The sequence below is a fragment of the Acipenser ruthenus genome, chromosome 4 (assembly GCF_902713425.1).
Source record: "Acipenser ruthenus chromosome 4, fAciRut3.2 maternal haplotype, whole genome shotgun sequence".
Lineage (NCBI taxonomy): Eukaryota > Metazoa > Chordata > Actinopteri > Acipenseriformes > Acipenseridae > Acipenser > Acipenser ruthenus.
The window spans coordinates 18,496,624-18,640,802 of record NC_081192.1 but is presented as its reverse complement, the minus strand read 5'-3'; the positions used below and the strand labels follow the sequence as shown (position 1 = coordinate 18,640,802).

Here is a 144,179-nt window from a genome sequence, read left to right as displayed (position 1 = left end):
TGGCCTGGTGGTGAAGTAAAACATTTTATACATCGCCAACCTACTACATACATCCTCTGGTGATGTAAAACAACAGCAACAGAATGGAACATATTGATGCATCATTTGGCATTTTCTGTCATTAAACTAAACAGCGGGGGTGAGGGATCATAGACTGTAAACAAGACTGCTCAGTTGTGGAAAAGTATCAGATTTCAGCACAAAGGGACCACTTCAGGGCTGTAATGTGCTTACCAGGGAGGGTAAACGTGCACAATGTCTCCTGGTTCTGGTCTCAGATGGGACTGCTGTGTCCTTTGTGAATAGCACCTTCAGCTCGGTTTCCCTGGTAGAGAAGGAGGTATTTTTTGCACTGGTGTCTGGCAGAGGGCAACCTATGTAGAGCACTCCTGGATCGTCAAGATCTTCAAAATCAGAACTCCAGATTTCCCAGCTGTGGACAGAGAAACAGTGTTTTGCTACATAACTTTGGCAATTTTTAATATTACAACTACATGATGCCACTATGTGCAAAACCAAGCACCCTCAAAACAATGCTCCAAACAATTAAGGGATATTCAGAGATGTTTATACAGCCACTGATGGAAACACTCATTGCCAGTATGCATAATCAATGCTAGGCCATATTCACATGTGGAGGACAGGCAATAGGTAAAGTACTGAGGATGGTCAATTGGGACCTCCTTTGCTTTTAAAATTACTTTAAAAAGCAACTAGGTAAGTATTATTTCAATGCAGGATTTGGGAATTTTTATAATGGCTTTCTGACAGGGGGAGGTGTTATGTGCATGAGTCATCACTGAATAATAATGAGTCAGAGACAGAGCATTGGGTGTTGACACGCCGCACAGGTGCTGCCACTAGGGTACCAGCAATGGAACCTACTACACTACGAAACCCTATCTATACTGGTTGGGATCAACATCCCCTAAACTAACCTACTGCTGTTGCTCCCGAAGTCCTGGCCTTCCAGTGACTCCGGGTCGTTGTGGCGGTCCTGGCTGGGTAGCGCCTTCACAGGCACCGTCTTGCAGTTGAAGGGTTCCATAGTAGTCATACTGCGGAGCGGACGCTCTCCTCCTTGATGTAAACAAAGCTCCCGTCTGTGTCACATGGTGGTGCAGTTGCCTCGAGCTGTGGCGCAGACACTTCTTGAGCGCAGGCTCCCCGGCCATGCCCCCCAGCCAATCCAGAACATCCGATCAGCTCAGCGGTGGGCCAACCTACCTGCTCAATTGGTTGCCTGTTACGCGTCCCAGCTGTACACATCCGCGCAAGAACCAGCATCAGGTTCCTCCCTGTCACAGTCTTATATAGCATCCCTCTAAAAACACTTCATTGTATGGAGCAGTGCAGCCATGTGTTGAAAAATACAGCATTATTTTTTTCATTAAAACACTGGAAATACATAACTCAAAACATTTTTTGTTTGTTAAAAAAATTGCCAGGGCAATACACAGCCATGCTCCTGGTGGAATGGGCAGTGAGCTTTTCTGGAGGGGCAAGTTGGCCAGCTCATAGTCAGTCCTGACTGTGTCTGTTATCCATTTGGACAGCCTCTGTTTAGACAGGGCATGCCCATGGGATTTAGCCCCATAGCAGACAAAAAATTGTTTGGACTGCCTCCAGCCTTTCATCCTGTCAACATAGTACACCAGGGCCCACACAGGGCATAGCATATGGAGCTGCCAGACTGTAATGGAGGTGGATGGAAAGCCTCCAATTCCACAGACATGAAATGCAGATCGTCTTCGGCAAAAAGGCAGGATTGGTACGAAGCGTAACCTTTGACCTGGCCTCTGTAAAAATGAAGCAGGCTTTTGCAATGGAGAATGCCTGCATCTCACTCACCCGCTTTGCAGAGGTGATAACAAGCAAGAAACCTGGTTTGAGCGATAAATATTTCAGCTCAGTGACCTCCCTTCTGGTGACACTGCCCAGCGTTACGCCGAGACACTGTCAATAGGAGGTGACGTTTCAATGCCGGCTGAAAACCTGTGCTGTTGAACTAGGCCTGCAGAGGGCACATGCGCAGGAGACCCAATGGAAGGTTCTGGGAAGCTGCTGCCATCAAGCCCAGAAGTCTCTGGAACGTCACTATGGTGAGCGCTCTGTTGAGCTGAAAGACAGAGTGGACAGCATGGACCTGAAGTCCAAGCACACTCCTATATAGGAGGCTGTCTGAAGATGTGAGCTGGCTTTTCACATAATTCATCGTAAGGCTCAGGTGTTGAAGGTGGCCAGTGACAAGTTCCGTTTGGGCCTCTGCCTATGCTGCAGACTGGGAATAAATGAGTCAGTCGTCCAGATAATTGAGCACTGATGCCTTTGCGTGTCAAAGGAGCCAGGATAGCTGTTCCCTGAAAAGTGAACCGCAGGTAATTCCTGTGTGTTGGTTTTATCGGGATGTGGAAATAGGCGTCTTTGAGGTCCACCGTGGTGAACCAGTCGCCTGGCCTGATTGACTGCAACAGCTGTTGCATTGTCAACATTTTGAACCTCCTTCAACTCAGGTACAGGTTGACCTGTCTGAGGTAGAGGATCTATCTGAGGCCACCATCCTGCTTGAGCACTAGGAAGTACCTGGACTAGAACCCTTCCTCCAACTGGAGAGGGTCTATCATACAAATAGCCAGTGTTTTCAGCAGAGCTGCTACCTCCTGATACCCCACCTCTGCATCCTGTGGGTTCGTGACTTTACAGCGCCACAAAAGCAAGTGAACCAGCTCCTTCGTGGATTCCCGCACACGGTAAGAGCGCTGAAGGTTCTTGTCCACTGCAGGGACCAAATGTATGCCCTGGTGTAATAATATAACAGCAGTACTTTGTCCCCATCAGACATGCATGCCTGGGAAGGCCAGCGCTGCCTACATGCAGCTATCAGCGCAGCCAGGTTCCTGCATACAGCCTGCCCATTCAGCTTTGACACATGGAACAGGTTCTTATTAACCAGGCGCAGCTCATCCAGCTGTTGTGGTTAGGGCCTGTGAGTGTCCTAAACAAATAAGACTGGTGGGCTACCAGAATACTTTTATAATTCCCTAGCCGTGTGGTGAACACAGTGGCAGAAAAATATGCACAAAACCCACAGAAACTGCAGTTCACCAGTGCCTCTTTGCCGTGCTCTAGCCCCAGTTAGGAAGAGCATCTGCCGTGCTTGTCCTCAACAGGCAGACTGGCTTTGCATATGTTGCAGGGATAAAACCCAGACATGATGCAAGAAGCAAGCAATGCCGTGCCGTGTACACTATACAGATGTACAGGTACTGCCTCAGTCTGCTTACAGATAGCAACGAGGCAGGTCAAGACCCGAATGAGACCGGTTTGGTGCCTGACCGGTGGTGTGAGGACAGCTCGGTAGCTGGCCAATTAGGACCGGGTAGAAACAGAGTTGGTTCAGTACAGGTTTGGTGACTTCAGTACTGGTGGTTCAGTACAGGTTTGGTACCGGGTTGGTACGATACGGTACCAGGATTGCACGTGGTCTGTACAGAACCGTCGGAACCGGGTTGGTGACTTTCGCAGTCACCGTGGGTAGCAATGTACAGGGATGCCCACCTGTACAAGCCACTGGCAAAACTTTGTACACACATGAAACTGAGGGAAGCCTGCTTGTTAGATGGTACCACCAGCCTTAATGGTGATGCTAAAAGCAGTCACCAAAACGGCATCAAGATACCGTGGATAAGACTGCAAGCAATCAACACCCGAAGAGCATATCTTGGTCCTGTGCAGCGCTGCTGAGCCCAGCAGCTGCTCCCACTGTGCGTGTGCAAAGCACCACATTGCAGACCGACCACAAGACTAACTTCTCTACAAACAGTAATAAAATATTACAATAAATAATGTCTCATAATAAACTGAGAATAAAATGTCCCCTAACATAAAACGAGAAATAATAAATCCAGCCCGGAGCTATGACCTAAATTACACATAATTATTGATAAATATTACAAAGATTATTTTGATATTACATATATTTTGTGTAAAAGCACAAAAAATGCAAAATATATAGTGGATAGAGGTAATAAGTACTTATCTGAACAAGGCTGAAGAGAACCAGCAATAAGACATTTAATACCATTAAACTGGTTTAATTATCCTCTAAAAAATGTGCCTTTGCACTTTCTTAAGAAAGGGTTCAAACTGTGAAGATTGCATTTTCTTCTTTTTAAAGGTTACTGATTTCAACTTGTTGCCCCTTTACATTTCTTGTTGAGTTTTTTTGAACTTGGAGAGGTTTAGGTGAGAGACACTGGTTTCCTGTGTCTTACTGCATAAAGTACCTTATGTTCCTTATTTAAAAGCTATAAGTTATAAGTCCAAATAAATACATAAAAAGCTAATGAAACAGAACAAATAACATGGTAAAAAAATATAGATGTCTGTGTGGGAGTTCTGAACAACAATGAATTAATTTTGAAACAGACAGTAACTAGGATGTTTGCCTAACATGACATGTGCGTTTGCAAAAGATTATGCTATTCAGTGGGTGGGTTTTGGGATGTTTTGCAGGAATGAGTTGTGATAGCAATCTGTGCCAGTTTCATTTCCCAGCGATTATAAAGCTCTGTACAAATGTTTAGCTCAACCCAACAAGGTGTTCAGTAGTAGGCCCAACAAGCATTCACACAAATGAGAAAATGTAGTCGCAGACAAAATTGTATAATTTCTAATTGTTCTATTGAAAGATATAAATGAAAGAAGAGCTGAGCTTTATAATAATAAAAAAAACATTATTACATAACATGCATAAAATGAAAAATAACATGCAAAAACTAATTTCATACTTTGACAAAAGTATTTGGACACCCTTACATTAGTATTTTGTGTGCCCACCCTTTCCTTCCTTTACAGCTTGCAGTCTTCTTTTATATATTTTTTAAACCAGTTCCTGCCATCTTTCTGGAGATATTTTTGCCCATTCTTCAACACATACTGCTTTGAGTTCTGCAATCGTCTTTGTTTTCCTTTTTTCAACAGCAGCCTTCAAGTCAATCCACAACATCTCGATGGGATTCAAGTCTGGGGACAGATGGCCAATCCATAACTGTAATCTTCCTTTTTTTCAGAAATCACTTTGTAGACTTTGCAGTATGCTTAGGGTCATTATCCTGCTGGAATACAAACTTCCGTCCAATAAGCCTTCCAGCACTGGTTTACAAATGGGAGTGCAAAATGTATTGATATTCACCAGTCACCAGTGCCTGAGGAAGATAAACAAGCCCATACTATCACACAACCTCCACCATGTTTAACACTGGGCATGATGAACTTTTCTTTAAATTCTTCTCCTCTCTTCCTCCAAACATATTGTTGCTTTCTTGGTGAAAAACGTTATATTTTGGATTCGTCTGACCATAAAATTTGGTTTAAGAAATCATCAGGCTTCTTCAAGTATTCAATGGAAAACTACAATCGCTTTCTTTTGTGTATTGTTTTTAACAAAGGTTTGCATCTTGGTTTTCGCAGATGGACATTCATCTTGTTAAGGTAACGTTGAATTGTTCGCTCGTGAATTTCTTGACCATTTCCTCAATTCTTGTGTCAAATCTTTTGCAGTAATCCAAGGATTTCGTCAGGCTGCTCAAAGAAATCTTCCAGATTTTGCAGAAATCTTTCTTGGTCTTCCACACCTGGAGCTAGTTGCAGTAGTTCCTGTTCTCCTGTGTTTCTAAATAATAGCCCACACAGTGCTTTTCAGTAAACCGAGTCTTTCTGCTATTTTTCTGGTAATTTCTCCTTTTTCGTATCACTGCCATTTTGAGATTGTTGCTGTTCTCTTTAGTTTTAACCATTTTGTTGCTTTTTTTTAATAACAAATTTCCAATTTATTTTTCAGCACTTGATGATTATGTATTTATTTATTCTATAATTATCATCAGGTGTTGGTTTTCAATCATGATAATTGCAAATAATTAGCAGTGAATGGGTTTTATACGAAATATGTTGATTGCCCATGTCAAAGTATGAAATTAGTTTTTGCATGTTATTTTTCATTTTCTGCATGTTATGTAATAATTTGTTGTTTTATTATAAAGCTGAATCTCTACTTTAATTTTTATCTTTCAATAGAATAATTAGAAACTAGAGCAACTTTATGGCTTCCAGTACCAGTACCAAACACTTTAGCAAATAGTGCAGAATGCCAGTACCAGTACCAAACACTTTAGCAAATAGTGCAGAATGCCAGTACCAAACACTTTAGCAGAAAGAAAAACAATAAGAATAATCCCAGCAATAACAATAGGCTTCCCTGCCTATGGCCTGGAAGCCTAATTATAGAAATCACTTTCTTTGTGTTTTTTTCTCATTTTTTTAACTGCCCAAATACTTTTGTTTGCGACTGTATAAAACAGCATGTGCACTGCACTGCAGCTCATGTATAAAAGAATGCTCCCAAAGATATGATCATTGCTTTAGCCCATATTTCTTTTATTATTATTATTATTATTATTATTATTATTATTATTATTATTATTATTATTTATTTCTTGGCAGATGCCCTTATCCAGGGTGACTTACAATTGTTACAAGATATCACATTATACAGTTGGGTTTTTACTGGAGCAATCTAGGTAAAGTACCTTGCTCAAGGGTTTTTAGAAAACCAGTAATTTAAGCATTTAACAGCCCAATTTGTTTGTTTTGTGGTATTAATTTAATTTCGAGTTTTTTTCGAGCACGTCAATGTTACATTTTTGTACCTGTAAAGAGAATTGAGTGCGCGGTAGTAAATCAAAGTTTTCTTTGATTTTGGTGGCGCAGTGATACGTGGTTAGCACAGATGCAGTGATTTGCCTTTGTTCCTAAGTAGTTCCTAATCGTGACATTGTGCTGGATATTGTAACGGCTTGGAACCCTGATGGACGAATCAGCATGCAGCATTCTAACAATCCATTTTATAATCTTCTCTATAATCTATATTTATTGTAGCGATCTCGGTTACCGCAGGCAGGCGCATCAGACAGGGCGAGGCAATCCACACACAGGTGGAGGGCAGGCACAAGCCCGAGACCTCTCGCACTAAAGCGTAGCGCGGATACTGCTGTACAAAAGAGCCGGCTCTGTTTCCGGCCTGGGCCGGTGCACCCCTCCTTAGACGACCTGGTAGTCCCGAGCTCCCTCGGGAGCATCATATTGATACCGAGCTTAGTGCGGACACCCGATCAACATAGTCCACTGCAGCTCAGAACCCCTGAGCTCAAGCAATTCGCCAGCCTCAAGTCCGCCCCGGACTTGCTCACCAGAGGCTACAGTCCGATGAGAGCGTGCACGGGGAAAGGCAGCAGCAGGGCTGGTAGGTGACGTAATCACACATAGAGACATGTGTGATTACGTCACCTACATGTGTGACTTCCCCCGCGCATGCTACAATATGTTACCTATATAAAGCTTACCTATAGCTGGCAAATGAAAGTGCATAGTCGGTCTGATGACTGACACTCATTTAAACGAATGAGAGCATTCTAGTGCTGCTTCAGCCAACGAGATCTGTGAGGACAGGATGAAATGACTGACGGTAAAACTACACTAGCCTATTAAGGAATCACTGATTTGACTAATAGCGACCCCTAGACATTCAGAGTGGAACGGAAAGACTAGAGATCATTTCTTAAATTATTATTTTTGATACTAGTTTTATATATATTACTACTACTACTAATAATAATAATATCTTTATATAGCACCTTTCATAGTGGACCACCATCACAAAGCGCTTTACAGAGGTAGGCTGTGAACTCTGCATTATATGGAGAGTCAATTACAATAGGTCATTGATTTAACATCTGATCCGCAGGATGGAGCACAAGGAGGTTAAGTGACTTGCTCAGGGTCACACAGTGAGTCAGTCAGTGGCAGAGGTGGGATTTGAACTGGTGACCTTCTGGTTACAAACCCTGGACTTTAATCACTGGACCACACTGCCTCCTGAGACCATAGTCATGTCGTCAATAAAAATACAATTTCAATACATGCCTATTTTCTGAAACCAGACTTCCTGTGTAGTTTTTATGAATGAGATGAGTGAGTGAGTGAATGACGGTATTCAGGTAGGCAGGTCAAACAAGCTCTATAAATCGTAGCTCTGTCTCTGTCCCCTGAAAACATACAATGAAAGATCTTTGAGATTAATTTCGGACATTGTTGGGCACTCCCAGATCTGCCCGGGCAAAACCCGGAATGAAAGATCTTTATGATCCATTTCTGACTTTGCCTGGGCAATCTGCGAATTGCCCAAATACTGCAACAACAATTGTAGGAAACTAGTGTACCTCACTCCAGATACCATGGTCCATGGCATTTGTATCTCTAGGTTCAGGAGTATAGCAACTGGTTTATACGCATGTCTAGGAATTGAACTTAAAATCCATAGCGAATTAAACAGACACACAGCCAATATACTTTCACTGTGTGACTTTTAAGTAAACAAATCATGTGCTGCATAACCACATTGAGATCTGACCCAGATTGGGACAAAAAAGGGTCCCGGTCTCAGTAGTGCATGGACTGATGTTGCGCTCACGCTCTGATTATAAAGCTAGTGACCTGCATATGGTTAGTGATTAGAGTGGCCCAAAAAAACTCACAGAACAATAAACTATAAGTAAAAAAACAAACAAAAAAACAAAAACAAACAAAAAAAAGGAACAAAAATCAAACCAGTGAGGCATGTTCAGAAAGGCAAAGTACAGTACATTCAACCCCTGGAGGTAAGAAGCTGTAAAGAGTAACAAGTTCATATCAGTTTACCTTTCCTTGTGCTGGCACCGTTTCTGGAATCAGTCAGAACAATCTGGCTTTGCCTCTGAGAACATATTGTTTTTCTTAAACAGTAGGCCATTTTTTTGTTAAAATACCAGTACAGTAATTACGGAGTTCACATTTAAATCATCTGTTTAAATATTTGTAAACTGATTTTCCAAACCCCTAAAATTGTCACAAATACCATAAACAACCACTTTTTTTGCTTACTTTCCCTTTTATGTGCCTGTCTAATTTATTCACTCCCAGCAAACTGGTAATTTGACAGTTACATGCCATGCAAGCATTAGTATTCCCCTAGCAGACATACAAATTGATAGTATATTTAACATTGTATTGTATGCTTTGAGCTTCTCAACATGTAACGTTTGTTTCCACCAGTGGTATCAGACAGTCGAGATTACAAATATTTGAAGTTGTATTTTTCCCCTTCACAAAGTGGCACTTTTTTCACAAACATTTACCTCATGAAACCACTGTTGCATTGCTGTGTCGTAACAGTGTTTTTTTTTTAGCAATTCCACACACACAACAAAGTACTCTGTCTGTTCTACTACTGGTCATTCAACACGGTTTACCTTAATAATCATTAAAGTAAAATAAAAGGGGATAGCAATAAGGGGATAGTGTCAGCTGATACCTCAGTCCCCTATCTGAGCATTCAAATCAGTCATCTCCACAGGAAAGGGGAAGTCAGAAACTTCACCCTGAACATTTTACATTTTTATCGTTGGGCACCATTTTGGATTACACTCTTCTTTATTAATGAATGTGGTTGAATTTTGTGCGAGTGAGTGCTTGTCTCAGACTGGCAGTTGATCTAAAATGACAACCACACAAACTCTTACCTAATGCTTACATAACCTTCCCTTTCTATAACCTTGAGTACCAAAGACCCCTTTTACAATTACTTTTACAGAGTACTATTTCAAAGACCTTTTCAAATAGCCTTCGTTCAGAATCTCACAAGGGCATTTTTGCCAGGCAATTGTCAGCAGGTAAGATTGCACGGGTGTAGAAGGACAGAATAAGAATAAAACAAGTCTCAATCTCTCACCTTAGTCTCACATTGATGCTGAAAAAATCCCTTTTAGGATACTTACATTAGGATATTTGGAATGATCCACAGTAGCTATGCTTGTGGCTACAAACCTTGCTGATCTTAAACCCTTTTAACAGTGATTTAATGAAGAACAGAAACAAGACAAGAATGACACAAGGGTATGAGAATAATCAATTTGTTAAACCCTCTCCATTCTACCTTTAAACGTTGCATTTAATTTCAATCTCATTTGCAGTCTTATGTACACTTATATCAGAGCCAACCCTGTTGATAAAACTGCATACTTTAATAATAAAAACATGAGAAACAGCAATACCATCTCATTATTTACCACCACACTTGCAGTACCAATATCAACACCACCATGTATGTTCTGTTTTGTTTCCTGTGTCAGTGAAGTCAACATTTTTAACCTCCTACTGCTGCACACAGAAGCAAAAACAGGTGAAATAGTGACAAGCAGGGTTCAAATGGGTTAAATGCTGTGTCCTTATAGATACAATTATTCTTTTCGACAATGAGCACACAGCACTGTAACCCTAAACATTTAATAGGTGCAGAAAATGAATTATATTTTAGGGACACTGCACTTGGTACATTGTGGAAGTATTTCTTTTGACAAAAAAAGAAAGAAAAACAAAAAACACAGTAAATGTTTACGATTAGATCAGCTACACAGGGTCAATAAAATTGTCCTTCAGTACCAACGTTTCAGATTGACTATTGATCAAATTTGTTTGTTCATCAAGGTTTTCCACTGCTATATGTTAAAATATATACCGATTTACCTGTTAACTAGCTTCAACTAGCCAAAATGGTTCCACAGGTAACAAAGCACATGAGAAAGAACCACTGATAGGCTTCTTGTCAGATTTTTGCTTCAGCTTACTGCCGCAAAGTAAGACTTTTATTTATTTATAAGATGGAAAAAAACAAAACCCACGCAGCAGCAAACTTCCTGTCGAACTACTTCTCATGTTAACAGAAACACCAGCATTCAGCATAATGAACAAAACAGTTTTGTATTTCGAGAATGCATTCCTTCCACCACAAACAAACCACACAATTCTGAAACAAGGCTGTCAAATCTAGGCTATGTTTGTATTAAATCAATGTAAGGCTTTAGTTTATTTCCACCCAGCAAGACATAGTAATTGAGTTATAGCGTTTCATGTGGGAAATAAAGATCTTTCTTGAACTAGACACTAAAAGATTATTGCATAACGTAGATGTTTTGCTACATTTGAAAAGTGAAGAAAAGCTATATAATAACTAGTGAGTAATTTTTTCAATGGGCTCATCCAATTAATATTTCCCGCAATAACCGTCCGGTTGCTAAGGGAAACACACACTCATTAACAGCAGCAACAGAGCGCGACCCCAGCACGAGCTAATAATAAATCACTAACATAGACTGGCAGGAAGAAACTGTTAGATTCTGAAATGTCACATTTTTTGTACGTACATGGAAAATTGCAAAGCGGTGTGTAATACGATATGATAATGAAACATTATTCAGCAGGTTTCATTCGACTTTATGAAGCAAGATGTATTAATTCTATAGGGTGATGCAAAACTTTTGGCCATAGCTGTACACAGTCATTTCTTGTTAGTGAAAATCGCCAATATGACGAAGAGACAGGGTAGCCTCCCAGCCCAGATGGTAACCACAGGGACAGAGACTCAGACACACAAAGCATGTAGTTTAATGCACTAATGCAGTTTTTAATAAACAAATAAAACACAGAAACAAACATTAACAAAATAACAGGCGCAAGGGCCAAAACAAAAGGTCTACAAAAACACTCACAAATATAAATACAACAAACGAGACGAGACAGCACGGAACTTGAAAACCTCCACCTCTCACCAACATCAAGGGTAAGGTAATTTCATTCCTCTTACATACATACAATAAAATCTTATGTAAACCTAATTGTTGCTCGGCTGAATTATAGATAATAAAAATGATGCAACTAGTGCGCTGCCCTACAGATCCATCATACACGTATCTGTAATTAAAAGAGGATGTACTGCTCTGTAATAAAACCGTGAGTCCTGGAACTATGAATATTTATTCAGACAATGTGACTCATCAAAACTGCAGTTGGACTGTTTGTACTCACGTTTGAATAATAAATGCAAATCAGTGAAAATCCATACTCATTTCTAGGAAGTGATGTCACTACACTGTGTTCATAATGTGTCCCAATTCACAAAGCTTCAACTCATAATTTGTTTTGGCATTCATTCATAAAAAAAAAAAGTTTCACATTCGTTCTGTTTTTATTAAGCACCGTGCCCCATGGTTTACTAATGATCTGAAAGTCCTGAAGCTAAAAGTCTTGGTTGGAGCAGCAATGGAGGGTAACTGGGCTTTGTATTGACCTAGAGATTTGGAAATCTCATGAAAAGCAATATAAGGAACCTTTGAATAAAGCTAATGCCAAGGGGCAAGTAGAGCACAGCTACTAACTTCTGATTTGGCTCCCCCTTCCCCCAATTTTACTTCTACTACTGGCTATTTTATATCTGGACAAATATTAATTCATTAAAAAAAATAATGCTGCTGAAATTGAGAGTAGTCTGGAAGCTCCGCTCCACTTCATGTAGTCTAGACCCTTGGCCTACCTGGCTCATTAAGGAGTGTATGCCAGTCCCTGGTCCTGTTATAACTAACACATACCTCTTTAATATCAGGTGTGGTTCCCCCAGATTTGAAACTGGCGCAGGTGAGACCTCTTACAAAACAAGATCTCTCTCCCCGTCCTATTTCCAACATACCATTTTTAGCCAAAGTAATTGAAAAGGTTGTTACTGACCAACTTTATGACCATCTCAGCAGTAATGATTTACTAGAGAAGTTTCTGGTTTTCATTCTGATCATAGTACTGGTTTTCATTCTGATCATAGTACTGAGACTGCTTTATTAGGGTTAGGGTAAAACTCACAGAGGTTTACAGGACTTGACAAGTAATTGCTGTTACAAAAATCACTAAGGTCCATGTGAGCCATGATGTTTAAACTGGTCTTCAATTGAAAGACACAATAAATCGTTACGTTATTATTAGAACACTGGTTCCCTGAAAGAGACAGACTCTATATCAAAGCTGCTCGGACGAGCCTGTGATGCATAAAGTGACTAAGCCTGTGTTTTAAGGATCGACTGGGAAGCCGCCCTTAACACTAGTTCCAAAACCAGGGTTATGAGGATCCATGACATTAAGTCTGTAGAACCTAGTAACGGCATGGGGAGTAGCCCACACTGCTGCATTGAAAACATCTTTGACAGATGTACCCTGGAATAAAGCCCACAAAGTTGCCATGCCCCTGGTGGAATGGGCAGTGAGCTTTTCTGGAGGGGGCAAATTGGTTCGCAGTTACCACAGGTAGTACTGTATAGGGATGGCCACCTGTACAAGCTACTGGCAAAACCACACAGTCAGTACCCACATGAGACTAAGGGAAGCCTGCTTGTTAGAGATACTAACAGCCCTTGTAATGGTGATGCAAAGCAGTCACCAAAACGGAAGTGCGATACTGTGGAATGAGACTGCAAGCAATCTCAATCCGAAGCGTGTATCTCGTCAGCCGAGTTATGCTGCTTGATCCCTGGAAAGGAGCGACTCAAGCCGCTGGCTTCACGCATGGCACAAGGCCGCTGCGGGACGGAACAAACAACAGGCTGTAGTTTTAAATATATTTTTTAAAACTATTACAGAGGAAATAAAATATTGCATACATTATGTAAAACAAAATAATTAGCAAAAATTATACAGTCATAAGCAACAAGTACTTATCTGACTCCAGGCTCCTCCTGTCAGGTCAGATCTTGAAAGGAAAAATGCAGATGAGATCTGTGTGCACAGTAAACAATGAGTCACAAGCTTGTCTGAGCAGCTTTGCTATAGATTATTCAGGTTTCCGGGTCTTCAGGAGGTAAATACCCCTACGGTAGTGAAAAGCAGTGTTTTTTCAGTTAATAAAAACTAAAACGAAAATGGCCAAAAACAAAAAAATAACATTTTCCTTAATGAAACAGTAATTGAAACTGGAAACATGAAATGAAAAAATAAACATGAAAAATGAATATTCAGGGGTGTGTTAATATCGTTTCACAAAAATGAGACAGCACAGCCAAGCTGCAATGACTTCCTGCACTGTGGCACTGTTGCCCAAAGCACATGGATGAATGTGTTTGCACTGTCAAAAAACAGAACTGACATTTTAAGTGATTCATACTTTTTATTTTGTATGCAGCAACTCAGCATGAACCTGGTAAAGTCTTAAAATGAAAAGGTACTGAAACTGAAATATATCTTTCTGAATTTATTTAACTGAAACTAAAACTAAATAATAATTTAAAACAAAAACTAAATAGAAACTGAAACTGAATTGAAATGCTGAAACTGAAAACACTGTTTTAAGGGAACCAACATCAAACTAGAAGCCATACATTTATGAAAGACAATGGTCATGGACACATATGTAACCTCCCCCGCCTTTTGTTAAAACATTTTTAGGTTTTTCAGAGTGCAGATTTAAATTATTTCAAATGGTGCCACTCCCATTCCATTCTGTCCAGACTCCTACCTCTTTCTCGTGAGTTTGAAAAAAGCCTGTAAGGACCATGTAAAAGGGGATGTGTTACGTGTGGTAGCCCTAGTGTCAGATTTAATAAAGAAAACAAAAGAAAGATAAAATTAAAAGTTTGCCACACAAGGCGAGCGCTAGTCTCACTAAAAGAGACGTCCCACTCCAGGAACCTACTACACTACAAAACCCTATCTAAACTGGTTGGGATCAACATCCCCTAAACTAACCTACTGCTGTTGCTCCCGAAGTCCCAGCCTTCCAGGGAGCAACAGGTCCTGGCTGGGCAGCGCATTCACAGGCACCATCTTGCAGTTGAAAGGTTCCATAGTAGTTAATCCTGCGGAGCAGACGCTCTCCTCCTCAATGTCAACAAAGCACCCCTCTGTGTAGCATGGCGGTGCAGTCGCATCGAGCTGTGGCGCAGACACTTCTTGAGCTGCATGCAGCCTCCCCAGGCACACCCCCCAGCCAATCAGGACCTCCCGATCATATCAGCATATCAGCCTACCTGCTCAATTGGTTGCCTAGCAATCCGTCTCCTGTTACGTGTCCCAGCTGCACACATAGCGCAAGAACCAGCGACAGGGTTCTCCCTGCCACATATCCTCTCCCTCAGAATGGCACCACCGGTACATTCGATAATCTTCAGCTGGTTCCTCTTCTGTTTGGGGGGGGGGGGGGGGTCAACGGGTGATGGGAGGTCCAGACACGACGGTGGGGTGTCTGGAAGCATGGGCTGAGGGAGCTGACCCATAGGTGGCGGATTGGAGCGCAGGGGTTGTGGTCGGGACTGCTGGTCTCCTTGACTTCTCCGCCATAGAAACCTGCCACTTTTCTCCTTCCTCGCTCTTAGGGACAGCCGTTCCTCCTCCTCAGCCTGTCAGGATAGTAGCTACTCCTTCTTTGGCCCTCGAGACTGCAGCTACTCCTTCTTGGACCATAGCTCCTACTTTGGCCTTTGAGGATGGTAACTCCTCCCCCTGGCTTTCGGGGCTCCAGCTGCTCCCCCTCTGGCTTTTCACCCACGTCTCCGTTACTCCTTCAGCAAGCTGCTGATCTTCACCTGGTTCTGTCTGTGTATCCTGGCAGCCAACTGCTCTGTGCGTATCCTGCCTTGACTCAGCAGGACCAGTGATCCCAATTTCACCACCATATGTAACAGGGAGACGTTACATATGGTGTAACGTGTTACGTGTGTGGGTCATCACTGAATAATAATGAGTCAGACACAGAGCACTGGGTGTTGACACGCCGCACAGGCACGCAGATTTATTTAACACAGGTGCTGCCACTAGGGTCAGATTTAATAAAGAAAACAAAAACAAAGCTAAAAATAAAAGGCGAGCGCTAGTCTCACTAAAAGAGACGTCCTGCTCCAGGAACCTACTACACTATGAAAACCCTCTCCTATTGCTGTTGCTCCTGAAGTCCCAGCCTCCCAGCAACTCCGGGTCGTTGCGATGGTCCTGGCTGAGCAGAGCGTTCACAGGCACCGTCTTGCAGTTGAAGGGTTCCGTAGTAGTAAATCCTGCACAGGGGACGCTCTCTTCCTGATGTCAACAAAGCGCCCCTCTGCGTAGCATGGCGATGCAGTCGCCTCGAGCTGTGCGCAGCCTCCCCAGGCACACCCCAAGGCCAATCCGGACCTCCCGATCAGTTCAGCGCCGGGAAAGCCTATCTGCTCAATTGGTTGCCTAGCAATGTGTCTCCTGTTCTGCGTCCCAGCTGCACACATCCGTGCAAGAACCAGCAACAGGGTTCCCCCTGTCACAGAGCATAATATCCAAGTGTCTGGAAATCAGGAATTAGATATAGGAATTATACATAAACATAAAACAGACCATCTTTGTCCTCTGTGTTACATATGGTTGCAGATTAGATTGTAGGCTGCAGCTGGAACCAGCTACAGCCCGAGTTTGATATGGGGACTTGATGAGATTGAGTAATACAGACTGGTTTCATGGTGTAGTTAGAAACACTGGCAAATAGAATTTGATCCATTAATTTGTAAAGTTTTACCGGCCACATTCACTAGTACATCATGTATACTAATCCACAGCACTTTACAATGAGAATAATAAATACACAAATAACTGTTGCTTTAAGCAAATTACTTCTTACTGTACATCAAAAATGACTATTAATTTTTGTTGGAGTTTTGTGCATCAAACTTAGCTCGACAAGTTCTGGCAGTTATTTGGAATCTACAATCCCAAGTCCAGCCAGCTTCCACAGCTATAACTTCTGCCATTGTTGACTAAATGACTGGAAACCTGTCAAGAATGTCTAGACTAGGCAAGAAGATACTAGCAAATGATGCTTGGGATCTACCCAAAATTATTCTTGTTTACAGATTTTTAACTCTTTTCAGCACAAAAATAAAAAGAAAAGAATGTTTTAAGGTAATGTCTACCCTGCCCAAACTCAATTATTATACTTGTTGACAGACATATAACCAAATTAAAAAGAACAATGTAAGCTGTAGGCACAATTTGCCATTTTAAAAACAAAAAAACATAGCCAAAGACAGCGCTGGTAGCTGCATTACAATAACAATCCACTGCCATTTTTCCAAGTACTATGACTATGAGCATGGAACTAGCTCTCTCTTAACTTGGCTCTCTGTCAGCATTTGATTGTCAGAAGAGCTTAATTATATGGTAAATTGAATAATTGGTCACTGCCAGGATTAGTAGGATATGTAGTAGTCAAGTGGCTATGAGAATTGCACTATGCTGTGCTTAATAAAACAAAGTGTTCATTTGCCAAGTCAAGGATGGCAAAAGGTACTGTGTAGAGTGTTCAGTGGCCAGGATTAGTAAACTATGGGCAGAGGAGCGGCCTTGAATCTCCAAAATTACTTCTGCATTGCAAAATGAAACTAAGAATAAGATCTTTCATATCAGATACCCTTTTACAGAAATAAATAAAATATGTTTCTCTAAAATTGGTTAAGAAAATTATCTTTAGCAGTTTTATTTCTACAAGTGGTTAATAAACAGGACACCACCTGCAATGGAACTTTATTGAGAGAACCGTAGACTACAGCTGTATATCAGCTACAAAGACCCTAAGTCAAAGTGTGTGGTCTTTATCTTTGATATGTGTATCAGCTACAAAGACCCTAAGTCTTTGATAGGGCCAGAGGTTAAAACAATACAGCAGTGAAGGTTTCATTTTTACTGGGCATTACTGGTAATGAAAATCAACAAAAATACAGCTGTGTTCCAAATATTAATACAATAACTTGCAGTATCTCAATGTGTTAGATGCTTACTGTTAAAAAAGAGAGATCTTTAAGTGCCAGTTTTTTCCTGTTTGAGTTTGGCATATATATCACAGTTCCGTATGATGTTTCCTCTGTGACTCGTTATAAGTAAAGCATTGAACTCGGTTCCTGTGTCTCGAACCATGATTTAAAATACTCGGTCACAACATATCAAACACAACAAATGATATTTATATCAACTATCATTTTTCAAAAGCATGCAAAACAGGATTTTTACATGGGGAATATTCGAAAGTGAAGCTTACCTGCTGGAGTTTTGTAATCCGCAATGCACTGAGCTAATGGCAGACGATTCAGGCACTCTCCAAGGCGTCCACTACAGGGAATTAGAGAATTTATGTCATTAAGAGTGGTCAGAAAGTTAAAACACAACAAACAGTAATCATTTAAATTCACTTTGACTTTAAATGAGTAAGTAGCTTAAAATATATCTTCACATTTCCCTTTTACAGTGCTGGCAGTTATGATTCTCAGGCAAACTCTAAGCCAGATAGACAAATAGAGTAAAATAGTAATTAATCAGAACAAAATAACCCAGAACCCCTAGGAATGACTGATCACAAAAGGTTAAATGTAAAAATATATATTTATATTTAAATGTTATTTTATATTTAAAATGTTATGTACTTTAATTAATCTTTAAGAAAAAAAAAAATCCAAGGGCACTTTTGAGAATATGTGACCAGCCACTTGAGAATGGTCTACAAGTAGGCTATAGATTGCAGATGTCTATTGCTTTGAGAACAACCAGAAGCCTAAATACCAGTATATTTCAGCATCATCGCTGGATGAGTTTTATTTGTCCAAATAATAGTAAATACAGTATATATGAGCATCTGTACTACATTTACAGTCAAATACAGTACAAAAATTACAAATAAATTCCAATTTAAAGTGAAAGGTACAAAAACAGAAACAGAATAAAAATCAAGCAAGCACTAGTATTTCTTAAACGAGGGAAATATGAGAATAACTGGCTATTTAGCTCTGACGGGAAGCCTGCCCACTCAAACTGCCTGTGGGATCATAAGCAGATACTCTAAACAGACACTTGTTAATACCGCAGAAATGCGTTTACATTAGAAACATCAGGAAAATAATCAGTCTCAATAATCAGAGGCCCTCTGCCCACACACACACGCATGTATCCCATACAAAGTACAGTGCTGCACCCTCATTATAAGGATCTCTCATCTCCCATCCAACAGCTGCACCTCCCTCACAATCATAGCACAACCTTCACCTACATGTTCATGTGCATCTTGCCATTATTATTTATTTCTTAGCAGACGCCCTTATCCAGGGCGACTTACAACTGTTACAAAATATCACAGTACAAAGTATCACATTGTAAAGTATCACATTTCAGAATATCACACTACAACTTCTCATATTATAAGAGCAGTTGTAAAGTATAATAAAATTAGTAGCAATTCAAATAGGAGCAAAAAATAGAGAATACACTAAATAATTACATGGAAGAGCAGGATTGACTAAGAGCAGTTAACTTATATTAAAAATATTTACTTATACGAGTAAAGTCCACTATGAGCATGTAGTAAGTATGATAAATGGATGACAATGATTTTAAATAAGAGCAATTACAAAAAAACGTGAATAATGATACCTATAAGAGTAAAGTCAAATAAAAGATACAGGAAGTAGTTATAATTAAGAGCAGTAGTAGAATACGGCAAGGTATGGAGCAGTTCAGTGCAAGTACAAACTGATGCAAGAACTGGTATAGTTGGGTGCCATATAGTCCAGTATAGTCGAGAGTTGTGAGGTTTATACAGAAGCTGTCTGAACAGGTGTGTCTTGAGGAGAAGCCGGAAGGTGGTAAGGGACTGAGCAGTCCTGATATCCGTTGGTAGGTGGTTCCACCACTGAGGGGCAAGGGTAGAGAAAGAGCTGGCTCTGGAAGCAGGGGAGCGGAGGGGGGGGGGGGGGGGTACAGCTAATCTGCCAGTGGTGGAGGAACGAAGAGGGCAAGAGAGGGTGTAGGGAGAAATGATAGACTGGAGATAGGAAGGAGCAGAAAGGTCAAGACAGCGAAAGGCAAGTACAAGAGTGGCATTCTGAAGAAGGTTTGGGAGGGGGTACAATATAATTGTAATTGTTAAAACTTAAATAACTAAAGCACAAGACATCAGAGGTGATATTTTCAAAGCATTTCCTGCATTCGTTAATTATTTCCTATTTTTTGAACGGAGAAAAATATTAAATACAAAATAAAATATTAGTTACAAAATGAGCAGGAAACACATTAAGAGTGCTGAAGAGAACTTGTATTATATTACTTGGTTGTCTGGTTCTAGTTTTGTAAAATTAACAGGCGTTTTACCTCTTTCAAAAAACAGGAGTTAAAGACTGGAGTAAACGCTTAGAAAATATGGCCCCGTATACCACTGGAACAAACATACTTTATTACTATATAGTCAGAAGCAACTACAATATTTATCTGTTCACTTTAAAAAAATACTGGATTTAACACCTTACCAGCCTGATTGGGTTAAGAGGTCAAAAGTTAGAGGGGGTCAAAATTTGTTTGACACAAAAACTCAAACATTATCTGATAAATTAAAAAAAAATGTAATTTTGTTTAAGCTATTTATTATTCAGAATTTTCTGGAATGGGGTGGGGTATTTTTTTCACAGCAAACAAAAAATATTACCTTTCTGTAACTTTGTATATGTGAAGCAGAGACTTTGACCTTTTCATATAATTTTTCAACTCTGCTCACCGAGTTTAGTGTATATCGGAGGGGGGCGGTTGTTATCTGTTAGGTAATTTGTCACGGATTGACCCCTTGAAACCAGTTCTCCATCTTTTGTATCTAAATAATTATTTTTGAGTCTTACAGTGTGTTCAGGATCATCATCGTGCTGGGTAAGGCACCTACCTGACCAGAACCCCAGTGGTTGAAACCGGTTGAAAGCCTGTTTTATTTTGAGGGGGATAGTAATGTTTTCTTTACAGTCCAGACCAACTTCTAACCAGTCACCGCCATGTGAATACATAAATTAGCTTACTTTGCAAACTACAGGAATTGTCTAATTTTAATTACATTATCTAATTATTAGGTCTGTCTGTCAGTGTACGTAGGAATTTTTGCTTGAACAAGCATTGGGTTATGTCCCAATGAGATGGAGCACTAGCTTGTGTAATTAAATAAATGGAAACAGGGGCCGAAGGACACCAAGCAGACAAATGTCTTTGTACTGTCGACTTGTAGTTTACATCCATCTGGGTGTAGCTAGAAATGGGAGCAGTGTGAAATGCTAATTTAGCTCAGCCAGTATAAACGCCCTATCTCATGTCATAATAGAACACCACTATACCTTGGCTCTTGCATACATTAATCATGTTAAAATGTTCTTTCAAGGGGGCTCTCGGGTGGCGCATCCGGTATAGGATGCGCCCTATAGCCTGGTGGTCGGCAGTTCGAGTCCAGGCTAATCCACTGCCGACCGTGGACGAGAGCTCCCCCGTGGACGAGAGGTGGTGCACAATTGGCCGAGCATCGCCCGGGTGGGGAGGGCTTAGGTCAGCCAGGGTGTCCTCGGCTCACCACATACCAGCGACCCCTGTAGACTGGGCAGGCGCCTGCAAGCTTGCCTGTAAGCTGCCCAGAGCGTAGCTCTGAGGTGGCTGCATGGCGGGCCTGCAGAGTCAATGGTGAAAAAAAAGCGGTCAGCTGACGGCACACGTTTCGGAGGATAGCGTGTGTTTGTCTTCACCGCTCCCGAGTCAGCGCAGGGGTGTTAGCGGTGAGCTGAGCCTAAAATAATACAATTGGCTATTTCAAATTGGGAGAAAAAATGAGGTAAAAATCAATTGGCGACTACTAAGTTATTTCATATCAAATGCACACCTCCCAAGGGTAGTGCTCTAATGAGGGTGGACTACTTTTTGTTTTTAGCAGAAAATTACAGCAAAATAGATTTCAGCTGCATTTCCTACCAAGCTAAACACAATATGGAAACTATTAAGCAATTTTACTTAATTGATTTATTGCATTTGTATTTAAAATAATTTCACCATTAAAACCTCTTCAAAGTAGAATTAATAGAATACAGCGCTTTGTAAAGAGATCCGAAATAACAATGAATTGAAGAAAATGATTGTGAAACAATGTCTTGTCTCTATCTCAGTAGCAGATTATATTCTACAAGTACACATATCCCATTTAGGAGAGGCCTACAGAACAGCTAATTATAGTTTTTCATAAAAAGTACTATATTCAAGATCTCCCTTCATACCCTGGTTGGTATGGAATCTACCTTTTATGGCCTTACTGTACTGTGGTAATGGTCATGTGGATTGAACCACATAACACTGACATGCAAAAGGCTGTAGGTCTCAACCCTCAGGTAAAAAGGATATAGTTCATCCATTACTTTAAACACTCATTGTTAAGACACATAGTAGTACTTAAAAGAAGCTTAGTCATATATTAAGAAAACAAGTCTTTCATTACCTTTGGAAATTTTCAACCATTAAAAAACTCCCAAAATAAGACTTGCATAGTTTGTATCACTCCAGGTTTTATATGAGCACACCAATTTCAGGTGTGTCTAATTAGGCTTACGGTAATAGCACAGACTGCTACACAGATTACATTTCCATTCCTGGGTTTATATAGTCACATTTGCTTTTAAGTCAGGATCTGAGGAAAAGGCCCTGTGTTCTGTAAAAGGGGTTAAATGTACAATACATTTACTGGGGAAACTGCTGGAGTCCTGTTTATTCAAACCAAATAGTGTAGATGCCACAATGCAGAAGCAGTTATTTGTTGCTTTGCAGGAAGAAGGGATGGAATCTGTTCAGACATATCTCTTGCTAAACCTGTTTCTTATGAGTACGACATAAGCATTAACACGTTTGACTAATCCAGACGGGAAGTGGTGGAGCTGATATCCCAGACTTGTTCTCAACCAGAAAGTGTTTCTCACACTTGGGGAAGCAGCATTCAGCCACCTTGCTCACAACTTCTACTGTGTTTCCACGACACTGCAGCACTGTGCTGCCACGGTGCTGTTAACTCTAATAGAAGCATGCTACATTGTTTCCACAATTTTTTTTAAAAAGCCATGCCGTGCCACGCCAGCAATCTTTCCTATCTGATGCTGGCACAGCACTGCCACCGAGTTTGGCATGAGCAGTTGGCGGGGTTATGTCACAAGAAAATTACCTGTATGGTGGTTAACATACAGACCAATAAGCCTGACTTCTATTATATGTAAACGTATGGAAACTATAGTAAGATCCAAAATGGAAAATTATCTATATGGTAACAGTATCCTGGAAGACAGTCAGCATGGTTTTAGGAAAGGGAGATCATGTCTAACTAACCTGCTTGATTTATTTGAGGATGCAAAATCGACAATGGATAATTGCAAAGCATAAGACATGGTTTATTTAGATTTCCAGAAAGCTTTTGACAAACTCCCGCATAAAAGATTAATTCTCAAACTGAACGCAGTAGGGATTCAAGGAAATGCATGCACATGGATTCGGGAGTGGTTAACATGTACAAAACAGAAAATACTGATTAGAGGAGAAACCTCAAAATGGAGCGAGGTAACCAGTGGTGTACCACAGGGATCAGTATTAGGTCCTCTGCTATTCCTAATCTACATTCATGACTTAGATTCTGGTATAGTAAGCAAACTTGTTAAATTTGAATTTATATCAAGGGAAGTAATGTTAAAACTTTACAATGCATTAGTAAGACCTCATCTAAAATATTGTGTTCAGTTCTGGTCACTTCGTTACAAAAAGGATATTGCTGCTCTAGAAAGAGTGCAAAAAAGACCAACCTGAATTATCCTGGGTTTAAAAGGCATGTCGTATGTAGACAGGCTAAAAGAATTTAATCTATTAAGTCTTGAACAAAGAAAACTACGTGGTGATCTGATTCAAGCATTCAAAATCCTAAAAGGTATAGACAATGTCGACCCAGGGGACTTTTTTGACCTGAAAAAAGAAACAAGGACCAGGGGTCACAAATGGATATTAGATAAAGGGGCATTCAGAACAGAAAATAGGAGGCACTTTTTTACACAGAGAATTGTCAGGGTCTGGAACCAACTGCCCAGTAATGTTGTTGAAGCCGGCAACCTGGGATCCTTCAAGAAGCTGCTTGATGAGATTCTGGGATCAATAAGCTACAAACAACCAAACGAGCAAGATGGGCCGAATGGCCTCCTCTCTTTTGTAAACTTTCTTATGTTCTTAAGTTCTCTGCGAGCTCTGCTCAATAGGAAAAAATGGGACCACAAACAGTACCTTGTTTTCTTTTACAATCCCATGCAACAATTTAGTGTTAAGAGTTAATATGGGCAGCATTTGCCCTCATTCTTAAAGATAAGGCTTTCCAGTTGATCACAGCTACTTTCAGTAACCCACTGTTTATTTAGCAATGTGCAATGATTTACTGATACCCCCCCCCCCCCCCTCAATCAATAGTCCAATAGGTTTATTTACATATATTAGGGGAAACAAATACATTTTGTGGTTCCAGTAATGGTGTAGAAAAAAATACAATAAAATGCAAAAATTAGGGTAGGCATGTAACGTTTATATATACATACAGTGCCGTGACAAAGTATTTGCCCCCGTCTGATTTTCTGCATTTTTGCATATTTTTGACACTTAATGTTATCAGATCTTCAACCAAAACCTAATATTAGATAAAAGGGACCCTGAGTGAACAAATAGCACAAAAATTTGATACATATTTCATTTATTTATTAAAGAAAGTTATGCAACACCCAATGCCCCTGTGTGAAAAAGTAATCGCCCCCTTAGACTCAATAACTGGTTATGCTACCTTTAGCAACAATAACTGCAACCAAACGCTTCCTGTAGTTATTGATTAGTGTCTCACAGCGCCGTGGAGGAATTTTGGCCCACTCCTCCATGCAGAACTGCTTCAACTCAGTGACAACATTTGTGGGTTTTTGAGCATGAACTGCTCGTTTCAGGTCCTGCCACAACATCTCAATGGGGTTTAGGTCTGGACTTTGACTAGGCCATTCCAAAACTTTAAATTTCTTGTTCTTCAACTATTCTGATGTAGACTTGCTTGTGTGTTTCGGATCATTGTCTTGCTGCATGACCCAGCTGCGCTTCAGCTTCAGCTCATGGACGGATGGCCTGACATTCTCCTGTAGAATTCTCTGATATAGAGCAGAATTCATGGTTCCGTCAATGATGGCAAGGCATCCAGGTCCTGATGCAGCAAAGCATCCCCAAACCATGACACTACCACCACCACGCTTGACCGTTGGTATGAGGTTCTTACTGTGGAATGCAGTGTTTGGTTTTCGCCAGACATAACGGGGCCCATGTCGGCCAAAAAGTTCCACTTTTGACTCATCTGTCCATAGAACATTGTTCCAGAACTGTTGAGGCTCATCTAGGTGCTTTTTGGCAAACTTGAGATGAGCGTTCATGTTCTTAGTGAGCAATGGTTTCTGCCTTGCTACTCTGCCATGAATCCCATTTTTGCCCAGTGTCTTTCTGTGGTTTGGTGGAGCCCCAGAGCCTTTGAAATGGCTTTGTAACCCTTTCCAGACTGATAGGCATCAACAACTTTTTTACGGAGGTCTTCAGGAATTTCATTTGTTCATGGCATGATGTGCCTCTAGAACCTGTGTGCTGACAACTTCACTCTGATGGTAAGGGCCAAAGTTAGTCAGATTTATATTAGGCAGGGCTGGCCCAAATCAGGCCTGGTTGTTAACCAAAGTACTCAAATAGCTGACCCTAATTATCCCTTTAATTGGGTTGAGTTAACTAGGGTGGGCAATAACTTTTTCACACCTGAAGATTGCATGTTTGATTACCTTGCACACCAAACAAATGAAAGAAGCACCAAACTTTGGTGTCATTTTTTCTCTCAGACTCCCTCTATATACTACTACAACCCACATAAAAATCTGACCAAATAATGTGAAAAATGTGCAAAAATGCAGAAAATCAGACGAGGCAAATACTTTTTCATGGCACTGTATATAAGACAATGAGTTTATAACAGCAACATAAAAGTAACAGTATGAAAAAGATCTACCACATTCTGTGAAACAGTATAAAAAGGTAAACCGCCTTTTTGGGTGTTACTCAGCGGTGGTTTTAATTAGTGGCACTTTCATATTAAAAACAAATGTGTTTTTTTTTGCTTAAGGTTTATACTGATACATAAAGAAGCACCAGACTGTCAGTGATGACGTATTGTACTGTAAATGTACAGTTCATGCACTGAAACTATTTCATGATGTTCCCACTGGAAATATCATGTTTCTCACGTATCTTAATAGTATGCTGTTGTTGAATATCACTAATGTAAAACTTTGTTTAGCACAAGTTACAGTTGATGGTACTATGCTTGAGTTTAGATCCAAAATGAGAAATTTGGGAATAATTTTTTATCCTGGATTAACTTTTGAACCTCATGTGCAGAATACTGTTAAGGCATCATTTTTCCACCTTAGAAACACATCTAGGGTACAACCTATGCTTTCTGCTTCTGTAGCTGAAAAGCTGGTTTATGTATTTGTTTTTTCGAGGATTGATTATTGTAACGCTCTGCTTGTAGGCATCTCCAAAAGCACACTGTCCAAATTACAACAACATGTTCAGAACTCAGCAGCTCGTACGTGCGAGGGATCATATCACTCCTGTTCTGGAGTCCCTGCACAGGTTGCCTGTCAGGTTTCGTGTTGATTTTAAAATTTTACTTCTTACTTTTAAGGCTTTACATGGTTTGGCTCCACAGTATTTATCTGATCTCTTATTAGTCTACACCCCTTCACGCAACCTTCGCTCAACTGATCTTGGATTGTTATGTGCTCCCTCTGTTCACCTACGTTCTATGGGCGACAGGGCTTTTTGTTGTTATGCCCCAAAACTTTGGAACACCATTCCTAAAGAGATCAGGGATTCTGCCACTCTTACTGCTTTTAAATCTATCTTAAAGACCTACTTTTACAGAAAGGCATTTTTATGACTTTTTATTTTCCGTTTTGTTTGTTTGTAAAGCACTTTGAGATGTTGCTTTTAAAGGTGCTATATAAAATAACGTTTATTATTATTATTATTATATTACAAGTTATTTTATGTAAATGAAAAAACATTTAAAGAAAAAAAAGTAGTTTGCTTTTATCATGTGGGAGACAATACTTATATGCACCATACACCTTAATGAAAAAGGACATCTAAAGGTAATTCATTTTTGTTAATTATTATTATTTGTATTTCAACTTTCATATTATTTTTATAGAAAACTGTCACTGTAACATATTTTAAAAGCAGACATAATGTGAAACTTACAGGGTCAATTTGGCTTGAAAACACAAAGGCCTTGTATCCCTGCCAAAATTCAAATTCCTACCGGTTTGACAGTAAATGTATCAGTCTCAGACTGGCACAAAATGTACTTCAGTATATGGGCTTGGCAGGATTGTACTTCATTAATTTTTTTAAATGATAAGATTTATGTATTTCTAGTTGTATAGGTGTTATCACATTTTTTCTTGTTAATAACATTAAACCAAACTTTAGTAATGTAAACAGAATAATGTTGAAGAAAAAAAGAAGATAATTATTTTGCTCATGTTTGGTCCATGTATTGCAGAGCTGTTAAGTTTTTAATGACAATACATGTAATTTCAGCTCATTATTAGTGACCATTGCTTTTACTCATTTGTAACTCCACTGTACCATGTCATAATATGATCCTGTTAAAACAAAGGTATAGTTCAGAATTATCCAAATACTATTATGCATACATTTATACCATTTTTAGATATTAATATTGTCATGGGATTTTAGTAATGAATATGCACTGCAGTTAACCCTCTCTTAAACCCTAACTTCTCATACAGTTAAATATGCTGTGCATAGTCAGCAGAATACATCACACATGTTTCCACTATATAGACAAAAGTGTAGTGAACGTACTGTACAACCAACATGTTTAAGAAATATACAGTATTAGTCAATTATAATATATTCCATTACATGAAAATTAATTAAGCCAAATTAGTTAACGACTTAGGAATGGAAATGGATAAGAGAATGGAGAGTACGTCACAAAAGACTAGTTCAAGATCTGCAGTTAGCAAAGACATGGAACTCCAGGTTTGTGTCTGCGGCTGGAGCAAGGCAACAATGGTCAGGGGTTTGAAGATTCATTAAGGAAGAATGAAATGCTTGAGGGATGAGGGACAAGGGCCTCGCACTGATCAGTACTTCTTACAAAGTCAGTCAAGTCAGTCGAATGAATCCAGCGACAGGAAGCAAACCACAGTTTGAAGGATATCAGCAACCCTGTCATAGAAGTGAGGAGGACTTGCATGGATACAGCTAGTGATGAACCTCATGATCCTTGTGAACCCAGTCAAACAAACCAGCATAAGAGTTATCATCTCCAGGGCCTAATGGAGTTCCATACAGAGTGTACAAGAGTGCTTCAGGAGTTCTACGAATCCTGTGGAAATTGATGAAAGTGGCATGGGAAAAACAGGTTGTACCAAGAGCATGGCACCAAACAGGTGGAGTCTATACCAAAAGAAAAAGATTCTACAAGCATCAGTCAGTTTCGCCCTATTTCCCTATTAAATAAAGAAGGCAAGATTTTCTTCAGCATTATTGCTCAGAGATTGTCAACTTACCTATTAAAGAACTGCTTCATTGACACTTCATTACAAAAAGCGGGCATTCCAGGTTTCCCAGGATGCTTAGAACACATCAATGTGTTCTGGCAACAAATTCAATCAGCTAAAAAGGAGAGGAAGGAGCTCCATGTGACATTCCTGGATTTGGCTAATGCATATGGTTCAGTGCCACATGAACTTCTTTGGGCAGCATTTGATTTTTTCAGTGTACTGATGACAATAACAAATTTAGTGAAAGCCTACTTTGGAGATATGCAATTTAGTTTTTCAACTTCAGAATTCACCACTACATGGCAATGCCTAGAAGTTGGAATAATTGCAGGATGCACCATTTTTTCACTGGCTTTTACCATGGCAATGGAAGTAATTATTAGGGCATCAAAATGGGTAGTGGGAGGAGAGCGCTTGGCTTCTGGAATGCGAGTACCACCAATTCGAGTATACATGGATGACATGACAACCACTACAATAGCAGCCTGCACTAATCGCACGCATGCAATTCAAGCCCACTAAATCAAGGAGCATCTCTATAATTAAAGGTAATGTAGTAGATAAAAGGTTCTACATTAATGGTGAGGCAATACCAACAATGTCTGAGAAGCCAGTGAAAAGTCTTGGGAGATGGTATGACAGGGATCTAAAGGACACAGTTTGTGTGAGAAGTTAGACAACAAGTAGTGGAAGGGTTGAAGAGCATAGACAGCAGCACTTTACCAGGCAAACTAAAACTCTGGTGCTTTCAGTTTGGTCTACTGCCGAGGCTGCTGTGGCCACTGACCGTGTACAAGGTTTCTTTGACAACAGTAAAGAAGATGGAAGCTTTAATTAGAGTGCGACTTTATGGTAAGGGAATACTGCAGCTACCAGTCTCCACTCTAACCAAGGAGTTTAAGTGCACCAAGGTCCGACTGGAAATAACATTAGTAGAGTCACACGATAAATGCATAAGGGAGGCAGCACCTGTGTTGAAAACTGGAAGAAAGTGGGCGGCAAAGAAAGCCGTGGAAGATGCAAAGGCTGCCCTTCGAATCGGTGATATCATGGGGCAAGTTCAGCATGGAAGAGGGGGTCTTGGTCTCAGTTCAGCTCCTCCTACATTGCACAAGGCAGCCCCAGCTCAACGGAAGAAGCTGGTAGTCAACGAGGTGCAAAAGCTGGAGAAGAGGATGAGGTGCGTAAAGGCCATTTCCCAGTCCAAGCAGGGAGAATGGATGAAATGGGAGAGTGTGGAACAATGCAAGATCGGCTGGCAAGAACTATGGACAATGGAACAGATCAGGATCAGTTTCCTCATCAGGTCAACATATGATGTTCTCCAATCACCACAGAACCTAAACCTCTGGGTAGGAGAGGATCCCTCATGTCCTTTGTGTTCATCACATGCAACATTAAGGCACATTTTGACAGGATGTAAAGTGGGTCTTAGCCAAGGACGGTTTACTTGGCACCATGACCAGGTGCTGCGATATTTGGCCTTAGCAATGGAAGAGAAGCGTAACATGACCAATAAGTTGCCACCAGTTCCATCAAAACATTACACACAAAAGACAACATTCCTCCGCCCAGGTGAGCAACTGCTAAGAAAAGGTGTTAAAACCAATCCTCGCCCAGGACAACTGGAAGCTGCTAGAGACTGGAAAATGCTGGCAGTAATTGGTCAACGGCTTATTTTACCACCTGAGATTGCCACCACTAACCTTCGACCAGATATTGATCTGGATCAGCACGCTTCGTTCACCTGGTAGAGTTAATAGTGCCATGGGAGGATGCTGTAGATGAGGCGTAGAAACTGCGGTATGCTCAATTAGCTGCTGAAGTGGAACAGCGAGGATGGAGAGTCCAGGTTTACCCAGTGGAGGTGGGTTGTCGAGGATTTGTGGCACACTCTACAACCCAGTTTCTCAGAGACGTCGGATTCAGTGGCCAAGAGTTGCATCGCACAGTGAAGAACTTATCTGAAGCAGCAGAGAGGAGTAGCAACTGGCTGTGGTTGAGACGGTAGGATTCTGTTTGGGGATCTCAAGCACAATACAAAGAAAGAAACGCTGATGTACGGGTAAGTAAGCTGGGTTGAGTTGAGTGGGGGACTGAGAGGGGGGTGATGCTGGGATGCCAGAATCACCGTCGAGCCCTCTTGAGGTGTTGACCCCTTAGCTCAATCCAGATGGTTGTCATGCTGATGCGCTGGGCAGACCGCACTGAGGTTGATCCCCGGAGCCAGCATCACAGCCATTGTGTGTGCTGATGCGCTGGGGAGGTAAAATAAGCTGATCCCTGGAGCCACTTCAGCCATCAACACCAGGCAGAAGAATATCTACATCATCAGATAGAAGGAAACGCAAATGGATGGAGACGCAGATGGATCACATTAGTTTACTGTAAAACTACGTCTTATTTGGTGCTTATCTTGGCGAGAGCCGAGTTCAAATCAACATGAAGTTTTAACATCTACTCTCATGTAATGGAAATCAAAATAATTATGCAGTCTTACTTTGTTTTTATGTAAAAAAAAATAAATAAATAAGCCATGGGACAGATTAAGAAATGCAGAATGGCTCTGGTAGCGTCATTTGTTGCCAGTTTTACCCCATTCAGACCCCTTGTTCATTCCCTCTTCAAAAATAGACAACATATTTTAATTAGCAGATCTCAAGTGCAAGTGCAGTGGTAGCCCAGTCACCCATGTACGATCAGAAAGTTTGGGTGAGATAGAAGTTATTTGTTTAAATCTATTCAATGTGTCTTTGCAATGGTCACAGGGAGACCTTTAATAAAGAGCTAATGTCCCTCTTGAACATTCAGCATTGGTAATAAATAGATGATATCTGGGGTACCACTGCACTTGTGAGAAGGCTTGGTCATTAGAATATTTTGCCTTTTTATTGAAGACTATCTATTCAGAGTTACCAATAAATAAGGGTGGGGCAAAACAGGCAACAAATGACTCTTCCCCCGGTATGTACCATGACTTTGTATCTACTACATAATGTATCTAACACTATTTCCCAAGAATGGATGACTGATGCAACTGTGAGTTAATTTCAGAAGGGATAACAAGGGTTACTCAGTGAGCCAGTGGCATTATTGTTGTATATTTTAGCATGCTTGTATAGAAGTGAAGAATAATATTATTTCATATGGACTTACACTACAATTAAATAATTGAAATACATTTAAATAATAAAAAGACCAATGGAAAATCCTGCGGGACTAACCTTAGGAATTTCTTTCTCTTTTTAGCAGAATCCTCGGGGGTCTTAAACTTTCTGTCTGTCTGTCTGTTTTCTGAGGTGTCTGCAGAGCTGATTTGATCCAGTCCCTCGCAGACATGCCAGTACTCTGGCTCTGCTCTGCTTTGGATAGTGATGACCTAAAAGCAGTCAGGGACTTGCTTGCCATACCTTCCCCATATGTAGAACACTCCAAAATCCCTAGAAGATATACAGTAAAAAGGTTAATATTTAAAAGAAAGAAAGTGATTGGCAATGTTGCTGGACAATAATACACACAAGCACGTGTATCTCCAGTTTATGTTTAAAACATAAATTTGCTGTTTTTGTATGCAAAATACGCGGTTAAACCATATAGGCTCTCGACATTCAAAACCTTGTTCTTTCATTATTGATTGTTATAACACAGTCCAAACAAGAACGCCATTAACCATAACGACTGTAAAATAATAGCATTCAGAAGCATTTGCACACTACAGTAGAGCTGCTGTTCACTTAGGTAAACTTGCCCTATTATAGTTCCCTTTTCTGGGTAATTTCCTACTTAAGGGAATGGATGCAAATACTCTACTGTAACTGAAGGATACACCAAGTACAATCTATGCATTTTCATTAAGTCCCCTGTGGCTGTGCAATAGCTTTGCTTTTTTTCTTCTCCTACCATCTGCAAGCATGGTAAACCATACCTATACACAGATCATTTTTCTTTTCTTTTTTCACTTGAAAGATTTGTTGGTGGGTGTTAGCTGTTAGTGATTGTCACAAAAAAGTGATGAATGATTCAAAGTATCATGTGACTATTATATAGCATTGTCACAAAGACGGCCGGAGTGGGTGGCGTCAGACCAGAAGCAGGAAATAAACAGACAGAGATTTGTGGTTTTGGTGAAGCTGAGCGCGTGATCGCGCTCAGCATTTAATAAACAGAACAGAAAATAAAAGGTTTTAACACAAAACACGGGACACGGCACTTGCGCCAAAATAAATAGACAAACAAAACATACTAAACACTTAACAAACGGTGCACGGAGAGACAAACAAACACGGTGAGTACAAACACTTCTAGATTATTATTATTTTACTTCACGTTCTCCTTCTCCTCACCCGTTCTCCACTCTCGAACACCCAACCCCGAGTGAATGCTACGTGTCTCTATATATACTGTTGTGCTGGGATTCAATTACTAATTAATTATTCACTTGAATCCCAGCACTTGAATTAATTCTGTGCAACCCCGTGCTCACATATTACATTTAACCAGCATGTGAAGTGATTTGTGCCCTCCTCGTGCCTAAATACAAATCTACACTTTTTAAATACACGTGAAACACAGACCCGTTTATATCCCGTGTACCAATGACTATACACCAACATTAACACACGCACGCAACATACAACATATAATATGCACACAGGGGCGGGGCACATTGCCACAAGCATCCACAAAGATTAAATATCTTGGTTTATTTATTTATTTATTTTTAGTCGCCCTGGGCAGGTACGTATTGTCAGTTTTTTTTGTTTTTTTTTTAAACTGTTCTTGGAGAATTACCCTAATCAACCACCATCGAGAATTGACTTGGTCAAAGTCTGTTTAGTTATAGGGGTCTACCAAGATCAGAATCCAAATGGCAAGCAAAATAACTTCTGGTGCTTAACAGGATACAAAACTATGAACTTCAGAGAAAAGACACTCACACCAAACTGATATACATTACCAAAAAAATGCAGCACATACGAGTAGGCACAGTTTGTACTAGGTACAGTTGTGACGTTTCTAATACTTTCAGTATTTGCTCAGAGGAAACATTTGAAATTGGTAAGGCTTGTGATACACTGTGGTTTTAATTTTAGCTCTGGGGTGCACCTTAATCCCTAGTAATCAAATGTTTATTATTTGTTTCTGTCCATAATAAATTACTGTATATCTCAGCTTTTAAAAAAGAAAATAATACAGCAAATAAATATTATTATAATGGACATTACCATTATAATATTTGTTTGCTGTACTAAATATGATATATTTAATTTTATTAATTTTATTCTAATAATTTATGTTTTACATAGAGTGACAGTTAAATCTGTGTTAAATATAAAGTGTATGTCTGTGAAGCAAAAGATTGATACACATGCAGACATTCAAAGTTGTAGGTACATAGTTTATTAAGAGAAGGGCAGAACATAACACATGCTTTAAGGCAAAATGTGAGGAAAGAGACACACACACACACACATTATATTTGTATACAGTACGGATCAGTGTCTTTAGAATAATTTAGTATTGGATTAAACAGAATTTGATTTCAGTTAAGCCTTTAAAAAGGTGGATCATCACTTGCATAGTGCACCTGACAAGACCAATTCAAACTAGTTTCCCTGGAACAATCCACGGGACTGCCTTCTTGTCATGTGAAGACACGTTCAGCATTCCTCACCCAGGCAGCCCACGCTAGTTGAATGAACTCGACACTGCTTGGTTGCATGCCAGGAGACAACGTCATGCAGCGGACAGAGTAGAACACTATGTTCCTGGCCTGGAAACAAAAAATGTGTTCACTCTGCAGTGGATGAATTGAAAGTGTAAAAATTGCCCATTGAACCAACAGTGGCAGATACAAACCTGGGTACTGTATATTGACGGTGTGTTTGTCAGAATATTACACTCTTTGCAACAGAGGCAAATAAATAACATAAACTAAACAGGTAGCTATTACGGCTATTATACAGGTTACCTGTAGTTATGACAAGGGAGTCACAGTTCATAAAAATGCAAGAAAAAGATACCGTATGCGTCATTTCCGTCCAAGTCTGGTATCTTTCCATAGTAATAAAACTAAGGTGTACTTATTCACTATCAGGAACTAAGCATTACTCAGCATAAATCTAATCTAACAGATAATTTCCTTTTTTAAATTACCGCTATGTATACGAAATACAATCGTCAGCAAGATGTTATCAAAGGTTATAACAAACAATCTATTGATCATCTCTTTCTCAGCTGCAACCATGTACTGTGGATGAAAATGTGAATGCTTTCTATTCAAACTGTCATCTCAAATTATTACCATATTGTTTGATTAATAGTTATGTCATGACTATTGCAATGTACAGTACTTTTTAAAATGAATTTGAGTCACAATAATACAAGCACACTATTTAAAAAATAAGAACACTCTACTAATCAATTTCTTGTGTGGAAACACTTTGCTTGCTGCTGGTTTTATCACTTGATTTCATATAGAATAGTGTCCAGTACAGTAGCTGGCAAATAAAGTAATCCTAAGGAGGATGTAGTAGCAGAACCTTTCAATATTAAAAAAAAAATGACAGAGAAGCAGCTTGGATAATGCAAAAATACACAAGCAGACAAAAACTGATATTGTTATAACTGTCTAGCAGCACTTTGCAAAGTCCTGTCAACACAAAGATAGTAAAACTATATGTCACAATGATTCCTTTATTTTGGGTGCTCTCTCGTTTTATGATAAAAGTTGACAGAAATCTCAGTCAAGTTTAATCATTTATAGTACCTTGATGCATTGTAAACCACTGTTATTTGAACACGATGTATGTAAAACAAGATATATATTCATTTGAAATAAACAAGAGATCAACTTTTTTCATTTAGAATGGGCCATTAACACACATGTTTTAAAACATTTTATCTACTAAACATAGCATACACAGAAGACTTGTGAATGGAAGGAAAGGGTTAAATGAAGTAATTATGTTGCTTACATAAAGTGAATCAGATGGGTGGTATCTTGACTGAACACATACACAGGATAGTTTTTTTGTATGACTAATCAGCAACTGAAATTATTCAGGAATCATTTTACCACAATACCTTGGTGAAATGAGCCTTCTGTTATATTTCAATAGACCATGTACAGTACCTAGTAGAGTACATACACATGGTTCATTTGTGCTGTTTTAAAGCAGTTCAAATTGTCAGCTTGCTGCTCCTGAGAGTTGATAGGTACAATCGAATTCTAGTGTTAGTTTCGGTAGTCATTTCCTAATTTATATTTTGAATTCCAATAGGCTAGTTACCCACACCTGATGTACTGTGGTGAGACACTGTCTGACATCGACCAAGTAAGTGGATTGGAAAAACAGAAGACATACAAACAGACACAAAATGTAATGAGATGAATATATATAAAATTAGTGCTTTTTTATGGGAAGGTTTATTTACAGGGCAAACTGGGTTGCCTCCCGATTTAAGATTGTACTGAAGTCTACCATCCTGTCATCCCCAGGCCATGCAAGTACCTTGTGATCTTTGACCTGGATTGTCAAAATACTGGGATTTAGAGTTCATTTCATTTGTGTATTCTTCCATCACCAAGGAAGGTGCTTACAGTCTAGCTATGTTAATGAATAAGAACTTTATGGTCAACAATATAGCAGTATACAACAAAAATTACTTGATTTCCTCTATTTCTGGAAATGCCAGTATAAACCTTGATGAAAACATTCCTTGATGGAAGAATAAACATGTGAAATTAAATACACATTATAGAAATAGGGATATTTTGGCAGGTCAAAGGGCAAATGTATGACTTTGCTATTGTACTGTATTTCTGAGTGACTTGCCACTGGAAAGTGTTTGGAAAAATAAACCCAGAATTAACTGTAGCTGAATCAGAACATAAGTTATTTTTTAATCTATAACAAACTGTAGATCATTTCTGGCCAAAACAATCTGAACTCGTAACTGAGAGCAAAAAACGGAAAGGATCAAGAGCAAAGAGATCGAAAGCCAAGCTCATCAACTGCTGAACATTTAATATTGATTCCTTAGTGAAATGAATCTCACAGCCATGGAGCACAGGATACAAAGCAGCAAATTCTTCACTTCTCAAAATGATTTGTTTCCAAAGAAAAATGTCAATGTTTTAAAACGAGAACAAAGTGTTAAAAGCTTCAGTTTCACTTATTTAGTACTTCATGAAAACTGAACTATTTTTTGGCAAAAAGACTTGAGCAAAGCCAGCTTACTTGGCTTGCCTCACTGTTCCCAAACAACTCTGAATCCAAAGCTGAGCTCACCCGGTCAGCCAGTGCTCAGAACATGTTGCTGTTAAAAATACATAAATAAATAAATAAAGGGGGGGTCATTGTCCTCCTCAGCTTGATAACCTTTTGTAGTGTAATGCAGGCTATCACGATTAATTGGACACACCTAAACACGCTCTCAAGGTTAAACACAGTTAGCTGAATCACTTATAACCTTGATTTTTTTTTTTTTTTTTTTTTTTTACTAAGAATCCTTCTAGGCCATCACAATATAACTGAAGCAATAAATATTGTGATCGGATTGGCCTGGTGGTTAGACTGAAGATAACTGAAGCAAAACTTACAATTGTAATCACATAAGGTCTTATCATTAAAACTTAACCCCACCTCTTTAATGACCTTCCCATCAACAGCTTCCAGAATGCTTACAGTGGGAAGCTATAGGCAGAGGTCGCGCTAGCTTTTCTGTTCATGTGTTCCTGAAACACACATGCCCAAAATTTTGCATCCCATCCATCAAATACTAAACTATTGTTAACACAAAGGCTAATAAACTCCAGGGATGTGCATTTTGGTACATTTTTATGAATGTTTAAACTATGCCATACAGTAGTTTAAACAATCTCTGTCTGTGTATAGATATACATATGAACAGACACACGTTTTCTTTGTTATATATACTAAGAGTAGACTGTTCCCATGACAACAAGACAGGATTCTAAGCACTGTTTGATGCCTTCATGTACGTGTGTTTTCATATTTTTCTGCATTCCTATAACAGCAACAGCATCGCAAGGGCTACGCACACCAGACGCAAACGACGCGAGCGAGCAAATTTGCGGCGAATAAAGTATGCACACTGGGAGCGAAGCGAACGACACGAATACAGCACGAGTACAACAAAAAACCTAGCTAGTCATGAAAAGAAAAGACTGTCTCCTTTTGCTCCTTTTGTAAAGAGACAAAATAAATAAAACACAAAGAAATAGAGTATGGGTACACCACACACTAAACAAAGGAAACAGTTCAGGGAATACCACCGGCTTGTTAAAGACCTAATGTGATGGTTATTATTGGTCAACATTATTAAAACAAAGAAGAGTCATTTTACAGAAATACAAAACCAGTGTGTGGTGCTCCCAATCTCTTCAACTAAAATGAAAGTTAAATAAAGAGAGATGACTTCCCATCAATTTCCAATTGTTCTGCTATTTCTTGACATGTGGCGTCCTTCTTTTTATTGTCTTTATAACCACGGACACTGGCATCATAAAGAACATTATATTTTTTTACTTTATTTTTTTATTTCTGTGGTAATCTCTGCATGAGCTAGACAGTCACAGTCTGACTGGCACTACCTTTTACCTTATTTCTGCTGCCGTGTGCATTGCTCCATTTAAATCAATAGGTTTAATTATTTTTTATTTGCTCGCTCGCTTCATACCCGTCCGGTGTGAACAGCCCTTTACACGTGTATATGCTTTTTTTTTTTTGCCTAGCAGCTCTTTCACATACACTACAGTACCTCTTGACGTCTCGATAAACAACCCATGGATACTTCATCTCCCATTCTAAATTATAAGACTGCATTTTTCGTTTGCGTTTTTCTGCATTACTATTGCTTCGGTCACTGTAGTACGTGTACAGTCAGAAGTAGATGGCTGAGATGCAGATGGGAATCCCCTGAAGATGCTGACTGCTTAGCAAAAAAACTTCGATTGACAACTGACTTGCTATCAGTGTACACGCCGAACTAGGTATTCATTTTTATGCTGAAAAAAATCTGTCAGGACATCCCTGTTAAACTAGTGGAGAAAATAACAAAAGCATAACATTAAATTAGGCGACTGCAAAAATGAAATGCGAGTTAAAAGTAGGATCGGGAATGAACAATTCAAGTAATTTGTCAGCTCTGTTAGAAACACGATTAAAAGGGACCAGAATTAGACTCAGGCAAGCTATGAAGGTAAAAGTAAAGATTGTTTTGCAAATAACAGCTTTTTTGAGTTTAATTATGAAACAGAATCAGCTAAATCTGTTTAAAAATAAAACCAGAAAATTCAAGCCCAATGTGTGTGTGTGTTTGCATTTAAGGTACTTTTTCCAAAATACTTGTTTTATTTGTTAGCAGTATGGGCCTCTGTTAATATGGGGCATAACACATTATTCAAAAATAAAATACAGTGCATGGTGGGACACTATCGTATTAATTTCCACTGTTCATTGCACTGCTAGCAACTGTAACCAAACTATTTTAATAGTAACAGTGTGTACGCATTACGCCCGACTAAACATGAAACGATGCTTCAACGTGCATGCTTTGAGCTGGATTAATTAAAACATTTTTGAGTACGGTTCTCGAGATCGGTTGTGTAGTGTGGACAGGGCCTAAAAGTAAATTAACTTAATATTGCTGCGTAAGCCAAATATGAGGTTTATTGCTGCCACCTACAGGACTGGAGTGTACCTTAATCAATGCTGTTATATTGCAGAACAGTTTTTTTTAAACAAGCAAGCATTTTACAAACATTTTGCTGCAGTGTAATAGATTACAGCGAATATGCATGTCTGCGTCCCTTTAACATTCTGTGCGTCCCGTGAACACAAGACAAAATATTTTTCCTTCCAATGGATTTATTTTGCATCTAGAACGCAAAATGTTCCATTAACGCGACCTCTGTATAGGAATGGTTTTAAGGAGCATGGGGGCGATGTGAATGTGAAAGCATTTTAGAACTCTTGCTCAAGGGTACAGCAGCAGTGTCCCCCACCTGGGATTGAACCCACGACCCCCCGGTCAAGAGTCCAGAGCCCTAACCACTACCCCACACTGCTGTGACAATGTACCACTTTCCGACATTACACAGGTCAAGCTTTGGTACACATACCACATTGTGACGATGTACCACTTTCTAACACTACACCGGTATTTAAATTGTGGTGAAGCTTTAGCGTTTCAAGAAATATATTTTATTCTTGTACCTAGTCCCATTAAATCTGCATTATGCCACACTCACTCTAGCATTCAGAGATAAAGGGCCTCACTTACGAAATACTAACACAAAATGTATTTTGTGTTAGTATTTGGGCATTGCATTATTATTTGTATTGTGATTTATTGTTATTATTGTTTGTATTTTTGCTGTTTGAAAACCGGCTATGTATTAGTTAAAATGTAGTTGTAATAGTGTTTGGCTAGGATGGGGTTAATTCCCATCCAGGGATGATTGTTCAGGTGCAGGTGGTTAGGAGTTTATTGATTGTCAATTGTGCAATTAAGGGCAGCAGTGTGGAGTAGTGGTTAGGGCTCTGGACTCTTGACCGGAGGGTCGTGGGTTCAATCCCAGGTGGGGGACGCTGCTGCTGTACCTTTGAGCAAGGTACTTTACCTAGATTGCTCCAGTAGAAACCCAACTGTATAAATGGGTAATTGTATGTAAAAATAATGTGTAAAAAATAACGTAATTGTATGTAAAAAATAAATAAATAAATAATGTGATATCTTGTAACAATTGTAAGTTGCCTTGGTGTCTGCTAAGAAATAAATAATAATAATAATAATAATAATAATAATAATAATAACTAGAGTTGCTAGCAACTATGAAGGCTTCCAAGCAGTTATCGTGAAATTTAAGCGCATTGGTTATTCTAGATGAATTGTAATCATCAGAACATTATGTTCTTTTGTTCTTAACTGTGCTAATTGTGTCAATTTTGGCACAAATATGAGAAGACTTTTGAAAATTGCCTGAAATATTCATTAAATGTAAGATGGCTGCCACACCATGTGACCAAAGGCCGCCATATTGACCATGGCACAACATTCCATAGTCCTCTACATCCGTGTCAAATTTTGTGCATTTTGGTGCAGCCGATAAGAAGTTATAGGCAGTTTTATAGCCAGTTGCGTATGTTGATAATGTCATGCATCACGTTTCACCTTTAGGAGAGGTCGGAGGTCACGGGTGATGACATTTTTTCATAGAGCACATATGACTTCCTATACATGTTCCATTATAATTATGACCCTGTCGGCACGCCCTAGGAGTTAAAATTTCAACGTAAATTCCAATATGGCCGCCGTGTCGTGAGAGCAATCCGTTTCAAACTTCAGCAGTTTTTACTTTCCAATGGTCTGTGCAATTGTGTTGACAATGAAGAGCATAAGTGCAATGGTGTTCTTTTTATGGGTTGCAAAAGTTTTTTTACAATTATCAATATGACCGCCAAACTATGTGACCAAAATGTGTCATTTTCATATCACCAGTAGTTCACGTGAGTCTCTATGGTCATATAAAAAGTTTCATGACTGTAGTGTATTGCACCTTGGATTTATGCACAAATGTATGAAAATAGAGCCGTCGTGAAACGGTTATTTGCGCGCCGCGGCCATGTTTGTTAACGAAAAAGCGTGGATTTTACAAACGGTAGAAAGGACCTGGTCATGAACATGCGTGCCAATTTAGGTGTCAATTGACGTTGCGGTTTAAGACAAGAAGATTGTTGAATATTTGGCGCCAATCCAGCGTAGCAGGCAAAGTAATTGTTCAATCGACCTCGATTGAACATATGTTTTTTATAGGCCATTGCTGCAATATCTGCTGCCATTCCACCTTAAGTTGTTTTAAAGGCAAGAGTTTTGAAAAATTCCCCAAATTTTCACGAAATCCAATATGGCGGTCTAACCATGTGACTTTTTCATTTGGGGACGCCAGTCTGGTTGTCCATAGGCATCTACTTACGTATGTGTTTTCATAACTCTGCGATGATGTTTGGGAAGAAATATGGTTGGAAATAATGGTTGGTATTAGGAGAAGGAACAGACAGAGTTTGGAGAATTTGAAGGAGCTAGACAGCATTGTGAGAAAAGACTGCTACCTTTGTTTTGTTGAGGTATTCGTTCGTGAGTGCAATGGTGTTGATTTTACAGAACAACGATAATTTGGCTGGAAAAATCCAATATGGTTACCAAACCATGTGACCAATGAACTTAATTCGTTCTTTGACATTAATTTCCCATAGTCCTCTACTACCGTATGACATTTCATCACTCTACCACATTGTACCATAGAGAAACACTGCAATATATGCAAATTGAGCATAGCTGAAGTTTGATTGGCTCGCGGCGGCCATGTTTTTTTATGTAGCGACTTGCTTTGAACAAACTTGATAGACAACCTTGCAAAGGCTATGTATGCAAAGTTCTGAGTCAATCGGTATAAAGCTTTCAGAGAAGTTTGAATATTTTTGACAAATCCAATATGGCCACCAAACGATGTGACCGATCGACTTCTCTTGAACAGCCTAGATCTAGACCATGAGGGGAGTATGTGCACCAAGTTTCAGATCTCTGTTGTAAACTGTTTCAGAGAAGAAGATATTTTTTTCCCAATATGGCTGCCAAACCATGTGATCTATGACCTTCGTTTTCGCTGTGACACAACTTCCCATAGGCCTTTACTACCATACCAAGTTTCGTGACTTTTCGTGCAACGGTGTTGATTTTATGCAACTTTTAAGTTTTCTCAACGGAAGGAAAAATAATAATAATCCCAGCAATAACAATAGGCTTCCCAGCCATTCTGGCTTGGAAACCTAATAATAATAATAATAATCCTAACAATTACAACAGGGCTCCAGCAACTTCGTTGCTTGGACCCCTAAATAATCCCAGCAATAACAATAGGCTTCCCAGCCATTCTGTCTTGGAAGCCTAATAATAATAATAATAATAATAATAATAATAATAATAATAATAATAATAATAATAATAATAATAATAATAATAAATTTATAATTGTTTATTTTTTAGGAAAATACAATTTAAGCCTTATATTTTTATGGACCCCAACTGTTGTTGTTGATTCCAACTTAGGCAATTCACAAAAGGACTAGTAAGTTTCAAAAGGTACCAGTTCTTTGGACTAGGACCACAATTTTGTTAGTTTCTAACCCTGATGTAGCATAGTACTTTTAAAATGATCACGAGCAAAGCATAATTGTAAAATAAAATGTAGTGAATTGATTAACGGGATTAGAATTGTTCCATTAAAGAAACAAAAATAAAACAACAATGAATTCCAAGCTAGACGTTGTGTATTTTCCTGGATGACATTTGGCTAAAGGAATGCAGTCTTTTTGATTCTCCATTTCTGTTTTATATTCTGTTGAATATTTTTAAATGGTACAGCAAGTGGCACCATTTAAAAATATTCATAAGCTTGGAGTAAAAACTAACTGGAGGTAATAGGCCTACTGCTCAAATAAGAGAACGCAGCACTCACTGGCTGGTTCCAATGCAGCCAGCATTTGAACTCAATGTACTATTAGTCTCCTGTAACAACAGCATGCAAGTCTAAAAAAGAAACTAATGCACTGTCCAGATGGACCATCTTGTACTTCAATACTGAACCATCTGAGTTGCTTTCATTTTGTACATACAGTATATATCTGACTTTTTTTTTTGTTTTTAATGAATGTAATGACAATGACAAATGCAGCTTTTTTATTATAGGCCTTATCTTTATCTTTACAGGTGTAACAAATGCCAAATGAAACCTGAGAAAACCACAATACACAGCTTAGTACGAAAATTGAAGAAAATAACTGCACGCGGTCTGTATCACCAATATTGGTTATTGTACCCAAGTAAATTGAACACAGTTGACACTGAAAACAAGAGTCACAGGGAAAGCAACAAGCAGTTACTGAGAAGGACAGCTGGAGCATGGATGAAATTGCTTTTGGGACTTCGAGTACTTGTAAAAGAAGAACACTACGACTGTTTTGAGCGTATATAAATATATAACATTCAGAATGTCAGCTTTTTCTGCCAAAGCTGCATGCTTTTGCTCACATTCCCAGTTACCAAACCTCTGCTTTTTATGTGTTTTCTACACAAACGGTGTTTCTTAATGTGACCCTTGACACAGAATGTTGCAAGAAGTGATCAATACATTTTCTTCACTAATAACTTCAAAAACGTATATAAATAAACGTGCCACGTGTGTGTCTTATGTAGAAGAAATATGACACTATCTTTAACTTCAATTACTTAATTGCGTTTGTTTTTTTCTTCAGAAAATGAGTAGATTTTCTTTTACATTAAAAAAATAACTTTGTTGTTACGACATGGTTATCCTAAACAGAACTGGGAAAAGAAGCCCTTTTAGCCAGTTTTGTTATTTACAAATTAGGTGCAGGTAATAATTCTCCTTCTGTTAATGAAATAATATCTGGAAAACAAGTCAATGAAAAATCTAATACAGTATTAGCACACAGTAACTCAAGAAACCATCAGCAAACAGAGAACTCTGCAACTCTCTCTGTATAAACTGTATTTAATCCCTAGATTAGAAATGTACCCACAGACTGGTTGGAGGATTATCAGCGATTAGAAGCTCCATTTACTACTTTAAAATTTGCAAGTACTGTAACATTCCGACTACTCCTAATAATCATTCCTTCACTGGAGTTATTAAGTGGTGCTTAAAGCAGTGACATCATGGAACATGATGTTCTGAGTCACAAACCTGATGTTAACTATGCAAACAATCTAGAACCGGCATGCTTCAACTAGCCTTCACAACATGAGTACAGTAAACTGACAGAAATTAAGGACGCTGGCTCATACAAACTGTGGGAAGAGACAAAGGCTGGTCATAGGCTTCTGGGTATATGATTAAGTAAGTAATACAATATAAAATCCATTAATATATAACTAATGCAAGAAATTGGAAAGCTAATTTGTACCCTACTGAAATATTGACCTTCTAGATAAAATCACTGCATTCCACTATTATCCATCACCTTTTACGCATACAGTATGATACTTCAGTTTTCAGATCTTGATGTTACAGCTCTTTGCTTGGTCAATACTACCCATCCTCAGTTTTGTAAATGTTATTGACTAATGAACTCTGTATAACCACAGTTGTTAGTGTGGAGCTTTCACACGCACACAAAATGCCACCACTATCATCCAGGCTCACCTTGGGAAAGGCTGCCCTCTACTGGAAGAAAGTAATTTAGCCTCCATGATAATTCACATAAGGCTGCAAAATGTCAACAGTACTGCAGACTTTAGCAAAACATTTTCAAAAAGCTGCAGTTATGCCTTACTGTCTGGAAATTTGATACAGGTTTATGACATTTCTCTCGGTTACATCCAGTAATCAGGATTAATGTCCAATAAATCTCTGGACTTCATTCTTGCAAATTGGATCACTATATAAAAAGTGGAATGGAATCAGTCATTTAAAAAAAAATATGTACCATCAGGCTGCGATATACAGTGTTATTTAATCAGAGGTGGACTGCTAATAAAAATATAAGCTTATTTTTAAAGGACATACAATATATAAACAATATGTATTTCTAGAAGTTTTCTTCTGTTTTCTTACAAAACTGATTAGAGGTTCAATTGCACCCTCTAGTGGTAAACAGGGCTCTGTCCCACCAGTTTTCTGGCTTGGTACTGACTACTTTGCCGGTGCTATTGGATTACCTACTTCTGTCATGCTTTGTTGCTATTCCTGGGTGGTGAGTGCTAGAATGCACCGACTGTTCTGTACAATCCCCAACTTAAACACAACCTCTTTCACCTGCAATTGGGACAATACATGTCACATCAACCAGACAGTTGATGCAGCCCGACCACCTCCAAATTGCAAAATAGCAACCAGGAACTCATTTTATGGACCCAAGCAACATGTCATTTTGATGTCTTGAATACTTTCTGGAGATACAGACCATAAAATTTCAGTACACTCTTCTCACCATGTGAACTCTGTGCCAACGTTGACCATAAAAAGAGGTCCACAGCAGTCGGCCCATTTTTTGATGTTCTGTTTGTATGGACGTACAATAGGCTCAGTGGTTGAGACAAAGCCATCGTGGCGCTACTGAGATCCAACATCCTCAGCAATGCCCTTCAACAGCACACAGCCACCTGTCACACCAAACTCGGCAGTCCCTGGTCTTCTGCCCAAGTGAACAGAACTGAAGAAACCACCAAGTATGAAAAGGCATATAATATAACTGTCTTAAATGTTAACATGATCTAAAGCAGTGGATCTAAAAAATACTATTTTACTTAAACTTGTTCAACATGTTATCGTTTGACTACAGGTCCACTTTAAATGTATAGGTATACTTTGGAACAGCCACTTGACTTAGGTTTTTTTACTGAACGACATCAAACAAAGAAGGTAAGTTGATTATAGTTAGGGTATTCTGATTTTCTGTGTTTTACCACGACTTTTATACTCTCCTTTAAGAATTCAATTGATACATGTTTAGCCATTCGTGTATCTCAATCACAACTGAGAAACGTGTTAATAGTAAAATTGATTTAATTTAAGTTTTCTTTCTGTGGAACAACTAAATTAACTTTTAAACCGTAAGTCTTACTTTTTCATTTAAAAGCAGAAGTGACTCATCTTTATTAATGTAAATACAGTTATACGTAATGATTGTAATAAAGTGTGTCCAGGATAAAATACTTAATTTTTTATTATTGTTTTAATGGCGATTAGTCGCTTATTACCATGTTGTGATCTTGTTTGTACATTCTGCTTGTAAATGAAAAATGAAGGCTTAGCCAATATATATATATATATATATATATATATATATATATATATATATATATATATATATATATATACACACACACACACACACACACTGCTGTGCAAAAGTCTTAGACATGTTGCATTTTTCTAGATGCATTATGAGCATCAACAATTTACTCAAAGCCTCCACTAGTGTTTTCTACTAACAAGGATGAGCAATTGTCAATTCAACTCTTGTCTTCTTTCTATTCCTTAAGGATATTGTCTTCAAGTATTGCTCATCTTTGATAGACAGTTTTTTGGGTCTTCCAGTCATGGGTTTGTCAATTACAGATGATGTTTCTCTGTACTTGTTGATTATGCTTCGGATACCAAACCTTGAAAATCAAGTGATGCAAGCTATTTCACTCAATGTTTTTCCTTGTTTATGCAAGTCAAGGTTGTTATAGTAGAAAACACTTGTGGAGGCTTTGAGTAAATTGTTGATGCTCATAGTGCATCAGAGTAGAAAAATGCAACATGTCTAAGATGTTTGCAAAGCAGTGTATATTCATCAAGCCTCAGAGGCTGCAGTTACTGAACATAAAGCAGATTAAAAACTAATATTTACTGTAGGTGAAAACAAAATCCAGGACTATTTATGGTGACTAGGAACTGGAGTTTAGAAATAGTGTTTTAAACTGAAATTGCCACTCACAATAGGCCCGCCTTTTACATTTGAATTGCCCTTTTATTTTTTTTAAGAAAGTGGTTTTAATGGCTGTGAAGCAGTTATGAGCGTATCCATAACATGAATGTACACTTGCAGAGAGATAGAGGGGTCCACGACTGGATTTACAAGCACATCTCACTGATTAGACCAAGAGGGTAGACCCACTGGGAAAGGCACAGTGCACATATGCAGTGAACTATATGGAAAACCTTGGTGCTGTCGCTATCTGTGCCACAATAGCAGTGAAAAAAGAACAATGAGCTCACCATCACTGCCACCATCTTCTGTCGGAGTTAAGGATTGTTTGCTTCTGTGACACAGACCTCCCGCCTGCCTGAGGCCTGGAGGGAACCCGCTTGAACCTGCAAAAACAGACAAACAGTCTCTTGTATATAGGTCTGTGAAAGAAAGCTCCACTTAAAACTGCAGACAGCTAGTAGTATAGGAAACATAATTCCACTCAAAACAGTAGACCAGTAAACTAATCTTGCTATCATGTACAGTACTGGTCATAAGTTATTTAACTGCCTAGATTGTGAAGAAATACAAAAGGCACTACAATCTTTCCAAATATATGTAGCCATCTTGATATTTGCAATTTTATCATTCAAAACTGAGGTATTGGCAAGAAATTAAATTTAAGCCTGATACTGCTAAATCAAGTGGTGTACTAACAACCAAACTCTTTTTTCAGCTCTTCTGAGTTGCTGATTGATTTATTGTTCACAATTTAGTAATCCCTACATCTAATGGATTTCTTTCCAATTTGTACCGGGTATTTCTTGGAAATCTGGTAGAAATTGGGACTACAACCAGTTGCCTGACCATTACTATTGACATTTTAAAGAATGCCTAAGCAACCACTAAAAACAAAATAACTGTGAATTGACAATTGAAATAAAAGCTCAAAAATATGGCTTCACAAAGAAAGCTCCTTTATAATACAAGTAAAAATATTATTTGCAGTAATTTATCTTTATGTTACAGAACTGTGTGACTTTTTGCAGAAAACAAAGAAGGTGCCATATTGTGTCATATTGCTTAAATGTGACAATGCAGGGTAGCAGAACGTCCAAAATCTTCAGGACACAGACTCCAAACCTTCCAGAAATTCCAACCTTCCAGGACCCAATAATTATACATTTATAATGAACAAAAGACAAAGGTTATAGGCTAGGCTTAATACTTCCATTTGACTTTGAATATGATAAGAGATTTCATTAGCTGTGCAAAACAATAGCTAAGGCGGCGAGTTCTGTTGGCAGCTGATGCTGATGCTGAGAGGAGAATGTTCCGGCTCCTAAGAAATGATAGCTTTAAGAAAATCTTCGGGTCCTGACCAAATCCTTCGCTGCACATTGTGCAACTATTCTGCAGGCCTGGCTAAAGGTGTGTAGATTGTGCAACTATTCTGCAGGCCTGGCTAAAGGTGTGTAGATGGAGGACTGCAACAGTAATAACACCGTCAAATCCATCATTCTAAATAATTAATAGCACCACACACGCAATCACTGTAACTTGCACCTTAGCTCAGTAAGTTCAGAAAGCTATATAAAAAAACAAAAAAAGCTTTATAGGGGTAGTGTCTTGGAAACTCTCTCCACTTTGGAAAAGGATGAAGAGAGATTTTTTGTCTCTCGTCCCAGTTTTCTGAATCCAGCTTCAGTGTCCTCTGGGAAAAAGGCAAACTTTGCATCTGAAGATTTCCTATTGTACTGGAACGGACATTTATACAGTATGCATCAATAAAAAGTAACAGTTGCCTGTGTGTAGAAACGAACATTCAGGCTACATTCCCCTGTAATTGTATACCGACTCACCTGGCATCAGCTGGTACAAGCGCCAAAATAGTTAAGGTCCTTAGCACAGTGGAGATGTTTTTTTTTTGTTTTGTTTTTTACGTTAAACTTTAAACAATAGATCATTTAATAAGTCCTCGTGACCCCGTTGTTTCTTGCTATAGCATTTACAGTTTGTCAAAAAAAAATTGCATTTAGCACAGTGGTAATTTCTTTGTGAATGTGGCCCTCAGTTTATCTAAAATTTACCATATCACCCCTCTCTCCCTCTGACTAGTATTATTACTGTATATGGCGTACGATTAAGAATAAATGCAGTGCAGTGTCAGTACAAACTAAACACTCAAACAGCGCAGTGTCAGTACACAGGAAAAAAGCCACGTTTACGTTTGGCAGTGTAACATGGTACTGTATAAATTCAGAGTCGAGCCCTCTTCAAATGTTTTCAGCGAATAAATACATACATGCATTTATCTTTGTCTTAAAAGCACGTCATAACTATACAGGTAAAGGCATTGCACAAACATAAGTAACAACAACAATAGCATTATTTACTAGTTCACAGTTGTGCATCATTCATGTGGATGTTAAACTCCAACGCACTGTTTTAACTTACCTTTGCGAAAAAAGAAATCCTGGCAAAATGATCGTATTTATTTACTATTACTTCTACTCCACATATTTCATTCGTTTTTATCAGAGAACTCACTTGTACAAATACTATATAAAAAAAAAAGATATGTTCCAGTTAAATGTACCTTTCTACTTCTCCGCTTCCTCCTCAGCGCGCCGATGCACTGCTAGTCGTTCATTGGATGCTTTTTGGGAAAGAAGTCGGTGATTGGCTGAGTTGATAAACACCATTCAAAAATTTCTGGGTACTGCAGTGATTATGTTTTGCACTTTTTTTTATCCCCTCTCATGTGAACTAATCTGGCCATGTACTGATGAATGAATGTTAGATCGATGAATACATTGTAAAATGTATTAGTACCGGTGTACTGTATTAAACAGAATTGTTTACAGTACCAATATACAGCCATTCGAGGTAGCAAACAGCTGTAGTAGATACAATAAAAACCGAGAGAGCAAAAGATGACTTGCAAATGTAAATTTAAAAATACTAATTCTTTAGTTATGTGAAATAGGGCTCTGAAGCATATTACAGAAATCACAAGATGCAAGAACATGTAAACATTAGTGATCCACCACAAGATCCACCACCATTTCAAAAGGTATTTAAACCCTATGCAAAACAAGTAAGAACAATTTAAGTCTGTTCGTGTCTTTTTATTGTGCATGAGGTGATGCAGTTTCCATACATACACTTCCCTCTCCTGTGAATGCTGCATTACCTGTACTATTTAGTGAAGGAGCTCATCCTGTTGCAAACATCTTCACAATGATCTCACTTACATGACAGGCAGGCTGTAAAGGCTATTGGCTGAGAGCCAAGCAACCCAGGGATTGTAGAATTTCACCCTAAAGCTTTTTTTTTTTTTTTTTTTTAATGATGTCCTCAACTATGTGGGGAATCATAAACAACATGTATAAGCCTACTTTCACGGAATCAATCAAACCAATGTACAATTATTAAGATAGTGAAGTTCTATAAGATTCTTACTTACTGGATTGTACTGACAGAAATTATAGAAACAAATTATCGTAAAATGTGTTTTGTTTATCATTACTTATTTTGATGCTTTACAATTAAGAAATCGGGGCATGTCTAACTAGATATCCAACAATTTCAGATTGACCTAATTTAATATTACTATCAAACAAAGTCGTGTAAATCCCCTCAAACATTCCAGTTTCCAAAAAAAAATAAAAATAAAATGTACTCTGTTGAACAAGGATTTTTTTAATAGAAATCAAAATTGTGGGTTATCCAGTACACCTCTTTCTAAATGAAGGGATAATCATAGTGAATAACTAAGGGCTCTGAATTAGACAATCTGCAACTATCAAATGTATTGGAAAGACAGTGAGTGAAACCCTTGCTAGAATTACCACCAAAGCAATTGGTAAATATGAGTCGTAGCTAAAATACACAGCTAATGTATTTGTTTAAATTATTATCTTCTTTTAGCAACCGACAACATTAGCTGTCTTTCCAGTGCTTTTTTATTTGTTTATTTGCTAAATGTCTGTATGACAGATTTCACTTCTTTACCAGAATGATATGCTATACTAATTTCAGTGCTAGAATACATTATCTTCTAAGGCATTTTTATTGATATACCTTACCGGTTTGATATACTCTTTACTGTATGTAAATTACCACTTGGCACTGAAGGTTTATTTTTCTTTCTCATCCCAAGTCTCACCAATAGATCATTATAATTTTTAATTAAAACAAAATGTGCGGATGACTGTAAACAACAAACTCAATGCTCTTGCTTGTGCATTATTTGGACATCCTCACTTATGTAATCAAAGTTATTTTTTTCTTTAATGTGGTTTTGCAAAACCATCCCATTTGTCTGCTACAGCTCAAAATGTATTAAAGGAATTAATTCAGCCGTATTTGTGGTTTGCCTTAAATTTCAACATTTGGACAGAGCTTTTGGAGATGAATTGCCTCCGGCACCCTTGGCTTGGGGAAATGTACATAGTGAATTGTGAATAAATGAGTCATAAAATGACTATGTGATGTGATATCAGGAGTAGAGGATAATCTACTTAATAACATGTGTTACTGTTCTGATTCACCTGGTTTATAGTACAGTATTATATTGGCTTTGGAATACATATTTGCAACCCACTTTTTTCTAACCCACTTTGTCTGACTGTTATTTGCCAGGGTGTGTCTATGCATATGCAGGTATGGGACACAATTTGGCAAATTAGAAAAAGGCTCAATATAAGTTAACTATAGTAAATGTCCACAGTAAGTTTGTAATTTACCATCCTTTCCACGTACCTGTATTATTGCACTCATGTTTATTTATTTATTAATTTTTTTACCAATGTTTACCAATATATTTATTTTCACTATGTACAACTCTTACCTTAATCATTCTCAGAAGCCTTTGGTGAATACAGTATAGAGGAGGTATGGCTGAAAGCTGACATTGTTAAGGGCTTCATGATCTAGCTGTGAAACCTGAAAAAAGAGTAATCTAATAAACTCTTGTTGGCTAACAGCTCGAATTGGGGAGTAGGGAGACAAAATGGGAATGGGAAGCAACACATGTAACATGCAGCAAAAATATGATTACAAATGTACAGAATAGTTACAATATACTTTTCATCATACACCACACAATGCCATATTTCCTATTACACTTGTTTCACATAAATGAGTGACACAGTGCAAGATGATAAGACAAGGCATACATTGTTTTTTCCACCTGGATTTCTAATCAGGAAGTGACGCAGTTGATGCATAAAGTTGATTGTTCCAAGGAGGACTGAGATAGCTGTGAGCTTGACAGCTTGAACTGTCATAGTGGCAGGAGAGCTAAAGAATACTTGCTTTTAGAACTGAGAAGTGCAAAATATAAATATGTTTAACTACCAATAAGTCACACCGTAACAGCTGGCCGAGTTCAACAAATATAAGGTAAAAAAAAAGTGTAATGATGTGTTGAAATGCCTTAAACGTGTGTATTGCATTCCACACAAGATTGGAATGTTGCTGTGTTTTTATGATGGTGTATTGAACAGCTATGTAGGCTGTATTGGCTACACCTAAAAAAAACTACTGAGTAGGTGTGATATGTGTATCTGATAGATAATGGTGAGCAAAAGCAGTTGGTGAATAATTTAAAAACAAAGATCGGGAAAGTAACAACCATGTCGGTAACACTGCATATTAAGGTACTGCTTATTAGTGGCTTATAAATATATAATAGATGCATAATAACTATGTTATACACTATAATTATATATTGTTTATAACCATGCAATAACCATAGATGGAATTACGTTTAAACATCTCAAAGTACAATAGGTGGCTAAAAACTGTCCCCTTTATAACAACATCATTCTGTTTATGGTTATTTCATGGTTAAACATCCCAAAGTAGAATAGGTGGCTAAAAACTGTCCCGTTATAAAACTGTAATTCTGTCTATGGCTATTGCATGGTTATAAGCCATCTATGATGCTCTATTAACACACTGTAACATAGTTATTAAGCATATAGTATATATTTATAAAACATTTATAAAACATTAATAAGCAGCACCTTAATATAAAGTGTTACCACAACGCCTTTGTCGACTGTATTATCCTGCTTACAGCTGCGATGATGGGCAAAGAGTTTTGGGTTTACATGTAGTTGCGTTGGAGATGCTTTGTCAGTTTAGTTTCTAAAGGACACAGTGGTAATGGCATTGAAGGAACACAAATAAAGCCTGCCTGGGGTTCTAAACGTGGTCTGACTCTCTTCTACACGACTGCGTTTGCAGATTTCCACAGTGATGCACAGATAGGTGTGTTATTCTTTTATCCTTTCTGTGTTGTACAAAACATTTTGCCTTTTGCACTTATACAATTTTGTACACCTCTTTGATTAAGTTCGTTAGAAATGTATTTTGGAAATATAGTAAACACCCAATTTGTAACCACTTGCATCTCGTCTTGACTTACACCTCACCCATGTACAGTAGACCTCTGCAGTAGGGTATCCCTTGGCAACTGTCATCATGAAGCCTTATTAGAATAATTCTGTATGCGTTTCCACAGGAAAACACTAGCTACGCAACTACAATTACGGGTTGCAAGATTATACTATATGTTCTGTCTCGTACATTAGAATTTTAAGCTTGGCCTTTATTCATAAAATAATTGAGTCTCCCCACCTGGCTTGTGGTGCTTAATGTTAAGACATTTCTAATCTGTTGGAAAATCTGTGGCACAAGTTATTGAATCTGGCAGCATATAGAGACTGTGTGTGACACTTTTATAGAGAACCAATTATCAAATTATTATTTTTTTATTTTATTTTTTTTTATTTTTTTTAATTTAGTTGTCGCCAATTATTTTTACCCCGGTTTTCACCCCAATTTAGCATGCCCAATTATTATCTGTATCCCCGGCTCACCGCTCGCAACCCCCCCGCCGACTCAGGAAACGGAGGCTGAAACACGCGTCCTCCGAAACGTGCTCCTTCCAAGCCGTCATTTTTCGCACTGCAGATCCACAGCAATGCTACCAGACCTATAGTGCCGGAGGACAACACAGATCTGGCCGCTCCGCTGCAGAGCCACAGGCGCCCTATCGGCCACAGGGGTCGCTGATGCGCGGTGAGCCGTGGATTCCCCTGCCGACCTAAGCCCTCCCTACCCGGGCAGCGCTCAGCCAATTGTGCGCCGCCCCCTAGGAACTCTCGGTCACGGTCAGCTGTGACATAGCCTGGATTCGAACCAGCGATCTCCAGGCTATAGGGCACATCCTGCGAGGAGCGCCTTTACTGGATGCGCCACTCGGGAGCCCCACCAATTATCAAATTATAATTAAATTGCTTGTTTAATTTTAAGCACAAAATGTTATGATTATCTGAACACTTTTGATGTGTTTGTATGGTGGCTGCAGGTCATGGCAAACTAGAAAGCTCTGTTTTCAGCTTGGTGGATGTATGTCACTGACATATTTGGTTATGTTCTTGGCTGGCTTGGTTTTTACTTACCTTGAAAAAAAGTTTTGACAAAAAATGCATTTGAGAACAAGATAGTTTGTTCATCTTTAGTGTAATGTGATTATTTTAGGCAGTGAAAACATTTAGGAAAAATAAACTAGAGAGTATTTTTTTTTAATTGAATAACCAGGACCATTGGCTAAGGAGGTATTTGCATATTTTAATTTAGGAGAAGAGAAATATTTGTCTATTGTTCCCTTTTTTAGGAAATGAGAATACCCCTTTACATTGAACAAACCAGGGGACAACTTGTAAGTATCAATTCCATTTATTCAGTCACCTCAATATTCTGTATCAGCTCTACAAAGACCAAAATACTGCATGTTTTCAATATGATGAAACATGCTGCCAAACAATAGGATGTAGTTTGTTGAAATGAAATGAATTCCAACTATATTGCCAAATGTTTCTTTTATTTTACTGCAGATGTCCCACAAGTCTAAGGGAAGTCGACTGAATCTTCATTTTTTGCAAAAATACATTGTAAGAAATATATTAAGGCCCTCCGGTGTTCCATCGACAGGGCAAGGCAACCCCACAAACATGGTACCTTGTGCTTACCATACCAGATCTTAACCACTGTACAAAAATGTAAAAAGATGTATTGCTTTCTTGTGAAACTCTTTGACAATGCAGAGTTTTCATACTGACTTTCCTTTTGATCTCTGGCATGCAACAATAAGTTCTGAACAATGTAAAAATATATAATATACTATCAATGTATTGATTCCAGATAATCATGTTTTGATTAATTCCTGTTTCATACTCATTACAGTAGTTGTAGAGACACAATGGTATTAAACAGGCTTTTCAGTCAAGTCACTTTGAAACTGCACATCTGTTTGATGTTGATTAACGCTCTATTACGTAATCTCATATGTGGGTCTGAAATGGCAAGCCATTATTGACAGGGTTACATAGTCATGAGTATTAGTATCGAGTCTTCTGGAAAAAGAACATACACAACAAAGAAAACTATATTAGGCTGAAAGGTCACGTGTGCATCGTATCATGCCTTTTGTTTACATAATAATAAAGTCATTTGACATTTTGTGTGGTCACTGTGGTTTTAATTATAGCCTTGAGTCAGTCAGACATTTAATTGAAATGCACTGCACACTGAGATCTGTGTAAATAATTTATCATCTTGCTGAAAGCAGTAAACTTTCATTTAGATGTGTCTCTTGTGGCCTGTTTGTTTAGTGATAGTCAGCTCAAGTCAGTCACCTGCTTGAGCTATTAATTTGAACTGATTTGCAAATCTGCTGTTTATCTTTTCCCTTTTTTTTTTTGCTTTCCTGATTTAATTTATATTATTTACTTCTAGCAATGTAGTATGACAGAATGATCTGAAGCTCTGTGATTAGTAAATTGCTAGCAAATGCAAGTACCTGTATAAACTGAGATAGGAATTAATTTTCAATTTACTGCAGATATTGCCAGAATCAATTGTTGCCTATTTCTTTATGGATTAATTACTGTACTTGAAATGTATCATTTTAAACATAGCTTTCAAAGTGCCTTTTACTTCAGCGTTGTGATCTATACCGCTATGGACAAAAGTTTTGCATCACCCTATAGAATTAATTAATTTTGCTTCATAAAGTCGAATGAAACCTGCTGAATAATGTTACGTTAACATACTGAATTACATACGGCTTTGTAGTTTTCCATATATTTAATGAAAAATATGACATTTCAAAATCTAATGTGAAATACTGTACAGCGATTATGGCTTCCGGTAGACTTTTGCGATATAATTTTGTAGTTACATGATGTTAAATAAAATATCTAAATAATATTAATAGTTTATTATTATTATTATTATTATTATTATTATTATTATTATTATTATTATCATCATCTTATTGTCTCAATCCTAAAATTTTAGGTGATGCAACATTTTTGGTCATAGCTGTACATACAATATGGTGACCAAACTTTGGCCTTGTACTTGGATACCGTTCTTGTCCATCCTGCTACATTCCTGTTTCAGTGTAACGTAGGCCAGAACTCTTTGCACTGTGCTTTTTTAATAGATCTTCATGTTCTGCTTTTTTACAGTTTGGAGCAAAGGCTAAATATACTGTTATACTGACGTTTTGCAAGAGGCACTTTTGAACAGTACAGTACTTTGTCGCTTTAGGCAGCGGATTAGAATTATGCTCATGGTGACCTACTTTAGCAGGAACACTTCAAATTAAAGTAAGTTACTGTATTATTATTGATTGGTTTAGAACGGCCTGGGTCAAATACATGTATACAATATAACCAAATACTGACGGTTTACAAATTAACACAAAAGAATCATGACTCACTGTACCGTTAAACTAACATCGACATCCAGTCTTACTGCAGCTTTTAAGTAACACATTCCTTTCTTTTCTGTTTTAGGACAGTGCAGTTGATACAAACCCCTTGTCTGTGTATGTCATGCAGCACCTGTGGAACTGGATAGTTAAGGTGAGTTGAACACGTAATGTGAAATCACTGAGAGCTCCAAAGTCAATTTTACATCTTAAAGCTTATTGCAGGTGTTAGACTGAAGCAGTTTACCGTCAAGCAATGTTTCCCTTGACCTGTCTTTCAAGATACAATCCAGTGGTTCATTCTTTTTATAAACTACAAAAATAACATACCATTTATTTAAACCATGACATGGTACATTAGTCAACGCCAGTACAGAATGACACTGCATCCAGAAACCCAGAGGACTTTATAATGAAGAGATCTGACACAAAGAACAGCATCTGATACATATTCTTTTCTTGTGTTTGTAATAGATCATACAGACAAAATTTCACAACTACACAGGACACTGATGTGTGGCCTGCATGGATACTTTTCTTACTCACCTATGACTTGCATACATTAAGTTAAACGAAAACGACATGTTCTTTAATGTGTTTCCTATGGTATGTGGTTTATAAAGCACCCGGTGCACTGTATATAAAGTCTTCTTATTAAAGATATTTATAAAGTGGCATAAAACAAGGAATGAAAAACAAAACATTGGACAGTGAAACACGCAGTGTTGGTGACTCAGAAAATGGTATTCTTGCCTTTGGGCCACAAGGTCACATGATCACAAGATGATGTTGTATTTGCCTCCACCCTTGTACAGTATGGTCCTGCTTGTGTTCACAGTGCTGTTAAATATATAGTAGTATTTGCCCATCGTATAATCCGGCCATAACCACCCCCACCACTTTTTGTCAAGGGCAAGATGAAGAAAGGGCATTTGGCAATGTCAATAAGCAAGAAAGGGTTATAAAAATCCAGTTTTACTTAATACATTGTTTCTAATACCAGTAGCAGCAGCTGTTTCATACTGTATAAATGTCCATGCCTTTTGCTCCTCCTGACCTTCGCGTGTTTCGTGTCACAGGGACATTTATTGCCTAGCAGCAGGCACTTTTCACCTACTTAAAAGTCATCTCGTTGGAGAACAGCTTGCTGTACAGCATACTTTTCACTTTATCACCAAATAAAAAGTTTACACAAAAGTCTTTCAGAATCAGTTAAAGTTCCTATTTACAGATGTTACTTAAATAATTCTTGTAATGATGTTATGCATTATGTTGAAATGTTTGTCATTGATTTTATTAGGTTTCTCTTAGTATTTCTAAAAGTACTGCTGTTTCCTCAACATTTAAATATCGATTTAAAATAGGAATATATGTGGGCTAATACAGTTTTTTTTTTGTTAAAATACAGCAGTGGTCTATTTAACATGCAGTATGATTACTTTTCCGCTACAGGGGTGGACTTCAATTGCAGAGCAGCTACAGTCACTCTAGATTTTAGTGCCTATACACTTTCATTAATCAAAAAGCAAGTTGGCGGGGGTACAAAAATAATAAAATAAAGCGTTATTTTTACTCCCGACTCTTTAAGTTGCATGTCATTTTTTGTTTCATGTTTTAGTTGCACCTTGGTGTTTATCAAATGTATTTGAACATGTCTGTGTCAGTAGGTAAATGTAAAAAGCTACCAGAATGTAAGTCTAAACATTGAACACCAAAAATGTGAAGACCCGGAACAGGAGAGTTAACATAAGGCTGCATTACTCTACCCCTGCCCCTTGCTCTTTAAGCTCATAGTAAAACCAGAAATGTTTGTTTCTTTTTCAATTTTTTGTATGTTTGCATGTTGTTTTACTAATTATCTGTGGGGATTAAAATCCTCACTGAAATGGAGGTACTGTAGCACCTGTATTAATGCCCCACCTAAATTTTTACCTCTACAGTATCTTGCCACTTGCGCATTCCTGCTTACCAGCAGCACTAATAACATGTAATGACATTTTGATTTGTTACAGGTAGTGCCATTATGGATTGCTACTAATTTATTAAAGTCCATATCTCACATAGAAAATGATTTTTTGGCATTGGGGTCGTACTTGGTTTACTTTCACAATTAGCAAGAAACTAAATCTCCATGGTCAATTTTATGGCACTGAGAAACGTAAAACTATTAATAATTCCGGAAAATACCGACAACGCACAGGTGATGCACGAAGTTGGCGTGACGTCACTAGGGGAACACATACCAGGAACAGGAGAGAGATATACATGACTTCAGAATGTGAAAGCGATCATTACGAATTTCTCCAGCGTTTTGAGTAGTCTGTACTACAATAAGGACAGCGGGAGTGTGGTGTGTAATGAAATAAATTGTGGGGAGAAAGAATACGTGGTTTGACGCCCGATTCCTAACTGTTTTGAACCTCCAGCAGGAGAAAATAACCACGCTGGCATCAAGAATGCGAGCGACACGCCCCCTTGTCTGCAGGTCGCTAATTCTGAATGTTGTACAGTTAACCCCGGCTAGCAGTTCACTTATGTCAATAAAAAATGTGTATTTCAGTATTTGGTTTGTTGTACCATTTGCCTTGCAAATAGTGTTTACCGTTTCCCATCCACTTCAACAATAAAGCATTGTTTATATTACAGGGCCGAGATGACTTGCATGGTCACGTACAGCTCTTCAACTCCATTCATGAAATAAACACTTATGCTTTCCCTGATTTAGTGAAATTAAATAGGCCTAACCTCCTTGTGAACTGCACGTAATTATTATTATTTCTTGGCAGACGTCCTTAACCAGTAATGTGCATATGAACATTACCTTAAAGATAAAATTGAAAATCGAAAGCTTACCTAAAAAAACTGCATGAATGCATTCATTCTTTTGATTTCTGCATCAGAACTCTTGAGCACGCAATGTGTTTGTATTGGTTTATAGTACTCTGACGTTATTGGTTTTATTAAGGCAGCAATGTGAAAGCCGTGCTCATGTTTATTGGGTAGTTTTGGGCCATGGAGTTTATTTGATAACAATATATTGTATAATAATAATTATGATAATAATAATATCTGACGTCTGAAAAAACAAATGCAACACATGCAGAGAACTGATTATGTGCAGTGGATAGCTAGTAGTATTGAGCACTAGTGCACAGTAAGAAAAAAACAAACAAAAAACTATGGTAATCATTTTTATAACTTATGAAGTGTCTTATAGATGCAGCTATTTAAGAATGTATTTTTGATATAAAAGTAAACGGTACGAAATTGTTTAATTAAGGCTGGTAAAAAAAAAAAGTATTGCGGTTTCTAAATGGTTCGTCTGGTGTCGGGAAAATGAATCAATGGTCACTTGATGATTGTCTTTGTGAACAGCTGTCTTTGTAAAGGTGTGCGTGTGTTTTTTGACACCGTTTAACCATCGCGAAAGAGGTATGTATGCTCGTTTTGTTTATGCCATAGACATATGCATCCATGAGTTTACGGTTCGTGTTTTCCCCTTGTGATGTCACAGATGTCAAGATTCGAAATCAGGGAGGAAGCTCTCAAAACAAGCTTTACGATTGTAAATTTCTTACAGTTGCAGCGCAAAAGTATAAATGATATATATATATATATGCTGACCTTATTAAACTACTTGCCGTTGTCCTATTATGACTGGAACTTCACTTCATCAGGGATTGTGCTTTTTATTTGATGGTGAGTGTGTGATATGTTTTAGAGTTTTTAACACAGTTTAACATTGAAGTGGTCTATGTTGTTGATGCCAACACTTTCCAACACTTTCAATTTGTATGACTGGTGAATACAATACCAACACTATAAATGTAGTTTCCATGTTTGAAATAACAGGAGGATCTTTTACAGTTACAGCTATTAACAGTTTCTGTAACAGTAAAAGGGCTAAGGTTGTGATAAAGAATTCAGTACCTGCGAAACCTGAGATTGCCTGTCCTGGGAATTGAGGCCTGTTATCAGTATACAGGACAGGAGAGGGAAGCTGCAGATATATCATACAGGACAGGAGAAGGAAGCTGCTGATATATCATACAGGACAGGAGAGGGAAGCTGCTGATATATCATACAGGACAGGAGAAGGAAGCTGCTGATATATCATACAGGACAGGAGAAGGAAGCTGCTGATATATCATACAGGACAGGAGAAGGAAGCTGCTGATATATCATACAGGACAGGAGAAGGAAGCTGCTGATATATCATACAGGACAGGAGAGTGAAGCCGCTGATATATCATACAGGACAGGAGAAGGAAGCTGCTGATATATCATACAGGACAGGAGAGGGAAGCCGCTGATATATCATACAGGACAGGAGAGTGAAGCTGCAGATATATCATACAGGACAGGAGAGGGAAGCTGCTGATATATCATACAGGACAGGAGAGTGAAGCCGCAGATATATCATACAGGACAGGAGAAGGAAGCCGCTGATATATCATACAGGACAGGAGAGGGAAGCTGCTGATATATCATACAGGACAGGAGAGGGAAGCCGCTGATGTATCATACAGGACAGGAGAAGGAAGCCGCTGATATATCATACAGGACAGGAGAGGGAAGCTGCTGATATATCATACAGGACAGGAGAGGGAAGCCGCTGATGTATCATACAGGACAGGAGAAGGAAGCCGCTGATATATCATACAGGACAGGAGAGTGAAGCCGTTGATATATCATACAGGACAGGAGAAGGAAGCCGCTGATATATCATACAGGACAGGAGAGGGAAGCCGCTGATGTATCATACAGGACAGGAGAGTGAAGCCGTTGATATATCATACAGGACAGGAGAAGGAAGCCGCTGATATATCATACAGGACAGGAGAGTGAAGCCGTTGATATATCATACAGGACAGGAGAAGGAAGCCGCTGATATATCATACAGGACAGGAGAGGGAAGCCGCTGATGTATCATACAGGACAGGAGAAGGAAGCCGCTGATATATCATACAGGACAGGAGAGGGAAGCTGCTGATATATCATACAGGACAGGAGAAGGAAGCCGCTGATATATCATACAGGTCAGGAGAGGGAAGCCGCTGATGTATCATACAGGACAGGAGAAGGAAGCCGCTGATATATCATACAGGACAGGAGAGGGAAGCTGCTGATATATCATACAGGACAGGAGAAGGAAGCCGCTGATATATCATACAGGACAGGAGAGTGAAACCGCAGATATATCATACAGGACAGGAGAGGGAAGCCGCAGATATATCATACAGGACAGGAGAAGGAAGCTGCTGATATATCATACAGGACAGGAGAGGGAAGCCGCTGATATATCATACAGGACAGGAGAAGGAAGCCGCTGATATATCATACAGGACAGGAGAGGGAAGCTGCAGATATATCATAAAGGACAGGAGAAGGAAGCTGCTGATATATCATACAGGACAGGAGAAGGAAGCCGCTGATATATCATACAGGACAGGAGAAGGAAGCTGCTGATATATCATACAGGACAGGAGAGGGAAGCCACTGATATATCATACAGGACAGGAGAGTGAAACCGCAGATATATCATACATAACTAGGAAACAGGTCATTTAGGCAACTCATTTTTGTTAAAATTACGGTGGTTTGTAGTTCACATGTACACCGTAAAATTGTCTCTTCTAGCATTTTTAAGCAGTCACGGAACGGGGGATTATATGATCTCATAAACCTCTTATATTCATATTTTCAGTGTTGTGGAACCCCCTGGGGCAAAATCTAATGGCATCCTTCACAAGCCTGTGGGGACAATCACTAATGTTTATAGTAAAAGGGGAGAGTCCATGGAAAAACACAGCAAGGAAATTGGATTTGTACCCAAAGATTCTCCAAATAAAAATGATCCCCAGTAAGGAAGGCATTTCCGTTCTGACAGGGATATAGGGATGGTTCCTCTATGTATGCCGAACAAAGGCACATATCTTTTGTGACTTTTAAACACTCAATTTTGCTGAATTTCAAATTCAAATTCAATGACAAACATTTTGACTGAAAGACTTGTAGTCGAAGTGTTTGTCATTGAATTTTAGTTTCTTTTAGCATTTCTAAAAGGTACATGCCTGCGTACATTTCCCATATATCTAGAGAACTGCTTAACCAGTGCTGAAACTTTATCAGAGTCTGGGGACATGAGGAAGTGCCTGTCCATCTGTCTGTACGTTTGTACGTGCTACTATAGTTATCCAAATGAAACTGGATAAAGACATTCTTGTTGAAGTTGTTGTAGTATCACTATCAGGGAATATAGGGAGGCCACATTCTGTCTATTCATCATCAATACAGATCTACTGTACTTGACTAATCTTGTATTTAAAACCATTGCGGGTATTGTTAAAAAGAGCTTTGCAGTGTTAGCAGGCTGCCTTGTACTCTTGAGAAGCATTAATTGCAAGTTGATTACAGATTATTTTAAGTTATGAAGTGTGTGATGGATTAAATGAAAAGAAACCCTTCCGTCACTAAGAATTATCTAGAGTGGTCTGTTATGGAGGAAGGATTCATGGAAAATGACAAGGATGATTATTTAATTAAAGATCTTCAATAATGCACCATCCCATCCCATCCCCTCTGAAATGGTGTTCAATCCATACTGTTTGAATATGTGTTATTTGTTATCATATTATTATTTTTTTATCTTGACAATATCAATGACTGTAAATAATTCTATCTGCTTGTTTTTTTTTTCAGGTCCTGGGAGTATACATGCTCCAAACTGGGTGTGGGATTTATGTGGCCTTGCTACCTTTGCTGCCTATGCTTTAGGTAAGAACATACAATATATAATTCTGTGGTTAAAACAATACTGAACTCATCTTGTTTTTGAGAATAGCCATGACCTAACTGTCTGTATCCCTGCAATATCTTTATTTAACAATAGTGATATTCATTATTTATTTATTTTCAGTATTTTTAACCATTATTAACTTGACAATGCAGTCAAACATATTTCCAAGCGAAGGTCTTCGGCTGAACTGTTGTCAATTCTTGGTATTATATACAGTCTATATAGCTAGTGTGTAACCGAAAGAAAATTGGCAGTGACAGTTATTATTTACGAGTGAGAGTGTACGGTATGGCCAGCAGATGGCACTCTCTCCAGATTGTTCCAAATCAATGGGTTAACAGATAGCAGGTGGAGTTTTATTTAGCTTCTGTGTGGGGATATGTAATATTAGAAAATAATTTTAATACTTTCTACAGCATTTAATTACATTTTTTACATCATTTTTTTGCCAAATGTTACCTGCAGCAAAACTCTTTATAAATATTTATTGTGCATTACACTGAATGCCCTGTATAATTATTACTGTTTTTCTATAATGTTGAGCAAACATGCTAGCTCAACTGGTCTTAGGTACCCCTTATAATTTGGAAAATTAGATAGTTGTAATACATCCTAGTATGTAGTAAGTCACAAAGCAATGAACAGAAATGTCTTGAGGTGAAAGAAAATAGCACAATTCTTGAATTCTTTTATACTGACCAGCAAAAGTAACACAGTGGGCAAAGGGTATAATGTGGCTTTGTTGTATTTGTACATTATGGTTTTGTTCAATCTCTTCATTAACAGATACACTATTTGACCCAATATGTCACCCTATCTTGAAAAGATCACAAATTGGGTTGTTATGTGTTGTGCCAATCACAGTGTGACCTTTTGTCAACACATTTAAAGCTTATATGAAGCGTTTTTGTTTGTATTCAAAAGCACTCACCAAACTGGACTTCTGCAACATTCAATAACAAAACATGTAAAAAGAAGTACTTTGTATTTTATTATCAATATAATACAACTATGTGTAATAAATACAGGTTATTGGGGTACATAATACAAACAAGCAATATCTGTGATTGGTTAAGGCTGTGCACTGATGAGAATTCATCACCCTTTTGTGATTGCTTTTCTCCTCCTGTAGACACTAACAGCAGTGTATCTGCTGACCGCACTAGTTGGTGTAGAGGCGTGGTATTTGCACTTTGGTTATTTCTTTACAGATATTTGAATAGCTATGGTTATAGGTAAGTCTCCCACCTGTGTGAGTCTCCCCCCTTTGTCTTTTCCAGTGTTTTGGTAATGTCCTCATGCTTTGATTTGTTTTTTTTAGTTTGTTTCTTGTGTAACCAGAGAAGGGGAGTGTCCAACAATTCAGATTACCTTCCTGTAGCAGGGCGGTAGCGAGCACTGTACATTTATTTGTTTATTTATTTTTAGATCAGGGTCTCCGCCTCCGCCCCTGTGCAGTGTATGTTGTATTTGTTTTTGTTATTATTTATGTATTTATTTCTGTGACGGCGAGGCGCTGCAGGTTTTGTTATTGTTTTATTTAAAAAGTGGGTACTCGTCCTCTGCCAGGAATAATTAGCAAAGCTCATGCAGAAGGTGGTCATCTCCCAAATTAATTAGGTTATTTAATTTGTTGCTAATCGGGAGATGGTCACCGGTATAAAAAGCCTGCAGCTCTCCAGCTCGTGGTGGGTGTTTAAGAGGAGTGTATGAGAGAGAGCGAGGAGAGCGAGAGCAAAAACGAAACTGAATAAAATAATACAATACAGGAACAGTGACAGCGACTGCCCAGCCTGACCTGTATGGTTTATTTATTATTTTGTGTTCATGATTATTTTTGTTTACCCTTTTATTTTGCTCTATGAGCACAGTGTCTTTTTCTGTTTAAACTTTTATTTATTTTTGTTATTTAAAAATAAAAAGGCGCGCCACGTCATTTATTTTAATCTGCAGTACTGGTGTGTTTCCCTTCCTGCTTCTGCCGTGACATCACCGCCCAGCCACCCTGTCACACTTCCCTTTTAAGATACTGACTTTCTTTAAGTTATATGCATTTACAGTATCTCACCACCAGGAGGCATTTAAACATATCATTAATTCAAAGGTAAACAATCGGTTTCTAAAGGGAAAGTGATTTTGCCACAATATTCATATTTTGCTTTTGGCACAACCCTTGTAAATCACCTCATCAATATAGAGAGATTATGGATTTTCAGTTTTCACATTAACTGTTTTACTGTGTGTTAATATACAGTTAATATACAGTAGTTGCTAATAAAAGTAAGTACATGTTCAGATTTGGGGTGGGGGGGGGGGGGGGTTATTTTTTGCTTTTGGGGGGTTAAATCCCTTATTTAGTATAGCTACACAACATTACTTCAGGGATGTGTCAGGTTACATAATTTTATGTTTGATTCATGTTTAACATTAATTTAAAAAAATAAATAAATAAATCAGTAGGGGGTGTCAGGTAACAATCAGGCTTTATCGGGTTTAACCCTCAAGTCAGAATCCCTGTACATAAGGAGTCATTGTTGAAAGAATATTACTATGCATTTATGCAGATTGGGATACCAGCTGTCTAAACAAGTTAATCATTTCAACTCCCATAGGTTATTATTTAATGGTTTCATATTCTAGGCTAAATATAATCATACAAAACTCATTTGACATACCAAGTCCCAAACCCTTTTCTTTCCTCTGCTGTAAACATATTCGACCTTTAAACGTGGCCCCTTGTATTTAGTGTGAAGGACTCATCGTTAATCCTTTTTCTTAACTTCCTGTCGAAAGGCCCTATATTCAAATTTAAACATTTCTTCAACAGGAAACTGATGTTTTATCTGACGTCTGCTGCATTAAGAAGCAGCTGTGCAGGCCTCATCTGACTTCTATTAGAGCAGAGAGTTACTCAGAGCTGGCTTATGTAACACAGCCGCTCAGCAGGAGGACATGCCTTGTTTTTCTGTAGTTTCTGATGTAACTTTTATAGCTGTAGTGAAGAAACAATTTAAATACTTAACAGTTTAGCTTCTGTAGATAATGAAGCATACACAGTAACTGGGACGTGCCTAACATAATAATGGCAACACATTTTCTTTCCAAGTAGGGAATCGGTTTCTTCAACCACATGACCACAAGATGTTGGTCAAAAGTCCTCAGCTGGATTAAGCAGTATCCATCGATTTGTCAAATTGTTGTAGGTCCGCTATAGTTGTACCTGAATATCATAGCATATGCTGCTCAGCCTGCACGGCATTTCTTTCTTTCCAGAAGGAGATTACTGAGCTCCTATCTATTTATTCAGAGGGGTCACAGGTTTGAATAGCACTGCTGTAACTTTACATACACTGCTGCTGGACCCTCAGCCAGGTACTTTCTGTTTGAGGCTTTTGATAGATGAAGGGTCCCAAAGTCTTTCTAAAACTTTTCTATCCATGCCCGTCCAAGCTGTTACCCCTGCAGCATACCATTAATGCATACTTGCTCTAGTTCAACTAAAAAAACATGTGTCTGTTAAAAATGATTCACAGTACTGCCAAATACAATGGAAGGCTGCGTATCCGCAACAGTGTGAAAGGTCCCAGTTTACAGTATCTAAATATTTATTATACGTTTGAAAGGATTGCAGAATGCTCAAGAGGTTAATGATTCACCTATGTCTAGGGGAGCAGTCAGTTGTGTAGGTGTTCAGTGTTAGAGTGTGCTTCTGTTTTTCAGGTTGCTGTGCTTTTCCCTCCTTGCCACAGACACTTTACAACATTTATCAGTGAGTATACTTTAAATAATTGAGTGCAATTCCCTATGTAACATGTTACTTTCTTAGTTTTTTTTTATAGATCTAGGACAGAAATATAGGGCAGTATTCACAAAATGTTCTGTTTGTAGAAATATTGCTGATAAATATCACTTAGGTTCAACAGTGCTTTGAAAAACCCGGAATACACCTAAAAAATCCCTTTAAAACAGTCCTTAAAGTTCCGTAAATATATGAATATATTTCCTGTTGGTGATTCTCAGCACAGCCTCATAATCCATTCTGAGAGAACAAAGGGTTTCTATAGCAACTAGAATCAATCTGATATATATTATTCATCTTGTAGTCACATCTGATCAGTAACACTGTTTCATAATAAGAAAAAGAATCAAATAAATGAACAAAAAATAAGACCCTTGTGGTATCCTTTTATTCATATGTAAATTGATCTATGTGTCCACTATCTGAGTCTACCACCTATCACCGTTTGTATCCGGCTTTGGAATTCTATATACTGTACAGCACATAGTTAATGTATTAATTGCAAATACAGAATAGAAAATCAAGTTCACCCTCTGCTAAACGAAAACAATATTCAAACCATTATTGTTAACGCTGTTATTTTGCCACTATGTGATCTATTTAATTTAAACAGCTGTATATTGTACAGTAATACTTTTATACCATAGTCCAGAGGCTTCAGTACATTTACATTTTTTTTTGCTGTTGAGACTATTTCCATTTGGATGTTTTCCAGATGTGTATGTACTGTATGCTTTCAGACATGCAGGGAAAAATATGTTAAACAAATGTTCACAGTCTACCATTGGGACGTGAGCAATTCATCTATAAAATAATCACCATTTAAATCGCACAGCACAATATGTCGCCTGCTTGTTTAACAACCTAGCTGTATGTTTAAGAATTTTACAGTTGATATACGTACAGTGTTTAAGTATGATTCTGAAACACATTGCACCACCAAGAAAGCACATATGAAAAAGGATTTCAAAACCTTGGCAAGCACTCCTTTAAACTGATCAGGTTATGTCATATCATGGGCTACAAATTTTAGGTTTTAACAGATAAACACACCCGGAAAATAAATAAATAAATAAAAAATTAATGAAACAGGCGTAAATCTGATGAACACTGAAATAACACAGGAGGTTTCGACACTGATTTTTGTCCGTCTATAAAAAAAAAAACGAAATGTTAAAAATAAACACAGAATAACAGAAATTATACAGTACTATAGAAATTAACTAGACCTCTGATTGGGGTCAAGAATTTAACCTGGGGTAAAAAAAAATCTCAAATTACCATATTCCTTCGAATTTAATTTCTGACAAATCAGACAGATGGGTTTATTTTCTAACTCAATAAAGAAAAACTCCCAGACAGAGTATTTAAGAGAATCATTTTTATTAGGCCTACTCCTTACTTGTGTCGGTTGAATGTGAGGACTTGCTGCCTGGCACGAAACATCTTCAGAATCAAAGAGCGCTGGGGACTAGCTTGTTGTACTTTGACTGGGAGCAGTATTGGTGGCTTCAGTAGAAAGCTCTTCATTTTTCTTACTAGTTTTTTGTGAATTATAAAACTATCCATTTTTTACAGTAGATACCACAGCTGTATTGATGCCGACAGGAGCTGACGTGTGATCACACGGTTCTCGAGCAACAACCAATAAGAAGAGTAGGATTTACGATTTAGATTTTGTGATTGGCTGAATAACAAAAAAAGTAGGCGGGTTAAAGTGGCAGTGGCGATGGTGAAAATGGAATGAAAAATACAAAAGTACGTACTAAAAATAATAATAATAATAATAAAGATGTACAAAACGCGGCGGGATTATACAGAGACAGAGGCGGGCCACTCCTTGGGACCCCAAGGGCCACTTTTGGCCCGCGGGACATCTAATGAGGAACACTGATCTAGACAATGTAAGGGAGCTTAAAAAAAGGCCAACAAGATGCTCGAATATATAGTAAAAAGTGTTGAATTTAAATCAAGGGAAGTAATGTTAAAACTTTACAATGCATTAGTAAGACCTCATCTAGAATATTGTGTTCAGTTCTGGTCACCTCGCTACAAAAAGGATATTGCTGCTCTAGAAAGAGTGCAAAGAAGAGCGACCAGAATTATTCCGGGTTTATAAGACATGTCATATGCAGACAGGCTAAAATAATCTATTCAGTCTTGAACAAACAAGACTATGTGGTGATCTGATTCAAGCATTCAACATTCTAAAAGGTATTGACAATGTCGACCCAAGGGGCTTTTTCGACCTGAAAAAAGAATCAAGGACCAGGGGTGACACGTGGAGATTAGATAAAGGGGCAGAAACAGAAAATAGGAGGCACTTTTTTACACAGAGAATTGTGGGAGTCTGGAACCAACTCCCCAGTTATGTTGTTGAAGCTGACACCCAGTTATCCTTCAAGAAGCTGCTTGATGAGATTCTGGGACCAATAAGCTACTAACAACCAAATGAGCAAGATGGGCTGAATGGCCTCCTCTCGTTTATAGCCTTTCTTATGTTCTTATGTCTCAAGAGACTGTTGCATGATCTTGGTTAGCAGTTTGTAAATAATTTCTTTCATTTCTTTGAGTGCTATTGGGAGGATCTCATCTGGCCCAGGGGATTTGTTTATTTTAAGAGCTCCTCGTCCCTTTAACACTTCTGCCTCTGTTATGCTAAAGTTATTTAAAATTGGACAGGAACAGGTCGACATGTGGGGTATGTTGCCCGTATCCTCCTTTGTAAAAAATTGTGAAAAGTAATTATTTAATATATTTGCTATTTTGTTCTCATCATCTAATGTTTTGCCATTTCTATCTCTTAGACATTTTACTTCCTCCTTGAATGTTCTTTTGCTGTTATAATATTGGAAAAAACTTTTTGGAATTGGTTGTAGCCCCCTTGGCAATGCTTATTTCTAACTCTTTCTTGGCCTTTCTAACATCCTTTTGACTTGCACTTGCAGTTTCAAGTACTCGTTCTGTGTACTTTGTTCTTGGTCCCTTTTAAACACTCTGTAAAGTTCCTTTTTTCTCCTAATATTGTTTTTTAATTAATGTATTAAACCATTTTGGTCATTTTGTTTTAGATTGTGATTTGTCTACTTTTGGGATGTAATTGTTTTGCGCCTCTAGTACTACATTTTTGAAAAATAGCCGTCCTTTCTCTGTGGATGTTTTCTCTATTTTACTCCAATCTACTTCTGTTAGTCTCTGTTTCATGTGTAACTGAGGTTGTATCTTTGTAAATGCATATTTATTTGATGTTTTATTTTTTCCTCAAATTGAGTGTGGGAAATGTGTGCTGCATCTTAAATTCAAGGGCATCTTAAATTGGAAGGAATACTGTAGTTTATTGTATATTACGTCTTATTTCCAGAGCATGAAAGAATAACACTACTGATGAATTTACTGCTACAATAAATACAGATGCCCAGCACTGTATCAAGAAAGAATTGACTGAAGGCAGAATAAAGACCTGAGCAGCAGTGAAGTGATGTACGCTGTCTGAGGTAAATAATGCCATTGGTGGTACCACGGATTAGGTTAACCACTAGGCTAACCACTAACTTCATGTCATTCAATAAACTAGTTCACTATAATTGAGTTAAAGTTCCCCATCTGCAAAAATTGCTTAGAGCAGAAGACTACAGTAAATAAGCATTTGAGATGTGCTGTTTTTAGTAGTTAATGAATCCCAATACTTCATCTCCCACCTCCCTACTGTATTAGAGCCCCAATGTTGCAGAGAAGTGACAATGACTAACAAATGTTTAAAATGTTCTCCAGTTGTCTGCTTTGGTCTTGTATTTACATATTCTTTTTATTGTTACAGTGCAGGCTGATTACTTGCCAAATGACAAACACAAGGTTGGAGGTCTTTCACTGGTTATTGTTTCCAATTAGCTGGAATTGTCAGTGCTTTTCCAACTGGACTACTGGTGCAGTCAGAGTTCATCTTAATTGTTGGCCACACCCTGCTTTTGACAATAGCACATGTTCACTACGGCCTCTGCATGGTAAGTATTTGCCATTCCTTGAAGCAATACATAACATATGGATAAATATACCGTTTTTTTTAATATCGGGCAGATACTAAATCCTTGTACGATGCAGTTGCATATATACAATTTATTGTATATATTAGATGAGACGAAAGTGATTGCATCACGTGATAGACGTACCTCACAAAAACAATGTATTGCATAGTTAGCTCCAATTTAATGACTCCCGTTTCACCTTACAGTCTACAGTTCCTGCAATAGTAATGTGTATTATAAGAAAATAGTTTGAACCCCTTTTTACTGCCACAATGCCTCAGACCATACATTGTTTTCATGTGTGGCTGGGGAAAGGTCCAGGGACTACTTAGCAAGCCGTGGCAGCAGTAGGATGAGGAGATGGACCCAGAATTGTGTGTGGCGGACTGTATGTGTTTTAAAGCAATTTTGGAACAGTAATCCTTGGTGATTCTGCAAACCATAACACAAACTAGTTTCCACTAAAAAGAGCAAAATTCTCAGATAAAAAAAAAAAATAAAAAATCTGTGTTATTCCGCAATTAAAATAAAAGGCTAAAATGCTGCTCCAAGTGTAAAACTAAAAATTCTCCCACAGCATAGACAATCCATATTTTTCTCGCATTATTCCGCAGAAAACAGATTTCTGGGATCCCTGATGATTAATAACAGTGGTGTAAAAATGTATCCTGTTAAAATTATGAATTTGTTCATGCTTGCAGGGAAAACAGCTGAGTAAACACTTGACCATTTGTATCTTCTCGTTGGAGAATCGCCATCAGGAATGAGGCCATTGCTGGAAAAATACAGGAAATCTAAAGCATTCTTCTTCGGACTGAGACTGGAAAGCTATAGAATAGGGGCATTCATTATTCTTGCATTTAAAAGACCAAATGGTTTGTGAGGGTACGTAATTAGGGATCAGTTACATCTCAGATAAGCATTCTAGCGGTTATGAAATTAAATAAATAAATAAATACATTTGTAATGGGTTTGTGTAACATTTATTAAAATTAATTTCTCCAAGTTACATTTATGATATGCTGTTAATCTTTTTAACAGAATACTGAAAACCGACAGAATCAAATGCTATAATAACTGTATTTTTTTAAGACAATTTTCTTAGTGTTAATAATATTGTAGTCATTACTACTTTCTGCCAGCAGCCTTCCACTGCTACCACTTGTAAAGCTCTTATTGTGGGTTTTGTATTTTTAAAAAGTAGCCCTATTTTCTCATGGATATGTTGCTGGTATTTTAGGCCTGACCTTGTTTTCTGCAGCATATTTATAGAATTCTGAAACATTCCCTGAGGAAGGCATTTCCAACTGCTGCTGAGAGGCATGGAAATACTTAAGAAAAGTACCAAATTAGGCACTAAATACTGGCCTGATTTTTAAGGTTTATTTTGTCAATTTCCACCCATATTTACTAGGCAAAGCTTATCAGTTAAGTCAGTGGATAAACAAGATCTGCTGATACACTCAGTTTCCCACAGCTGTTTCCTTGGTAAGATCTTACTTTAAAACTGTTGCTGCAGCACAGCTTGTCAATTCACCACAAGATTAACACACTTCCACAAAAAAAACTGCTTTTTGGATCTTGTAAATCATGAAAGCTGAAATGTAGATTGTAGATTTAAGAATTAACAATGCAAAACATTGTTTTTCTCCAGCATTTTAACACACAGCAACATTTTAACATACATGCATCCTTGCATACTGATAGACCAATTGAACTTTCAGCACTGTGCTGACTTATTTAATTCAATAAGGTCATAACAATGCTATCACACTTTCTGTAATTACACAGGTTTCCTATTTAACTTGTACTTCCGAAATTGCTTGTCCCTTAAACTTTGGATATTTAACTTAAATGAAGGGTTATTTTCAACCCAGCTTATAAGTAAAGGTGTAAAATCCTGCTTAACAGGAAAGACAATTAAACACTTTCTTTCTTCTATTCTGAAAAATGAATACATATATGAAAAAGAAATAGATTGTGATACTGCCTGGCTACTTTATTCGGGCCTGTCTTACCGATTGGATTTGACCTCATCCTTGTGTGGGACATGTTCTCCTGGTAAGTCCTTTGCATTTTCTAGAAGGCCACCTGTGTGTGCTGTCTGAGTGTCTGTGTGTATCTTCCAGGTCTGTGACCTCACACCACCAAGCCATCCGTGTCACACCACCCAACAGTACTGTACTTATACCCTAATAGCGATGGGTACTTTCAAGACAATAGTGTTCCCATCACTTGTTCCGTAATTGTGTGTGAATGGTTTACAAACTACTTCAAGCATCTTCCTTAGGCACCACAATCACCGGATCTCAATCCAACTGAGCATGTTTGGAATGAACCCGAGCAACGCATTCATCATCACGATTCTCTGCCTACCTCTGCACCAATTGTATGAAATATAATGACTGAATATAATCATTCTCTTGTGGGGTCTATGTCATGTTGTGTTAAGGCTGTGATCAGGGCAAACGGTGGCCAGACCTCACGTTAGGTAAAAGTGGTCAGGCAGTGTACATATTATTTTATTGTTCTGCTGTTGTGAGCAGAGATAAGGCCGGTATACTTGACCGTCGTTAATGAGCAAAGTGACCGGCGATCATCGCTGTCACCTGACAATCACCCCGCTGGAAAACAACAGTCGCTGGCAGAGTCGCTGAGAGTTCAAATCAACTGAACTTTTACCTCATTGCTGATCTTGTTGCTTAAAAATGGATGACAGGCTGTTTGTTGAGAAGCTGCTCAGCATAATTACAAGCTATCCCTGCCTGTATGCAGTCAACTGAGCAGATTACAAAGATCCATTGAAAAAAGAGAAAGTGCATGTACCAGTGTTTCATGTGTGGTTAAAGGTGCAGACCTAACTTTTCATTACACATAGCCAGACCATAGAATACATGTTTACTGTAGATAGACAGACTAGAAAAATGATTACAAACTGATAATATATATATATATATATATATAAATATATATACACAGACGTGCTCAAATTTGTTGGTACCCTTACAGCTCATTGAAATAATGCTTCATTCCTCCGGAAAAGTGATGAAATTAAAAGCTATTTTATTATGTATACTTGCATGCCTTTGGTATGTCATAGAATAAAGCAAAGAAGCTGTGAAAAGAGATGAATTATTGCTTATTCTACAAAGATATTCTAAAATGGCCTGGACACATTTGTTGGTACCCCTTAGAAAAGATAATAAATAATTGGATTATAGTGATATCTCAAACTAATTAGTTTCTTTAATTATATCACACATGTCTCCAATCTTGTAATCAGTCATTTAGCCTATTTAAATGGAGAAAAGTAGTCGCTGTGCTGTTTGGTATCATTGTGTGCACCACACTGAACATGGACCAGAGAAAGCAAAGGAGAGAGTTGTCTGAGGAGATCAGAAAGAAAATAATAGACAAGCATGGTAAAGGTAAAGGCTACAAGACCATCTCCAAGCAGCTTGATGTTCCTGTGACAACAGTTGCAAATGTTATTAAGAAGTTTAAGGTCCATGGAACTGTAGCCAACCTCCCTGGGCGCGGCCGCAAGAAGAAAATCGACCCCAGATTGAACAGAAGGATAGTGCGAATGGTAGAAAAAGAACCAAGGATAACTGCCAAAGAGATACAAGCTGAACTCCAAGGTGAAGGTACGTCAGTTTCTGATCGCACCATCCGTCGCTTTTTGAGCGAAAGTGGGCTCCATGGAAGGAGACCCAGGAGGACTCCACTTTTGAAAGAAAAACATAAAAAAGCCAGACTGGAATTTGCTAAAATGCATATTGACAAGCCACAATCCTTCTGGGAGAATGTCCTTTGGACAGATGAGTCAAAACTGGAGCTTTTTGGCAAGTCACATCAGCTCTATGTTCTCAGGCGAAAAAATGAAGCTTTCAAAGAAAAGAACACCATACCTACAGTGAAACATGGAGGAGGCTCGGTTATGTTTTGGGGCTGCTTTGCTGCGCCTGGCACAGGGTGCCTTGAATCTGTGCAGGGCACAATGAAATCTCAAGACTATCAAGGCATTCTGGAGCGAAACGTACTGCCCAGTGTCAGGAAGCTCTGTCTCAGTCGCAGGTCATGGGTCCTCCAACACGATAATGACCCAAAACACAAAGCTACAAGCACCCAAGAATGGATAAGAACAAAACATTGGACTATTCTGAAGTGGCCTTCTATGAGTCCTGATCTGAATACTATCGAACATCTATGGAAAGAGCTGAAACTTGCAGTCTGGAGAAGGCACCCATCAAACCTGAAACAGCTGGAGCAGTTTGCTCAGGAAGAGTGGGCCAAACTACCTGTTAACAGGTGCAGAAGTCTCATTGAGAGCTACAGAAAACGTTTGATTGCAGTGATTGCCTCTAAAGGTTGTGCAACAAAATATTAGGTTCGCGGTCCCATCATTTTTGTCCATGCCATTTTCATTTGTTTTCTTATTTACAATATTATGTTGAATAAAAAATCAAAAGCAAAGTCTGATTTCTATTAAATATGGAATAAACAATGGTGGATGCCAATTACCTTTGTCAGTTTCAAGTTATTTCAGAGAAAATTGTGCATTCTTCGTTTTTTGTGGAGGGGTACCAACAAATTTGAGCACGTCTGTATATATATGTACAGTCAACCTCAGTTATCTCAACTGGTGGATAACTCGACACCTTCGCTTAGTTCGATAGACAGTCTTGGTCCCGGATTTTCTCCATATAAAATATATGCATCCTGCCTCTTTTAATTTTTTAATTCACACCACGCTTTACTCGTAACTCAACACTTATTACCGGTACCGAAGGGATAAAAACTATATAACTCGACACTGTCATTTCATGTGACTGAACTCTACGTGACACTCTTGTTTCACAGCTGGGTCACTCTCATGCTTTCTGGCAAACTCCAGACGTGCTTTCAGATGGTACTTTTTGAGTAACGGCTTCTTTCTTGCCACCCTCCCATACAGGCCAGTGTTATGCAGAGCTCTTGATATGGTTGACTGGTGCACCATTACTCCACTCCCAGTCACTGAACTCTGTAGCTCCTTCAAAGTGATTGTTGGCCTCTCTGTGGCTTCTCTCACAAGTCTCCTTCTTGTTTGAGCGCTGAGTTTTGAGGGACGGCCTTTTTATGGCAGTGCCTGGGTGGTGTGATGCAGCTTCCACTTCCTGATTATTGATCCAACTGTGCTCACTGGGATATCCAAAGACTTGGATATTATTTTGTACCCTTTCCCTAATCTATGCATTTGTATTACTTTATCTCTAACTTCTGTAGAATGCTTTTTGGTCTTCATTTTCCTTCAGATTCACAGCCTGACCAATGATCCTTCAACAGTGGGGTTTTGATCCAGAAAATGTGACAGCAACTTTAATGGTTCACAGGTGGAGGCCAATAGTAAGGTAATTGTGTCCTCGTTAGAGCAATTTCTTTCATCGGTGTAAACTGGGAGCTTCCACAGCACAGGGGTTGAATACTTATGCAAGCAAGATATTTCAGTTTTTTATTTTTCTTAAAAATATTTCCCAACATAAAACCAATGTCACCTTACAATAATTGATTTTGAGTTTCAGTGTTTTAAAATAAAATATCAAACAGAACGAAATTTCAATGTACCATTTGTAATTAAGTAATATGAGAGAATTGGTCAGTGGTCTGAATACTTTTGCAAGACACTGTACATATACACATTATATATATATATATATATATATATATATATATATATATATATATATATATATATACACACACACACACTGTACATATATATATATATATATATATATATATATATATATATATATATATATATATCTTGGTATGGATAGTTGTCGAGATATTTGACAATATTTTAACAATTCAGAAAGAATAATTTGAAAACGTATTATTTTTTCAGCAAAGGATGTTCAGAAAAGGTTTAAAAGTCTGCAGAATGTATAATGCCAGGCATCCTCTTGAGCTGATGGGCAAAACATAAAGTGGGTATATTATGACCAAACATGAGATCTAGCAAGTAAGTCCTCAGCTTAACTGATGTTCTTTTGGGTGGAATCATGCTGTTGGTATGACAGTAGTCTCCGCCTATAGGAACACCTCCTAAGAGAACACTTTGCCTAAGGGAACACCCTTGTGGTTTAACAGATTTTTCCCATTGTAAAGGAATAGGAACTTCGCTTAAAAGAACACCTTCTTGGCACCGATAGGGATTAATTCACAATGGATACAGTACTGGTTTGTAACCTGATAACTTATCATCATCAAACTTAAATTAAAATGGTTTAATTATTTTCAGAAGTGACTTGTCATTGCGAGAGTGTCTTCAGGCACACTGATTGGTTTATTAAATCTTTCCAGAACTGCCGTCATATCATTGACTCATTTTGTATTTTGATTTCCATGAGTGCACCTCATCGCTACAAAATGGCATGTAAACAAACGACAACATGCGCCGCTGTTTCTCTGCTACAATAAGATGGAAAAAAGCTCCTGAAAAAAAACCTGAATCAGACTCAAGTCGCCGAGCAATTTGGTGTTTCCTGTTCTGGTGAGTTGCTTCAGCATTCTGTTAAATAATGTACATGTCTTGTATATTGCTGCTGCATTTTTTATAGGGGTGCAGTGTTTTTTGGTTTGATAGTTTAGTTTAATATACACTTGCCTATTACTTTTATTTTACTTATTCAGTTAATTTCATATTTTGATGCACGTGCATCATGACAAGTAATAGATATTTATTGATTTATTGATTCATATTATGTCTGGTGGCATAACTCTTAAAGAACACTTTGCTTGCTTCATGAGGGGTGTTCTCTTAGCCGGAGACTACTGTATTACATAGATCGATGTTATTTAACGTTGAGTAAAATTACATTTAAAAAATGTTGCAAGATGCAAATATCCTGAGCTTTAACAGAAAAGTGGCTACAGTTTAATTTGGAAAATTCAGATAAATAAGATAATATACTTATTCAACACTATTTTAAATGGGATAACGATAAAATCATATAGTTTTATTTTTTTCTGTACTGAATTGTACTCTAACAGAAAAAAAAAATGTATCACCAAGGATTAAGTGTATGCTTTTTCCTATTTATCAGGACACATGGAAACATCCAGCAAAGTGACAAACCAATGAAATGCATGGGCCTAAAACTTCAGAGAAAACGTTGTCTATAATGTCGAATCGGCCTGTACAGAAATCATCGGCCATATGTCTAGCATGGATGAACAAAGGAAGAGAGAAAGCAAAGCTGACAAGGAATGAATAACAATATTAAGAGAAATTGTTACCGTCTGAGACCACTTTGTGGGCTCAGTCTGTTGCAATGCGGCTGGATAGGATGACCCCCATATCAAAGAGCATTGGCATGGGTGAAAATTGAGAGTTTTCTACTTGAGGCTGAATTCCCCAATTCGAGGTTTCCTGTTTCCCAAGAAACGTCTTCACATCCCACTAGCCATTAACCACGGCTGTACTTCAACTCTGGTCAGCTTGTGAGCATTATCACTATGACTCACATACACATACTGTACCATTTATCTTTTTTTTTTTTACAACAAAGAGTCAATTAATTAAAATATGTTTTTATTGGTGTTTAATAGAAGACATCTTCACTGTCTACAGCCTTTGGGGGGCAGGATGTTCTCTGTTGTGAAGGCAAAGTATGATCTACTTGCCGCAGGTAGTTGTGAAGACAGAGATGTATCTCCTTTGCGTGAATGGTCTTTCTAAACACCCGCCTCCTTGTGGGTAGAATCACAAAGGCATTTTCAATTACTCTCCTTGCCCTTGAAAGCCTGTAATTGAATATGATTGCTTCTTCTGAAAGGCTATGTCAAGCAAAGAGTCTCATTAAATACAATATCAGGGGAAATGCTTCATCCCCAACAAAAACATGAGGCACTTTAACATCGGTGCCAGGCAGGTTACTTGCACTGGGTGAATCAAGATCACAGCTTCCATTTTTTTTACTCAAAATTGAATAAAAATAACTAAGTATGTAAAATACGTTTTACAGATAGAAAAAAATGTTAGTAATGTACCAGTTGTATAAAACATTTTGTTTTGACATTTACAAGTCAACTTAAAGCTACAATGTTTATTTAAGGTACCGTAGCACATCCCACTGAAACAAAAACAAATCTCATTTATATCTAGGTCTAGGCTATCTGATGAAGCTGTTTCACAGCAAGTTATATAATGCATTAACTTGTAAATCCCAGTTGATTGTTGCTTCTTTCAAAATTACAGGATCACTGTTTTCTGACTAGCAGCAGTCCCCCTTTTCAGCTCGCTTTACTAATGGGTTTGTTTATTATATAGGATTAGGTGACACTATTGTAAGTAGTTGTTCAAAAACTTCAAGTGGCATTCTTAAGCAGTGAAAAACACATCACCTAATTTCATTTCTTGGACAAGCTTGTGATGTTCGCCAAACTGTTGTCGTTTAAGGTGGATTTCTCGCATATAAAAGTTTACTACATCGTCTTCTCCTTCTTAAAAGTAAAGCGTAAGTAAAAACAAACTGAAGCGCTTAATCTTCCATTTCTGTTCAAATCCTTCTTGGGTCAAGTGGAACCTCAGCGTCGCTGTGCGTTTATAGTGAGCTGATGGATGATAGCAGTGCGTTTAAAATCGGGCGATAATCCATCGACAGTCGGCTGTGGCATGTAAACCAGCCTTTACTGTATCTTAATTTACAAATCTTAACTTCAGTAGCAATTCTATGGGTTTAATCTAGTCATGTTGTTCAAACCACGAAAACATGAAACAGTTTGGCAGTCTAATGTTCAAGAGACCCTAGCCTGAGAACAAACCAAAACAGCCTCCCCCCATAGCAAGGTACACACCCTCGAGTTCAGAATTACAGACCATTGAGTCTGGTTGTCTGGGTTTAACACAGGGATTTCAGTTCTGTATTCAGTGCACAGTTCCCCGTCTTTTCTTAATGGTTACGATTTTTTTTTTTTTTAAAAGGATGTCAACTTAGGTGCTAGTATTAATGGGTAAAAGGACAGCATACATCAACACTGTTATTGCTTGGGGGGGGTGGGGGGGGGGAACGACTACCTATATATTATTCTGAGCAGATAATACTGTAATGACTACTGCAGAATGTAGTGTCTACTTGCTGCATTTTTTCTCCACAGTTCTCAGGGTGATATTACCAAGTGCCTTTTTTATTAAATTAGAATAAATCAAAATATTTAGGCTTTTATTTACATTGTTTGTCATTAATTAATGAAAACATGAAATATATTTTGAACTGTTATAGTTCAGCTTGTGTTGAAAAGAAAAACTACTAAAAATAGCCTACATTTAAATGTATAATGTTCCTAGTTTGTTTCTATTACATTGTGCCAATCTGTACCCTTTTCTCTGAAAACACTTTGATTAAAACCGTTTAGAAAGCTTTTTTTTTGGGTCATATTTTTTCATGCATTTCTAGCTTCATCATTGCTGTCAGTATATCAAACACTTTGTTTAAAACATTGAACTCAAGTGATTGTCTTGCACTGCACAGCCTCTCTATGTTTCTGAAACTAACTAGTGTCACGCGCCATTTCACGCCAGAAATTAAAAGCAATTCCCAATGTGGTTTAAAGCTTTTGAGTCTGACAGGTCTTATGAGAATGCAACAAAATAAAAACTAAAAATGTTTGCCATTACACAATTTGTCCTGCGTACCCCCTGGACATGTCTCGCGTACCTTTGGGGGTACGTATGCCACAGTTTGGGAACCTCTGTGCTAGATATTGCTAGTACTGTGGCCAGAGCTACATCCTTATTCAAACTCTTCTGTCTACTTATACCATAATCACTGCATGTTCTACCCTTCACTCTCATCGTAGAGCAGTGGAAAATGCTCGAATAGTATTTAATTTAAGACACACAATGTATTTCAGTTTTATTGCACTTTTCACAACCCATATGCTGTGGAAACAAAGTAACAGCACCACCTTAAGCAATTAAGTCATTGTTTGGGGACCAAGCTTGGGGTGTGGCCTGCCCAGGTATCAAGGAAATGTTATGCTAGTCCCAATGACCAGCTCAAATCTCCTCTTATACTTTGGAGAATGGGGAAGGTAGGTAGGGGATGATTAATGTAGAGATGATTTAAAATTGAGTATTTTTTTGCTGAAAATAATGTTTCGTTGTGGTCTCACAGAAGTGAAATCCAAGTTTGGTGGAGTATGTGTTAGGTTAAACCTGTCTGGTGAATTTAAATCCCAAAAGCACACTATTTCAAGGGTTACCAAAAACAGACAAATCAGGGTTTTACAATTATTTCTTTCATTTAATAAGTTCCAAAGTTTTTGGGGCTTCAGTGCTTAAACTTAAGCGGTTTAATTAAAAGCAGCAAAATGACATTTTTGTTATTCATTGGGGAAAATAGCCATTTTTTATATAATGACAAAATAATAGATCACTGGTCTCATTAAGTTTTATTGTAACCAACCTCAGCAGTGCTGCATATATTAAAACACTGTTTTGCTTCAGACATACAAATTACATTGGAGTTGTCACACAGTATAAACTTTGCAGAGTCTGGAAGACTACAAGTCTTGAAAAAAAAAAAAAGAATCCCCTTCCAAATCCGTGTGTTTTCTGAGTGTATAAAGTGTAATACTATAGTAAGCAGAGAATACAGAAACATCTTTACCTATTGATATCTGTATAATAAAAAAATAAATACAATAAAAAGTTACATGTTGAACCTTTCACAACAAAACGAAAAAGGCATAATTAAGAAAAACAGACAAAAGAAGATGCCATGTTTTTGTTTTCAAATAGAATTATATTTATACCTTATATTTGGTTTAAGAAAATGTGTCATTGTTTCTGTAGAGAAATACTGACTGAACACATACATTATAGAGTGTAATCCTCAGACTGAGTATGGCATTACAAAAATCAGGGTTTTATTAATTAAGTAATACATTAGCTCTAGTATTTATGTCTAATAGTTTAACACTGCACTAGTGTCTGGTGTAATTTATTTAATCAATTATTGCAAAACAGGTTTTGCAAGGATAGGGCAAATCGATTTGAAAAAAAAAACATTATACTTTAGCAGTAGCTTAGTATATAAACATCTCCACCAATCCCAAATAATAATACAAAATAAAAATAAAATTGTGGGCTGACATTTATAAAACGCGTCTCACTTAACATATAATGTTTTTATTAAATATGTAAAAAGATAAAAAGCAGGTCAAGTTATTCACATACTCAAAAGTCAAAATTCTACCCTATCATGCAACAAACTGTGGGAAATGTAATGCGTGAAATACATCTGAAGAACACATTTCTTGCATCTAATTAACCCGCAACACATTTTTCTTCTTTGCTATTTATAACTATAAACAGTACATATGTTTACATTCCTTTTCAGTTTACATGTAATATATAACAAAGCATGATGGTGAGCTATTTAGTAGAAGTAATAGCAAATGCATAATTAGAAAAAAAACAAAAACAAATTAGTACTGGAATACGGTGTTCTGTCCAATCACTATGTGAATTCATCTGTAGTTTATTTCCCTGGAACTGTGATTACAAATTTACAAATAAGTGGATCTCTTACACAACTTCACTAGTATAGCCACTTGGCTGCAGCAGATTTCTTCAGAGCATGATTTAAAAAAAAAAAAATATGTATGTATTTCTTGTGAATTTAAATTAAGTGCTAAAGATGGATGCATGTTCTGTATTTAAGCTGTTAGACTTTCATTAAAAAATAAAACTAGAACTAGACTATCAAAAAACGTGTAGCTATTCTCTTAAAAGGTTTCGTAAAAGGTTCCCAAATGTCTTCTTAAAAGGAGTGTGTAGAGTATTCACTATAATATGGCACTAATGCAGGTTATGTACAAATTGACAATACATTTGATCTACCCTTGAAAACCCCTAGCCCCTTACCCCAGCTCTGAACAAATCTGCTCCTCAGTGGAGTGGTTAAGTGACATAGTCCTAGAAAAACACTCAGTATGCCTCACTGAAAGATGGTTGCTGCGTCTTGCAGAACCAATGGAAATTTTATTCAGTATTTCCCTGGCTCTCGCTACAGCACATGAATAAACGGTGTTAAAACAGTGAATTTGAAGTAACCCCCTCCTCCTCGAGGCAACATGTTCTTGTTCTTCAGGAACAAATCAAAAATAAAAAAGGAGTTCTCACAAAGTCAACACTGCGATTGTGAAGTGTTCCGGTCAGTACTCCTCCTGCTGCTGGACCTCCTCGTGAGCCGGCTGCTCCGGGTCTTCGTGGGGTTCGCCTGGCCCTTCCTGCAGAAATACAAGCAGCAAATCACAACCGATCCCAAAAGTGGTCTTTCACTCTGCTGGGTGGTAGTGGACTGAAACTACAGCTGAACTCCCCCCACAGCAGGCTGCAAACTCTTAGTCTCCATCGATGCAATTTGTAATCTTCTAATAATCCACCATATAATAAACATTGCCATGAAACGTAACAGCAGCGTAAATTATAAAAAATGAATACCAAACAAAGCAAAATGAAACAAATGGCTAATCTGAAATGTAATACAGCAGAACCCATCATATCTGATCCTGTAAAACACGATACTCTTCATTAAAATCGATGGACCTCTGCCACATGCCATTTATACATGCTGCTACCAACCGCACGCTACAGATGGATACTGATCAAGGCATATTTTATTATGGGTTTAAAACAGTAAATTCAACTCAGAAGTACAGAATGGATTCAGTTGCAGATATAAAACAATAAATAAATAAATAAATAAATAAATAAATAAATAAATAATAGGACGGTTTGCTTGGGAATTTATTCATTGACCTCCAAAGCCAGTTTGTGTTTGTGTGCACATTTATGTGTTTTTTTTGTGTCAGGTTAACCCGCACTTACAGTGCAGAAAAAAATGTGTTGGATTGCTTTGGCATGGACTGAGAAAAGTCAGAACTGTTTTTACAATGACGTTTTGTACATTGCCAAATACTGTATTACAGTGCTTTGTTTTGCAATCATTTTCATTGATTTTGTATAGTATACATGCAGTACCATACTTTTAGGACACACTAAATTTACCCAATTTATAATATCCGATGGACCCTTGGAACCAATTAAGTTGGATATGACAGGTTCTACTATAGCACAAAATGAACCAATGAGAATAAAGCAAGTTCATCCCGAAATCAGCCCGGTACCACACAAGTACGTAGATGACCGACTGCTGGTAAATACATTTTAAAAGCTTGACTATTGTAGTTTAAATAGTTTGGTTTCAAGAGAAGTTTAACATCTGTCCTCACCCTCTCCCTCAAACATAACCGACAGGTTGAGGTAACAAATGAATGCTTGATCTTGTGTTGTCCCTTTCCGTAGCAGGATAATAAACAGATAACTGCAATAATCCATCGCAATTGTCTTTGATTCTTATGCCATGTATTACAAAAAAGGACTCTGCCAGGACAAGTGTTTTTTCTACTTACAACTGCATTATGTAAAGGAAAAAAAATCTTAAATGTTTTTACACAGCATTTCACAAAACAAACACACTTAACTGCGTTCAAATTTAAGTGTGGTTTTGTACACAGTAAAAAGGCTCTGCAAACATTGTAATCTTATTGAGAACATGCCTAGCTTCAGACACTTGTAAAACCACAGACTACAACCGTTTGTTAACAGACTGACTGCGCCTACATGATACAGTACACCAAACAAGATATGTTGGCAGCCAAAGTGGCCGGGGGAGTAGGACATTTCAAGGAAAATGGTTCAGGCAGTAACTGGAAAAATGTCGAGCCAGGTCTCACCTATAGAGAGCTATTTTTAAACCTTGTGCTGGCACCACCATTGTGATATACAAAACACCACTGACAGATAATCCAGTTTATCAGAGTAAAGCAGAAATGAAGACACACAGAACATAGGCGGGGTTCTACTTATTGTGGGCCAAACAAACTAACAAACCAACCAACCAACCTACTGACCTGCTCATCTGCAGCGTAGAGGACTTCCATTAATCGTTCGACAAGGTGGGCACTGTCCTGTCCCTGTTCCTGGCAGATTAGCTCAACCTCCCTCAGCTTTCCAAAGTAGAAATCCCTCTCCTTCTCCACACCTTCAATTGCAGCTTTTAATGAATTTACCTGCAAGCAAAACAGGACATAGTTAATGATGTAATGATCCACTATTCCTTTCTATCTAAACCTTCAGGAATCATTGTATTGAGTATTTATTAAATTAATGGTTTAAAAAAAAATAAAAATAGTGCCTACTTAGTGGGGAACTAGACTACATCTCTAAACCTTTACCTGCGCAATGTGGAATTTCTGTAAAATGACCACTTGAAATAAAGATTTCTCTGAAAAAGGTCAAAAACCAATCTTTACATTTCAAATACTGCTGTGTTCCATTATCCCCTGCTTTCTGGCTAACATTTTATTGGCATCACTGGCTCAGAGGTTTTGAAAACACAGCTTTTGCTATGCTTATCCTACCCTGCACATGGCGAAGATGTTGTGCTTAATGGTGATTACTCAAGCAACACTTTAAAAAAATCTATATATATATTTTTACTCGAGTAATCATTGCTGCGCTAAAAGACACACAACTATTTAGCAAAGCTTAATTATATGTAATCTCCAAGTCAGTGAATAATAAACTTAAATACATTAAGCATTTCAACAGGGTAAATCAGCTTACAACATCAACTCTACATTGACTCCATGTCACAGTACCTGTTCACTGAGCTGCGTGACCTGCGCTTCCAATTCTTTCTCATCCTTTGCAGGCACTGCCGTTGCTGGTGTCCTTTTAGCAGACGAGGGCCTGGATGACGGTGTTGAGGGCTTAGTTGCTGGACTGGATTTAGCAGCACCTAAAAGTGAAAAATATTTTTTTCCCCCCCAACACGATTGAACAGAAGTCTGGCTTACAATTATTTGACAGAGGTTTTCAAATCGTAAGTGCAACAAAAAATATATTTTCAGTAAAAACATTTGGTCTGCATTTAAAAAAAAAAAAAAAACAAACACACACACAACAACAAAACAGAGAGGCAGCAGAAGTCATTTTAAGGTAAATTAAACCCATGCTGCTTTACTGAAAAGATAAGAATGTTTTTCATTTCTAATAAGAGCACAAATAAGGCCAGTACAGGGGATACTAATGCTAAAGATTATAAAACATACACCTTTAAGATGAGCACTTCATTAAACCTCAGTGTAAAGCCCTGCATGTAGCAGAAAACGCTAGAAAGACTGTAAAAGCTAAACATTATTAAAAAAAAAACAACAAATATCAGTTAATTTAATACAGCAGTTTGAGGATTACAGTAACTTTCAGCTCACCACTATACTGGAGTTCAGTGCATGTGTGGTAGAACTGATCCGAGACAAAGCCTGGGATTAGAAGTTCATAAATCAATAGTTCTTTAGTACATTATGAATTCCATTACACACTGCAATGACAAATTTTACAAATCCATTTTGGATTACAGTAATAATTCTGGATTCCAGTTAGCCAATTCTCACACACCCTCCCAAAAGTATAGGAAAGTGATGGTGTTAAAAGTTTTCTTGGCAAAACCCTTTCCCTTTCTTACTCAGTATAAATAATTTGGTCCCAACAAATAGTTTTGCAGTTGTGTCAGCAAGAACTACATCATTTACAGATCCCCGGAGTTCTGAGCCATGTGGAATGTGCATTCTTAAACAAGCTGTTTGGTATCAAAATATAAACAAAGTGCTTTCTGTTTTATCCATCACAAGACTTCATTTCAATTTTTTTATTCAAAATAATAATTATATTCAGCTTTGGTGAGTCAGGCTTACTAGTATGTATATAGGTCATCTAAATAGCAGATCTACAGACTGGCTTAAAGAGTCTTATGGTTTTTCAATTCTGCCTTTTTTCAAGTCACATTTTATTTAAAAGAATAAGTACACTTTCGCAAATATTAGTGTTTTGAAATCCAAGAATATACTCAAACATTAGACATTCTTTGAACAGTTTTTGCATAACCTTGTTCATCTGAATTTTGCGTACCTTCGTAACCCTAAAAGGTAGCAGCTAACCTTCAATTTGGATTTTAAAGCCTTCACATTTAAAAGCTTACCAGCTGCTAGTTGCTTTGATCAGGAGCTGCTGTCAGCGACATTTAACCCCAAAACAAACAAGGTAGAGTCGACAGGACTCAATGTATGCCAATCACATTTAGAAAATTAACTTTAGTGACATTCTGTAGGCATTTACACAACAGTTCAACCAAAAAGGATAATCTGAACTCGCTTTCAAACAAGTAACTGTGTTTGAAAGCACATTTTAAAAAATCATAAAAATCACATTGGACACCAAATGAAGAAACCTTTTAATTGAACTAAACTACTGTTGCATGTCAGTTTTTCACGGTATTGTACATCTAAAACAGATGCAAATGGCCACTCTGCAGTTAGGCTATGCCTTTAACAAGGTTTTGGTGTTCTGGTTTATGTTTATGAGTTTCATGATTGAAGCAAAACAGACTCCCTTGTTGCTCCTCTGCAGACACAGCTCTAATGATGGAGGGGGAGGCATGTGGACAGGGACTGCTTCCCAGCACATGATAAATGAACACCACTAATGAACTCCACTTGGCTCCGCTTCTGCCTTACCTGCTGTCGGAGAGTTTGCATGGTGAGGCTTTTTGGGCAGGTTGAAGATCTGCTCGCCAGGGTCTGGGGGCGGGGTGGCGTCTTGGCCTTGCCTGGCTTGTAGCGGGTCGTACTCTTTGCCATCATAGTTAGCGTCAAAAAACTTCTTAAACCACTGGATGAAGTCCAGGTTGTCTTGGAATCGACCTTTTACCAGCTTCTCTACTGGAATAATCTAAAAAAATAAAAATAAACCACACACACAAAAGGGTAAATGGAAATTCAGTCAGCAAAGTAATTTAACCCTTATAGCCTAGATTTTGTTCCACCTGGGTCCTAAATATAGGACACATTTAATGTCTACATCACCACCTTGAGTTCATGAAGGTATGGGCAGCTTTTGAGACTTGTGTGGTCTGCATTATTTTATTCCATACAATTATAGTTATTTAAATTGTTTTAATTTTTTTAAATTATTTGAACATTATAATCCTGAATTGTTACTGTAGATAAAATATTTGCAATTTAGAAATCAAACTGTGTTAGTCTTAATTTTTGTCCCGTCTCAAAAAAGTTTGGTGTACAGTACATACGCCAGTATTCTAGCTTTTATTTATTTTGCTTAGGCCAGGACTTAAAATAGCCCAAAATACATTGGACATTGAACTCAAAAGTAAAAAGGCTATTTATATAAACTCAGGTATACCTGCCTCTCCCTCTCAAGAGGAAAAAACTAAACAAAAAATAAACACACAGAATTTGGGGCACACAGGTTCCCAGCAACTCAATGGCTGGTTCTAAATGGAAAATGTGTATTTTTGGGACAGAAAAAAAACAAAACTAAAACTAAAAAAAAAACAGTTATTCTTGTAAATACAGAAATCCAATGAAGCCTGAGACACATCACCCTGTTCTGCTGTTTGTACCCACCTTATCAACATTCATCCTTTTGAAGGAGGCCTGCAGCAATTTAAAATTGTGAATGTACTCATGCTCCAGCTTGGCCTGGAATTTGACCTTCTTCAGACTGATGCAGCCCGGAAACAACATATCCATGAACTGGCAGTAAGTTGCGCCTGCAGAAAAGGACAAACCCAGCAGCATTAAATCACTACACTGGCCACTCATGCTAAATGCAAGTTTGCTGTTCCTGCTCCAGGCACCTTTCCATTTAAAGCACAATGGTGGTGCAGCACCAATCCATTTGTTTTACAGTTATAATAAACATTGCCCTGATTTGGCGTATGCAAGCTTCAATTCCAGCAATGTCTTAAATAATAATTAGCTTCAGTCTGGAATTCAACATGAACTTCCTTGTTGGGTCATGAAAGACCTGGTAACATTTTACAATACTGTAATGGGCATCTGAACAGAACTTACTGCCAGTGTTTTAAGTGCAGTTAACTGAATTTATACCTACTGTATCACGGAAAAATAACCAAGGACTGGGGGGGGGGGGGGGGGTGGTCTTGTAGTTTTTGAAAAGAAGCAAGCAAATAAATTGTCTAAAAATATTATTGCAAAAGTGATACAAAGCCAAAATAGTAAACATTTTGTTGTCAAATATTGAAAAGTTCACTTGGCAAACCTGATGTTGGTAAGAGTTATGCATAAGCTTGCTACTTTGATATTACATCGGTAAAGCTCAAACGTCAAATACGAATTTGACTGAAATACATTTATATACGATAAACATCGGTAAAACCACTCGCTATTTTTTATTTTCTTACCAAAAATAATCATTTAGAAATCATCTCTAGTTTGTAGTTTTTATACTCGTCTGTCCCGTCTCCGTTCCGCTCTGAATGGTCGCCGTTAGCCATCTCAGTGGTCCGTTAGTACTGTAGTTTCACCCTGTTCTGACAGATCATTGACTGAGGCAGTGCTAAAATGCTGTCATTTGCCAGCTACAGCGCCTGTCATTCAAAGCGCCTTCTTTGAAATTAGCGGGTTAAGGTGTAGGTAAGCGTTTGCTATAGGTATACGGTGACAGTAACTAGTTTGATTTGAAAATGGGGCGCAAGAGATAAACACTTAATGAATATTGTGCACAATACCCTGGCCGACGGCTGCAGTCTCCACGGCAGGACAAAGCAGTCTCGTCTGCCTTTCAGTGACTGAGTCCGGCTGTGCTAAAGCAGGAAGGGCAAGCTCAGACTCAGAATAATAAGTGCAAGTTAGTTCTGTTCAACTATCTAATGTTTTGTTGTGTGCATATTATTTTTACTCGTAAATGTATGCTATAAAGGTCTGTGTAATACACTTTTATATGCTGCGTTTACTACGATTTATTTGAGACAATTTTTTAATGTGTAGCTCAGCTGTGACCAAACGTTATTTCAATTGTAATGTTGGTAACCATGGTTTTGTTGCATGTTGAATATGATTAAGGGGTTTCACTAAATGAGATGTTTTCCAATGGCATAAGTCTGTTTTCTTAAAACATAAAGGTCGTTTTCACACATTCGCTGCTTGAATTGAAAAATAAAGAATAAAAAAAAACGGTAAATTCTTTGTAAAATAAACGTCAATATTAATCGTCTATTTGGCAAAAAAATAAACTCGAATAGTAGCAAGCCTGGTTATATACTAGGGATGCAAGTGGATTATGAACAGTTTGGTTTTTCAGCTGTTTTTGACATCCAAAAACATCTAGCTTCAGCTTTTCACTTCATGGAATTTTTATTTTTTTTTAACAAAAGAAAACAGCTCTAGACATCTGAACACCCAGACCAAGTATGAAGCCGTGGTTATCCCTACTGAGGGCTGTCAGAATCAAATTGGGCAAGTCTTGTCATAACTTTTGATTATATTACCATTTTAAACTAATTAAGGGATGTTAATATCAACCATCTACATGTAGCAAAGAGTGCAACAAGCTCCTAAAAATGTCACCGGCTTAGTTCTGAAACTGTCTGTTTTTTCTCTGTACAAAAAAAAGTGTGCTTTTTGTTGTGTATCTGGTACACAAAAGGCTGCAGTTTTGAAATGAACTCACTGTAACTCTGCACCAGACATAATGCTTTAATAAAACAAAAAACTGAGCCAAGACACACCATGGAGGCAACAATGCCAGAGAACATGGAGATAATTCAGAATTTTCACTGGAAAAGAATTCTAGAATTGAAGCAAGACATGTAAAATAGGTCATTCGCAGGTTTACATAATTATGCACGGCCAATTATCACCATTTTGTTTCTGTAGCCCCCTTTCCATCCATTTAGTATGGACATAAGGGTGAAAAAATGGTTTTCCATCCACTGCAAATTCTATCAATTTGCAAATCTATCCGCTAGATGACAGGTTTTTTTTTTTTTTTTTCTTCTTTCTCGCTGTTATAATGAGTATACATTCTACCGAGCAAGCACCTTAAATGGAAATTAAACTTGATCCAGTTACATAACAACAATAATAATAATAATAATAATAATAATAATAATAATAATAATAATAATAATAATAATATTTCCTTACAGATACTTTTAATTTACATTTTATTAGAATTTATTGAAAAACAATTGTTTCTTTGGTGCGCTGATGCTATATATATATATATATATATATAATAATTAAATAAATAAATAAAAAATAGGTTTTGGAGAAGCGTATTAGAAAGTGAATCACGCAAATGGATCCCTGAAGGGAAAACACACCACCGCAAAGAACGTGCCTGTTTGGAAGATTACTACTGCTTTTGCTGATTATTACGGATTATTGTGTATTATTGTTTAGTTACTGTATTTATTTATTTGTTTATTTATGATTACCAATTCCCTTCTCTATTTACTATACCTATTTGGTTATTGTTTATTTAATGATTACTGACTTTCCCCTATCACATTTCCTGTGTCTGTCCTTTTCCATGCTCTCCGTGGCGTGGTTGTCTTTGTATAGTTTTAGTCTCTCTACAGACCCTACATACTTGGTGTTTCTTTTTGAACTTCAACCTCACCTGTTAAAATCATAGAAACCTAATATTTACTTATTTTTCATTCAATAAAACTGCTTTGTAAAAGGCAATTTTAAACTTCACTTGGACTATTGAGTTTCATTTAATTGAAGGGGCTGGTGTGAGGGAACCCATATCTTGGTCACAACTTTTTGGGGTGCATTCGACTACATTTGAAATAAGGTTATTCAACTTTAAATTTCCCCTGCCCTAACCATGGCAGATGAAACATTTTGGACATTTTCTTGCAATCAGAGCATGCACATTAAACAATTTGACATCACTGTAATGGTGAGGAGGGCGCTAGGACCAGAAATATACTCGTTACGGTTTCCATGCACGTGTCGAATAAAATGTCGCTGCGAGTAAAAAATAAAACCACCTCTAACGAGCGAGCTTGTCATGAGAGTAAAAACTTCTTAAAAAGTCGACATAAACCGTTTTCCATAGCGTTTGTTGGATATATTTTCTTATTCGCATAAGTTTTACTGAGCTTAAAAGTTGGATGGAAAAAGGCTTTGAGGGGAGTTTTGTTTACCTGAGTTGAACTATACAACAAAATCAAGTGGCAGATAGCACAGAATACAATATATAAAGAGGTGCAGATGTTACACAATACATTGGTCTAAACAGCAACATTAATTTATAATGATTCTTAGGGATTAAACAATAAAATAAGGATTATCCAACTCCCCCATCTGAGAAATTCAACAAAAACTACATTTCATGTAGAATCAATGAAATATAAAATCAAAACAAACAAAGATTGAGAATGAATTACTCTGGCATACCGCTGATCCGTAATCTCGGCTGATACCCTCTTGCTGAATTTCTTTTTATTTATTTTTTTTTTACAGTAAACATGCTTTACATGGGGCAGAACGTGCCCTCAGACAATCACTTGAGTACATAAGCAAAGACTGGAGGTTTGGTTCACAGGAAGGGGTCCAACAGCCTTGATCAACCACTTACAAACACAGCTCAGCAACTACAACAATGACCCAATGCGTTTTAAATAACTCCACCACTGTGTATTACAGTTCAGTGATTTTTATAGTAATCTTATTTAACATTCTTACATTGCGTCATGCAAAACTTACAAGTGCAAATTCATTCATGCAAGGTGCAATTTCTAAGCAGTAAACAGATTTTCCTATTCAGAGCATTAATGGCCCAAAACTTTCCGTTCTGCTACTGCCAAGCCTCCAGCTCCCCACCACTGCTTTTGCTGTTTGTAAAGGAATAACAGCTTATGTCTTACCTGAAGAAAGCTGTTCAACTTTAGTGTAGTTTGAACAGAGTATGTCATTGACCCATGCTATGATGTCATGTCTGCTCATAGTCTCCTGGGTTATTGAGGTAGAGTACACATTGACTGCCATTCCCCAGCTGAAAGAAAAAACAAGACATAAATAATGAGATGTTGTACTTGCAGTTACTGTACACAGCAGTGCATTGACTCCCCCTCTTGCTACAGTCCTCCAGCATGCTGTGCCAAGCAAATTCATGTTATTGAACAACTGACCTTAGCTTCTATGGGCAAACATTCACAGAACCTCATTTGTGCAACTAATAAAGCTTACACTGAAGCATTTAATCTTGCTTTTTAAAAAGTGTTCCAGAAGAGAAACATGAATAATCTCTCTAGGTTTGTGTTATGTTTATAGTTGTTGTGTTATTCTTGTGGTGATGAGCCTTGCACAATGGTTTATTTGGTTAGTTTTATCTCACTATAGGCTAGTCATTTTACTGCCCCTTTGCCTCCTGAATACTTTGCAAATATAAACTGTGACTGTGGAAATGTTAAGGCATGTACGTTTGGTGTGAAACCAGTCATCTGTTCAAGTGCTACTAGGGCAGTGAAGTACAGTACCTATACTGCAAGGACAGTAGTCTCCTGGTAAGTGAACCCCCCTCAGAAAGCAAGCAAAGCGTTCTCTAAAACGGAGTTAGTCATCAGACACAATATGAATCAATAAATACATATTTATTACTTGTCATGACACACATGCATCAACATATGAAATTAACTGAATAAGTAAGAGAAAAGCAATAGGCAAGTGTATGTTAATAAATAACAATAATAAAGTAACAGACAAACTAATGTTAAGAAACTAACTGTCAAACTAAATTAACACCACCCCTACACATGTTAAATGCAGCAGCAGCTCTAGATTAATTATGAATACCTGTACAGGAGCAACACTTAAAACATGCACATTATTTAACAGAATGGTGAAACAACTCATCAGAACGGGAAACAAAAATTGTCGCCGACTTGTGTCTGATTCAGGTTTTTTTTCCCAAGAGCTCGAACAATGTCCAACTTTGTGTAGCAAGAGAAACCGTCGCTTTTCGCAGTTTGTTTACATGCCATTTTGTAGCAATGAGGTGCACTCGTGGAAATCAATAAATCAATCAGTGTGCCTCAAGACACTCCCGAGATGACAAGTCACTTCTGGAAAGACTGAATAAACCATTTTAATTTAAGTTTGATGATAATGTTATCAGGTTACAAAACAGTACTGTATCAGTTGTGAACAAATCGCTAATCGGTGCCACGAAGTCGTCCTTTTACGCTAAATTCTTGTTCCTTGAGGCGGAGTATTTACAATGAGAAAAATCTGTTTAACCGCAAGGGGGTTCTCTTAGGCGAAGTGTTCTCTTAGGAGGTGTTCCTATAAGCAGAGACTACTGTAGTAGCCCCACAAAAAGGAGTTATAACCAAGGACAGAGATAGAGATAGAGGTACATAGATGGGTGGGATATAAACTGGATTACGCAGCAGTCATCAAACCAGACAGAGCTCTACACCAAAAAAACTTTGATAACTATGCGAAAACATTTTCTGTTATTTATTTATTTATTTATTTATCTATTTATTTATTTATTTATGCTGTATCAGCTATATTTAAACAACATATATAAAATTGTATTTACTATCCAACCTTGCCTCACATTATTTTGACTGATTTATATATAAATATGTACTGCAGACTCAGTCATAGTGGAGAATTAAATGCCCCTCCAGGGTTTCGGGCATTATAACCCCCTGTCAGTAACAATAGTCTTCCTGAGGGCCATTAAATTTTCCACTATTAGAGTCTGCAGTACATATTTAATATGAGTCAGTCAAAATAATGAGAGGCAAGGTTGGATAGTAAATATGACTACATAATGTAAAGCCATAAATAGTTGCAAGCCTTTTATTATTTCTGACAGAAGCCAATGCTGATTGTGTCTCGCTTCCCAAATCCAAAACAGCACCTGAAACCCCAGGTAGAGCAGTATTTGCCAGCTCTAGGTTGCGTGCGCGTAATCTGGACTCAATTTCTCTTTTGGTTTCTTTTTTTTGGACATCAGAAAGAAACTTAAGCATTTTAAATCGAGGATCGAGAGCAACTGTTAGCACTTGCACAGACGTTCATTTATTTTGTCAAAATAATTCCACACGTCAGACTGAGGCCTTTTACCACTTGCCATATTGCAATGTCTGAATGAAGCGGAAGAGCAAAACACACATGATGCTTATTTCCGGCTGTTTTCAACAATGTCATTTCTTGCAGCAGACACCACATTTTATTACAGTAGCCTATTACTAAAATAAACCCTGCATTATTTACATACACAATGTATTATGTACTTTTTACTTTGCAAAAAAACTGTAATAAAAAAACACACAATACGCAATTCTGACGAATACAAATATTTTATTTTTGTGTTCGAATACATGTAAAAAAATATTCGTTCAGATATTTTTCTCATCCCTACATTTTAACGTCCATTTACTAAACTACGTTTTTAGTCCAACTACTAAAAACGTACAGAAATATCTTTAAGTAACTTTCATTTCTTACCGGTAGGCCTACTGTATTACTGTGATAACAACTATGTGTTTTTTTATATTGTAATCTATTGTAATGTTTCTTTGTTATGGCTTAACCCAGAAGGTTGAGATGCAATGTTGGGTCTATTTACAAAGAAACATATTCAATATAGAACACAGTAAAACATCGCAATCCAAAACATGGGAAGCGGCGTCTTCGGAAACATGAACCATTTATACCAGGATCCAAAGTTAGTTCTGCCGGCAAACGGACGTGTTTTGCAGAATACTTTAATTCAGCTCTACAGGCAGTGTTCTACAGCGCCCAGTGCTGTAATGGGGGGACCGGTTTTACAGCTGTGCCTATTTGCTTTGTTGCCCCAAGAGTTTCTTGAAACTTAGCTTGTGCTTTTGATATCTCTACTTTAAATGGCTGGGCACTTTTGATAACTTGGCGTTTTTTCACATTTCCTATGTGTTTGTTTCAGACACATTGCACAATAACACAAAGCAAATTAAATATCTACTTGCTGACGTCAGCCCCCTAGCAACAAGCCTGCTATGTTGTTGTTGTGAATGGATTCTTTCAATGCAGCGTGTCTGTGCATTTGAGAAAGGAGAGGAAGACCTATGAAATTAGTTGGAGACTGAAGTTGATGAGAAGCAATTACCCTCCACTGTACGAATTAAAACGGTGTGCTGCTTTTTATACGATGTGTCTCTCGCTATATGGCAGCCCTCGATATATAGCGGATTTGTATTGCACCCCAACACCCGCGATATATATCGAGTGGGTGGTGTATAAACATTGACATCAATAAAGACATTGATTATGGATTTCTAGTTAAAATGGTTGTGAAAGAAACAATTACCACATTTTACCTAAACAGTGTAATGGGGGAACAGGAGAAGAGTCATTGAAATGTATGTAATAACCTAATGCTCTAAAATGATTGAATTAATATCCTGCTTCCTAATTTGTTGTAGTGCTCTTTTTAATTCTGAAGCCTTGGTCATGTCAAGCGGTGAACAAAAACAGGATAAACTGACCCTGTTTCATTTTTAAAACTTGCACTACTCTAACCAGTGTGTCAATAAGGCAAGCTTAACATTTTACATACAATCACTTTCACTGTAAAATCTCCACACATCTATATGCTACTCATTCTAATTGTGATCAGACATACCGGCCTGAGTACAATAACTTTTACTTCAGCACCTGAATACTTTCAAATGTTGTGCTTTTCCTGGGTTATAAATTTACTGGAGTCTGCCTGTTGAGTAGTTTGGTTAACATGCTCACCGTTGTAGCACAAATAAAAATACAATTTTATAATTTAAGATACAGTACAGACCTAATGTCAAACATATCCCACATGTACATGTACAAGAATATTGGGCCCAAGTAAAAGCAACAATCAGTCTCTCTTTAGTACCACATGGTGGTGGAAATTTCAGACATGACTGCATCTAGAACCAAAATAAGCAACTGTGCAGAAAATGAATTAATTTCATCGTAACAGACAACTACAGTTAGTTTAAAACATATCAGCTTACAGCAGCAAGAGCATGTTTGGAGTATCCACCACATGTATTATACCCAATTTTAACCCCGCCAACACACCTCTGAATTTAAACAGAATTGTACCATTCACAGTATTCAATCACCTGGATTGATCGTAATAGCCATATAATGTAGAGGATGGACAACCGAGACAGTTTACTCAGATTATGACAGACACATCACATCATAAAATAATTTGTGCCAGAGTTGCCATGGACAAAATTCATATCAGTATTCCTTATCAGGGAAACCTGTCACAGCTTGAAATGCAAACAATATCCTGTTTCCCCAGAGTACTTTATATTCTTATCCAAATCAGCTGAAAAACGTGTATTTAGCACCAGACCAAGCCTAGTGCAATGACACTGCAAGGAGCAATGCAGTGACTAGTGACAAACATGCACTGCCTTGCTGAAGCCTTAGCAGCAAAAATGTGCCCTACATTATCTCGGTCTAAAACCCATAAACACCAAGACTAAGAAATATAACAAATAATGCAATTCCAATAATTGAAACATCCCACCCTGCTGCCTGCACCAAGCTTTGAGACCAGATTATGTTGTGGAGGTAGAGATCACTGCAGGCCCTTTGTTCCATCTTTTCCATCCCCTGGAAAATGTTTCATACAATGTACAGTACAAATCTCATTGGGCTCACTGTTTGGTTATGCAGTAACTGTGGGGTCTATGCACATGAAGATATTGGAAACTTTTTACTTTTTTTTTTGGTTTTACTGTATATTTCTTGGAAATCCTCCTGCACAGCCATATGGTTTCTATAAACACGCACTGAATAGAAAGCCCACATTTCCCACTGAACAAGCAGGATCATACATGTAAGAAACTTTTACGTAATAAAGGGGATTTGGACATTTTGCTTCAATATGGGCTTTATTGTGCTAGTCAGGGCTCAGGGCCTGAATGCAGGAGGCAATAATCTATTAGTTAGCATGTCTACAGTACACAAGCAACTAAGTGGCTTGCCGCAGGGTTCTCTCTCACCAAGGTAAGTGCTAAATTGAAAATACATCAATCAATACATTGAACTGTGCTTAAGCCATAACCATAATAAGTAACAGCAACAACATTGTATGCAACATACATCTTCATAGCAGCAGCCACGAATAGAAGGCATGCAGGTAGAAGAGTTTTAAAAAATCTCACTGCTGGCTCCTGCAGGACACCAGACACTTAACGCAAGCCCTGACGGAGGCCCTTATTCAGTCCCTGGGAGAATAGAGCCTGTGTTTTCTGAAACAGGCTCTTCATTTATGACTCGTGAGAGTCCCTCTTATTGTTTTTAAGGGATTTTTTTTATAACTTGTCGTTAATTCACATTTTGTTGCTCCTATTTTAAAAATCATTGTCTCAAATTATTCCTGCTGGACCTGCCAAAGCTGGGCACTGCTCTTGCTAGTAGCACAGCTGTGCTCCTACAGGAGCAACAAAACACAAATACCACTGTTTCCTATTGCAAGTGCCCAACATTTAGGCCTATACCCTGTTTCCACTGACAAGTGGGCTGAGAGGCCCCAGGCGTTGCCTTTCCACTGAAGCCTCTGCAGGCTGTACCAGTGTGATATTTTGGCCTTGCAAGATATCTGAATCTGTCCCCAAGCCGATCAAGGCTGTTGTAGGGGGCAGTGCAAATCGAGGTCCACAGTGCTGTCTACTATTTCAAATAACTATACACTTGCAATTGTTTAAAGTAGTACACAGAAAATAGACCAGGTAATATGTTGTACCCATACAGAATAATATACAAATTTATTCAGCATAGTAATAATAAAACCTGCACTGTACCTGGTAAAGTAATATATGATTATGCTACACTGTTTGTCAGAATGTACTATACAGACCTGTTTCTATACCGTGCACATTCCTGGACCATGGCACTGCAGTGGAAATCCCATTCGGCCTGCTTGTGCCAGAGTCCTGCGCGGTCCGATTTTTACGACCCGCTACTACAGGACCCGACCCGAACCGAACCGCAACGTCTTCTTACCTGCGACCTGACCTTAATAAGACCTGCAACCCGACCCAAACCCGCAAGTGTTTGTCCTTTACCGATTGCCTGCGTCGACTGACTCTCCCACGCTCTCACGTTCATACACAGATATCTCTACAGTTCTCCACAGATTGAGTTTATACAATAGGCTATACGACGTGGTAGCTCTAGTGATCTTGACATTTTAATATAGCAACATATTAACAATAATCTCTGCTTACTGTACTATAAAAAATACTTGTCTATTCCTTTCGTGCCACCAGCTGAAAGGGAGCTACACCTGTACTTTCAGAGATTATCTACCAGTTTTGTGGTGGGCGTACACAAAAACATGATGATAGGTTTCACAAGCAACGAATACAGTTCATTATTTTCATTCGCTGCGATTCCAAAATAATTCCACACTTCTGATTTCTCGAACTATTATCCATTACATGATATAAAACCTGCGCTATCTTATTTCACCTCGTCCACATACATTTTTAATATCACCAAGTAGACGTGATAAAGGATCTTGCGACGTATCAAACAAGCGTCAAAACAAATCGAGAACACTGCTTAGTCAGCTGACTCCTCCCTAATCGTCTCCTGCTTTGGTGCATGAAATACATGTACCTTTTAATAGGTTATTTGGGAAAGGGTTACAGACAAATATGCTGAAAAAAGGACAGAAAACGTTTTTTGCCAATTCAAATTCTGACTCAAGTCTGACCCGAAAATGACATTTTCTGACCCGCACCCGAACCACGAAAAGTTCACATTCCGACCCAAACCCAACTTGCTTTGTGACCCGCAAAGCGAGTTGGGTTTGGGTCGGAATGTGAACCCGATGCAGGACTCTAGTTTGTGCCGTTGTTTCTAAGACATGAATTGTTTGCGAGCAGAGCAGCATGTCTGTGCAAAATTAAAAGGATGTGGGTACCCTGTAGGTGATGTAGCACTGATAAAACTAATATTTTGACTGATCTAGATAGAAATCTGCTTGGTATACTGTAGATGACAGGATGAAACTGGAATCAGATTACAGCTTGTTTTAGATACCAAAATGATCCTTTACAGTCTGTGAAACCTAATACCAAAACCTAAGAGTGTAACCAGGAGTGTCCATCCGCCAAAAACTACTTTGTGTAGGGGTTGCTGAGTCACAATGAGGTGAACTAAGGATAAGCACAGACGGTTTACCCCAACCCAAGATAGCACACAGACCGTGGCAGCGATCCCTTTGGGCCCCAACCCAAGATCAGCTACTAAACACGATCAGGATTCGAACCAGCAAACTCCTGATTGTAGGACTTACCCTGCACTCAACCACTTGGGATCAACTCTAATGCAATTGCAGAACTAACATGGAAACAACCACCACAAAAATAAAACCTCTACTACAGTACAGCAAAGGAAAAAAAAAAAGAAATTACAGAACTGCAGCTGTGCTATTTTTAAAATCAGCCCTGGTTAATTTGGTCTGCAGGTCACCAATGACAACTGAAAAAAAATACTGCAATGATACAAGTAACGGAACCACAAAGGAAATTTAACTAGTCACTTGGCACAACCCTATGGGAATGCAAAGCCACAAAAGAGGTTGAATATCTACTACCGTCATCGGCTGAAATATCCCTACTGTACATATTCAACCATTCCAATTACACTGTTACACATGATTAAGGCGGCTGTTTCTAAGGCGAATAAATACATTTAGGGCAGGACTAACACTGAGCATGCAAAATCCCATTGTAGGTTGTCAGCCAAGTAGAAGTAATCCCCAGATTAGAATATTCAGCCCATTGTATTGAACTGTTTTCCCACTTACATTGCAGGACCAGATGCCACTTTACCCTCCTCCTCCACCTCTTTCTACAAAAAAAACCACACATGGTTCCCCAACGTGGAAACAATGGGAATCTCCTTCTTCAGGTGAGCCCTGAGGCACTTTGTTGTCCTCTCTCTCTCTCTCGGGTGATCAGGCTTCCAGTGAAAGAGTATCAGTATTCTGTACCTCTGGGAGACTGGGTCAGACTGCACCAGCTGGAGCAACTGTGGCATCTTCAAGGAGTTCACATCCACAGCCTGGCTTGTACCTCTGGTTGATGGATTGTTATCAGAGTTGTATTTAATGCAATGCACCAACCATATCTAGCTTTTATCTTTGAGACTACATTTGAATGCACCCCATCTGCAGTTGCTTGGACCCCTTTATTTACAGAAGCCTTTATTCACTTTCAGATAACCTACCCATATATATTTCTGTATTTGTGATCAAACAAAAAGGCCACCCTAACGGCAACTGTATGCTAAAAAAGGAACTTAAACTTGTTAAATGTGTTACTACAGTTTCCTGGAGGAACCAGAACACATTTGGGGAAGAAATCTCGACCAACTGAATTCCCAAAATGCAATACACTTCAAAATACTGGTACTCACTACACCCAATGAACTGCACTCTTGCCATACCAAAACACAATAGCGAAACTGTATTTTCCAAAGTTTTACAAAGTTTGACTGTTTTACTAACAAACATCAAACTGAAAACCTACATCTAAAAACACATATGGTTCCATTAATTCAAACTATTTTTTTGTAATAATTTAACATTGCTGTACAGCACAAATATACATATTGTACACCCTGTAAGTCCCCATTGTTAAAAGTATCAAATTCCACCAGTAGAGCTATATTTCAGTCTCTCCTGGTTTGCATCACGCTAAGTAGTAGACAGGATGTCAAGCACCCGTTCTTTTTTAAAACACATCCTTCCCCATTAAAGGATAAATAGCAAGTCAAAGTTCCACAACAAGGAATCTACAATTACAGTACATCATACATGCTACAGTCCATAGTACTTAAGTGTCAACAGGGAGATACTATAAAGTATATTAACTGTTGAGTCTTTTTTTTAGGTACAGTTTATGCAGCTGACTACACATTAACTCATTCATATTTTATTATAGCATTTTACAGCACTAGGGAAATCACCCTGGATTGGCTCAACCACCTACTTGTGTTTATCAGGATTATCCTAAAAACAGGTGCATGGTGCAATACAAGGGCATCCCCTTGTGATCTACAATGTTCTAATAAAATCCAGGAGTGGCAGGGTCTAAATTGATTATACAAAAAATGAATAGGGGGCATCAGATGTTTTCATCTTTTCATAAATAATCAGTGTTATGATCAACAGTGTGTCAAAGTTTAATAAGCTTTGTACCAGAAACAGCTGAATCAACTGTATGACTTATAACTTTCACATATGTTACAGGTTCAATTTCAAACTAAAACTAGAGTTGCTACCAACTGTAAAGGCTTCCAAGCAGTTATCGTGAAATTTAAGCGCATTGGTTATTATAGATGAAACGTTATCATCACAACTGTGCTAACTGTGTCAATTTTGGCACAAATGAGAAGATTTTTGAAAATTGCCCAAAATTCTTTTTAAATCCAAGATGGCTGCCACACCATGTGACCAAAACCGCCATATTGACCATGACACAACATCCCATAGTCCTCTACATCCGTGTCAAATTTCGTGCGTTTTGGTGCAACCGATAAGAAGTTATAGGCAGTTTTATAGCCAGCTGCGTAAGTTGATGATGTCATGCATCACGTTTGACCTTTAGGAGAGGTCAAAGGTCGCGGGCAATGACATTTTTTCATACAGCACATGACTTCCTATACGTGTTCCATTATAACTATGACCCTGCCGGCACGCCCTAGGAGTTAAAATTTCAACGTAAATTCCAATATGGCCGCCGCGCTGTGTGAGCAATCTGTTTCAAACTTCAGCAGTTATTACTTTCCAATGGTCAGTGCAATTGTGTTGACAATGAAGAGCATAAGTGCAATGGTGTTCTTGTTATTGGTTGCAAAAGTTTTTTTACAATTATCAATATGGCCGCCAAACCATGTGACCAGTACATCATATCACCAGTAGTTCACGTGAGTCTCTATGGTCATATAAAAAGTTTCATGACTGTAGTGTATTGCACCTTGGATTTATGCACGAATGTATGAAAATAGAGCCGTTGTGAAACGGTTATTTGCGCACCGCGGCCATGTTTTGTAACGAAAAAGCGTGGATTTTACAAACGGTAGAAAGGACCTGGTCATGAACATGCATGCCAATTTAGGTGTCGATTGACGTCGCGGTTTAAGACAAGAAGATTGTTGAATATTTGGCGCCAATCCAGCGTAGCGGGCAAAGTAATTGTGCAATCGACCTTGATTGAACATATGTTTTTATAGGCCATTGCTGCACTATCTGCTGCCATTGTCATAATTCCACCTTAAGTTGTTTTTAACGGCAAGAGTTTTGAAAAATTCCCAAAATTTCCACGAGATCCAATATGGCGGTCGAACCATGTGACTTTTTCATTTGGGGACGCCAGTCTGGTTGTCCAGCCATAGGCATCTACTTACGTATGCGTTTTCATAACTCTGCGATGTTGTTTGTGCGGAAAAATAATAATAATAATAATAATAATAATAATAATAATAATAATAATAAACAGCAATAACAATAGGCTTCCCAGCCTTTGGCTTGGAAGCCTAATTAATATCAGACTCCGAAAGACGCAGTACATATAAAATATATTTTGAATTTGAAATAAGAATGAAAAATGGAATTATGTAAAACCTAGTAAGTAATGCTGTACTGTATGAACTGTATCTGACAAAACGCTGTATTTTTGATACAGTACGTGTAACAAGTGCTGGGACAAACATGGAATATACATGTTCGGATATACATTCAAGATTCAGACAATATTCAAATGTTTGTTCAGTTGCAAAATGTTATACATGCAACACTGTATTAAAAAAAAAATCATCCCGGAATAGGTTGTGAAGGCCTTACTTTATCCTAGGGAATTATTATTATTATTATTTATTTCTTAGCAGACGCCCTTATCCAAGGCGACTTACAATTATTACAAGATATCACATTATACAGATATCACATTATTTTTACATACAATTACCCATTTAAACAGTTGGGTTTTTACTGGAGCAATCTAGGTAAAGTACCTTGCTCAAGGGTACAACAGCAGTGTCCCTCACTGGGGATTGAACCCCCGTCCCTCTGGTTAGGAGTCCAGAGCCCTAACCACTACTCCACTCTGCTGCCCCTACAAATACAAAACTATTATACCAAACAGTGGTTATATTTAAAAAAAAAAAAAAAAACACACGTGTATTTCTGGCAAAAACAATACATAACAGTGGCGGCTGGTGGCCAAAAAGAATATATATATATATATATATAAAGCGGCCATTTTGAAAAGAGCTTTAAAACAGTTTAAAGTTCTAAAAAGTGGTCAGGATGTTAACAATGAAAAGGAAAATTACAGGTACGTTATTTAAATAGTTGTAGCAACACGTGGGGACGTATAACACTGTATTTTTAGGAACCACGCAACTTACTCTAAGAAATATTAGTTAAAATATTCAAATATTTGTCCCAGTCAATTTTGGGCCTACACGATGTGTATTTGCCAGTTTCGTAAAAAAAAAAAACAGTTACAAAAGACAGAAGAATTTAGGAGTGCCACAGCAGTCCAAACAGAAATGAAAAGCAGAACAAAAAAAAAATGTTTCTTAAAAACACATCATTAAAATCCCACACCGCAAGAGTTCAAATGCCAACAGAAAAACCATGTACAGTAATATTTCTCAGCACTGTCAACACCTCCAAGAAAAAGCTAAATTGGGCAGAAGGGAGCCTTGCAGCTCAGAATTACAAGGCTGGGTCACAGATGGGTTGCCACCATTCCAAACCACAGTGCTCTCATTTTGTCTGCTGCTCGCTTCCTGTTTGGAAAAGATAAAACAATGTAGTGTGCTCGGCACCCATGGAAAGGCCACAAAATAACTACTGGGAAAAAAAATTTAACTTCAGTTCAGCGCCACGTCAAAGTAACAGTTCAGTTCCTTTGTTATTTTTTGTTTGTTGTTTTCTTAAATATTTGCTTTACTAAGAAAAGCTTTTTTTAATTTGGTACAGTTGTCTCCATGTATAGGAATCCAATCAATCTATTTTATATAGCGCCTTTTATAGTGGACCACCATTACAAAGCGCTGGAACACCTCCCAAGAGAACACTTCGGCTTATGGAACAACCTTGTGGTGAAACGGAATTTTATCATTGTAAATGCTCTCCCAAAGGAACAGGAACTTTATTTAAAAGAACACCTTTTTGGCAGAGATAGCGATTTGTTGCAAACCGATTCAAAACTGATACAGTACGGTTTTGTAGCCGATAACTCAAACTCAAACGGTTTATTCAATCTTTTCAAAACAGACTTGTCATCACGAGAGTAATGAGAGCTGCTGCTGCATTTAACATGTGTGGGGCGGTGCTGTGTTAACCATTGTGTTAATTAATTATTGTATTCATAATTACTGTAAGGGCCGCTGCTCAATTTCTACCGTATGCAGGGGTGTTTTGTTAATTTTGTTTACTATCATACACTTCCTTATTACTTTTTTGCTTACTTATTCTATTAACTTCATATGTTGATGCATGTGCGTCATGACATAAGTAATAAATACGTTTGTATTTACTGATTCATACCGTGACTGGCCTTGGCATAGTGTGTCCAGTGGTCAACTCTGTCTAACTTAGAGAACACCAGCTAAGAGAACACTTAGCTTGCTTCCCAAGGGGTGTTCTCTTAGCCAGAGACTACTGTAACAAATGGATTTGTCTCAGAATATTTTTGGTTGTTGTTTATTATCCCACCCTTCCCCCCCCCCCCCCCCCATACTGTCATTTTCAAAAGAACAGAACACAATGTACAAACTTGAAATTAAGTTGAAATAGTGGCAATTGAAACTGGTTAAAGGTAAAACTCAAGAATTTAAAAACAGATTGCCTGCTAACAGTACAATTTATATTAGTGCTGTAAGTTCCTGTGAAAAATGTTCCTTTCCAAAAATGTAGCTGAACTTGATTTGTATGTACTGCCACAAAACGAAAGAAACATGTACCTTTTAACAGACTTGATACTAGCAAGAGCCAACACTCACTGCACTATGTGTAGTCTGAAAGACAGATTTCGATACCTTGTATTGCAACTCTACCCAGCTGTTCTTTCGGGGGAGGGGGGTGAGGATACACAGCTTAGTGTCTACTGGATATGGTTCACAGCTGGACACAATATTTGAAAATCCTGGGAAATAGAAATACTTGATCTTAAAAGCTCCACCTATGGATTTTACTGTTCCCTAATTTTATACTGTCACTGATTGTAAAGCTTGGTTTAAAGGGGCGGGGTTGCTAATTGGCAAGTCATTACAGCACCACATAAAAGTCACACATGGACAGCACAGACTTGCTGTTCTGAATGCAAGGATTTGGTTGATCATTATTCAACGCCATTACATGGCCGTAACAAAGCTGGTAATTCAGTCACTTATCAGGTTTCACAAAAAATACCAGGACAGGGAACAAAAAAAATAAAAATAAAATCATATTCCAGCTGCTGACAATGTTGATTCGTGAATACAGAAGATGGTGCACTGCTGCCACCACATAACTTCTCCGTGATTAAGTGGTTTTTAAAAAAGATTGGCCAAATCAAAAAAGATCACGGGGCAAGTTCAGCAGCTCATATTACAACCTGGCTGTTGTTAACTACAGCACTACAACAGGCCAATGAACATGCTAAGGGTTGGTTCATACTTCTGTCACAGATGAATGCGTCAGGCGTAGACAGCTATAAAAGCTCTGCAGATTCACTATGTCGCAGCCTTTTTGACTGCGCAGCTGTTATTCATACTTTAACACTAGAACCGCCGGATTTTCGAACTACCTAAAACAGCCACGTGGGTCACTGTGACCCATACATTTTTAAACTGCTTCGTTATGAAAATTACATACTATCGGATACAACTGAAAAAAGTTTTATTCCTGAACATCATATCTAACATTTGCATCGCAGAAACACCATATTTAAATGGAAAATTAAACATAAAAGGCTTTATTTTGAAAATGAGCGCATATGCAGCACAACTACAAACAGTGAAAAAATATAATAAAATACACATTTCAAAAGAAACAGGTATGTGCATGTACCCGTGTACAAGTGTAAACGGATATATGTACACACAAAACTATAAAACCAAAATCATTGTTTCTAATACTACATAAAAATAAAACACTACTTCCAGTATGACTGCTGCATTGTAGTCTATGAGGAGCGTACGCGTCTACCAGCTGACTGTGTCTGCATCCAGGAGCTGTGTTGTAAACACAGACACAGTTCCATTGAACACTATTGTGTAAACTGGTACATACAAACTTGTAAAACCGAAATGTTTTTTTTTTTTCTAAAAGTAATATAAAAAAATATATATATATAAAATACGTTTCACATTAGGCACATAAGTTGTTATCCTACCTGTCATTTCAGTTTGTTGTATGCATCTGAGTGCAGCTTGCTGTAAATGACTACTTTCAAGATTAAATATTTCCTTCTGATATACAGACGTGCTCAAATTTGTTGGTACCCTTACAGCTCTTTGAAATAATGCTTCATTCCTCCTGAAAAGTGATGAAATTAAAAGCTATTTTATCATGTATACTTGCATGCCTTTGGTATGTCATAGAATAAAGCAAAGAAGCTGTGAAAAGAGATGAATTATTGCTTATTCTACAAAGATATTCTAAAATGGCCTGGACACATTTGTTGGTACCCCTTAGAAAAGATAATAAATAATTGGATTATAGTGATATTTCAAACTAATTAGTTTCTTATACATGTCTCCAATCTTGTAATCAGTCATTCAGCCTATTTAAATGGAGAAAAGTAGTCACTGTGCTGTTTGGTATCATTGTGTGCACCACACTGAACATGGACCAGAGAAAGCAAAGGAGAGAGTTGTCTGAGGAGATCAGAAAGAAAATAATAGACAAGCGTGGTAAAGGTAAAGGCTACAGGACCATCTCCAAGCAGCTTGATGTTCCTGTGACAACAGTTGCAAATATTATTAAGAATGTCCTTTGGACAGAGGAGTCAAAACTGGAGCTTTTTGGCAAGTCACATCAGCTCTAGGTTCACAGATGAAAAAAGAAAAGAACACCATACCTACAGTGAAACATGGAGGAGGCTCGGTTATGTTTTGGGGCTGCTTTGCTGCGCCTGGCACAGGGTGCCTTGAATCTGTGCAGGGCACAATGAAATCTCAAGACTATCAAGGCATTCTGGAGCGAAACGTACTGCCCAGTGTCAGAAAGCTCTGTCTCAGTCGCAGGTCATGGGTCCTCCAACAGGATAATCACCCAAAACACACAGCTAAAAGCACCCAAGAATGGATAAGAACAAAACATTGGACTATTCTGAAGTGGCCTTCTAGGAGTCCTGATCTGAATCCTATCGAACATCTATGGAAAGAGCTGAAACTTGCAGTCTGGAGAAGGCACCCATCAAACCTGAGACAGCTGGAGCAGTTTGCTCAGGAAGAGTGGGCCAAACTACCTGTTAACAGGTGCAGAAGTCTCATTGAGAGCTACAGAAAACGTTTGATTGCAGGGATTGCCTCTAAAGGTTGTGCAACAAAATATTAGGTTAGCGGTCCCATCATTTTTGTCCATGCCATTTTCATTTGTTTTCTTATTTACAATATTATGTTGAATAAAAAATCAAAAGCAAAGTCTGATTTCTATTAAATATGGAATAAACAATGGTGGATGCCAATTACTTTTGTCAGTTTCAAGTTATTTCAGAGAAAATTGTGCATTCTTCGTTTTTTGTGGAGGGGTACCAACAAATTTGAGCACGTCTGTATTTCCAGTTGCATTTGTGGAACAAAATGAAGGATTGTTGTCTCCAGGTACATTGAAAAACAAGAAACTAGGCTTTCAATGAGTTGGCATCTTGACAAATCCACAATCATAGCAATTTCTGTCTCGTAGTCAGTCTAGAAAAAAAGGCTTGGGGGGGAAAAAATAAAAATAAAAAAAACAACATGTGTGCTAGGAGGAGGGGGTGTGTCTTGTTTGCTGCATTTACAAAAATAGAATCTCTTACGTTATATTAAAAAAAGACATGTATTGTAATACATGGGTCACATTGACCCACGTGACAGTTCTAGGTAGAACTGTTTAACTTTATCAGTTTTCCGATTCTGGCTATCAAACGCCATCAGGATATTTAATTCATATATTTAGGAAAAGTAAAAAACAGACACACATACGATTTACAACGGAAGAGTAATTAACATTTTAAATGCAAAATGGGTCACACTGACCCGCATGGCGGTTCTAGTGTTAAATACAGACTGCTTTCCCCTAATTCGAAAAAAGTGTTAGTACACCCATCCTCTCAAGCAACTGCGAATCTTTTACATACATACACAGGCTACATTCTCTCCAGTCCTTTTCTAAATAATAAACACCAACACTGTTTCTATTATTTGGGCACCTCTATATTCTTTAAGTGAGGGGTTATATAAATGTGGATGTTTAACTTGTGACAGGGTCTCATGTTACGTGTGTGCGTAACCGCTGTTCAAGCAAAAAAGGTGGTCATGTGACATTACCAGCCATGGTAACGCACAGAGGACACATATAGCAAGCTGTACAAAAATACAAAATAAAACACAGTACAAAAACTACAAAACAAAAGGTGCCCCAGAGGGCAAGCGCTAGCCTTATAAATGAGGTGTCCCGCTCCAGGAACCGGCTACACTACGTAACCCTCGCTATGCATCACATGGGATCACTATCCCCTAACTAACCTACTCATGAGCCGATATTCATACAACGACTCCTGCTGCTTCATACGGCCTTGGCTGGGCATTGCCTTCACAAGCACCGCTTGCAATCTCAAGGTTTTGTAGCTGTCGTTCCTGCAGAGCGGACCCGCTCCTCCCGAGTATACGCCGCTCCCCTCTGGCACGACGTTGCAGTCACCCCGAGCCATCTCCCGCGGATGTTTTTAAACTGACAGACACTCGGTGAAGACCCGCCCACCTGCTGATTGAGGACCAGCACAGCCGATTACTTGCTGCCCTTCCCCTCAACTAAGCCTAGCAGGCAGCAAGTCTCAATCGATCGCCCGTCTGTAAACACTAATTTACACACGTGCAGGGCAATCGCCCTGCTACAGAACTTCTATTAAAAGTTCCTCGAAGTCTTGCTCCATGATGATTACCAGCGTACGACATATGCAGCAAATGTTGAAATATTTCATCATCTGACCCCATGCGATTTCAGGTCGTAGATGCATGAGAAAAGGCTGTACGACTTTCCATAAAAGATGGACATTGCAAGAGTGTGGATGACGTAATTCCATGCTGTCACACAGGGTCGTAGACCCTCGACTCCAACCAGAAATGGTCAGAGTCTGTATGAACCAGAGTCTTCATGCTCCTTCAAGACTTTGGTCCAAGTGATTAACCAACGGATGGGGTTTCGTAGGGGTTGTGCTCAAAAACATAAGATAGGGTAAACTCCTGTTGCATACAGCAAGATTCTTTACTGCGAGCTGAAGTACAAACATATGCAGTCCCGGTGCTAATTGGGCACAACAGTACAGCTCACAACAAGGAACGGATCAAACCAGTATGTAATGGGAGTCCCACAAAACAACCCTGACCATGAAACAGACAAGAGTTTTTGTTTTTTTGTCAGTCTAAAAACTGACACAAGAACATATGGAAGTAATACACTCAAGGCAGGGAAGATGGTCCCAGTGGATTGCTTAAATAACCCTAATTTTGACAAGCCACAACCACAACGCCCTATTATAAACCATATAACGGACATGAATATGAAGTACACAAAAAAAAGAACAATGCAGGATACACACTTTATAGGGCAATGTCTTGAGACTTACTTCTTAGTCCATCTGTGACTGAAGCTCAATGAAACACATTTCCTTCTTTACCGGCAATGGCAAAGGGGAAATTACATGGAATTTCCTGCATCAGAACTAAGAGTCATAAATAAGCTGCAAATTCTCAAGGGTGGCTTGATATATCTTAGCAGGCCCTGCTGCAAAAATAGTATAACATGCAGAAAAAAAAAGCCAAAGTAGGTGTGCGAAAAATAAATTGTAAAATAGACAATTTATTAAAAGTTTAAACCTTCCGCGTCAACTTTTTTTACCATGTAATTTATCATAACAAATTTCAATGAAAAAGTAGACATTTTGCATTTCAAATTTCACAGATTTTCACATCAAGTCTTCAATTAGTTGTTTACAGTGTATTTATGATATACATTATTAACTTTTTGAAAAAATGTAATCAATGCAAATAAATTACACAGGGTATTTTTAAGTAAACATTTAGTCAAATACTATAGAGTTTATGCTTTTTATTTTACTTTACTGGTTAAAAAGGGTAGCAGAATGCCCCAAATCTTCAGGGCACAGAAAGCGAACCTTTCTGAACCAAATAATTATAACTTTATTATAATTAACAAAAGACAATAGTTATGGGCTAGACTTAATACTTCTATTTCACTTTGACTCTGATAAAAGATTTGTGTAGCTGTGCAAAAAATAAATAAATAAATAGCTAACAAGGGGGTTTCTGCCGGGCTCTGCTGCTGACAGGAGAATGTTCCTGTCAGCTCCTAAAAAACAATAGCTAGAAGAAAATCTTTGGGTCCCTACCAAATCCATTCCAGCCTTAAAGAAAATAAATAGTGCAAGCTGTTAGAAATAACAATATAGCGTACAGCTTTAATTCACTGTAGCTTAACGCAACTACCAAAATTGCCAAAAAGCAGCAGGTACTAGTAGTGTAGCATTGCTTAAAGTACTCTTATAAAGATGAACAGATTTGAACAATGCACACACTTCTGTTCAGGCCTGGGAGCCTGCAACATGATCTGGACTACATAAACTTCTTGTCTCAACACATTATCCTGCAAAATACTTTCTTGTAGTATATTACACTGTACATTTATTGTCAGCCCTGTATTATTAATGCAGCCATTAAGTGGTTTGGATGCAAAAGCACATTAAAAAGTAGCAATGAAAATATTTCTTTGAAAGACGTTTTGAGTCAAAGATACTTCTCCCCTCCTCAGTAAAATAATTGTGTATAATTTCAGCCAAAGAGGAATTTTTACACCATTAACTAGCTGGCTCTCCCGAGACTCTGTGTAGCAACAACATACCACACTAGCTACAGCTACAGAGAACACACTGCATACCAGCTAAGAAGGGGAACAGTCACAGGATTTATTCCCACCAAGTGAGCTGGCACAGAAAAGTGTGTTGGTAATTAGCAAGGGGAAAAAAATGGAAAAAGCTGGAAATGGGGTACACAATATATACTGTATCGTACAGCCTGTACACGTGGTTCTTGAAGAAAATATGTGTACGTAAAGCTTTTACAAGATTTCCAGTCTCACCACAATAATCTTTCCATCAGAAGGTTGTTTGCAGTAAATGTAATCAATAAAAGGTGGTGCTTGTATGTGAAGCACGCCTAACGCACTTACTGCAAGTACAGAGTAGTTTGCTGCCATGCATGGAATAGGTCACAAAGAATGAACTCCAGCTACTTAACAATAACAGCAAATTACAACAACTATTTAAGACGGCAATTATTTCTCTACAATGAAGAAATTACTGTACTGTAGTTGAAAAAACAGTTTTGGACCTGGGATGTACTGGGGGTTGTTTCTAGTTTTACATCCTTAACACAAGTGTACGTCAGTTCATATTCCGTGCAACAGAGCACTGTACATATTCCCCCTCAAAAACATTCCTTTATTGCTTCCGTTTGAAATTTCACAATGATGTTCTTTATAAACCAACAGAACTGCAGGGCAAAACCAACGATGGAAACGACTTTCAAGCTACTGTCTACACACAAAAAAAAGGAACCATCTCTTTCTGCTCTCAACTGTCACCAACGTATGTTTCTTTATCAAGCAAGAGAGTTTCTCTATAGACATAATGGAATTCTGATTTCACGAAATTCAGTTGCAAATAGGGGTAGATTATTATCTGATATTACAAAGCGATCCACTACGATTAAAGCTAAACCTACTTGACTTACTGAGCAAATCGCTTGTGGGGACTGTAAGAGGTCAAATTTAATCAAACTCATTGCATATGGTTGACTATGCTGTTCTTAATCTCATTAAATTCAAAATCCAGGAGGCCACCTCTTAACAGTTATCACAATAACCCAAGGCTTTCTTTTACATGCAAGAAGACCATTGATATGTTGTGTCTTTTACCACAGAATGAAGTCTTAAGTACGCCAAAAACTGCACACTACCTAAAAAAAAAAAAGTTATAAAACGTTATAGAAAATTCTTAAGCAGTTGCTACTGCTAGTATTGGAAACGCTGATATTACTTTAAATAAGTTCAAACAAACTGCTATGTAAAATACTATCCTGTCAAGGTATTCAAGCAATTATTAATTTAGTAATAAAACAGGAGGTGCTAAGCTAGTCTGGATAAACCACACAAGAAGAGAGATGTAACAATGAAGTTTAAAACAGCAGGTGTCCTATGTACATGCATTGCTGACAAATTACTGGAATGCCAAGGGTAGCTGACCTATTGCTTTAAGTGGGTGTGTTACTGTGACACTGTCAAATCAGAACTCATGTCTCGAACACTAGCTGCTGCCCAAATGTGACCCATTCCTGAACACACAGCACTAAAAACATGAAATGGGTCCAAATAACACAATTAAAACCTGGTCATCAACTTGTATGTCTGTCCTGCATAACCGGTCACATGTGTGCATCTTAAACCTGGTCTGTCCTAATTAATATTACAAGAATATAATTTAATGCATTTGCTGGTTGGAATACAGCATGTCGGACACTTCCAGAAGTCAGCTTAGTTTTATATTAAAGAGTATGTTTATCATGATATTGTTCAGTAGTAAATTTCAATACTTGTTTGTTTTTTCATCCCAGACTTTTAAATCACAAACCTCAATTCAGTTTTTCTGCTTTACTTTTATTAATTTAATTGCTTGAGTCAGGAGTGAACTAACATTATTATTATTATTATTATTATTATTATTTATTTCTTAGCAGACGCCCTTATCCAGGGCGACTTACAATCGTAAGCAAATACATTTCAAGTGTTACAATACAAGTAATACAATAAGAGCAAGAAATACAATAACTTTTGTTCAAGCAAAGTACAAGTGTGACAAACCACAATTCAATAATACAGCAGATAATAGTGATAGTTACATCAGGATGTGATTAAATACAAAGTACTACAGGTTAAACACTTGGCAGATTACAGTATTCTGAAGTACAGGATTAAATGCAGTAAAATAGGGGGCAGATAAGGCACATTTACATGAAGGGTGATAGTGTCCCAGGATACAAACAGAGGAGTTCTACAGGTGCTGTTTGAAGAGGTGAGTCTTAAGGAGGTGCCGGAATGTGGTCAGGGACTGGGCAGTCCTGACATCTGTAGGAAGGTCATTCCACCACTGCGGAGCAAGGGTGGAGAAGGAGCGGGCTCTGGAGGCAGGGGAGCGTAGCGGAGGTAGAGCTAGTCTTCTAGTGCAGGCGGAGCGGAGAGGTCGAGTGGGGGTGTAGGGAGAGATGAGGGTCTGGAGGTAGCTGGGTGCAGTCTGGTCAAGGCATCTGTAGGCTAGTACAAGAGTCTTGAACTGGATGCGAGCGGTGATCGGGAGTCAGTGGAGCGAGCGGAGTAGTGGAGTAGTGTGGGCGAAGCGAGGCAGCGAGAACACCAGGCGGGCAGCAGAGTTCTGGATGAGCTGAAGCGGACGGGTGGTGGACGCAGGGAGGCCAGCCAGGAGGGAGTTGCAGTAGTCTAGGCGGGAGAGTACCAGGGCCTGGACCAGGAGCTGGGTAGCATAGTTGGTGAGGAAGGGTCAGATTCTTCGGATGTTGCTCAGGAAGAATCGGCAAGTGCGTGCCAGAGTGGAGATGTGCTGGGAATAAGAGAGGCAGGGGTCCAGGGTGACTCCAAGGTTCTTAGCTGAGTGGAGGGAGAGATCTAGGAGGAGAACCAGGCCAGAGCAGTGCCAGAGATCCCCAGGTCAGCAAGAGATGATAGTAGAATAGAGTGATCAAGTGTCAAAGGCAGCAGAGAGGTCGAGGAGAATTAGGACAGAGGAGAGAGAGGCAGCTCGGGCACACTTAAGTGAGTTGGTGACAGACAGGAGGGCGGTTTCAGTGGAGTGAGCAGAGCGGAAGACAGATTGGAGAGGGTCAAGCAGAGAGTGGTTGGACAGGAAAGCAGAGAGCTGGCGGTGTACAGTCCGCTCGAGGGTTTTGGAGAGGAAGGGTAGGAGGGAGACAGGATGGTAGCTCTGGAGGGAGGTGGGGTCGAGGGTAGGTTTTTTGAGGAGGGGAGTGATAGAGGCTTTTTTGAAGGCAGAGGGAAAGATACCAGAAAGTAGAGAGGTGTTGAGGAGGGAGGAGATGAAGGGGAGTAGAGCAGGAGCAGCAGCTTGAAAGAGGTGAGTGACTGAATAAATTGTGAAGGAAACATTAAAAAGGTCACAACTAGCCCTGGAAGCAGAAGACCATTATATCTACAGTATTTATAACACTTGTATATGTGTGGTGTAAGAACAAAAGCTTCCATATAACCTGATTATAACTGTCAACAGGTAACTTTTTCTGTGGTTACCATTTAAGTCTGGGCTTCTTTTTGCTACATACTTAAGAATCCCTGCAGTGTAGGCTTATACACAGGCAATAAAAATGTGCATTATAAATATCATATGGGAGATATTGAAATTGAAGAAGGGAACTATGAAAAAGACCTACAGAGTTTATGTTGACTCAGAAATGTCTTCATATAGACAATGTGGGGAAGCTATAAAAAAGGCCAACAAGATGCTCGGATATATTGTGAGAAGTGTTGAATTTAAATCAAGGGAAGTAATGTTAAAACTTTACAATACATTAGTAAGACCTCACCTACAATATTGTGTTCAGTTCTGGTCACCTCGTTACAAAAAGGATATTGCTGCTCTAGAAAGAGTGCAAAGAAGAGCAACCCGAATTATCCCGGGTTTAAAAGGCATGTTGTATGCAGACAGGCTAGAAGAACTGAATCTATTCAGTCTTGAACAAAGACTACGCAGCGATCTGATTCAAGCATTCAAAATCCTAAAAGGTATAGACAATGTCGACCCAGGGGACTTTTTTGTCCTGAAAAAAGAAACAAGGACCAGGGGTCACAAATGGAGATTAGATAAAGGGGCATTCAGAACAGAAAATAGGAGGCACTTTTTTACACAGAATTGTAAGGGTCTGGAACCAACTCCCCAGTAATGTTGTTGAAGCAGACACCCTGGGATCCTTCAAGAAGCTGCTTGATGAGATTCTGGGATCAATAAGCTACTAACAACCAAACGAGCAAGATGGGCTGAATGGCCTCCTCTCGTTTGTAAACTTTCTTATGTTCTTATGCTCTTATATTTAGGGGCTGTAAAATGACCTTTGGGGTTTAAAGCTGTTGCACTCAAATTGAGAATATGTCCTATTCTCTGGCTGGCTGAACCATTTACTGTTAGAAATAAAGTCAGATTATCAAATCAACCATAATCAATTCTAAAATTGTCTACAGCAGAGCTTTATATAGTGTATGATCTATAGACACAAACAAAAAAATAACATACATTTCTTAATATTGACCAGTAAATTACATAATTTTCCTGGTTCTTATTAAATTACAATTCAGAAATGGGACGACACAAGGTGAAAAAATAAAAATTTCTAACTTGAATTAACAATTTGATCTCTCTCTACATGTAACATTATATATATATATATATATATATATATATATATATATATATATATATATATATATATATATATATATATATATATATTAGACACACACACACACACACAGTTGTAGTCAAAAGTTTACATTCTCCAATGAAAATGTATAATTTCTAGAAATCTCAAAGAATTTTAGGAAAAATCAAAAACAAAGAATTTTAGGAAAAATCTTTTGTAGCAAAAGGTTTGCTTTTGTGGATGAGGAAAAAAGTTATAAGAACTAGAGGTCTACAATTATTTATTTCAGCAATTTTTTTTGCGAAACTCCAAAAATGCTACTTCAAAAGATGCTATAATAGTATTGTCTACAAGGTGCTAGGAATTTCAATATGATAATGCAGAACCTAATTCTAGAAAAGTCTAGAAAATGCTGGATTGTAGGTGAACATTCTTAGAGAGTATAAAAGGGTTAGGCATAGGATGACTGCTGTTATTACCAATAAGTCAATATGGGAAAGTAAAGAGCTATCTGAAGACCTTAGGCAGAAAATTACTTATTGTCATAAAGCTGGAGAAGGATATAAGAAGATTTCCAAGAATTTGAGTATCCCAATTTCAATACTTGTTTCTGTTATCAAGAAGTACAAGACTCATGGTACTGTGACAACGCTCCCTCCGTCTGGAAGAAAGAAGGTTCTTTCACCAAGAACAAGTAGAAGAATTGTGAGGAAGGTTAATAACAATCCAAGATTGACTGCCAAAGATATTCAAAGTGAATTGGCTGCAAGTGGGACTGGGGTTTCCATTTCAACGATAGGTCGAGTATTGCATGATGAAGGTCTCAATGGTCGCAGGCCAAGGAAAAGGCCACTCATAGGCAAACGTCAGAAGGACAATCGCTTAAAAGTTTGCTAAACAGCATTTGAATAATGGATACGAGTTCTGGTCAAAGGTTTTGTGGAGTGATGAAACAAACAAACAAAAAAAAGTATATGGTCAGGCTGATAGTCGTTACATTTGGAGAAAGTCTGGTGAGGCGTACAAAGAAAAGAACACCATACCTACTGTCAAGCATGGAGGTGGTAATATTTTTTTTTTATTATTATTATTATTATTATTATTAATTTCTTAGCAGACGCCCTTATCCAGGGTGACTTACAATTGTTACAAGATGTCCTTCTATGGGGCTGATTTTCCTCTATTGGCACAGGAAATATAGTTCCAATACATGGTAAAATGGATTCCATAGCATACCAAAAGATGTTGACCAATCTGAAACCCTCCGCTACAAAACATGGTTTAAAAGCGCAAAGAGAAGTCCTCAGAATTTGAATTAACTGGAATACTGGAACGGTCAAAAATCACTAACGAATCATGCCAAAAGCTCACTGACAAATAACCTAATTGTCTAGAAAAGGTTATTATTGCTAAAGGTGCCTCAACAAGCTATTAATTTCATTTTCCTTGTCAGGGTATGAATACTTTTGAATTAGCATTTTTGGAGTTTTGAAAACAAATTGCTTAAATAAATAAATTATATACATCTATTTCTTGTAACTTTTTTCCTTGTCCACAAAAGCAAAACTTTTGCTACAAAGATTTTTCCTATAATTATTTGTTTTCAAGAAATGTCTATAAATTATAAATTTCCATTAGGGTACAGTATGTAAACTTTTGACTACAACTGTGTGTGTGTGTGTGTGTGTGTGTGTGTGTGTCACCGTCAAAACATTCATAAACGGCAAAACTGCTTTTTGTTATTGAAAGTTGTTTGACATTCATATTAACAAGCAAACTATGTGCTTCTTAGTTTCCAGTAACCCAATGTATAAAGCGAGCTATATATAAAGTATATAGCTCGCTTTATACATCGCAGTATCCAAAACCTATGTCTGATAAAGAGGAAAAAAGAAGAACCCAAAACCCCTCCCCTACGACTGCCTCAGCCTGGGCACAAACGCAGCACGACTGTATCTTTATTAACAATGCGAACTATTTACATTTTCTTATCTACGGTTATGCTGTTTGAGAACTGTTGTATTTAGCTCCGCGACAACATGTCACAAATGCTCGTTAATCTACAAAGCATAATACTAGATATTGTTATTGTATCAATAAGGTAGGACAACTTCGACAGAAGCAACATTTTCACTGTCCATTCAACATACTGCGTGCGTTGTTATTTGGTGCATATGACGCTACATTTAGCAGTCACGTGACGTAGAATTAGAGGGAACCCGTTATGTTGTAAAACAACACTAAATAAATAAATAAAACACACCAGCCTGTGGATAAATCAGTAAATATAAATTTGTCACATTTCCATGCATTACTTCAGACACCGCTTGGACAAAAATAAACACAACATCCACACAAAAAAACAATGAAATAAACATTTCCACTCCTGTCCTTGCAAAACACCAGTTTCGATACGAAATCTCAAACGGGAACTCAATCAATCTGAGGGTTTAATGCTGCAGACTTAATCTAGGATTCCATTTTTCTATAACTTCACCAGGGGTAAACCGTTATCGTCAGCCTTTGCTGCGGTGCAGTCCTTCCTTTTCTGAAACCGCTATTTTTAGACAGACAGCCCTTGCAAGATCTGCACTTTACTTGTACTGTACTATTGGTTCAGTCCAAAAGCCCCTTAATTGCTTTCATCTCATCGTTACGTTAACAAGTGAAAATGACAGGAGAAAAACACAGTACTCTACGCATAATTAAAAAAAAAACACACATAAAAAAAAATCAAGTACATGAGTAGAGGCATAGCAAAATATATTATCCACATTCATACTGCATCGTTTTATATAGCGCCAGTAAAATAAAAATACAAAAAAACAAAACAAAAAAATATATTATGATTGTTATGTAATACACTGCATTTCCTCATTTTGCTGCAGTCCTTCCTGCTCAGCTAAACCACCCAACGCAGCAACGCACCAATTTACCTGTAGGCGCGCTCCCCTCGCACCGTATGTTTTCTGAAAGGGATAACGTTGGTACCGTTGTCCGGGATAATGTCGTTGTTGTTCTCGCCATTTGGGGACAGTGCTTGGGTGGGACCAGGCATTGGAGCTCTCCCAAACGTAACAGATTTCTGTTCACTTTATGCGGCGAAAGGAGGCTGCGTCTGTGTTCCTGCCTCTGCTTGCTTGTTTGCTTGCTTGCTTGCTTGCTTCTTCAACACACAGCTCTCGCTTTCTGCTCCGTGACGTCAAGCGCAGCCCTGGAGAGGAGCAGCATCCTGGTCACATGGCACGAGGTCTTTGTCATGGCAACCGGCTAACTCATCCGTTACATACAGCAATCCCACACAAACAATCCTCAGATGAACGCAGCCGCCTGTCCACTCTGATGTATCATAACACAATCTAATTGGAGGCAGGTCTAGTAGTAGTCTGCTACATCTGGAGCATATCCCCCCACCCCCCTGTCAGTCCTCCAGCCCCCCTCCTCCTCCCCTTGCTTTAACCATTTTCCCTTTGTCACTTCCTTTGAAACCCTGAGAATTCTTAACCTGCAGCTGCATTCACAATAGCCTTGTACAAACCATGCTAGGGACATCTGAACAAAACCCACAACCGCCATCATATACGTGCAGTTTATGCAATTATTGAAGACGGTTTGATAAGACACACTCAACCCGGACTAACAACTGCAGTCACCTTGGCAAGTATTTTGAGAGATGACTAACGTAGCACTGCCAAGTACAGTACATCAAGTATAGAATTGTAACAGCATTTTTCTTGCTGTACCAGATTTTGAGTTTATTTAGAATGAATGGAGTTTCTATGGCTCTGATAATGCAGATGAAATCCTCTTCTGTTTGTGCAGAAACAACACTAGGCTAAACCATAGCTTAAAATGGAAACAGAATCAGAAAAACCAAAACTTGCACACTCACACACATAAAAAGATGCATCAATTCATACAATTTGATCACAGTAGAGGATATTCATTTTGCTCGTACGCTTATTAACCCCTTGCATATCCCTTGAGACAAGGAGCAGGATGTACCTTCTGTATGTGCAAGTCCACTTTAGAGTTCTCTTTAAAAGGTATGCAGTGTCCACATATTGAAATTACTTTTTTCCATGTGTTCAGTAGACTTAGGGAATGGTGATTTACATTTTTTTTATGATACAGATTGTTTCTAATTATTTCTGTGTCGAGAAATACATTACAAACCATATCAAGTCAAGCAATGTACAGTACCAAATTTGTACAGGTCTTTGGTACCAGGGAACATTTCAGTTGTCAGTGGCTCCAAAATAACATTACTGTAATGTATGAAAGGAGATTACAGTAAAGACATTAAAACAAGGGTGGAGTGAATCTGTAAAAAAAAAAAAAAAAACATGCCTTTCTGAGCAATTGTCACTGGGATACGGAAAAACTCAAACGTGGCCACACGTCTCAGACTTTCCGTGAACTGCAGTTTTGTTTGAACTTAGTGAGCTGTTAGTGCCCCACCCATTAATACCAGGCATTGCTGCTATTGGGCAAACACTATTTTCTTACGGAAACCTAATAAATAGAGACTGTGGCGTTATAACAGATATTAGGAATACATGACTTTAATTAACAGAAATAAGGCACCAATGAATAGGTCATTCTTAACTTTAAACACTCAAGATATACACTAGAAGCATCAAACAGAAACATTGAAATAAAATCAAACAAAGGTTTAACAAGAAGCCTTTGCAATAACACTAAAGACAGACAAAGACTTCTCATTAAAACATTTGGAAATTAATAAGTAACTATGCAATGTAGGCAATGTGCCCTCTTTAGAAAAAGACTTGAGACCCTGTTTATATGTCAGAGTGTGTGGCATCTTGTGACATTCTGTATGCATTCTGCAGTTAATCAAATAGGTCATTAATGGTTTGTAGCAGTTATTTCTGTAGTGACATTTACCACTGTAGTGCAAGATACTTTCTATGTTATTTCACCCTTCCTAACACAGTGTTGCAAAAGTTGTAATAGCATTTTGAATACAAAAATGTAATAAAAACAGAATGCTTGGCACAGCCAACTCTTACACTGAAATGGAACAAAGATGTAAATCTTAACAGCCAGATGCAGAATAAAATGTAATTAAAAAACAGCCAGTATTGCCTAGTATATAAATATTTTTTAAAAGTGTCCAATAAATGTGGGCAAACTAGGCCCTTGACAGAGGTTATTGATTTGTCCTCTGAATAAGTATCTACACATTATCTGGACATAAATCTTTTTCCAGTAAAAAGGAGTTTACGATAAGGATGTCTTGTTATTTGATTAACATTACAGATGAAGGAGTTTAAATATGTTTTTATTTTATTGTCCAATTAATATGAATAGGTGAGGAAAATATTTAAATATCCCATGGGAGAAGTTAGACAACAAGCAGTGGAAGGGTTGAAGAGCATAGACAGCAGCGCTTTACCTGGCAAACAAACTCTGGTGCTTTCAGTTTGGTCTACTGCTGAGGCTGCTGTGGTCTCTGAATGTGTACAAGGTTTCTTTGACAACAGTAGAGAAGCTGGAAACTTTAATCAGTTCATACGCCAGGAAATGCTTGGGAGTTCCACACTGCTTCAGCAGAGTCTCCGCTCTAACCGAGGAGTTTAAGTGCGCCAAGGTCCGACTGGAAATGACATTAGTAGAGTCACGCGACAAATACGTAAGGGAGGCAGCACATGTGTTGAAAACTGGAAGAAAGTGGGCGGCAAAGAAAGCCGTGGAAGATGCAAAGGCTATACTTTCAATTGGTGATATCATGGGGCAAGTTCAGCATGGAAGAAGGGGTCTTGGTCTCAATTCAGTTCCTCCTACATGGCACAAGGCAGCCCCAGCTCAACGGAGGAAGCTGGTAGTCAACGAGGTGTAAAAGGCAGTTTCCCAGGCCAAGCAGGGAGAATGGATGAGATTAGAGAGCATGGAAGAACGCAAGATTGGCTGGCAAGACCTATGGACAATGGAACAGAGCAAGCTCAGTTTCCTCATCAGGTCAACATATGATGTTCTCCCATCACCACAGAACCTAAACCTCTGGGTAGGAGAGGATCCCTCATGTCCTTTGTGTTCATCACATGCAACATTAAGGCACATTTTGACGGGATGTAAGGTGGGTCTTAGCCAAGGACGGTTTACTTGGCACCATGACCAGGTGCTGCGATGTTTGGCCTTAGCAATGGAAGACAAGCGTAACATGACCAATAAGTTGCCACCAGTTCCATCAAAACATTACACACAAAAGACAACATTCCTCCGCCCAGGTGAGCAACTGCTAAGAAAAGGTGCCCACTTGATGACCCTAGAGATGTACCCTACTTAGCTCAATCCAGACAGTTGTCATGCTGATGCGCTGGGGATACCGCACTGTGGTTGTTCCCTGGAGCCAGCATCACAGCCGTTGTGTGTGCCGATGCCCTGGGGAGGCAAAATAAGCTGATCCCTGGAGCCAGCATTACAATTCAGCCATCAACACCAGGCAGAAGGATATCTACATCATCAGATAGAAGGAAACGCAAATGGATGGAGACTCAGATGGATCATATTAGTTTACTGTAAAGCTACGTCTTAGTTGGTGCTTATCTTGGCAAGAGCCGAGTTCAAATCAACATGAAGTTTTAACACCTACTCTCATGTAATGGAAATCATCTATGCATTAGAAACAATTATTCTGCTTAAATGTAAAGCACTTCAATAGCACCTGGCGGAAAGAGATCAGTTAATGCAAAGCTGCTCTGTAGATGTTTCCAGTTAGTCAGTTAGGAGCCCCTGATGTTCTTAGTTAGTTTTTCAATGGATGAATCGATATCCTGCGGGTTGCATCCGAAATAGAGGGTTTCTGTACAGTATGTACCCTGGTTCTTGAGGTGCCCTGTTCAGACAACACATACATAGACAAAACTTACCCTGAAGGTATGACCAAGTTATTCTGAGACATGACTTATGTAGTTACAACTGTTTTCCAGTTTCATTAATAAAACGCACAGTGTGAACAGCATTCTCCTGAGGCCGATATGCCCCCTGCTGACAGCCTGGCCACACAGTCTGAATGGATAACATTAAACAGAAATTCTACACACAGTACATTACAGTATACAGCAAGACTACCACTGCAGTGCATTGTAGGAAAATGTCCCCTCCCCCCAGCCCCCAAAAAACGGAACTGTATTTCGTTGCTACATGCCCCTGTGCTACACCAGTGCCTTACAGTACATACAGCCAATGTCTTGGCTCCTAACCGAAGTCAAGACACTTAATTATTATTAATACAGCATTCACCGAGTATGGCTTGCATGAGTCCTTAATCCAAAGAAAACATAATATTGAAGCTGAACATGTATGAATTAAAATTTGTATTTTTTTTTTTTTTTTTTAATGTACGTTACTTGGAAAAGAATTGCTGGCATCAGGATAAAGTTTACAGCTGATCTCATTCGGCCCAGACTATAGGACATTTCTGTGTGCCCAAGAGATTTGTAAGACACATTTTTCCGAATGTATCTTTAAAAAGGAATTTGTACATACGTTTCTACAAAGTGGCTGTTTACTGTATTCGGTATAAGCAGGAATGGCACATACCTTAACACGGGTTGTTCCATGGCATATATTAGGTCCAAACTCATAGATATGAATACTATATAACATTTGTGTCAATTGACTGCATTCTACTTTAGTCATCTGTGTACAGTATCCACCACTTACACCGTCTAGGGTTATTTTGGGCAGCCGTTTACATTGGGCAAATAGCGTTTGCCATTCCCATTGATTTCAAGAACAAAGACATCATTTATACCGTGTTAAGCATGCCGTATAAACTCAGCTGTTTTGATCTTGTTAAGTACCATAACAGATTTCAATGACAAAACGCACTGCTTATACTGTAGTAATCGCTGTTATTAATCCACAAATCAGCTGTTTTTACCTCGTTGCCTTGCATTCACATATATTTCAATACAAAAGGCAACACTTTACTGTAGTAAAAGCTTGACAGGTCGATGAATTAGCTGTTTGCACCTCGTTACTGAGCAATTACCTCTACTGTACCTTGGCTATTTAATCCCTGTACGCAGTGTCGGATTTACAGTTTGAAAAAACAGCTCTGACTGCAACAGCAAGCAAGCATGGCTGGAAAGAGAAAAGCGATGAGCATCAGCACAAAACTTCAGTGCAAATAAAATGTCTCTGTTAGATGCTGTGTGCTCGCTAAAGCATGCTTGGAACTCTGTCAGTCAGCAAACAATGCAACGTTGCTTCAAAAAAGCTGGGGTTTCTGTAGAGGAGAGTGCTGACGAAAATAAAAAACAAAACTCTGACACCACCACAGGGATGCCAGAGGAAGAATACTCATCTGTGTCACCTTGGTGACCAGGACACTCCGCTTGAAACAGACACCGATGAAGTAAACATGCGTGCTACACTTAACACTGTGGTGTGCTATGGAGCTGCATCCAGAAAACGCTGACAGTTTCTGTCCATACTTGCAAAACTGTCCAGATGCATGTCACAAAGTTCTATGCAGGAAACAATTTGCAGTAATGTAGCCTACCTGTACTGTACATCTCTGCATTTTTTTGCACTTACTTTTTATTACATACATAGGTTTTAATTATATTTATATATATATATATATATATATATATATATATATATATATATATATATATATAGATATACAGACGTGCTCAGATTTGTTGGTACCCTTACAGCTCATTGAAATAATGCTTCATTCCTCCTGAAAAGTGATGAAATTAAAAGCTATTTTATCATGTATACTTGCATGCCTTTGGTATGTCATAGATTAAAGCAAAGAAGCTGTGAAAAGAGATGAATTATTGCTTATTCTACAAAGATATTCTAAAATGGCCTGGACACATTTGTTGGTACCCCTTAGAAAAGATAATAAATAATTGGATTATAGTGATATTTCAAACTAATTAGTTTCTTTAATTAGTATCACACATGTCTCCAATCTTGTAATCAGTCATTCAGCCTATTTAAATGGAGAAAAGTAGTCACTGTGCTGTTTGGTATCATTGTGTGCACCACACTGAACATGGACCAGAGAAAGCAAAGGAGAGAGTTGTCTGAGGAGATCAGAAAGAAAATAATAGACAAGCGTGGTAAAGGTAAAGGCTACAAGACCATCTCCAAGCAGCTTGATGTTCCTGTGACAACAGTTGCAAATATTATTAAGAAGTTTAAGGTCCATGGAACTGTAGCCAACCTCCCTGGGCGCGGCCGCAAGAGGAAAATCGACCCCAGATTGAACAGAAGGATAGTGCGAATGGTAGAAAAAGAACCAAGGATAACTGCCAAAGAGATACAAGCTGAACTCCAAGGTGAAGGTACGTCAGTTTCTGATCGCACCATCCGTCGCTTTTTGAGCGAAAGTGGGCTCCATGGAAAAAGACCCAGGAGGACTCCACTTTTGACAGAAAAACATAAAAAAGCCAGACTGGAATTTGCTAAAATGCATATTGACAAGCCACAATCCTTCTGGGAGAATGTCCTTTGGACAGATGAGTCAAAACTGGAGCTTTTTGGCAAGTCACATCAGCTCTAGGTTCACAGACGAAAAAATGAAGCTTTCAAAGAAAAGAACACCATACCTACAGTGAAACATGGAGGAGGCTCGGTTATGTTTTGGGGCTGCTTTGCTGCGCCTGGCACAGGGTGCCTTGAATCTGTGCAGGGCACAATGAAATCTCAAGACTATCAAGGCATTCTGGAGCGAAACGTACTGCCCAGTGTCAGAAAGCTCTGTCTCAGTCGCAGGTCATGGGTCCTCCAACAGGATAATCACCCAAAACACACAGCTAAAAGCACCCAAGAATGGATAAGAACAAAACATTGGACTATTCTGAAGTGGCCTTCTATGAGTCCTGATCTGAATCCTATCAAACATCTATGGAAAGAGCTGAAACTTGCAGTCTAGAGAAGGCACCCATCAAACCTGAGACAGCTGGAGCAGTTTGCTCAGGAAGAGTGGGCCAAACTACCTGTTAACAGGTGCAGAAGTCTCACTGAGAGCTACAGAAAACGTTTGATTGCAGTGATTGCCTCTAAAGGTTGTGCAACAAAATATTAGGTTAGCGGTCCCATCATCGGTCCCATCATTGGGGAACATTTTGAATGTCAGGTTATTGTGTGGGTTTATACTGTCCATCGCTTGCTGTGGGCGAATCACGTTAACACAAACACGCCCCTTCTAAGCAGTGGCAACTGTACTATAGTAGCAGAAAGTATACCATGACAGTGAGCAGTTTTTTATACATGACATCTTCAATGGCAGTTTTATCTGTAGGGAGACATGTTTTCCCCTCTTGAAACCTGCTTGTTGTACTTGTCACTCTTAATAAAACAGGCATGACACTGCTTCTGCAATATTTGCAACTGAGGATAACCTTCAGAGCAGCAGAGCATGGTTGTCAGTGAATTTATTTTAGTCCTTCTGCCAACAGATGTCACTATTGAGTATGTTTAGAAGTGCCTGAGGTGTCCTACTGTACTTAAAATACTGCTTTAGTCAGTTTTATAAAATTCACATTTCCAACGACATGCACCTACTTGGATAAAGTAGATACCGGTAATGTACGATTTACATCTGTCTAGTTTCTCTTCTGAAGTTCATTTATAATTGACTGCTTTTACATAAGGTTTAAAAATAAACAAACACAAACATACATTAGTGTTGTTTTTTGTTAGCATCAGTACATAATTTACTGCAACCCTAATGTGACAAGCTGGCTTTAGTGGATACGTCAGACCAGAAAGGAGTACACAGACAGACGGTAGCTGGTGGTGAATCTGAGACGCTGTTGCGCTCAGTGAGTTTATTGTAAAATAAAAGGTTTAAACAGAAAACAGGACACGGCACTTGCGGCCAAAATAAACAGACAAACAAAACGAACAGACACTAACAAACAGGGACGAACACTAAACAAACACGTACCACGTAGCAATTGCTTCTTTTTATACTTTTTACCTCCTCTCTCTCCCGTTCCTTCGCCCTGAACACACAACCCCGAGTGAATTAAATGTGCATCTATATGTGCTGAGATTCAATTACCAATTAATTATTCACTTGAATCCCAGCACGTGAACTAATCTGTGAAATCCCCATGTTCGCATATTAAAGTACTTTAAATGCACGTGCCTAAATACAATTAACATTTTAAATAACTCGTGCTGCACACACCCATTTATATCCCATGCAGCCATATCTATACACCAACATTAACACACCACACGCAACATACAACACAGAAATGCACACAGGGGCAGGACACATTGCCACACTAATTATGTGCAAATTGAATAGAAGGATTTATGACATGTTAATATACTTTCTTTAAAATCGCATGAAAAATAATCAAAACCAGAAACAATTATAACAGTCAAGAGGCCACTATGCCTATGCCATCAAGCTCTTTACTCCATCTGTGCAATGTGAACCATTTCACTGAAAGGAAAAGAATTGTTACAAACTAGAATAAATAAATAAAATATGTTCTTACCTTTTTCATCCAGTGCAAAGGAGGATTTTTTACTTGTTCGTCACTGACCTAATGATAGAAAAATATATATATAGCTCAGTAAGTGGAGAGAAATAAAAAGAATGTATTTATGGTTGAGGGGGTGATAAAGCTGGTTAGAAGTGAAAAGGCACTCTGTGACAGCAGCCCTATTCAACCATTAAAGACAACAGCAGCCTGTTTAGAGACAGCTTTGCAAAAAACAGATGCGACTCCCATGACTGCAATTTGAGGTGGCACCACAGTACCAATATTATAGTTGATCACTGTTTCCTTAAACGGTTACTTTTCTGTCCCATTCACTCTGTTTAAGCAGGGTGGTCTCTGCAGGGGCACTCTACAGATAGCCTTTGTTTAGACTCTTACTGTTTTTTTTGTGGTTAGATAATAAACAGATGATTTTTTTAGGGGTCAAGTATAGCGTACACTCTGTATTGTTTAAAAGGGGCACATTATTGTACCTCTGCTGTATCCCACGTTGCAATATATTTTTCAACAAATTCCTGACTGTTTTGATATTTATATTCCCACAAATCAGAATGAATTTTTTCACAATATGCAATATGTACAACACAGGATACGGCAAAGGGAAAGTAATGTGTTTCTTGTAAACTATGTAGGGTGTCCTATAGCCATGCAATATCCCTGGTTGCTTCATTAATAAGAAAGCTACTTAGCACCATCATCATACTGCAAGTAGTGCAGGTTAAGCATGTTGTGTCATTGTCACAGTAGGGAAAGAATCTTTAACCGCTCAATAACCCCTAAAACTGGTGCTTAAACTGCTGTGATGGAACCAGATAAACTTTACTAGGAGTTCTCTTTGTAAAAGGATTTGACGTTTGCAAAAGCTGGCAACTTTGTTTTAAAATCAGAAGCAACAACTTGAAGAAAGTGCCATTTTATTTCTTGTATAAAACAATGGATGTAAGCTCTATAATGTTCCTTGCCAGGCCTGTTTACGCAGACTACTCCTCAGCAGCTGTAAATCCTGAAACCATTCACTGATCAGAAGCACTGAAGACAGTGGCAATGATCAGGTCCACAGAATGAAGGTGCCAGGACTATCCTGCTGTTTGAGCCATATGGACATGTCTAGTTCCAAAACACACTGCATTAAAAGAGAGGCATACATGCTCCAATGCGAAGTACAGAAACACCACAAAATAAAAAGATCACAGTTCTTCAATTAATCTAATATCACTGTAGCAAAGCAGTGCTTAGGGCAGAAACTAAAACAAGTAAAATACAGACTGTTAACCAACCAAACAAGGTAACTTCAACAGCTTCAGCATCTACTGAGAGAAAAAAAGAAACAGTACATCCGAACTGCATTTATTCTGACCAAAGTATTTCACATGTAATACAGAAGCTAAACTGTCTAAAGATGGGCAGCGTATAAACAAAAAATATCCCAGCCAAATAAGAATGCAATCTAAAAATAATTTATGTTTTTATTTTACCTATGATACCAGTACTTATTGAGGTTGGAAAACCCTGCTTAATAAAGCAGAGACCCAATCACAGGTGATTTTGTGTTTAAAAATCAGTGACAGTTCAAGGTCATCAAAATTTCAAGAAAGAGTGAAGGAAATAGGAGGATCCATTTTACTAAAGGTACCAGGTACTGTATGTGTGTCAGGTTTTTTATTTTTTTTAAACATTAGAATTAGGTGTGGGGGGCTCTCGTTAAAAAAAAAAAAAAATGCTAAGTTTGAGAATCCCTGCTGGTCTAGATTGATACCATATTGAATGTCAATGTGCATTTATTAATCTGTCCCAGTACAGACAGTAGTGCTCTATCCCTGGATACTCTTCTACATTATACTGGCTACACCAGTTCTGAACCTCTTCCACTCTTGTTAGACTGACTATACATTACAGGTTCAGTATGCTTTTTGTAGACTTGTCTGCTGCCTGTACTCTTTAGACGGCTACTAAAAAGAAACACACACACACATACAAACCACATCAACTCTTAACAGCTAATAAAAGTGTAATTTAAAATGTATTTATTGCAAAGCCTGAACAAAGCCCTTGGGCCCATAATGATCTTAAGTGTTATTGTGTGCCCCCTTTTTCAACCCTCCTTTTATTTTAAATTCCCCATAAATAATGCAGTACACTGTCTGCATAAAATTGCCTTTAGTGTTCAGAAATCGAATATATAAAACTTACATATGTCATTCAGACATGAAATGATAAACCAACTGTACTGTCAATAGCATATTCTAAAAACCGAATACCTCATCCAACTGGCAGTCTATACGAATGTCTTTCTACGTCATTTTATTCACGCGATAAAGCAGGGGGCATAATAGGATGGGAAAGTGACGCTAACTGGGATGTGGTTTGTCTCTTAGCAACCATTATGAAGAGCAAGGGGTTTGGATATGAAATAAAAAAGCTAAATCCCTCATACAGAAAAAAACAAAAAAAGGTTGCTCTCCAAGATGGCAAAACAATTCCCAATGGCCACCCAGATACATAGGTGACTGTTAACTCTATCAAACAAAGCGAGCGGAAAAGGTAACAACTTGCTTACAACTGCACTCTAAAATATGACTATGACCCACTGTATCTATCTATCAAACAAAAATGAACGTGAGGCAACGCTGCTGCCCCTACCCACTCTCCCGCATTAAATTCATTGACATAATCGCTAACTTTTGAAATCAGAACAGTTTACACAAGCCTATCCCTTTTAGTCCATATAATTTACTGTTATAACCACAACAAATCTATACTGTATATAAACTGTGTTTAGCTCCATAGTGCAAGCAAGGTTTCGATTTTAAAAGTTCCCGGTTCCTAGTATGCGCAAGCCCACATCAATGCTATGTATTTATCAGATACCCCCATAGCACAGTATGAAGTGTACTAATAATCATCTACTGAGCTAATTCAATACAATATTCACCATTTAAGCGATATGCAAACTACGGGGTTTCAGCGGAAAACGTTACCGCAATTCTCTTAAACCTTCAAAAGGTATAGTCATTTTAATTTTTGCGGCGTTCATAATATATACATAGAATAGAAATAACTGTCAGACTAATCTTTAGTGCTGGCCATTGCTAAATGTTGCATCCACCGAATTTAATAAAAATTATTCAATTGCCTTACTGCTACTGCACTTATGTCTCTGGGAAACAAAATGGACATAAATGCATAAAGATTGATTCATGGCTTTGTGAATTTGACTAAAAGCTATATAATACTTAAATAAAATACAAGAAACATAAAACAACACAACTGACTAATCAAATACTGATTTTTAAAATGCATGTGAAACATTTACAAGTGTATGAATGAACAACCCTATCAATGAACCGATTTTCATTCATTAGGACATAACAAACAGGTTCGCTCATATCATTTTTCTAAGCGTTTTGTTAAGGCCAGAGAAATGAAAGTGAGAGTAACAGTACTCAAATCGATGCTTAACCCCACAGAAATCTACAGACAGTACCGGTGTAGGTACTTCACTGAGGTTTGCCCGGCATTTTAGTTAACTGTGAATTGCCACAAACAAACAAAATTATTCACACATGGCAACAGTTTCAAAACGGGTACGCGCTACTTCCAAAGCATGCAATGACAGATTTAAAATACTCGCTTGTTTAACTTTGCCCCCCCTGGACATAACACAGAGGCTTCACAAAACACAAGTATTGAAAAAGGCCAAAAGAAAGAACCTGCAACATTGGAACTGTTTATTCAGTGTTCCGGTTTAGTACTTAAATATGAAACAGGATAGTGCATCTTTAAATACACTTGACTCACCAGCCAGCGCGCTCTGCTTCCTTGTGTGTGGTTGCGCGGATAACCCGCAGAGCCTTTCTTCAAACTATCCACTCTCACCGCGTCACATGATCACACCACTAAAAACACATCGAGGATGGGCTTGCCTCAAGCTAACACAGTTATACAGAATGCATTATAAATATCTCCCTGTCTATATCTGTATTTCATCAGCTGACAGAGGCACTCTGGTTGCATAACAAATGTGCAGATTCAAAGGCTAAGGAATCTGGGTTACGGGGGTAACATGAGGGCAAACAATGGAAAGGACCAGTGATGGACAAAGCCTTAGGGCAATTTGGAGGAGCTAAAAGTACTACAGCCAATATCAATACAATATTCTTATTTACTACACCATTGACAAAAATAAGCACATACAGTGGTAATGTCCTTGAGGATCTATAGCTTGTTTGCAAGCAGGGCCATGAGCAGTAAAGGGGTGGGAGGGCTTAGCCCCTCCCTCCAATAATCAAAAGTGTGGTACAAAATACCCTAAAGGTTAGACAGCTCAGATATTGCCCACGCAAAATTAAGCAAAATTCCTGTACATGCAGCTGTTTGCAAGTGCCTTAAAGTAATACTGTTTGTTTTTTTGTTTTTTTTTTATAGGGAAGCTCTAGCTATAGTCAAGATATGAATCACGTTGAAGGGACAATTTAAAAAATAAAAGTTGTTTCATTCAATAAAACAAGGAACAACTGATCACAATACAGAGAGCAAAGGAGACAGTTCTCACCTGATATTATTTTTTATGTTTCCAAAATAAGGGAGATGCCCTATGCTAACCCATGCTATTGTTTCTCTTCCAGTTTCGAAGGAAGCTGTAAGCCCCTGCTGGGTGCAGTCGTGTGTTTTTATTGACATCTGCATGGCTGGCTTCTCTTACTTGCTCACTGTCTAATTATAAAAAGGGGAATCCCTCAATTTCAACCAATGTGTTCATTCTAATAAAGGATATGCTAATTCACAAGGAACTCCAGGGCCAGGTCAGGCTTTTCAACACTGGGCAACTCCTTGAGGTAAAACAGAAGCAGCTGAGAAAGGAGGATAGAAATGGGACTGCTTTGTGCTCTTGTAAATTAAGTTTTCATAGGGCTTAATTCACAGGCTTCTACTTCTAAATAATTCAAAGCACCAAGGAGGTCTAACATGCTGTGTCACTATCTATAATGCTCAATACTACATCTTGTTAACCCATGTTCTATACAATTAGTTATTTGGAAGAATTACTTTTCTGTTGTAAAATACTACTGTATACATTTATTTACTATGTATTTTTACTGTGTGGCCTTATTTTTCCAATAGACTAGAATTGTGACTTTGTATCCTTCTATCTGAGTAAGTAAACTGGCTTAAATTGTAAAATGCATTCAAACAAATTACCCACCAACAAGTATTGGGACATACACATACATACTAGGTGGGACATTTTTCAACATCCCAGAAACTCATTTAGGGGGTAAAATGAATAACACATGTATCAGTTATTCTGCACTGGTAGCAATGTAAAAAAAATAAAAAAAAATTCAAAGTGGTACTACTCCACTTGAGACAGCTTGCTCATTCAAATCTTGAAGAGCAGTTGGGTATATTTTTTGAGATGCCAAGATATTTAGTAGACAAATGCCCCACATGCAGTCATTCTGCATTAGGATAATGCAAAATACCATCAACCCAAAGCTTTTTTAACTGCATAACAAACAAAAACTGTGGTTGACCATCCCCAGACCATTTAAAGGGTCTTTCTGGAAGAGAACAAATATAGGATACCCTTCAAAGACTGTTGGTCATTAAGGAAGCTTGTATGAGATTTTAAGCTTATTATCTATAAAGTGCTTTGAGACATTGTTGTGAAAGACATCATATAATATTGTATCATATTGTATTGTATTCTCAAAGGTGCATCACTAAATAGGCCATGGAAAAGCACAGATCCTTGTTGCCTATGGACGTGTTACTAAGAAATTCATTCCATTGTGGCTGATCGGTGAAAAGGGGTGTGGAGGGTTAGGGTTAGGGTTAGGGTTAGGGTTAGGGTTATTGGTACGATTGTAGATGAGGGTCTTCCTTTCTCATAACTGTAATACATTGCCTGTGATTGCTATAGAAGGATATGATCATAAACATTTAGAGAAATTAAACAATATAGTCAAGCAATAACTCACAACTGACCAAGCCAACAACACTAGTGACATTCTGCAAGCATGTGTCTGTGGACTATGTAAAATAGTCATTACAGGTGTGAAGCAGTTACAGATCTGCTGATTGTACAAATGCAACGTGTCACCAAACAGAATATTTTGAGAAAAATACATCTAGGCATGCATTAGTGCTCAGATTTGTATTTACTATTTCTACCTATCATCGCCCCCTCGGCAATACCTGAAATCATTTCCCATGCAAAGCACATGTTTTTAATTTAAAACAAGTCTAAACCACCTTGCAGGTGGAAACCTTCACCTTTCAATCATGTGCCCAATGTCAATGGTACTCAAGAGGAACATTTCTGGGGGCTCCCGAGTGGCGCATCCAGTAAAAGCACTTGCGTAGAGTGCAGGATGCGCCCTATAGTCTGGACGTCGCGAGTTCGAGTCCAGGCTATTCCTTTGCCGACCGAGGACGGGAGTTCCCAGGGGGCGGCGCTCAATTGGCCGAGCGTCGCCTGGGGGGAGGGAGGGTTAGGTCAGCCAGGGTGTCCTCGGCTCACCGCACACCAGCGACCCCTGTAGTCTGGCCGGGCGCCTGCGGGCTTGCCTGTAAGCTGCCCGAGAGCTGCGTTGTCCTCCGACGCTGTAGCTCTTGGGTGGCTGCATGGTGAGTCCGCAGTGTGAAAAAAAGCGGTCGGCTGATGGCACACGCTTCGGAGGACAGTGTGTGTTCGTCTTCGCCCTTCCGAGTCAGCGCAGGGGTGGTAGCGGTGAGCTGAGCATAATAAAATAATTGGCCATTCCAAATTGGGAGAAAATAATAAAAATAATTGGCAACGACTACATTTATAAAAAGAAAAAGAGGAACATTTCTGAGCATGCACTTCAGTGTGGGAACACTGATCAGAGGAAAAGTTCCAATGTCTCAGAAATGTGTGCAGTAGAATGTTAATTATATAAAGCCACAAAGTCAAATTGCAGAACCGGCGTTTTTATCAAACCCATGGAGAACAGAGAGTTACTGTAGTATTAAAGGTGTATTAAAGGTGATTGTTTACTACATTCTTCCATAATTTAACCTGTGCACTCTATCTTTGGGTGAGCCACTTATTGCTATTAATCCCACTCAGACCCCTTGTTTACTAAATACCTTTGTATCCCTGAATAGTTAATGGTTCCCTGTTAATAAGAATAGCTCATAAGATTAAGATATGCAGTAAGATGTGATAAAATGGGCAACAAATGTCCCACCCCAAGCGCCACTGTAAAGCACTTCTCTTTTTTTTCTTTAGGGGTGTGTGGCAAAGTGCCTGGTAAGGGTAACAGGTGTAGGGGTGATGCGGTGCAGGAGTGACAGCCAGACAACGGTATTCCAGTGAGAAAGTGCTTTATTTTTTTTCCAGGTCTGGTGACCGAAAAATAACTAAATCCCCGGCGATACACAACAATGTGTAACGCACGGGGATAACAATAAACAGGGCACAGTCCCGAACAAAAACAAACAGACGGTCACCAGTCCTGGGTGAGTGCAGTCGTGATGGTGCTTTAATGCAAACACAGATAGTGCGGGGTGCAGTGGTGCTCCGGACAGTGCTGACCCTTAGCGACAGCTCCGGATTCGTGCTTTAACTGTCTGGTGGTAAAAACACAGACAATTATACAGACGAACACAACACAACACAACACAACACGTAATTCTCTTTCTTATTATTTTTACAATGAGAGCGCCTCTCTCGATCCTTCTCTCTTCAAACGCTTAACCCAAACGAAGGAAAAGAACAGCGTTACCCTGGCCCCTATATGTAATCCCGCATGATATCTAGGTAAACGGTTGCAGCTGCCTTATTACTTGCAGCTGCCCCTCGTTTACCTGTCAAATCAATACGGTCTTACAACAGAGTCTCCCTTCCTTCCAGGCTGACCCACTTCCCGGTCCCGGAAACGAACTGTCAGGCCAGCCCTTCCAGATACTTCTCCTCCCGTTCTTTAGCGCCCTCACAGGTCGGGAGGAAGATTTATAACCAGAACTCATTGTATTTCTGTCACAGGGTGTTACACTGGGTGTAAGATAAAGAGGCAGTCATTAAATGTACTCATCAAAAACATTTGCATTGGTCACACAGAGACATTTTAAACCAGAGAAATAAGTCAGAACTCACTTCAATCACTGATGACTATTTGTAGAGTCTGCTAAAGAATGATGCATTGTAATCCTTATAAAATGTTTACTACAGTATTTTTGCACAATATTTTTATAACTTTTACCTCACATTTCCTATAGTTATATGTGTTTACCATAGTTTATCCAAGATTTCCATGTTTTTTAATATGCTTTACCATACCTCTCTGTGCTTTACAATGATTACTTTACCATGCTTTCACTGTGCCTTATTACACTTTGCAATGGTTATACTATGGGAAACTTTTATAAAGGAAACATTGAACATGTAGACAAAAACAGCCACATAATGTTATCTAAACCCACTATTTACACAAAAAGTTATAGTTTAATCCCGGTAAACTGGAGTTTGCCCCATAATATCATAGACGGAAACAAACGTGAAAGATCAGAATTCAGCGAGGAAATCGTCACCTCTAAAGAAATGGTTTGTGAGTGCTTTCTAAGCCACAATGAACTCTGCAGTATCTACACACACACTCACATGCCCACTGATTAAATCTAGTGGATTGCATGGTTTTCTCAATTTGTTTATTCTGTTTGGTGGACTCAAGAACCGAACGAGCTGGAAGAAAGCCAAGATGATGCTTTCCTATGTGAATCATCAGCCAAATGTCACAGCAATGCACTGTATTGGAGCTTCTTCCATCCGTTATGTAGGTTAATTTAGCCTGCGTATAAAGGATAAAGGATAACTGAACTGGACGCTCCTTCCTTTTATAATTATAGGTCTTGCCCTTCTGTTCAAATCATATTCTAAAAGGACTACTGCATATTTCAAGGGAAATGAAAAAAAGAAAGTTCCCTTCAAAACAAAACACAGTAGCAGAGTGTCAGAGGAGTAAAATAGTTACAATGCATCCTGCATGCTGCTGTCATATTCAGACTATGGTACAGTTCAAGAATTAAAGTTTAAAAATTAAAGTAAAAATGGGGGAACACACTGTTTCCCTAAAAATGGGGTGTTTTACTGTGAGCATTTTATTAGAAACCCCTACAGTATATAGCTGATATTTTCAACAAGGCCTAATAAGGAAGACAACAACGTTCTTATACTGTTAATGACCAACTTTTAAAACCGTGCAGGGTACACATTTTAACAGGTTACATTTTAGTTAAGACATGGTATACTATTAAGCGTAAGTAAAGCCCATTAAACAAGACAGGCAGTTACCCAAATTGATTCTTAAAGGGGCAGCTCTTTAACAAAATTAGGGAAGAAAGCAGCAGATGGGCCCATCTGGTGCTATGTCCTTTAGGGCTAATCAAGGCCACACAAAAGCCTTTCAGCTTTTCTGAGTTACAATGGCAGGCAGGCTCGGTGGTGTGTCAGAGGCTTATGAACTATTTTTCTCCTTGCTTATTTGATTCCAGAACAGCTTCCTAGTTGTTGGATGCACCAAGACCAGTTCATACTGGAAACATGCCTACAATACTGTACCAATGGCACTCATTGGAACCTTTACATGTAGTCTCTCAGATAAATGATAGGGTTGAAAAGACATTGGAGACAGAATTCCACTCACTGGCCCTCTGTGTGTGTGTGTGTGGGGGGGGGGGGGGGGGGGGGGGGTCACAAGTGAAATTTGTTTGGTGGACACTGTATTCAATGTCATTGTCCCTCACCTTAAAATAAAATGTGATATAATAATAATAATACGGTAATCCGTCACGTATCCACCTGTTACATATCCACCCTAACTGTTTATCCACCACAATCAACCTCTTCAGCAACGTTAGTTTATTATTCAACAGAGATGATTAGTTCAGATATTGTAGATCCTACCAAAGTTTTCGTACACTGTGTTGTATGTGCTGGTAGTGTCACGTGAGCTGTTCATTAAATAAATCCTGTTTGACTACAGGGCATATCAACTTCAACCTCCGTCTCGATCTCCTACCTGTCACTCAGCAGCAAATGCACACACACATACACAGCTACTCTGTCACAAGCATTAATACCCTGTAACTTTCTAAACAAGGGATTTAGGAGAGCTCCCTAATAAAAGCTGAATCTCAAAACAATAATTGTGTGAATATAGTAATTGTTACAGCTGTGTATAATGGTATTTAAAACAGGATTCATTTATGTGACTTTTTACATATACACCCTTACTGTGGTCCCACTGCAGTTGGATATGCGACGGACTACTGTAATAATAATAATAATTCTTATGCTTGCTTAGTATGTGGCCACTTTATTAGGAAGGGGTGAAAATCCCTCCCAGAGTTGGAATCAGCTGCAGGCAAACACATGACTCGTAGCTCAGATTTATCCACTTAACCCCTGCAGTGCCGGGCTCTTTACATAGGGCAAGCTCCCATGTAGCTCTGAGTCCAGGCATGGTGCAGTTTTTACAGAAGTGATTGGAACCTTAAAACACAAACCATAAATTAAGAGGGCCACCTCACATGGTTTTATTTATTTAGAAATTATTTTCTCTCTGAGATTTATGTTCAGTGGGGTTGGCCTGCTTCCACATTTTATTTTAATTTTTTGCTGTGTAAAACTGCTGTTTAGCTTCCTCTTACTGAAGTCACAAAAAATACTATATATTATTTATAACTCTAAGCACAGTTTTTTCAATGGGCATTTAGCCTTGCATCAATCCCAATCATGATTGTATTACACTATTTCCATTTTAGTCCATATTGACCTGTTAAACTTGGGGGGGGGGTGGTGTAAGTCTGGAGCTGTGGGAGCAGGGTTGCCAGTTCTTCTCAATACTAGCGGAATTGGGCTTGCCATGCAGGCAGTTGCTTACAATTTTCCTTTGTCGCTTTTAGCACATATTTTGGGCTTTTTTGTTACTGGTTGTTTATGTCAAAAGTAAAAAACATAACAAATGTTTGTGGTCAATGCATGCATGCATAAAAACGGTAGGTTCCCGGACTCAGTGCATAGCACAAACTATAATCTTCCACGTCTACACACTTATCAGCCTCAGACCCCTCCCCTGGTCTGCTTCTCGCACAAAGGATGTATACTTTTAGATGCTTTTAAATGCGTCTACCTTTAATTTTAGTCCCTAAATACATATTTTAAAATGACACGAGTCGTCGGAGGCTATTTCAACACATATATCAATGAAAAGTAGGCCTAATAGCAGAATGGAAAGTAATTTTCTCCTCCCGCAACCCCACCTGCGATTGGCAACCTAACCTCAAACCCAATACCTAACCATTAAGAATCATCTGATTCCCTCAGGACACTTTCTGGGGATATTCCTGTGTGCTGCCCACTCAACGACTTTGCACAATACCTCCCGTAGTACACGTCACACTGCCCCTCTATTTCCTGTTGTGTACAAAGAAAGGGGGGGGGGAGAAAAGTTGCTGATGACTCAAATTGCTGTTGCATAGTTAAAAAAATATATATATACAGTATATATTATATGTTTTTCCCTTGTATTTTCATTTTCTTGCTCTTTTAATGTCTTCTTAAATTCTCCTGCTATTTCTGAGTTATCTTTATGGTTGAATGTCTGTATCTATTTTGAATTTACTATTTCCTACATGTTGCTGTGCTTGTTGTAGTGAGAGTGATAACTATCAGGATGGACAAACAATGATGGAACTAATGAGGTTCAGACCAATAACAGGAGAAATTAAGGAGAAGTTTTTTTAAAAGAGCAATAAAATGAAAGTGCAAGGAAAAAAGCATGCTGATGTAAGAGTTATTCCTGTTAAAGGTGTTTTTATTTATTTTATTATTTGAGTGACCATTATTTATTTTCCCCCAATTTGGAATGTCCAGTTATGTTTTTTCTCATCACCACAGCGAGTCCCCACACATCACAGATGTTCTGAGGGTGTGTGAGTGTCCTCCGATCTCACAAGCCTAAAGCCAGAATCGTTTTTACGCCGAGCAATCCAGAGGTGGGCGGGCTACCGATCCCGGAGAACAGAGATCAGACCTGCTTTTTATCCACTCTGAATGTGCTCTGTGTCTGGGGTTCACTGTTGCACAATGAGGAGAAGCAATCCCTGCCGGTTTCCCATCCCCTACTCCGGGAGCATCAGAGCCAATGTGACACCCCTTCGGAGTCCTCAACAAAGTTTGGCCTCTTTTCACTACCTGGACACGGACTGGTGCCGTTCAAGCTGTGTGACTCATCCTGCGCTACCAGTGGTAGCGCTTTAACTGGATGAGCCACTCAGGGGACCCCGTGTTAAAGGTTTTTATAATGTTTAGCTGGATATTCTGTCCTGGTGGAGCCACTGTAGAGGGAGTGGGGAGGAGCGAGCAAAGAAGAAACAGAGAGGGGAGAGAGAAGGAGAAGGGGAGTAGGGTTGTGAGATATATTTAGAGTGACCACTGCTATTTAAATTACTGCAAGTTGTTTGTATTAATAAAACACCGTCTTTGAACCGAATTGAGTCTCCTGGTCCTACTACAGGACCGCTACAAGAAAAAGAGAGTCTTACGCTGGTGGCAGCGGTTTGGAGAGAAAAGGAAAATAAGATGGACGTGTGCAGCTTTTTTTAATGTGCCTGCGAACACATTGCAAGGATTAAGCAGTTGGACACGCTGTGAGTAACCTGTTTTAATAATAATAATAATAATAATAATAATAATAATAATAATAATAATAATAATAATAATAATAATAATAGTTACTCTTTTGGAATACAATCACTATTTACCTTCGCGATGGAGGGCGAAACTGTCATAGCAGAAACGCATTGCTATAGCAAAAAGACTAGACATTCCTTTGCCGTCGCCATTTCACAACAATGGAACTGAGTCTTTTTAGCAATGGATAAGACGCCATGAAGTTGTGCAGCAAGTGTGATAGAGAGCTACTGATATAGATTTAGATTATGCTTTAGCAACCGAACTCCTGACTCGATTTGATCCCGCACTTTTTGTAGTTTGGGATAATTTACCAACCACAGTGCAGAACATTTACAGGAAGCTTTTGGCCAGAAAGATTTTATTGCATCATTCCAGACCTTTCCGTATGCAAGACCTAAGAAACCTGGCTAGCCTATTGAAGTGTATGCTTCAGAAATTAGCAATTTGGTGAAGCAAGCTTTTCCAGATTTTAAACAAAATGCTGTTACATATATGACTGTACAGATTTGTACCAGGTTTGCAGCAGGCATTGCAGTTAAAGTGTCACGAAAGAGGCATAAAAACATTAGAAGAGGCCCTCCAGGTGGCTAGCCTAGCTGAGCATGCATGGCAAGCAGCAAGCATTTGATCACCAGCAACACCAGTTTCTTCTTTCATTTGGCAGAGCAATGTAAAGACTGTTAATTCTGTTGCCAATTCTACAGAACAGTTTTAAGCAGTGTTGGATCTCACAAACACGAGCAGACAAGTCACACCATTCTCCTAGTTATTCTTACAGGTTTAATGACAGATGAAACGACTTGCCTCACTCACGTCGCTATCATGTCAGGAGCCCAAGTCCAGTACAAAAGAGTCAACTTCAAATAAGATGTTGCTAGAGGACCACAGGAAACGTCTAACTGCTGATGCTGCAAGGCAAACACCAGCCTCCCAGCAGCCTCACCTGGGAAAACGCTGCTATCCTCCTCTACTAGGGATGAAGCCACCTCCACACTTGATCACAATGACGCAGATTCCAATAACATTCATCAGCTGGTTCCAGAGGATGACTGCCAGCTTTCAGCTTTTGTGGGTACTGCTAATTACACTGCACATATTAGAGAATGCTACATGGAACTAAAGTTTCAGTATTGTTAGATTCTGGTTCCAGAATGTCCATAATTCCCAGCCTTCGCACACATGCATTTAAAAATAACTTAATTCTGGCATCTTCAATCACAGGCCAGTCCCTTGGCACGCTTGGTACTCTGACCATTACAATTGACATTGGCACTGAATTCTATCAGCATGAGGTACAAGTTGTGCGTAATATACATCAGGGATTACTGTTCTGATGGGACTTTATGCAGCGTCACCACATTGTGTTGATTATTGCTTGTGTATGGCTATAAATCTGTAATCACGTAGTTTCCTTACTGAAATCTGCAGATATGGCCCCTGCCTGTTGTAATGTAACAGTGACATCAACAGCCACAATTCTGGCTTTAACAGAGATGCACATCACCATGGAAAAGTGCACCACTCCTGATCAGTATATTGGCTTTCTAGAACCTTGCCACATAGAAGTGGTCTTGCTGTTGCTCAGACTCTAAGTCCAGTAGTAAAAGGTTTTACTGGTGCATGGGTATTGAACCCCACTTATCACCCAATTGAATTGCCTCCAGGTCGTCAACTTGGACAGTTTTATGCCATAGATAACACAGACTTAATACAGTAAGAGCCTCTGTAACAACCGACCACAGTACACTCAGTGACCAATGACATGCCAGACCTGTTGCAAAGTGTTGTATTTAACCTGCAAAGACAACAGCTATCAACACTTTTATCAGAGTACTCTTGTATATTCAGCAAGGGCTCCACTGATTTTGGATGGACTGATATTGTCACACACAAAATTCCACTAAGGCACCACCTATCAGGTCGCAAGTTTATCGCACATCTCCATAACCCAGGTCAACAACATGCTAGAAAAGGGCATTTTTGAAGAGAGCCACAACCCATGGGCTTCACCGGTAATTATGGTTCAGAAAAACGACAGCTCATGGAGATTTTGTGTCGACTACAGAGCCGTAAACTCTAACAATTCGTGACGCACACCCAATTCCACAAACCGATGACACGCCGGATCTTCACTTTTCAGCACAATGGACCTTTCATCAGGCTAGTGGCAGGTTCAAATGGACAAGGCATAGCGCAAAAAAACAGCTTTTATGACTGGTCGCGGGCTTTACCAATTTTGTGTCATGTGTGACAGAGAGTGAATGAATCCTAGTCAACAATCTCCCTCCCAACCTGTGAGGGCGCTGTATAACCGGAACAGTGTGCCCCGGACTGGATGGTTTGACAGTTCATTCCAGGGTCATTTGGAAGTTGGCCATCCACAAAGGGCAGAGCCACAATACCAGAAGTCATCGCCTTAATGCGGTAGGCGATGTGTCAGTCACGGATTGGAGGATACGTGATTGGACTCGCCACTGAAAGAGGCGTGACTAAGGGTATTTCAGGGGATGATGGCCAAGCAATCTGTTCCTTTGTTATGGTTGCAAAAGACCTGTAAAGGATGAACCAAAGCAAGTAAAACTGTGAGTGTTTGTATTTGTTTGATAATCACTGTTGTTTTGTAATTATTAGATGGCTAACAACCGGGAGCTGTTGCTATAAAGCCAGCATCCAACCCAGATCCCCAAAACTGCACCAGTCACAAATAACTGTGTATTCACCACCAGCACAGGAGTCCCGCAAAAGGACGTGGAGCCGTGCCTGGACATTGCTGTTGTTTATTATTGTTTCGGGACTGAAACCCAGTATTATTTAGCTGTGCAAACTACACATGGATGTGTAGTTGCCAGTGCTATTATTGAACAGTGCCAAACCGCTTTCAGGAAAATGAAAGAACTGTTTGCACCGTGAACTCTGTCTGTGTGTTGTTGTTTAAGCACTATATCTCCACTACACCTGCT

The 144,179-nt window shown here is 38.5% G+C and overlaps 1 protein-coding gene and 1 long non-coding RNA gene across 4 annotated transcripts; one reads left to right on the top strand and one right to left on the bottom strand.

Moving 5' to 3' along the window:
- The first annotated feature begins 67,191 nt into the window (after positions 1 to 67,191).
- LOC131737031 (uncharacterized) lies at positions 67,192 to 72,231 on the top strand. Its single transcript, XR_009328605.1, has 4 exons — positions 67,192 to 67,258; positions 70,650 to 70,782; positions 71,106 to 71,289; positions 72,012 to 72,231. It is a non-coding gene; the product is annotated as an uncharacterized LOC131737031 (long non-coding RNA).
- A 9,500-nt stretch (positions 72,232 to 81,731) lies between these two features.
- On the bottom strand, positions 81,732 to 132,429 carry LOC117400421 (microtubule-associated protein RP/EB family member 2-like). Of its 3 annotated transcripts, none has more exons than XM_034000365.3 (8): positions 132,297 to 132,429; positions 128,493 to 128,540; positions 93,132 to 93,259; positions 88,852 to 88,997; positions 87,943 to 88,156; positions 86,029 to 86,168; positions 85,279 to 85,437; positions 81,732 to 83,592 (listed from the first exon to the last, which is right to left on the bottom strand). In XM_034000365.3, exons 3-8 carry the CDS (start codon positions 93,250 to 93,252, stop codon positions 83,518 to 83,520), a joined length of 855 nt encoding a protein of 284 aa, XP_033856256.1. In that variant the 5' UTR covers positions 93,253 to 93,259; positions 128,493 to 128,540; positions 132,297 to 132,429; the 3' UTR covers positions 81,732 to 83,517. The 3 variants fall into 3 exon arrangements, with proteins under 3 accessions (XP_033856256.1, XP_058878098.1, XP_033856255.1); XM_059022115.1 differs by lacking the exon at positions 132,297 to 132,429 and adding an exon at positions 132,209 to 132,225; XM_034000364.3 differs by lacking the exons at positions 128,493 to 128,540; positions 132,297 to 132,429 and adding an exon at positions 119,925 to 120,202.
- Positions 132,430 to 144,179: the final 11,750 nt, after the last annotated feature.

Coding starts and splice junctions, on each gene's coding strand:
- LOC117400421 (XM_034000364.3), bottom strand. CDS start 120,046: ATGCCTGGTCCCACCCAAGCACTGTCCCCAAATGGCGAGAACAACAAC. Junction 86,169..87,942: donor TGCAAACTCTCCGACAGCAG/GTAAGGCAGAAG, acceptor TTTCACTTTTAG/GTGCTGCTAAATCCAGTCCA. Junction 85,438..86,028: donor TCACGCAGCTCAGTGAACAG/GTACTGTGACAT, acceptor TTTTGCTTGCAG/GTAAATTCATTAAAAGCTGC.